Raw genomic sequence first — 144,179 nt, 5'->3', positions numbered from 1 at the left:
GAGTTTTTGTACAATGTTGAAAAGAAGTGTTGAGAGGACATACTTGTCTTATTCAGGAGAATAGTGAGAAACTGAGTTTCTTACCATTAAGTATGACAGTATGATGTTAATTACAGGTTTTTTTGGAGATATTCTTTATCAAGTTGAGGAAGTTTCCCCATTATTCCTTTTTTGATGAGAGCTTTTAATCATGAAAGACTAGTTACTTCTGTCAAATGCTTTTTCTTCATCTATTAACATGATCACGTGATTATGAGAATATTGATATGATGGTTATATTAATTAATCCTCAATACTGAACCAGCTTTGCATATCTGGTTGTGCTGTCTGATACTTTTCATACATTGCTGGATTTGACTTGTTAATATTTTGTTGAGAATTTCACACCTATGTTTATGAAGGATTTGGTTTCATAGAACCATGAAGGTCTATGGTGTTCTTCAGTTTTGATATCAGGGTAACGCTGGCCTCATAAAATGTTAGGATGTACTCCCTCTGCTTCTGTCTTCTGGAAGAGACTGTAGAAAATTGGTACAATTCTTCTTTAAATATTTTGTAGAATTCACCAGTCAAACCATCTGGGTCTGTTTTTTGGTTTTGTTTGCTTGTTTCTTCTGTTTTAGAATTCAATTAGATTTAATTTCTTTACTATATATCAGCCTATTTATATAATCTATTTCTTCTTGTGTGAGTTTTGGCAGATTGTGTCTTTCAAGGAATTGGTTCATTTCATCTAGGTTTTTAAGTCTGTGGACATAGATTCGTTCACAGTATCTCTTTACTTCTTAACATCCAAGGGATCTCTAGTGATGTTCCCTATTTCATTTCTGGTATTAGTAATGTTTATCTTTTTTTTTTCTTAGTCTGGCTAAAGAATTATACAGTTTATCAATCTTTTCAAAGAAACAGCTTTCCTTTCACTGATTTTCTCTACTGATTTCCTGTTTCCAATTTTATTGATTTTCATCTTAACTTTTATTATTTTCTTCTCCTTACTTTGCATTTAATTTGCTTTCTTTTTCTAGTAACCTTAAGTGGAAACCCTAGTTATTGACTTTACAACTTTCTTCTTTTCTAATATATGTATTGAATGCTATAAAATTCCCTCTAATCACTGTTTTCATGGCATTCTACAAATTTTGATATGCTGTGTTCTCTTTTATTTTGTTCAAACCATTATTTAATTTCTCTAGAGAGTTTTTCTTTGACCTATATGCTATTCTGATATGTGTAGCTTTATCTCCAATTATCAGGGGATTTTTCTAGCTAACTTTCTGTTATTTCTAGTTTAATTTCATTGTGGTCTGAAAGCAGACATTGCATTATTCCTATTTTTAAGCTTTGTAAGATATGCCTTATGGCTCAGAATGTAGACTATCTTGGTGAATGCTCCATGAAGTTTGACAGAAAGCATAATTTGCTATTTTTGGATGAAATCATGTATGCTGCTGCTGCTTCTGCTCAGTCGCTTCAGTCGTGTCCCACTCTATGCAACCCCATAGAGGGCAGCCCACCAGGCTCCGCCGTCCCTGGGATTCTCCAGGCAAGAACACTGGAGTGGGTTGCCATTTCCTTCTCTAATGCAGGAAAGTGAAAAGTGAAAGTGAAGTCACTGAGTCGTGTCATGTATAGACGTCCTTTATATCCAGCTGATTGATGGTCCTGTTAAGTTCAACTCAATCCTTACTGATTTTCTGCCTGCTGGATCTACTTCTGATAGAGGCATGCTAATGTTTCTAAATACAATGGTGGATTCATCTATTTTTCTTTGCAGTTCTCACTGTCAGGCACATTCACAGTAAAGTTGTTACTGCTTCTTGGAGTGTGGACCCTTTATCACTATGTAAGGTCCCTCTTTATCCCCAACAAATAACTTGCACTGAAATCTGCTGTCTGAAATTAATATAGTGACTATCGTTTTCTCTTGTTTAATATATTTCTAATGATATACTCTCTCTGTATTCTATCATCTCTGATGGTATACCCCTCTTTATCCCTTTATGGCTAATCTGTCTGTGTCTTTATACATACAATGAGTTTCCTGTACACAACATAAAATTGAATCTTTGTTGTTGATCCATTCTTGCAATCTCTGTCTTCTAATTAGTGTATTTAGGCACTGATGCTTAAAGTGTTTATTGAGGATTAATATCTACCATATTTGTTACTATTTTCTACTTGTTGCCTTTGTTCTTTATCCCCACTTTTGTCTTTTACACTTTTCCTGCCATTTGTAGTTTTAGTTGAGTATCTCATGTAATTCTGTTTCCTTTCTTAGCATATCAACTTTAATTCTTTTTAAATTTGAATTCTTCTTTAATTCAACTTTTTTTCCTACAAGTGTAGAGGTTTCAGTATACATTTATGCATGCTAAATCACTTCAGCCATGTCAAACTCTTTGCGACCCTATGGACTGTAGCCCACTAGGCTCCTCTGTCCCTGGGATTCTCCAGGCAAGAATACTGTAGTCAGTTGCTGTGCCCTCCTTCAAAATCCATTTGAAAGAAAGTGAAAGTGAAAGTCCCTCAGTCCTGTCTGACTCTGTGCAACCCCATGGACTATATAGTCCATGCAGTTCTCCAGGCCAGAATATAGGAGTGAGTAGCCTTTCCTTTCCCCAGGGTATCTTCGCAACCCAGGGATCAAACCCAGGTCTGCCCACATTGGAGGTGGATTCTTCACCAGCTGAGCCATGAGGGAAGCCCAACAATACTGGAGCGGGTATCCTCTCCCTTCTCCAGCAGATCTTCCTGATCCAGGAATTTAACCAGGATCTTCTGCATCGCAGGACCCCTTTCAAATAACACTATACTGCCTCACAGGTAGTGCAATTATTGAAAATTTGCCATATTTTACAGTGCATCTTTCTTTCTTCTTTGTATTTAGAAAAATGTTTAATCTTATCCCTCAAATGATTTAAGATAGCTTATAAGTTTTTAGATAATGCTACAAGGCTTTTCACAGAAACTGCACAAAAATAATACTTATAATGAACTGAATATTTATCATAAGACTTTAAAACATGTGGATCACAGTTCAGTTCAGTCACTCAGTTATGCCCAACTCTTTGCGACCCCATGGACTGCAGCAAGCCAGGCCTCCCTGTCCATCACCAACTCCCAGAGCTTGCTCAAACTCATGTCCATCGAGTCAGTGATGCCATCCAAACATCTCATCCTCTGTCGTCCCCTTCTCCTCTTGCCTTCAATCTCTCTCAGCATTGGGGTCTTTTCTAAAGAGTCAGTTCTTCATATCAGGTGGTCAAATTATCGGAGCTTCAGATTCAGCATCAGTTCTTCCAAATAATATTCAGGACTGATTTCCTTTAGGACGGACTGGTTGGATCTCCTTGCAGTCCAAGGGACTTTCAAGAATCTCTGCAATACCTCAGTTCAAAAGCAACAATTTTTTGGCACTCACCTTTCCTTATGGTTCAATTCTTTCTTTTATTTTAAGAGCTTATGGTCCAACACCAATGCACACTCAAAAGTCGGTCTGTGTGCTCATCTATCATGTAGGTGATTCTCTCATATTGAAACGACAGGTGCTTCACTATGATCATCATCCTTCAGCAAATACTGGGACAGAACCAAGCTTTCTTTGGTGTCTTTCAGTGCTGCATCCCCTCTTCCTCTCTCCTGGTTCCTCACCCTAATCACTCTCCACTGAGGAATCCATACTATAGCTGGACCATTTCTGTGCTCATCAGGTTGTTTTCTGATCCCTGATAAAGTGGCAACTAAAATGTGAAGTATGGTATTGATCAGAAAGAACATGGATTGAGACTAAGGCTGTCACTTACTATTTGCCAAAATAATAAACTACTCTCCAATTTTCACATTTATAAAATGAGGTTGATTTTAGGGCCTCATAAGATTGTTCTAATGACTAAATCTTAAGATCAAGTTAATGTTCATGACTCAGCAGCTCCATGTCTGGATCTCAGTTCCGGCTCAAGCTCATAATTCAGGCTCTCTGAGCATAAATTTATTCTTCAGCAGAATGGAGAGAAAGATACCTTTTTCATGGCAGTTTTGTTAGATAAAATAAGATAGCAATGCAAAATGCCTCACTCATAACTAATCCTGAAAAACCATTAGCTTCTGTCTCCTTTCCCAATAGTTAAAAATTTTCAATAACGTTTTCAATGTTAATGTAGCAAGGCAATTCAATAATTGCCATTTAGAGGAAAATTTCATTGGACCACAACTTCTACACCCAAAGGAATCAGCTGTAATGACAGAATGACAATCAGTGAAGATTGGATTTTGAGGTATGGAACTATGCTCCTATAATTATAGTCTACAAACAGTTATGTCATCATTTCTATAGTGTTGCCCTGCTTTCCATATATTCTCAGGAATCCTAATCCTCTACATTTTGCAATATAAAAATAACTGTAATTCAGTATGTCTAGAAATGGCTGAACAAATGTTCCTCACCCTTACTAGAGCACAAGTATCTCTTTTAAAGAAATCCTAACAATGATGGCCCCTTTATCTCTAACCCAGATTTGGCTATTTGCACCTCATTCTGTGTGGGTGTGCATGCTCCATTGTGTTCCGACTCTCTGCAGCCCATTTACTGTCGCCAGCCAGGATCCTCTGTCCATGGGATTTTCCAGACAAGAATACTGAAGTGGGTTGCCATTTCTTTCTCTAGGGAATCTTCCAGATCTAGGGATCGATCTTGTATCTCTCATGTCTTCTTCATTGGCAGGCAGATTCTTTACCACTGTACCACCTGGAAAGCTCCATCTCAAACTATAGTACTTCCCAAAGGGTATAGTAGTTAGTATTTAATCTGTGTTCTGCATCCACTCAAGGTCTTTGCCAGTCCATCTGTTTATCCTTGTTTCTCTAGCAGTCATCATAGTTTCTAGCAAAAAATACTATATTAACATTTAATGAATAATGATACATCTGATTAGAGGTAAATTTCTGGCTGGGCAAAATGCTTAATTTAATTCTCACAGCAATGATATGAAATGTGATACCATCCTTAATTTACCTATAAGGACACCAAAGTCGGAGGGCTTTGCTTCTTCAAATTCCTATGTCATACCTGGCAGAGGCAGGAATTTAAATCAGATTTGTTTGTCTCTATGATGTGTAAATTGGCTTCCCTGGTGGCTCAGTCAGTAAAGAATCCACCTGCAGTTCAGGACACCTGGGTTCAATCCCTGGGTTGAGAAGATCCCCTGGAGGAGGGCATGACAACCCACTTCAGTATTCTTGCCTGGAGAATCCCCAAGGACAAAGGAGCCTGGTGGGCTACAGTCCATGGGGTTGCAAAGAGTCGGACATGACTGAGTGACTAAGCACAGCATAGCACATGACATGTAAGTAAAGGTTAAACAACCAGTTCTCTGAAGGGAAAAAAAGTGTTGTTAGAAGCATATTCAAGTTTTCATGGTATAAATACTCCCACCATGGTCAATTTTAAGCTACTAAGGTAACATCAGTGGGTTCACAAAATTTAACAATTGACTCCTGTAAGCTGCTACACACTTGATACAGCACATCATTAGTTTCACTGCAAGTTTAGGGTAATTTTCACCTAAGCTAAGGCTGCCAGTGAGGCTTCTAGACCTATCTTGGTGGCTGAGGATCTTACCAATAACTAAAACACAATCACCCCCTGTAACTTTTGGCTGTTGGTGACCGCTATATTCCAGACTACTTTGCAGCTGGTCATATTAGTGACAAACCCCCTCATTAGGGATGTTCTTCCTTCCCCCACAGATCAGCCACCCACTTCTGTTTCAGGCATGAATTAAGAAGAACAGATTTTAAAGTAACAATCCTGAAATATCCCAGTCTTCTGACTTCCCACCTTTAAAAAGAGAGAGAGAGAGAGAGAGAGAAAGCAATACCCTCTTGGGTATTTATCATGGAGGCCTTCTTTGAGCTGTGTAGTTGTTTTGTGATAGGAACGACAGTTGAAAAGTTGTGTTCATTTCCAAATAACAATGTTATTACTGAAGCTGCTTATTGTTCGTGTCTTCAGGCAGTTAAAAATGTTTTAAAAACATCACTGAATCCTGAAAATTGTCTTGGGATTGTCTGGAATGACTTGGAATGCTGGTGGAATCCACACAGGATGATTAGAGGGTAAGCTTTTGGCACTCTTAAAAACTCTCACGTTATTTTCTCCCTTGGGAAACTGCTCAAGAACACGTTGAATTGGGAGTGAAAAGCCTCTAGGTAAATGGAATCATTTCTTTGTGACTTGGGATTTCTCAGAGCCAGAATGCTTTCCAAGCTTCATCCCTGTGACTGAAGAAAATTGCATCAGCTGCTCACAGGATACCAGTTTTCAATATGACATCTATTTAAGCAATGCCCTGGATGGCAGATGTTGGATCTTGGTTACTGGATGTGTGTGTGACTAAGTGCATGGGAACCTGGCTTTGTCTCTCTGGCTTACTAGCAAAAGTTTGAAAAATTATTCGGGAAAAGACAATGTCAGAGCAACATAGATTTTCAGGAAGAAAAATGATGCTATTTATCTGTGCGCCGAAGAATTGATGCTTTTGAACTGTGGTATTGGAGAAGACTCTTGGACAGCAAGGAGATCAAACTAGTCAATCCTGAAGAAAATCAACCCTAAATATTCATTGGAAGGACTGATGTTGAAGCTGAAGCTCCAATACTTTGACCACCTGATGCAAAGAACTGACTTATTGGAAAAGACCCTGATGCTGGGAAAGATTGAAGGCAGGAGGAGAAGGGGACGACAGAGGATGAGATGGTTGGATGGCATCGCTGACTTGATGGTCATGAGTTTGGGCAAGCTCTGGGAGTTGGTGATGGACAAGGAAGCCTGGCGTGCTGCAGTCCATGGGGTTGCAAAGAGTCGGACGTGACTGAGCAACTGATATGATCTGATATGTATATATAAGTTGGGTATTTATGATTCTTTGTGTATATGTGTAAAACTACACATGACTTGGATGAAAGAAGACAGAAAATAGGTGAAATGGAGTCTACAGCTTAAGGCTGAGAGACTTTATCCTTTCCTTGCTATGCTATTAACTAACTCTATATTCTGGAAACATTACTTAGCTTTTCTTATCCTTAATTGTTTCGAGTAGAAACATGGTAGTTTGAAATCTACAGATTCACCAATCTTTTTTTAATTCCTAGATTCCAGATGATAAAATTAAATAATGCTTTTGTCATTATTGTCAAAATTGGATTGAACAAGACATATCTCAAAGGAAACAAATGATATCCAAATCATAGCATTCTTGGGGAAAAAGTTATTAAATTTTAAATAAAACCCCTGTGATTCTTTTTCCTTTGACCAAGACTATATTCACATACATCTGATGAAAATGAAAAAATATGTCAATCATCCAGATGGTTCTAAGTGTTTGATATCTGTCATCATACCAGCCAAACACCTGGATGATTGCATTCATTTTCATTCTTTACCCAGATGTTTTGAAATCATAGAGGTATGACTCAGATAAAAAGTAGATGCTTTTAATCCACAAGGCAGAATAAGGTACAATAAAAGGTAGAAAAGGAAGAAAATGATCCGTTTTTGAGCACCTACTCCTTGTCAGACACATTTCCTCATACATTTAACCATCATAAGAACATCATGAGGCATTATTCCCAACTTACAGGTAAGGAAACTACAACTCAATAATTTAAATTATTTGCCAATGTCACATATCTAAGAAGCAGTAAACCTGGGACCTGAATTTATTATGGAGAGAACTATTTGAAATGAATACAATTAATTTATGACTAATGAAATTAAGAGCTGCGGACAATAGAATTTCTGCATAAACTAAAAAAATGAACATACATGTAGACATAGAGACAGACATAACTAGCTTCTATTGTTCCTTTGAAGGACTTTTTAATCCAAGCCCGTAATAGATGTGTGTAGAAGGAGTAACAAAACCAACCCAGGAGAATTGGTTCAGTGTTGCATAGATCTCCTGGTTGCTCCATGGTTTTTGTTTTTTTTTTTGCTCTGACCAAATGGTAAAGGGCTTCCTCATGGCTCAGATTGTAGAGAATCTGCCTGCAGTGCAGGAAAACCAGGTTCCATCCCTGGGTCTGGAGGATCCCCAGAAGGGAATGGCAACCCACTCTAGTATCCTTGACTGGAGAATACCATGGCAGAGGAGCCTGGATGGCTACAGTCCATGGAGTCACAGGGAATTTGACATGACTGAGTAATACATACACAAATGGTAAAATTGAACACAATTGCCTCATTTTTTCATCTCCCTGAAGTTAGAAAATTTGGATGGCTTTGTAGAAATAATGTAGCTCATTATACAAGTGTATGCAAAACACTATGCAAATATATGTGGTGATTTACTAGGGGAAAGATTCTGAAGATTTGGATTTTATATCTCCTAGTAAATAACCTGGTGGGGCAAACTTCCCTCTGTACACAGTAGAAGCAAGTTGGCCCATCCTAAGATTCTCAACAATGGCTTAATCTTTGGGGAAACAATGAATCAGATTTTTTCCTCTCTCTATGCCAAGGAACATAAATTCTTGAGCCCACGTAGAAAGGAAATCTAATGCAAGTCCTATAAGACTGCTCATCTATAGGATAGAATTGATGATTCACAGCCAACAGCTATGTTCTGATCAGCATGACTGCAAAGAGAAGAGCTGACGGACCTTGCAAAGAATTGTCAAGAAAAAGATACCTCACATTTTCTAAGACAGAGAGTAGAATAATTCTTATAAGGTTACTCTACTTGGCTCTCATATTGAAGAAAAGATAAGTTCTCAGATGTTGAAGATGATTATGCAAATCCATGAAGGCAGATCTGGTCACAAGCTTTCAGTACCCAAGTTGCTGACCTGTAGGTTAGAAAACTGGGAAGAACATTCATTTTCTAAATAAATATAGGGACGAGAATTTACAGGATAAGGAAATGAGGGTGAGGGAGGGCAAATGAGTGTATAAATGTTATTTCCAGAATGTGAGTGAATGGGTTGGAGATAATGCACCCTTTGGAAATACAAAATGTTGGAAGTTTTCAGAGAGGGAAATAAATCATATAAGAATTTGGAGTGCTTTTTATGGGCTGAAATAGAAGGAAATGAAACATCTTCAATAAATTTTGGATAGAAACTTTGTATATCTGTGTTATTTAAATATTAGGAAAAAATGATCAAATCAGCCAAAATTCAGCCAGAGTAATCTCTTTGGAAAACTTAGCACGTACATGTCTCAACTATGTAGGAGACAATGAAAAACTGTGGAAACAAATTGTGTATCTTTATACTCAGATTCTTTCTGACCTAGCAGACACTGGGAATGTTCTATGTTTTAAGTTCAGTACTGCCCTGAACCAATGCAATTCAAATCTGAACACTGCTTTAGTTTTATCTCCCTAATCAGTACAGTCTGAAATTTTTCTTACTGCCCTGATATAATGTCTTAGATGCCTTTCTGGAGTTGTCCTAAGCTAGCAATAAAAATGGCTAAAATGTGCTAAGCTTGTTCCAGTTATTTTTTTTAAATACCATACCTAATCATCTTATTTAAATATCAAACAACCCTCTAAGGTAGATATTAGAACTCTCTAAGATAGGTATTACTATTTATCTCTTTAACAGATGGAGAAGAGAAAGTTCTAAGTGGTGAATTAACTTGTTCTAAGACACTCAGCTAGTAAGCAACAGAGCAGGGAAACAAAAGCTCATGCTAGTTACCATTACACAGGACTGCTCTTCAGTTTCACATGACACCCCAACCCAGTACACTCTCATGTTTTCTTATTTATAAGCACTACTAATTCCTCCAAAGGGCTTAAAACTCAACTTGATCAGGGTCTCCTCCCAGCAATGTCTATACATTTGTCATTTTATTTCCTAAAACTAAAGGAATGACAAAAATCAGCCAAAGCCATGAACCTATCATCTATCTGAACATACTTTTTCTGCTCCAGCTTCAAGAATCATCTCCTGAGATGCAGAGCCAACAAAAACTAGCCCAGAGTTCCCTGTAAGCCTTGGTACTGTGATTTCTACTTTTGTCATCTGACACCAATCCCGACTATATGAGGGTATTTCTTTTTCCTCCTATACACCCTACCATTTCTTGATAATTAATCACCCATTCCCCAGTGAACACAATTTGTGTCCAAGCAGGTCTCAGGCTGAGAACACAAAGTTTCTGATGTGTATAAATCCACTGTTCATAGACCGATAAAATAGCAAAGTTCTGTTTCATTCCTCATATCCATGACAAGATGCACCCGCATCAACTTAAGGAAACACTTAGCCATCAGGGTGGTCTTATTTCTTTCTAGATCAAGAAACTCAAGTCCCAAGTTTCTCTCTCTGTGAAGTTTCCAGGATCGAGAACAAATGATGGGAAGCAAAGGATATTAAATACTTTAAAAGATAGCAGTACAGGTATAAAAACATATCAACCCCTACTTCAAAAATCTAAAGCTGAAAACAGAAAATTCTACTGACATTAATAGATACTGGCTGGCAGAATGGACAAAAAGTTCCTAAGAAAGTTGAATTATAAATACAATTCAAACTACTTTAACCCTTTGATTGTCTGCATACAAGCTATATTTGCTTTCTTGATTATATACCTATAAAATGTTTTTAAAAATCTGTATTAAACAAGAGGATTCATATAGAAAAATTTCATAAATGTACAGCTCAATAGACTTTTTACAAAGTGAACACGCTTGTATGACTAGCATCCAGATCAAAAAAGAGACCATTTGTGCCTCACAGAAGATTCTCATGCCACTTTCCTGGTCCTTACCCACCTGTGTTCTGCCCAAGGGTAACCACTTTCCTGTGATTTCTTACATGGAGATTTTTGTCCGTCTCAGAATTTCACTTGAATAGAACCATGCTATATGTGCTATCTTGTGAGTAGCTTTTTCTCATTCAACGTTAAATTTGAGAGTCATCCATATTGTTATAGATGAATGGACTTTCATTTAGCATTTTCTGAATAATATTCCATATGAATACATCGTGATTTACTTATGTATTCTATTGTAGAGGGACATTTGAATTGATTTTTCATTATTATGAGTGTACTTGATGTCCTGTTAATATACATGTGCTTGTGTGTGTGTGCTCAGTTCGACTCTTTGTGACCCCATGGACTGTAGCCCACCAGGCTCCTCTGTTGATGGGATTTTTCAAGAAAAATACTGGCATGGGTTGCCATTTCCTCCTCCAGGGGATCTTCCTGACCCAGGGATTGCACCCACATCTCCTGTGTCTCCTGCATTGCAGGTGGATTCTTTACCCTCTGAGACATCAGAAAAACACTTTTGATGAAAGCATGATTACATTGTTCTATTTTTCCCAGTAATATATGCTCAGATTAGTAGTTATCAAACTTCTTCTCATTGGTTTTGATTATATATCCAATATAATAAGGTGAATTTATTTTGTATTTTAACTCTGAGCTCCATAGCACTGGCAACCATTTTCAGTTTTTAATATCTGAAATATTTTAAATAAATGTCTTTATTCTTCTGACATATCATCTTAGAACATTAAATATTTTTAAGTTTAGTATAAAACATTGTATTAGGCTGTTTGTCAGAAGCCCTAGGAAGAATGTGGGAAGTATTAAAATTTGTTTTTGTTGCTAAGAGGCCAGAGGGTTTTTTTAAAAACAACTTTTTCCCAATATTCAGTTCTCTGCTTTATCCTTATCATTTCTAACCCATATTCTAGAGCTAACTCAGATTTTTTTCTTTTCAAAGAAAAACAATATAATGCATTACAGTGAGTTTATTTTATATATTATGCCCTCCTGAAAAGAAAAACAAAACAAAACTACTGTACAAGGAGCTCTCCCCAAAATAGTCTTTCACCATTTGTACATGTTTCAGACACTGTGATCTGAATTAAGTCGATATTGTGGTGTCTTCCCAGAAACATCAAATGCATGATATTGGCATGTATGTTGTATTTATAACTGAGCTGAACTAGTCCATTGAGTTTCAGTTTCAAAACAACTCCATCCTTACTTGAGAATTATTTAAACTTTATGATAAGTAATTTTAAATTTTCAGGAGTTTCCATTAATAATTTTAGCTAGGGTTGGGTGGGACCAGTGGTTGAAGAATAACAGAGGAAACAGGCATTCTGACCCGATGTTTTTTTCCCCTTCTAAAGATTGGCTCCTTGCTCTAAACATCAGATGCCTGTCTACTGTATTCCAATTTCATATTTTCATTTGGATGAAACAATTTAACATGGAATTAGAATTTCATTCCTGATAGAGAAGTCTTTCTGTCTTCTTCCATTACTGTCTTCCTGTATATAAGAATAACTGAGTCAAGTTTCTTCCATAGACTCCTATGTTGCTAAAATACATGATGGAAAATAGTTACCAGCTTTTTTTCCCATGAGATAAGAAGCTAAGTTAATAGTATAAAGAAATCAAATTAGCCACTAAGAAGTCTTTAAAAAATTGGTTACCCTGCGATTTATTAGATGATGTTAGATTCAGTTCAGTTCAGTTCAGTCGCTCAGTCCTGTCCGACTCTTTGCGACCACATGAATCGCAGCATGCCAGGCCTCCCTGTACATCACCATCTCCTGGAGTTCACTCAAACTCATGTCCATCGAGTCAGTGATATCATCCAGCCATCTCATCCTCTGTCGCCCCCTTTTCCTCCTGCCCCCAGTCCCTCCCAGCATCAGAGTCTTTTCCAATGAGTCAACTCTTCAGATGAGGTGGCCAAAGTATTGGAGTTTCAGCCCTAGCATCATTCCTTCCAAAGAACATCCAGGGCTGATCTCCTTTAGAATGGTCTGGTTGGATCTCCTTGCAGTCCAAGGGACTCTCAAGAGTCTTCTCCAATACCACGGTTCAAAAGCATCAATTTTCTGGCACTCAGCTTTCTTCACAGTCCAACTCTAGCATCCATACATGACCACTGGAAAAACCATAGCCTTTATCTGGTGGTATAAGGGTATCATCTAGAGGAGGCATTCAACATTTTCTCTCTGATGCCCATAACTTATCAGTCATGTAATTCCCCAGTGAGCCAGTTCCTTGGAATCCTTCTCAATATAGTTTTTCAGGTATCTTCTAAAAATTAGTCAAAGCAGGTACATGGAATAAAAACTTATTGCCATTCTTAATACAGCAACTCTAAACCCAGGTGATGAGTTAGTCCTGGCACTCAACATGACCCAGTGAAGATATAATATGTTTATTTCTAAATTTATATTTTTATATCTACTTGAGAACAGGAAATAATAAAAACTGGGGTAGAGTATGGGGCTATAAGAATCGAACGAGATATGGGGTTGGGGGGAAACCAGGCAGCTGCGGACCTGTTAGTGATCAGAACATGTAAGTAGCCATTGTGTGTTAAAGTGATTATTAGCATCTACATTCTAAGCAGTAGCTGAGTATACTTTGGAATAGCTAAGAATAGATACGTTGGAAATGACCTAAGAAAGCCATAATTTTTAAAAAATGATTTAAACAAGCATCAGATCAGATCAGATCAGATCAGTCTCTCAGTCGTGTCTGATTCTTTTCGACCCCATGAATCGCAGCATGCCAGGCCTCCCTGTCCATCACCAACTCCCAGAGTCCACTCAAACTCACGTCCATCGAGTCAGTGATGCCATCCAGCCATCTCATCCTCTGTCGTCCCTTCTCCTCCTGCCCCCAATCCCTCCCAGCATCAGAGTCTTTTCCAATGAGTCAACTCTTTGCATGACGTGGCCAGAGTACTGGAGTTTTAGCTTTAGCATCATTCCTTCCAAAGAAATCCCAGGGCTGATCTCCTTCAGAATGGACTAGTTGGATCTCCTTGCAGTCCAAGGGACTCTCAAGAGTCTTCTCCAACACCACAGTTCAAAAGCATCAATTCTTTGGTGCTCAGCCTTCTTCACAGTCCAACTCTCACATCCATACATGACCACAGGAAAAACCATAGCCTTGACTAGACGAAACTTTGTTGGCAAAGTAATGTCTCTGCTTTTGAATATGCTATCTAGTTTGGTCAGAACTTTCCTTCCAGGGAGTAAGCGTCTTTTAATTTCATGGCTGCAGTCACCATCTGCAGTGATTTTGGAGCCCAGAAAAATAAAGTCTGACACTGTTTCCACTGTTTCCCCATCTGTTTCCCATGAAGTGATGGGACCGGATGCCATGATCTTAGTCTTATGAATGTTGAGCTTTAAGCCAACTTTTCACTCTCCACTTTCACTTTCATCAAGAGGCTTTTTAGTTCCTCTTCACTTTCTGCCGTAAGGGAGCTATCATCTGCATATCTGAGGTTATTGATATTTCTCCCTGCAATCTTGATTCCAGCTTGTGTTTCTTCCAGTCCAGCATTTCTCATGATGTACTCTGCATATAAGTTAAATAAGCAGGGTGACAATATACAGCCTTGACGTACTCCTTTTCCTATTCGGAACCAGTCTATTGTTCCATGTCCAGTTCTAACTGGTGCTCCCTGACCTGCATACAGATTTCTCAAGAGGCAGATCAGGGGGCTGGTATTCCCATCTCTTTCAGAATTTTCCATAGTTCATTGTGATCCACACAGTCAAAGGCTTTCGCATAGTCAATAAAGCAGAAATAGATGTTTTTCTGGAACTCTCTTGCTTTTTCCATGATCCAGCAGATGTTGGCAATTTGATCTCTGGTTCCTCTGCCTTTTCTAAAGCCAGCTTGAACATCAGGAAGTTCACGGATTGTGTATTGCTGAAGCCTGGCTTGGAGAATTTTGAGCATTACTTTACTAGTGTGTGAGATGAGTGCAATTGTGTGGTAGTTTGAGCATTCTTTGGCATTGCCTTTCTTTGGGATTGGAATGAAAACTGACCTTTTCCAGTCCTGTGGCCACTGCTGAGTTTTCCAAATTTGCTGGCATATTGAGTGCAACACGTTCACAGCATCATCTTTCAGGACCTGGAACAGCTCAACTGGAATTCTATCACCTCCACTAGCTTTGTTTATAGTGATGCTTCCTAAGGCCCACTTGACTTCACATTCCAGGATGTCTGGCTCTAGGTCAGTGATCACACCATCGTGATTATATGGGTCATGAAGATCTTTTTTGTACAGTTCTTCTGTGTATTCTTGCCATCTCTTCTTAATATCTTCTGCTTCTCTTAGGTCCATACCATTTCTGTCCTTTATCGAGCCCATCTTTGCATGAAATGTTCCTTTGGTATCTCCGATTTTCTTGAAGAGATCTCTAGTCTTTCCCATTCTGTTGTTTTCCTCTATTTCTTTGCATTGATCGCTGAGGAAGGCTTTCTTATCTCTTCTTGCTATTCTTTGGAACTCTGCATTCAGATGTTTATATCTTTCCTTTTCTCCTTCGCTTTTTGCTTCTCTTCTTTTCACAGCTATTTGTAAGTCCTCCCCAGACAGCTGTTTTGCTTTTTTTCATTTCATTTCCATGGGGATGGTCTTGATCCCTGTCTCCTGTACAGTGTCCCGAACCTCATTCCATAGTTCATCAGGCACTCTATCTATCAGATCTAGGCCCTTAAATCTATTTCTCACTTCCACTGTATAATCATAAGGAATTTGATTTAGGTCATACCTTAATGGTCTAGTGGTTTTCCCTACTTTCTTCAATTTCAGTCTGAATTTGGCAATAAGGAGTTCATGGTCTGAGCCACAGTCAGCTCCTGGTCTTGTTTTTGCTGACTGTATAGGGCTTCTCCATCTTTGGCTGCAAAGAATATAATCAATCTGATTTTGGTGTTGACCATCTGGTGATGTCCATGTATAGAGTAGCAACAAAATTTAAATGGTTAAATTGATTTAATTGGCTGTACTTAGGGATTTTTTTTCCTGTAGTATCTTTTTCAATCATTATATTTCAAAAATTAAATGAAATATCTGATTAGGTCTAATTTTTAAATTATAAATCATATTTTTAAGAAATAAGATATGAGACCAGTTCAGTGAATTAGGTGACAAAATTCAACATTAGAAATTTTCTAGAAGAATTGTGTTTAAAATCAGCATTCCAAATAACTTATGCATATACTTCATCTCAGAGAGGTAGAACATCACTCTTCCCTCCTTAAGGATAGGCTGGCTGTGTTTAGTTACTACCTTCCAAAGAGAACATTTTAAGGGGTTGGAGATAGGGATGAGTAATTTCACAGTGAGAAAACCTGATGAGCAATACCTTAGTCAGGTGATGAAGGTCAACATCAATAGTGATAAGTCATATTAACAGTATGTATAAAAGTGTTGGACACGACTGAGCACACATACACACACACCACACACCTTTGATATGGGGCTTCCCAGGTGACATTAGTGGTAAAGAACCTGTTGTCAATGCAAAAGGTATAAGATATGCATTGCAACCCACTCCAGTATTCTTGCCTGGAGAATCCCATGGTCAGAGGAGCCAGGTAGGCTACAGTCCATAAGGTGGCAAAGAGTCAGACATGACTGAAACAACTAGCATATATGCACAACACCCTGATATGAGGTGATGAGAACAGCACTACCTCAGTGGTCTTCTCCCAAAACTCATACGATGGAAGGACATTCTACAAAATGTCTGACCAGTATGCCACAGAATTGTCAATTAAAAGTCATCAAAAACAAAGAAAGTCTGAGAAATTATCATAACCAAAAGGAGCCTAAGGTAACATGAGAACTAAATAGGACTTTAGCTAAATACTAAGGAAATGTAGATATCAGTTCAGTTCAGTTCAGTCGCTCAGTCACATCCAACTCTTCGTGACCCCATGAACTGCAGCACGCCAGGCCTCCCAGTCCATCACCAACTTCCAGAATTTACTCAAACTCATGTCCACTGAGTCGGTGATGCCAGCCAACCATCTCATCCTCTGTCGTCCCCTTCTCCTCCCGCCTTCAGTCTTTCCCAGCATCAAAGTCTTTTCAAATGAGGCAGTTCTTTGCATCAGGTGGCCAAAATATTGAAGTTTCAGCTTCAGCATCAGTCCTTCCAATGAATATTCAGAACTGATTTCCTTTAGGATGGACTGGTTGGATCTTCTTGATGCCCAAGGGACTCTCAAGAGTCTCCAACACCACAGCTCAAAAGCATTAATTCTTCGGCACTCAGCTTTCTTCACAGTCCAACTCTCACATCCATACATGACCCCTGGAAAAACCATAGCCTGGACTAGACAGACCTTTGTTGGCATAGTAATGTCTCTGTTTTTTAATATTCTGTCTAATTTGGTCATAACTTTTCTTCCAAGGATCAAGTGTCTTTTAATTTCATGGTTGCAGTCACCATCTGCAGTGATTTTGGAGCCCCCCCAAATTAAATCTGTCACTGTTTGCATTGCTTCCCCATCTATTTGCCATGAAGTGATGGGACCAGATGCCACAATCTTAGTTTTCTGAAAGTTGAGTTTTAAACCAACTTTTTCACTCTCCTCTTTCACTTTCATCAAGAGGCAAAAGCCTTCTTCTTCGCTTTCTGCCATAAGGTTGGTGTCATCTGTATATCTGAGGTTATTATTATTTCTCCCAGCAATCTTGATTCCAGCTAATGCTTCATTCAGCTCAGCATTTCTCATGATGTACTCTGCATATAAGTTAAATAAGCAGGGTGACAATATACAGCCTTGGCGTACTCCTCTTCTGATTTGGAACCAGTCTGTTGTTCCATGTCCAGTTCTAAATGTTGCTTCCTGACCTGCATATGGATTTCTCAGGAGGCAGGTCAGGTGGTCTGGTATTCCCATCTCTTTAAGAATTTTCTGCAATTTGTTGTGATCCACACAGTCAAAGGCTTTGACATAGTCAATAATGCAGATGTAGATGTTTTTCTGGAACTCTCACTTTTTCCATGACCCAGCAGATGTTGGCAGTTTCATCTCTGGTTCCTCTTCCTTTTCTAAATCCAGCTTGAACATCTGAAAGTTCACAGTTCACGTACTGTTGAAGCCTGGCTTGGACAATTTTGAGCATTACTTTACTAGCATGTGAGATGAGAGCAATTGTGCGGTAGTTTGAGCATTCTTTGACATTGCCTTTCTTTGGGATTGAAAGGAAAACTGATATACTGTATGTGAAATGGAGCATTATAACAAGGATGTCACAGCCATCAGAGATTCCGGCCCTTCAGATGTGAATTCCTCAGCCCAGGAAGAAGAATGCCTGCTATCTGGCAGCCATCAACCACTCCCATGTAAGCACTGGCCCCAGATAGCTGAGATTCATATGAAAAGAATGATTTCAGTAAGTCCAGAGTGTTGCATCTTCCTATGCATGGTAAATTGTTAAATTCCTTAACTTGAGATATCTGGTTTTTCATAATTAACAATACTCTTTTGATGTTCAGACTACCTCCCATTAGTTACAAGCCTCCATATAACCTGACTCCTTTCTCTGCCTTCTCAGAACAGTTCTCTGAGAGTCACTTGAGATGTTGTCTCCTGTGCTTCAAGTCATAAAAATTCCTACCAAATAAGACATAAGTCTCAGCTTCTAGGTTGTGACTATTTTTCAAGTCAGCTTGAGGACTTTAGCTAAAAATAATGAATCAGTATTGGTTCACTAACTAAAATGAACCATGGGTGACTAAAAGTCTCTCAGTTGTGTCCAACTCTTTGTTTCCCCATGGACTGTAGCCTTTCGGGCTCCCCTCTCCATGGAATTCTCTAGGCCAGAATACTGGAGTGGATTACCATTTCCTTCTCCAGGGGATCTTCCTTACCCAGGGATCAAACCTAGGTCTCCCATATGACAGGCAGATTCTTTACTGTCTGAGCCACCAGGGATGCCCAAAATGAACCATACCACAGTAAATTGTTAATAATAGGGGAAACTGAGTACAGGGTGTATGGAAACTTCCTGTACTATCTTCACAGTTTTTACATAAACCTAAAGACTATTTTTAAATGTGTTTATTAAAAAAAAAGGGAAAAAAAGGAATTAAGGGTGTCCTCCAGTTTTGGTGATGTACACATGACAACCATATATGGGGATTATGGTATTGGAGGTATGAGTCCCTGGAACAACTTGACCCAGAATCTTTCCTGGAAGTCTTTAAAGTTTAGTTGAGCACCTTCTAAAACTTGCTTAGATCTACTGATGTTTTAAGACAGGTAGATTGGACTTAATAAACTCTGTTTCCCTCTGGCTTCATACTTTTATGATCCTGTAATTTATTTAACAACACTGAATATCATTTGCCCAAGCATAGTTAACACTCTCAGAGGCCTAATTTCTTTCCGACTTAGGTTGAATCCTATGTTTGTATGATAATAATGTGAAAAGCATCAGCACCCATTTAGGTAGACCAAGTACTTTACCTCTTCAAATACAGTAGCTCAGTCAGTAAAGAATTGCCTATGGTGCAAGATACCTGGGTTCCATCCCTAGGTTGGGAAGATCTCCTGGAGAAGGAAATGGCAACCTACTACAGTATTCTTGCCTGGAAAATCTCATGGACAGAAGAGCCTGGTGGGCTACCGTCCATGGGGTTACGAGAGTGGAACATGACTTAATGACTAAACCGAAGTACTTTACCTCTTCCAATAATACAAGGGAGAAAAGCTAGTTTTACATAAATTTCTTTCCAAATAATATAATAACTGCTTCTTAGCATCTAGTTAATTTCCAGGTTCTGGCAAATTAATACTAAGGCTTACACAAAATTCTCCTGACCCCTCTTTAAAATATACAGATATACCAATATGATGGAAGAATCCTACACATGTAATTTTACATACTTCAGCTTGGTAAATATATGAGGACTGGGCTTATCTACATTTCTCTCTAGTGTAACATTCTTTTGTTTAAGTTTCTAAACAAGATTAGAAAAGTTGACAGGAAATCACAGATCTCTTTTGGAGCTATAAATTAAAGAGTAAAACTAGGCTATAAAATACCAAGGCAGGTTTTTCTTTTAAAGTATCTGAGAATTATTCAGATACTTGTTCATTTTGATCTCTACACTTACTTCTCCTTACACTTACTTTCACTAAAAAAAACTGTGTGTGTTTTAAAAACAAAACCATGGTTAGCCTGCATCTTCTATGCTTTATTCTGGCAAAGCCCCCATATTTCTTTAAGGCAAGCTATTCCCAGGGAAGGTCATGTTTCCAACCTTCATTAGAGTGATGAACATGTCTTGAATGCTTAATAAACTTTACATAATAAGATCAGTATCATTTGCCCAAGGGGCAAATAGATGAACCATGTAAGGATTTGGCCAACAGAGGTAGATGGGGAGGGCTCCACGGGTCCCATATTTCTTCCTCTGTTTTCTGTGACCACTGTTAAATTTATTTTCTTAGTGGACTGGCCAATTGTGTTGCAAGGCTGTAAATGAATCCCTTCCTTGCCCTTGAACTTGTTAAGCTCTCCAGCTTCTATGACTTTGTCTGGCAGGCTGCTCCACATCCTAATGACTTTTTGCAAGAAACAGAACCTCCTGGTATGTATGTGCTGCCTTGCCATCTACTATTAGGCAAGCTCACTTCTAAAGTTCAGGACTTGAAGCTTCTCCTGCTATTTCTCTTTTGATCAAGTTTCATCTCTGAATAACTGAAAAAGGAGATGATATGGGGAAGGAAAAGAGGGAAGAAATTGGAAGAGAGAGAAAGAGGAGAAATGCTTTAAAAATGGGCCAGTACCTAATTATAATTCAAGACACCGACAATTTAATAAAAACAACTCCTCCAGAATGCAGCCATAAGGAAAGAGTTTCCACAATCTGTTCATCTGCATAATTAGTGATGGAGGACCTGGGAACAGTTGGAACATTGCTGAGGAAGGCCCAGGTCACATTATTGATAACATAAATAACAAAGATACAGATTTTCCCAAACTACAAACATCAGAATGTAACTAACAACAACCTAATAGGAGCACAGAAAACAAACAGAAAGCAGATAAACTCTGGAGCCGGGCAGGCAGAAGCCTGGAGTCAAGCACACCATTCATCAATCTAAATACCCTCAGGTTTCTTAGAGTCACCCAAAAACAGGAATGTGGGAAACACTCATCTGTGATGCTCTCTGCAAGTATGTGTGACTACAGCTGTGAGGATGCACGTGACACGAGTCAGACGCTCAGTCTTCATGCATTTACACACGGGACCATAATTCATTTAGAATAAATTGCCATGCTAAACTTAGTTATTTAATGGCACAGGGAGACCTGGCAAGCAAGCGCTGGAGACACAGCCTGCGTTTCAGAACCTAGCTGCATTCTATGTAAGGGGCTGACAAGTCTATTTAAAACCTCTAAATTTAAAAAATGAGTTATTTTCTTGTCTGCATTATAAGACTCTGTGCATCCTACTGCCAGTTTGAGAAGGGCCATGAGAACCACAAGCACCCTATCTGTCTTCTTACCCTCTGTATTTCCAGCTCTTTCCAGAAGGCTGAGAAGACAGTACACTGATATTTTTTTTAGAGGCTGCCTAGAGACAAATAAAGCAAAAATAAGGCTGAGTTAAGAATCATTTAGAAATCTACTATCCAAATACTATCACTATTTTGCAGCTCTTGGACCTGAACTTCTATGCAGACAGAGATACAATTTCCAAATATTTTTTTTCAAACCAAAGATTGCTATGTAGAGGTTGTAGATACTAGAGGCTGCAAGATCTATTAGTGGCAGAGAAACCAGTCTAAGGTGTATATACACATCAACCATCAACCCTGGCAATCTGACTCCTTGGTGTCTTCAGACTGTGAGCCATCCTTCGCTGTGTGAACAAAGAACTGTATTCGAGCCCAAATAGTATAGGTGAGAGCAGAAGGGACAAGTAGAGAATGTTCACTGCACATACCTCTGTGTCATGCATGACTGTCCCTGGAGTAAATACGTGAATAGTTTCAACCTTGAACAATAGAAAGGAAAACAGTAATAACCTTCTAAAAGTATATGTGGCTTTGGGCTGTAAGGCTATAAAAACCACACACATACTTGCGGTTTTGAAAAATCCTTCAGACTACAGAGGGGAAAATCCTGTCAGACTGGGTGAAGGAGATAAAAGGCAACCTGTGCTTTCAGTAGCAAATTAACCTGTTCCTGTAGAACTGTAGTAATTGGACACTGGTCATAGACTAGAAGGCCCCTAAAGCTTAAACCTACCATTATTAACAATTGGAAGGAATCAGAGGAATTTGTACTTTAAAAATTAAGTAGCATATCATTAGTACATGAAATACATGGATTTTATTAGTTTATTTGGCAAATATTTACTGGGTTCCTACTGCTGCTGCTGCTACTAAGTCACTTCAGTCGTGTCTGACTCTATGCGACCCCATAGACGACAGCCCACCAGGCTTCCCCGTCCCTGGGATTCTCCAGGCAAGAACACTGGAGTGGGTTGCCATTTCCTTCTCCAGTGCATGAAAGTGAAAAGTGAAAGTGAAGTCGCTCAGTCGTGTCCGACTCTTAGCGACCCCATGGACTGCAGCCTACCAGACTCCTCCGTCCATGGGATTTTCCAGGCAAGAATACTGGAGTGGAGTGCCATTGCTTTCTCCGGGGTTCCTACTATGCCCAATATATTCCTCTCAACACTGAAATGACCAATTAACAAAGTAGACAAAAATTTCCCTGCTCTTATCAAACTAAAATCCCTGTGAGAAAACAGAGAAACTTATCATATCTCCAATGTTATTTCCATGATTTAAAAATTATGCTGTCCCTGGGCAGGTGCATTTAACTGCCAAATGGTTTAGCACATTGGGCAAAAACCATTGAATAAATGCTTGCAGGTGCTGAGAAGTAAAACATAGGAAGCCTCAAAGGAATAGGGAATAAAAAAGCTGAGCCTTTGTATATCCCTAGGCAGTGGGACAAGAGATAAGGTTAGAAGTTGGGCATAGCCACGAATTATATCTGCTATAGAAGAACTTGAATCTAAAGAACTAAGGGCTTGTTTGAATCTAATAGACTACCTTAGAAAACTCTGGAATGTCTCTGTACTGTTTCACTGGGTCATAGAAAGAGCTTAAAGCAGTGGTTCTCAGACTTCTAGATTTCATAGGTAAAACTAAAACTCAACAACAACAAAGAAAGAAAACTGTCATAAGGTTACTATATTTTAATTTCAAATGAGGATATTAAAAGACATTTAAATATTTTTAAAGGAAAAAATAATACCAGAATAAATCCAAGTCACTTCTAAGAAGTACACCTGGTGTTTATACCAATGAACATTGGCTGATGAATCAGGATAGGGTGATGTATGGTATAGTAACAATCTTCCCCCAACTCCCAGTCAGTCTTAGCAGTTTAAGACAACATGCTACATATTTTTCATGCTTAAGCACGAATGGCCATTCCTTAGAGATCAAGAGTGACCAAGAAACCATCACAAATGTGGCTGCTGTTGTGCTAGAGGGAAAAAGAGGGCTCTGGATGTCCCCTGATCAGCCATGAGCACTTCAGAAGTAATACACATCATTTTTCTTACAATTCATTGGCTGAAACTAGTTACATGGCCCTATTCAACCACAAGAGGCCAGGAAGTGTGCATTTACTCTCTGCCAGGTGTGAAGACAATATCTGATGAGCTGCACAGAGCTGACAAGCAATGCTGATGAGAGCCACAGCTCTGTGTGACATTGTTCTCATTTTCACAATTCAGTATGAGCTAGTGAAAACTTGGCCACACTCTTACAGGGATCTAAGTCAGTATTTGAGAACAATCTGTGTGTGTGTGTGTAATAGTTGGAGGAACAGGGAAGAAGGGAGAGGGGCAGAGAAGAGGGGAGGAAAGGAGAAAAATGATGAGCATTTATAGACCAAATACAATCCTCTCTGGAAATTGAGAGCTTTCTTGGGAATGTGTGCAAATTAACCCTGGATGCCCAACAATAAAGAGAGAGTGTGGCCCCTGTGACCAAAGATGAAGAGCCCTGAGAACCCAGACACTAGGAGCAGCAGCGCGCAGGAAGGGCACTGCAGCTCAAAGCCTGTCCCAGTAGCATAGGCTCCTGCTCTTGCACTGAAAGATAATTTGCTTTAGCTGTCAACAACGTCATGCTTTATAACTCATTCTTAATCCACCCCCTCAAGGATGATTATTTCAACATTAACTCTGCAACCCTGAACAGGTCTGAGTCGGCCCAGCAAAACCCAGCCACATCATGTTGACCTAAAGGTTGCATCAGAAATAAAAAGAAGCTTGGTTTCCTGTGCAGTGTGCTCATTCAGTCATGGTTGTTTTGCTCTGTGTGTTTTTTTTTTTTTTTTTTTTATCATTGTTAATAAATATGGCAAGACTAACCCTCCAAATGAAGTTAAATCTCTTTGCTCAGCCATTCTATTGAGCTATGAGGCAGGGAAATCTTAGGCCGTTTTATGGAAATTCTGATTTTCAAAGTAATAAACAAATCTCAAAGGAACCAGAAAGGAACTATTGGACCCATGCCACACACTCTGTGTGGGCTCAAGAAACTGCATTTGATGATGGCAAATTTCCCTTTCAAAAACACCCTCAAACAAAGCCTAAGTTCCAGAAATGTTTTCTGGGCCAGACTTGCAGTAAATTTTCCTTGGAGAGCCTAAAGCAAGATGAAGGACAAATGGAACTCAGAGAAACTTGGTACCCGAATGAGGGAATGAAGGAGTTCAAACAAAGGTGGACTACAACTAGATTTAGGCTCTTTATTTCATAATTTAAATAAACAATAGTCAATTTTGTAAGGGGAAAGGGCCAGTATTTGAATATTGCAAGATATTAACAGAATTTAACTTTTAAAAGTTCTTGATAAAATTGGTCAGAGTGGTATAAAATGAAATGCAAATTCCTCTTATCACCAGGAATCCTTAGTTCTTCAAAAAAGTAAGCACTTTTATGCATTCTTCAGAAAAATTATAACTCCTCTATCAGTGTGTATATCTACGTGGATTTTTCATGTACCCAGATGGGATCTAGTAAACAGTTTTGGGTTTTTTTTTCCATTTAAATTTCTCAGATATTTATCTTAACATCACACAGACACAGCCTGGGTAGATTTTTCTTCCCTGCTGGAACTTAAAAGAAAAAAACAAAACTTAGTCACCTTTCCCTTTGGATTCATTGAGGATTTGCTCATGTGGACACCAAGGATTCATATAATATGTTGTACTGACCAAAAAAAAAAAAAGAAAAATAAATCTCTTGCATTGAAATATTTCAGGATTAAATGTTAGTTGCAAATGAGTGAGGCTATCATCTTCTCCTGAACTAAGGTACCAAAGTACTAAAAAAGTGTTTTTGATCAATAAATTTGCCTTTGCAACTGGCTCAAAGGGCTGTCAGATAACCCAGAACAGATAGAACAGAAATTCCAAAGTGTGTTTGTACTATTGAAAACATCCTTGGATACCCTCCAAAAAATGAAGTGAAAGTTTAGAAATCAGAATGTATCTCTATATCAGGTTATTCTGAACTTTGATCAAAAACAGAAAGAGCAACATGTGGAGAAGAGCATCAATGCACTGGTCCCTTGAGCAGACCCAACAGCTCAGCATGCCAACTACTAGATCAATCCAAGTGCACAGGGACACTGGAGAACATTTAATGCTTTAACTCAAGCTCTTTACAGATCAATGTATTTATCACTGAGGCAGATTATGAGAATGCATACAGCCAGAGAGGAATGAGACTGACTTACAGGAATGATAAACAGCTATTTATTGAGCATCTACTTGTCAGATACTACTCAGCTCCTTACTTTAACTTTCTCATGTAATAAATGTCCCTAGGAAATATACTTCCCCCAAGATAAACAGATAAACAGATTACTACCTAACAGAAAAGAAAAGTCATTCTAAGTCACACAGTCAGTGATGGGTTGGACAGGGCTTCGGATGTATGTCTCTGGTTACAAAGACATTTCCCTTCCCACTGTACAACAAACCCTCTTTGAAAATTATCTGTTCACTAAAATATGTGCCAGGCCCAGATGGTTTTACAGCTGAATTCTATCTAACTTTCAGTGAACAGATAATCCTTATGATATTCAAAAAATTTCTGACCATAACAAAAGATGGAAAGCTTCCCAATTCAATTTACAAAGCTAGCATAACCTTATTTCCCAGACCTGATGAAGACAGAATTAAAAAAAAAAAAAAAAAAACACTTTAAAAAATTTTACTCATGGATATGCATGCAATACAGAAACTAATTTATATACAAAAATCATCAAATTAAATCCAGGTGCACAGGACAAGAATAGCATCCCATGACCAAGGAGAGTATATGGCAGGAATGCAGGGATAGTTCAACATTAGAAAACATGGCAACATAACTCATCAAATTTACATAATAAATGAAAAACAATATAAACACATTAATCTAAGAAATATCTCTAAAATGCCATTTTAAACTTAAAAATAAAAAAATATTAGGTTAAAAAAAGAGAAAATAGCAGAAGTGCAAAGACTTTATTTAACACTGATAGCATACATCATACTAAAAATAATGTATGTGATTTTTTTCAAAATGTATGTAAATCAGTGATCACAATTTAAACAATGCTGTTTAGGGGATTCTAAGATAAAATAATAAAAATAAGTGGTATTAACAAGGCAAAGAAAGAGACAAAGCCATTACATGCATATGTTTTCCTGACTAGTAACTCAAAAGACTGAAAAAAAAGAGAAGCTAATAACATTATAAGACATTTTATAATGTGAATGAATAGAAAAGAAATAAAATGAAGAAACTATTATGTCCCAGGATCCAAAAGTACACCTTATAATAAACTCATTTTCCATCATATTAATACATAAATTGAATGAATTCTAATGAAAATTCATTCATTTAGTTTTCTTAGAACTAAAAAACTTATTTAAAGGTTAATTTGGAATATAGATGTATGATAATTGGCAAGAAATTTATTAAAAATAAGAATAATGAGAGAGAGGGCTTTTTCCTGCCAGACACCCAAACTTTTTAGATATGATTCCAGAGGGAAGGTTTTCTGTCTGTGTTGTTCCCCAGGACCAACACAATGGTGGCCGCATCAAGTATAGTCAGTGATTACTATTTTAATATACAAATGAAGCAAGCTAATGTGATTAAAGAGCTTCCCTGAAAGCTCAGTTGGTAAAGAATCTGCCTGCCATGCAGGAGACCTGGGTTCGATCCCTGGAGAAGGGAAAGGCTACCTTCCCATATTCTGGCCTAGAGAATTCCATGGACTACAGTCCACAGGGTTGCAAAGAGTTGTACACAACTGAGTGAATTTCACTTCACTTTGCTTCAGTGTGATTAAAAAAGCAAGATTCTGGCCCATGCAAAAGCAAATAAATCAGCAATAGGGACGAGAAAATCAACCAGCTGACTTAGAGTCTATTTTATTACACAGCAAAGTGGCTTTTCATTTTGGCAGGGGGAAGCCTCAGTATTTAATCAATGGCTTTAAGAGTTTTGACTCTCCTTCTAGAAGAAATTAAGTTGAATCCCTACATCACCACAAAACAGAAAATAAATGTCCAATAAATTAATGATTTAAAATTTGAATATAAACGTATTAGGCATGCATTACCTACAATGTTACTTAGACATCCCTGACCCTCACCTGCCTGTACCTCCCAGTTCCCAGCTTTCACTGGCCCAGTGAGACTTCCTTGTCCAGATTAAACTTGGCTTCTTTCACCCACTCTTCACCATCCAACACCTGCTCTTTTTTTCTGGTGTTTGTGACTATTGTCCAGATCCCTACTCCGATGGGATGAAATGTTCTTAGAAGGAATTTGCTTTCCAGATGTGTCTTCATGGCCGTATTATTTGTGTCCTAATTTGGTAAGTAGTATTTGACAGAATAATAAATGGGAACAAATTAGTGGGATTGTAATATTAAGGTTCCATTGCATAATTCTGTGTTCTAAAATCATTTGTGCCAGGCAAGTGATTATTAGAGGAGGCAAAAAAAATGAACTTCCCTTATATGAGATATTGCAAAATATGCTGTAAGGTAAACTTAAAGAGAACAGGGAGTTAGTTGATTAATCATGAAAGAGAAAATAGGGATATAATCATCACAATTGTCACCCTGTGCTGAAAACAAAAATCAAATGATCATTGTCAAAAGTCCTCTGTGGTCTTACAGGAATCTTCTAGTAATTTCAGATACAATAACTGAGTCCCATTTCTTCTTCTTAAACTTCTCTGGGGCTAGAAAGTGTGAAACTAAATTAGACTCTGAGAGTCTTTTTTAGTCTCTCAAAAAGGCTGCAATTTTGTTCATTCATTACTTCCTGGAACAAAACTGTGAGAAATACCTTATCCTTAAGACCAAGCAAATATATAACCATTCTGTGCTTCCTCGCTGCACAATAAGATAGTTTACATTTTAAGAACCTCATGTAAACAGAATAAGGAAATTAGATATTAGAGTAACTTAACCAGACTGCACTCACCTTTCTTGAGAGATGACGTAATAAAATAGATGGAATATAGACCTGGATGTCCTACAGTCCTGAGTTCAAATACCTGCCGACTTTTAGGGAAATTCTTTAACTACTGAGAATTTCAGTTTTCTCTTCTCTGAAACAGGCATACTAAATAATCATGTCTCTTATAAGGGAAGTACCTTGGACAAAACTGCTCCTCCCGCTCCCTTCATGTCCCTTCCCAGCAGAAATTTTGAGGGGAGAGAAAGGACATTTTCAAAAATTCCATCTCTAATAGAGAGAAAATGCATATCCAATTTGCTATTAGATAAGGCTCATTCAAAAGAAAGGTCCAAGACATTTTTAAGCACCAGTTTCATCAAAAGACATGTATTCCAACAACAGCATATTGATTTTATTCTACATAGGCTCTCTGCAGATTCAAACATTTGTTTTCATGTGGGACAAGATTTTTGGCATCCATTTAGTAAAATGTTGGGTTCTTAGTTTGCATAACTGTTGCGCCTGTAATGAGCAGACACAAAGCCTTGGCTCATTTTGCTGCCCTCCCCTCCTTTCAGAGCCGCGGCCGATTCTCTCACCCATCTGCAGCCTAGGGGAGGCTGTTCAAGGCCCTACACCAAAGCCTGGAGATGGATGCTGCACACAGCAAAGCAATCCACAGTAAGGCTGTCCTCCATTTTTCAGCATCCTGAGAATTTGTGAGGTCAATGTCATCGTCATGGAACAAGTATTCACCACCTGGGTTACTACAGCTCTTCCCAGATGCCGTCAGTGTAGAAATTCTTGTGAGCCCCATGGACATCACCAGAAGTGGTATTCATGGTGATCACACACCTAGTTTTCTCTCTGAAAACCAGCATGCACTTTGTTTGGTATGAAATAAATTCTTTTTACATGAAACTGGTCATTTAGTGAAAGTCTGGTGTGAGGTGATGTCACTCAGCTTTTTATTAAGCAAAGGGTTAAGTAGTTTTTTCTTTGTTAGTAGTATTAAAAAAAAAGTGGGAAACGCTGTATGTCACAAGCGTTACTACATTTTACAATAATACAATAATACCCAGGGAGTGTAACAACATTCCTAATAACTTAACATTTTCACCTATGTCACCTCGTCAATTCTAATTTATTCTCCCAGTAGCTATGTGTTATTTAGACTTTGTGTTTCAAGAACTACTAGGTGCTAGGGACAGAGGGATAAGATCAAGCTCCTGCCCTCAAGGGGATGAAGGTTCACAGATGAGTACACAGGCCTTTCCAGGACAGTGTGGCAACTCTTAAAATAGCAGTCAGAACAAAGAGCTGAAGTCATACCTAGAAGGGATGCTTAACCCAACTTTGGGAGGGAATGGACCAGTTCTTCCCTATTCAGCCCTCCATAACGAAGTGAATAAAGTCAATTCTTTCTTGAATATGATTTTCAAGATGAAACCAGAAAAGTGAGAGAGAAGCAGCATTTCATATAGAAGGCATATATTTTTTTCAATTCTCAAATATAGAGTGCTCAAGGTCAGTAAGGCCAGATCATAGCTGTTAACGTTTTTGAGTATTGGCTGTGGGCAAGGTATATGACATTAAGCACTGTAGATAGAATATGTTTTTCATTTTTCACAACAGACTTTTGAAGTAAGTTCTATAGCCTCCTATTTACATATGAGGAAATTAAAACTTCAGTTTTGTTACTTGCTTCACCAACATCCCCCAGCCAGAAATAGTGAGGCTGGGAATCAACTCAATCTGTGCTTTGATCTATTAAGTGGGTTTCCGAATATTGCTTCCAAAAAGTCATTTAGTCTGAGTGGGGTTTGTTTTTGGAGACTCTATACTACATCATCTTATTTTATTATTTTTCTTTAATTCTACGTTACCTAATTCCAAAAGAATCAAAGTATCATTTTAAAAGACAAGCTAAGTAACACCACACACACACACACATACATACACACACACACACACACACACATATATATACATACATACACACAGAGTTTGACCAAAAATGAACAATTTTTCACTGTTGCCAAGGACACAGAAGGAACCATCTTGTCATAACCCAAAGTCAGAGGTAGAAAACTGGGCTCTCCAAAGATTATATTCAGGTTTCATTGATTCTCAACTTCCCCCTCCACCCTCACAACAAAGAAAGGGCACGAATGATGTCCTGTTGCCTTAATTCACCAGCAAGAGGCTCCCAGGAGACATGTAGGTTCTCCTGAATGTTGAATGCAGCTGAGATTCTGTGACAGGTACAGACATTCAGGTCCAGAGAGATAAGCGAAAGATAGATGGAAGTGGTTTGACAGGATATCCCACACATGTGTTCACACAATCCTCTCTGCAGCCCTGGTTATTCATTCATGTGATAAAAACACTATCTTTTATAACAAATTTGTATAATCAGCAGCATAAAAAGAATCTGGGCTTTGGAGGGGAGAAACTAAGGATTGAATCTTTGTTCTGTCGCTTACTATATATCTGTGGTAACTTAACACACCTCTCTGAATTTTGTTCCACTTACCTGCAAAGTGGAGCTAAAAGCCTTACCCAGAGGTTCGAAAGGGCATGAGATGAGAGCCTTTGTGTGAGGTGCTGAGTACAATCCTGGCACATAGCATGTACTATATAAGATGAGAGCTGCTATTAATTATGAGGTTTACGATTCTAAATCTTTGGTAAAAAGTAACCATCAAGGCATTTTAAAGCCATACGTTTGTAAAACTAATAATATACCCTCTTGGTAACATCATTGTTTGTATCGGTCCTTTTCAAATGAAAAAAAAATCTATATATTTTTTTAAAATTCTTTGAATTGTCAACTTCCACAACTTATTCACAAAGGGCTCTTGATTCATGGGTGATTTAATACCAAAATCAGACTCATAGAATTTAGGGTTTACTGAGCTAAGGGTACAGAAAAAACGGAAAATGGTTTATGCAACCGAGAAACAGCAACTCTTCATTTGCCTCATTCAGGGGATAAATTGCTCCTTCTCTTCCTCTTCATCCCCCACATCCTAAACAGATTTCCTGAAAGACCTTCTGGTTAAGTTCTCATCCCCTTGGCAAGGCAACTTGTCTGCTGAGCCAGTCAGCTGTCTCATTGAGATTCACTGCCAGGTGGACAGCTTTGATGGCAAGGAGGTGGCGTTCCGCCCAGTTAAGCAGCTTTCAAGCCTCAAGCCATAAAGATGAGCTGCTGGCCCTCCTTCCTCCAGGAGGATGCTGCAGACATATTGCCTGCCCTTGGAAGTATTGCTTTCCTGGGGTGCAAATTATTGAGCTGTGCAGAGCACCTTACTTACTGCTCTCTCCTCAGATTACTTGAAGCACAGACTGTGTCCAGTTTCTTGTGTCAGCTTTTCTTTGCTAAAGGCGCTGTTTGGTTAATTAGCTTGAGTTTGAAGCAAGCAGAATGTTAGAAGGATATATGATTTTCTCAGTGAAAGTTGACTCTTCTATTCACCAGAAATAAAAAATTACTCTGAGTTATAAGAAATGTAGGAAATAAAGACCCCATGCTTCTGAATTAAACTTTCTATGTTCAATTGGTCTTGCCTAAATTTAAGCTAAATACACCAATTACTATTACATCCCTAGTAATGATGCTATGCTTTCTAGCCCATTGTAGAGATGTGAACACTGACAATAAAAGACGATCAATGATTCAAAGAGCAGCACATTTAAAAACTGAAAGAGAAACTTTCAAGTATTTTTCTTATCTTTTATGTAATATATGTCCATTAAAAAATACAGATGGGAGGAAACAAAAATCACTTATTAAACTGTTAAGAGAGAGAATTGCCATTGGAGGAGACTTATTTGGATGACCCATCTACATACAAAAAATGGGCAGTTGGAGATTTTTCCAGGAGGACTGATTTGGGGTCACCATCTCACAGTCCTTCATAAAGAAATCTTGTGAGAAAGGTTTTCAAGGAACCTTCAGGCCTCCCTGTGCTTATGCAAGAGTTTGGTAAATAGAGTATACCAATGTCTGACATCCACCTTGATAATCTAGAAGGCAGAGATGAGTCATCCAGCTGTTTAACTAGTGAAGCAAAAATAAGTATTGCCACGCTGGGGTCAGCTGCATGCCCAGAGTGTGTCAGCTGAAATATGCATGGATATTTAACATGGGACACCCTGGGGATTCAGCCAAACTTGAAACACTTAAAAACCTACCCAAGGGGACAACCTGGGACCCTGATAGAGATCATTTACATGGAAGACCAGGGGAAAAGCCAGGGGTATAGAAAGTGAAGGATAATAGGCTGGATACATCATGGATATACAATCAAATGTGGGCTCTGCAAAGAAACAAATCTTGTAGGTATCCAACAGAGAATGAGCCCCTTCCAGAGATGGTGGGTCTCATCTTTTAAAAGCACTAGCTATGTAAGAAGGTCTCTGTCTTTATTTTTCATCCTCCCTATCTTCTGTACGTTTTTTTCCCCAGCCTTCTCAAGGTGAACAAGATAGAGAAAAGAAGGTGGAAATCAAGAGCAAGGAAAGAGGAAAGAAAGGCTGGACTGACCAATATTGGTTGTAGCCAGCCCGACCAAAGTTGTTCCTAGCTATCTCGCTGAATGAGGATGGAGAATTCCTATGGTTAAGATTGAAGTATTGATTTATATATTAGACAGGATCTTCTTGATTTTTAGTAAATACAGTGTCTTGAAACCCAAAATTACTGTAAGATTTTGCCTGGCTAGTGATCAAAAATGTCATGGCAGTGTCTTCCTTGGTGATCCAGTGGCTAAGACCCCATGCTCCCAATGCAGGGGACCTGGGTTCGATCACTGGTTGAGGAAGTAGATACCACATACCTCATCTAAGTGTTCACATACTGCAACTAAGGCCTGGTGCAGCCAAATAATAAAAATACATAATTTTTTTAAAAAATGTCATGGCAGTCCAGCGGCAGAAAAAGAACTTGAATAAATAGTAAAAGGATATTAAGAGACATAAAAGATAGTATTATGGTCTCTGGCACTAGTCAAATTGGCCTCTGTGGCCCAAAAAGCAGCCATTGATGATACATAAATGAACAGGTGTGGCTCTGCTCCCTTAAAACTTTATTTACAAATATAGGGAGTGGGATAAGTTGGCCAGTGGATTGAAATATGGGAATTCCTATTCTGCATCATTATTTTTAAATGGCTGCATGGAGTTCAGTTCTGCAGTTTCAACCAAATCTCACTTAACCATTCAACTGTTGTTGGACATTTGTTTTTCAATTCTGCTATTAAGGATGGTACTTGGGTGCACACATTCATACACAAAATTTTAGACTCATTTTCATTATTTATAGTTTGTCCCTAAAGTGCAATTCTGTGGTCAGATTTCATTTTAAAGGCATTTCAACAGTACTGCCAGAATGCCCTCAAGGAAAGTTGTACTCGATTTCACACTCACAGGGCAGGGGTGGGGGTCGGGGGCAATGCAAGAGTGGCCATTCCCCCAAAAGGTCAGCAAAAGCATACACATGCAAAATTTAAAAATACAAGAAATGGAAGTAGGGGACATTGTATGCCTAAAGCAGTTTATGAGTTTCAATCTTTGGTCCAGAAGACAGCGAGGTCCACCTCTCTCTACTACATGGTGCTACTTCTAAGAGATGTACTGAGAGAGATTAGTAGTCACCTCTGAATTCTCTGGCTACTGGCTGGCCTCGTATTTTCTTGACTGTGTTTCCAGAGACTGCCATGATTACAAGCAGAGTAAACCAGTGAACCAAACCGAGAGTGGGCACGCACAGTAAATGCTAGCCCTCCTCTCACCTTGTCGCACAGTGTGACCCTGGGCAAGGCCCTCAACCTCAGCTGTGTGACGGCCTCTCTGCATAAAAATGTGACAGCACCCTCCAGGAAGGGAGCTGAGATTAAGTAACTACACTCTTCCCTACAAATACAGGATGCTAGTAAAAAGCATTTGGGGACCCACAGCAGTGAAGGAAGGGTTCAGAGATAGACAGCTACTGCTTTATCTGAAGGCATCAGTACAATGGAATCCACACCATGGAGAAAGTTCACACAGTGCTCAATCTGGCCACGAACGAAGAAAACCTCCTGGCAGTACACCACCAACCTACATCATGGTCCCCTCATTCTGGTCTTTTTAAGGCCCCCGGAAAACACACACTATGAGCATATAAATGAACTGCCACACCTCACCCCCAGAATTACCCAAACCAGCTCCCCTCACTGTGCTTATTGCTTCTTCATTTCTTTGGTTTTCTAGAGGTTCACTCTGGCCCTTCTTGTTCTAATATCACTTCAGCACAGCTTTATGGCTTGACTTCTCTTTCCTAATTTTGATAACCTCAGTTAGGTCCCTCTTCAATGGTCCATTCAACTCCCAGGGCCCTGGATGAGGTCATCTCTTCACATTACCTCCCAACTAAGGTGCCCTGGCAGTGATCTAACAATTACCTCCAAAGATAAAACTACAGCTCAGGGGCTATTGTCTTCAAAACTTTAAAAAAACATTTTCATAATATCTTGAATTAACCAAGGCAAGTTAAGCACACAGTAGCTTAACCACTAATCTACGGCCACCCCACATAATAATTTTGATTTTCTGGGGGATTCTTCCACAGTCACATTTCTAGCTTACATTCTTTCTGGCATGGACTATTTCAATAGCCTTTAATCTAAATTGACTTCATCCAATTCTACATGTTCCAATCACGTATGCTGTTGTTCAATTGTGTCTGACTCTTTGCAACTGCATGGACTGCAGCATGCCAGGCTCCCCTGTCCTTCACTATGTCCCACAGTTTGCTCAGATTCATGCCCATTGAATTGGTGACAGTATCTAACCATCTCATCCTCTGCTGCTTCCTTCTTCTTTTACCTTCAATCTTTCCCAGCATCAGAGTCTTTCCCAATGAGTCAGCTCTTTGCATCAGGTGGTCAAAGTATTGAAGTTTTAGTTTCACAAAGAATCAGACAAAACTGAAGTGACTTAGTTGCTTCATGCATGCATGCAGCTTCAGCATCAGTCCTTCCAATGAGTATTTAGGGTTGATTTCCTTTAGGATTGACTGGACATCAAGGACATCTCCTTGATGTCCAAGAGACTCTTAAGAGTCTTCTCCAGCACCGAAACTCAAAAAACATCAATTCTTTGGTGCTCAGCCTTCTTTATGGTTCAACTCTCCCAACTGCACATGACTGGAAAAACCATAGCTTTGACTACATGGACCTTTGTTGGCAATCATATGTGTGTGTGTGTGTGTGTGTGTATACACACACAAAATTTTTAATTAAAAATAATATAATAATGTATAACATTTACATTATAATATTATTTTAATATAAATATATATTTATATGAATATATATAATTTAAGTTTTTATATATTTATTTTTAATTAAAATTTATATATCATATATATTTATTAAAAATTTAAATTTGACTATTTAAATTATATTATCTTATACCCTTTCTTAAAAATCTTCCAGTGAGTCACTGCAACTATTATTTACAAAAGCAAATTTCATCCCCTGTAATATAATGTTGAAAACCCTCCAAAATACATAGCCCTCAAAATGTGACCCTAACACTTTACAAAGTGTGTACATCTGCTGCTGCTAAGTCTCTTCAGTCGTGTCCGACTCTGTGCGACCCCATAGGCAGCAGAATTCCCCGTCCCTGGGATTCTCCAGGCAAGAACACTGGAGTGGGTTGCCATTTCCTTCTCCAATGCATGAAAGTGAAAAGTGAAAGTGAAGTTGCTCATCCATGTCCGACTCTTAGCAACCCCATGGACTGTAGCCTACCAGGCTCCTCCATCCTGAGATTTTCCAGGCAAGAGTACTGGAGTGGGGTGCCATCGCCTTCTCTTCATCTTCTACAGATGGTCAGTAAGCTAATGAAATGGTTAGCTGGAAAAAGGCTAACAGCAATGTGAATACAGGCTACTGTTCTATCTCTGTCCCTAATACTTCTCTTCATACATTCTAAGTTTCAGCCAAATCAGACCACTCACCCTTTTCTGAAAAGACCTTACCCTCTTGTCTCTGCCCTTCTCACAACCATCTCGAATTCCCTGGTAATGTGATGGAAACAGAAGTCTAGTGCCAGATGCACAGTGAGGCTGAATGATACCAAAACATCGGAGTTTGGAACAGAGAAAGTTTTATTGAGGGCCTTGAAAGGAGGTGGGTGGCTCTGGCCTTAAAAATCCCAAACTCCCAAAAGCTATCAGCAAAGTCCTTTTCTAGGAAAGGTGGTGGAGGAGTGTAGTTAGTTGTTGCAAACTTCTTGGTGTTAGAGCCTTTGTTCTTGAGGTCAGGTTATGGTCAGGTAAACATGCTCCTGTAAATCTCTTTGAAACAAACATTATTCTCTGTTCTGACAAGAAAGGGAAAGGTCCCAAGGCATAGCTTTCACCCTTTGAGTTACAGGTACTGGCTGAAGAGGCAGCTCTCAGCTGGCGGCTCTCTCAGGGCCAAGTCTTCAGACCCTGCCCAGCTGTCATTGCTGAGGGAACCAGGCACCCTGTAACCACCTGGTTCTCAGGCTCCTCAGGCTGCCCAAACAGTGGGGCCAGGTCCCGCAGACAGTGTCCCAGGGAGAAGGCCAGTTCCATTAGGTTGCCAGGGCTGGGGTTGGGTTCACCCAGAATATAGCCCCCAGCCCACCCACTGGGTCAAGGCAGGGTGAGCTGGAGGGCCCAGGGAGAAGGCCAGAATCTGCCTCTTCCCTCACGCTCTCGACCCTTTGACCACCACTCCACTGAGAGTTGGCTGAAATGCCTACTAAGGGTTGCTCACTGACAGTTGTTCATTTAGTGGAGGGGCCACTGCAGCATGGACCTATGGCTGAGCAATACCTCTAACAGTTGGTCACTCGCTGCCAGTTGCTCACTTGGGGAAAGCACCAATCAATGGCTAAGCAGGACTTCTAACCACTTAGCCCTCTGGAGCAGGTGGTCTCATGGTAACACGTGCTTAGAGCTGTGCATTGCCCTGCTCTATTACAGTTGTAGGGAGAATAGTCCTCCTAGTACCCCCGTGATATCCACATCCTAACCCCAGAAACTGTGAATGCATTCTATTCTATGACAAATGGGAATTAAAGCAGCAGATATAATTAAGACTACTAAGCAACTGGCCTTAACATACAGAGATAATGCTAGATTATCCAGGCCAACTTAATGTCATGAGAGGGGTCTTAAGATGTGGAAGAAAGCAGCAAAAGTGGAGGTCAGGGTGATGTGTGATGCCCTGGGGTAAGAACTCTACCCATGATTGTTACGTTGAAGGTGGAGAAAGAGGTCCACAAGTTAAGACAGGAGTGATCTTTAGAAGCTGGAAAGGGCAGGGAAAGGATTTCTCCCCTAGAGACTCTAGAAAAAAAAAAAAAAATGCAACCATGCTGACACCTTGGTTTTAGCCTGCCAGACTCTTGTGGGACTTCTGACATTCAGAAGTGTTAGAAAATATATTTCTGTTGTTTTAGGCTACTAAGCTTGTGGTAACTCATTAAGGCAGCAAGAGAAAACAAATGCAGCCCTCCTTCTAAGTTGCTGGTCATTGAAACACTTTTAAGGAAGGTCAATCCACCCAGATTTGACCCCTCTGTTCTTGGACTCTCCGTGGAGATTATTTATCTCTCTCTCATGGCACATAACATATTTTGCCTTGTAGTCCTTTCCCCTCCCATCTAATCAATCACTTATGCTGTCCATTTTTACTAGACATATTTATGGTACCTGCCTTCCCATTGTCCTTCCATCAAAGCTCTCAGGCTCTGCACCATCTGACTACTTCCCGCCCCCACTCAGCTAGATGTGAGTGAACTGGGGAGGCCAGTAGGCTGGCTGGGGCTGGCCTGTTGTGAAAGGATGACGTGAACTACTTGGTTAGCTCCCCTTTGGAAATGTGACAGCAACTCTTGAAGAGGATCATCAGAGTGGACAGGTCTTATAGAATCGGAGTGGGGACAGTCATTCAAAATAATGAAGCTGACTTAATGAGGGAACTGGCCAGAGAGGAGAGGAGACTAAGGCAGAAATGAAGGGGAGGCAGCAACATAGTGGATGGAGAGAAAGGTGTGTGCATGTGAGTGTGTGGGGTGTGTGTGTAGGGAGAGACAGAGCGAGACACTTCAGCATCCCAGTTTTATGAAAACTAAAGCATTGCTTCCATCTATCAAACATGTAATACAGTCTCTCTTTTCTCAACAGCCCCACGGTTCTCTCCCAACCAAGATAACATAATTCTCTCTTAAGGGCCCAGCATGGCCCTTCCAGCTTCAGCTTTCTCCTTAATCATCTCATGCCTGAGCTTTTTCAACATTCTCTCACTTCATTTTTACAGTCTTCCCCTCTTCCAACTTATAAGCCACAGTCCACACTTTGCACCGATCTCTTTTGCTAATATATGAATCAAAACACGTCACTTCTTGGCCTAAAACATTTCAGTGGCTGCTTACTATCCTCAGATTTAAGTCCTATCTCCTCGGCAGGGCCTAAAGGGGCCTGTTGCCACCTGACCTTGATTTTGTTTCTTTGATCATTTCACTCATCCTTTCCTTCCATTCTCTGAACCCTTCACCCCTCAAAACACACTGCTCTTACAGTCCAGATTTTAGCCAAGAATGCTGTTTGCAATTTGCCTGGAGTGTTTTTAAAACAGATCATATACAGGGTAGAGAAGTTCCCTGTACTATCTGCTCAATTTTTCTGTAAACCTAAAATTTTTCTGAGAAACAAAGCATATTAAATGCATTCAGGAGCCACCAAAGATACTTAGAGTGAATTGGCTGCTTATCTTTTTCACATATAGTGATAAACCACCACTTGGTCCATAACAACCACTCATTACTTCCTCTGGAATACAGAACACTTCCATACTTCCATAGTGGGCTCAGACTGTTATTTCTGGAGAACAATTACATAACCCTCAAGATTTAACTCTTATGTCACTCTCTTTTAAAACCCTCCCCAATTTTCTAGATAGAACAGATTGCTCTTTCCACACTATTCACCTATTTTTTTGACAATCCTCTACCATGACATTTATTACAGAGTGAAATAGTTTTCACCCATGTTAGAATATATATACCCACTTCTTTTCTGTTTGCATTCTCCACTGTCTAAGTTCAATGCCAGATATACTGTGATCTTGCAATCTTCAACAGAGTAATGTAGATTATTGGATAAATGTGTGGTTGAATGATTAAGAGCTAATTCTATTGAGTATTTACTATGTGTTGATTCTTTCCTAAGAGCTATACAGATATTCTCTAGGCCCACACTTACAAGTTGAAACAGGCACTTTTATCTGTCATTTTGCACAAGAGTTAAGTAACTTGCTTGCTACACAGATGATTTCAAATCAGAGCAGCCTGGACCCAACAATCACTACTTTTGCAGCCTTCCATAAACTAAATGAACATCAAAATTTCAAAGTATTTGGTGTGAGGGTATCTTTATTCACTCTGAAGTACTGTGTGTCACCTGTTTTGAATGTCCAATATTCAAAACTGTCACCCATTGTCACACATGTATAAGAGGTTGGTTTCATCAAAGTTTCATCAAATTCATCATCATAAATGGTTTACTACAGTATATGCAGAGCACAGAATGGCTCTGGAAACCAGGCAACTTAAGTTCAAATCCTAGTTCTATTGTTTCCTAACTGTGCAATCTTGAGTGAATCATTCAACCTCTGTCTGCCTCAGTTCCTCTCCTTAAGGCAGGGATATTAATAGCACCTGCTTCTTATGGCATGTTTTTCCCCCCAAATTCACATGTTGGAATCATCATGCCCGATATAATGGTGTTAGGAGGTGAGGTCTTTGGGAAGTGATAAGGTCATGAGAATGGAGCCCTTGAATGGGATTAGTGCCCTTCTGAAAGAGAGAACACAAAGCTCCCTCATTCCTGTACCAAGGACACAGCGAGGAGGTGCTGAGTATGAATCAGGAAGAGGGCCTTCGCCAGAACCTGAGGATGCGGACACTTTTATCATGGACTTCCTAGCCTCTAGAACTGGGAGAAATAAATTTTTGTTGTGGTTTAAATTTATAAGCTGTGGTATTTTGTTATAGCAGCCCCAATGGACTAAGGCACTACTTCATTATTATAAAAATTAAATGTTAAGCGGCCCATGTTAAGCAGCTGGGACAGCGAAAATACTATATAATAGCTATGTGTCTATTTCATGTAACCAAATCTAATTGGAGCAGATTTCAGCCATAACAAGGAAAGACCCAATCATTCAGAGAGAGGTCTTGGAACATTTCCCCTCAAGAGTTCTTTAGGTTATAAAACTTGCATGAATAGCATGTTATATGCGTTACACAACCTCTGATGGTTCTTGACCACTTTTTTTTTTGTGCTTGATTGAAAATTCAAAGCACAAATAATGTGCTTTTCTGATCTACCTACTTCAAATCACCTTTGTGGATGCTGTTTAGTTACAAACTTAAGATTTACTGCATATTCATATGAAGACTGTAGTTTATGGTTCTTTTGCAGTCGGTATTGAAGCCAGCAGGAGACAGGCTCTATCACAAGGGCAGATGTACTCAAGTCCTCTCCAGGAGATAGGCCAGGAAGCTGCCATAGCCATTCTAAAGTGCCACTTGTCAAGAATCACAGCAGAACTTTATCAGAAAAAAAAATTTGTCACCTGAGTTCATGCCAAAGGTGCAGGACCAAGGATTCACCGTGAAAGACTGGGAGATGAAAGGAGGCCCAAGAGACCAGTCAGAAAGCAGAGGACCCTGTTTAAGTGCCAATGAGGATGACTTCAGGCTTCCCTGGTGGCTCAGACAGTAGAGAATCTGCCTGCAATGTGGGAGACCTGGATTCAATCCCTGGTTTGGGAAGATCCCCTGGAGGAGGGCATGGCAACTCACTCCAGTATTCTTGCCTGGAGAATCCCATGGATAGAGGAGCCCGGTGGGCTACAGGCCAATGTGTCACAAGGAGTCAACATGACTGAAGCAACTTAGCATGCATAGATGACCTCATTCAACACAAAACAATGGCAGAAAGTTGCCAGACATCTTAGAAAACTCACAAAATGCTAGGCAAGTCAACGGATATTAACTGAGCACCTACACTGAACCCCCACGCTCCCTTCAAGCCCTGCACCCTAATACTACACTCCACAACCTGCTAATGCAATTGCCACAGCCGGACAGTTTCTATAGGCGTCTTATAGTTAAATTAATGCTTTCGTGCTTTGCTCATGCTGCTGCTTCAGTCAGGAAATTTCTCAGAAGTCCACCCTTTGTTAAGCTGACAAACTTCTTATATGACTCAAGACCTACAGAAAGACACAATTTTCTGAAATCTTCCCACCCTTACTGCCTCTGCATCTTCTATCACACTGCCCAGGGGAAAAACTAATGCTTATACTTAGTGGTTCCTATCTCCGTGACAAATGCTTCAGCATATGTGTTTTCTGTACATATATCTTTCCTACCACAATGGGAAGCATTCTTTGTGTTCATAGAATGTAGTATGGTGTATATTCCTCTGTGTTTAGATAATAGCCACCCAGTATTAACTAAGCATATGTCCTCATTTTTCCTACACTTTGACTAACACGCAATTTTAATAATAAAATAATAATAACAACATTTTAGCTCAATAGCCTTGAATAGATGCATACACAATGGTACTTGTCCAAACTATCTGTTGAAAATATCCAAAATGAGGTTATGTTGAAGGAATTTTCTTCCCCCAATGTTTATTAAGATAGGAAAAACAGTTCTAGTAATAAATGTCTTGGATATGTTTAACCTTCATACTTTTCAGAAAAAGCTGATATGGACAGTTAAAGGCAAATGTGGTTAGCTCTCTCCCCCCCCTCCCAAGATATATACGTAATTTTGGTCCAAATTATTTTTAAATTTTGTTGCTGTTGTTGTTTACATGCTAAGTCATGTCTGACTCTTTGTGACCCCCCATTGACTGTAGCCCACCAGGCTACTCTGTCCATGAATTTCCCAGATAAGAATACAGGAGTGGGTTGCTATTTCCTTCTCCATGGGAACTTATGACCCACGGATTGAACCTGTATCTACTGCACTGCCAGGTGGATTCTTTACCACTGAGCTACCAGGGAAAAAAAAAATCTGAGTGGTAAGTTCCCTAAAAGCAAGGCTATTTATCTACTTTGTTTATTAAGGTATATCAACCTTTGGAGGAAGACATGGCACATTAGAAATATTCAGTAAGTATTTACTGAATAAACATATGAATATGTATGGAATGCACTGGAATTTTAAGCACTTGAGAAGAGGTGACATCACTCTATGTGACAGTCAATGTGAGGGTATCTTGCTATGTCTTAACCTCATTTATTTTCATAACTTCCCTGTGAGGTTGGTATCATTTTCATTATTATTTGACTACAAAGGTTTTGCTCTCTCCACTCCACCAACCATGCCTATTTTGAAGTTTGTATCTATTTTTTTTAAAAAAGGTAAATATAGTAAATATGTTTTTATGGTACCAAGGACAAAGAAGAGCCATGGGTATTTTTCCTCTCTTCAAATCATACAGTTGTTAATGGACACAGGCTACAGACACATGGGTTGGATTCCTGGGTTAGGAAGGTTACCTGGAGGAGGGCATGGCAAGCACGCCAGTATCCTTGCCTGGAGAATCCCATGGACAGAGGAGCCTCAGATCAGATCAGATCAGATCAGTCGCTCAGTCGTGTCCGACTCTTTGTGATCACATGAATCGCAGCACGCCAGGCCTCCCTGTCCATCACCAGCTCCTGGAGTTCACCCAGACTCACGTCCATCGAGTCAGTGATGCCATCCAGTGATCTCATCCTCCGTCATCCCCTTCTTCTCTTGACCCCAATCCCTCCCAGCATCAGAGTCGTTTCCAATGAGTCAACTCTTCACATGAGGTGGCCAAAGTACTGGAGTTTCAGCTTTAGCATCATTCCTTCCAAAGAAATTCCAGGGCTGATCTCCTTCAGAATGGACTGGTTGGATCTCCTTGCAGTCCAAGGGACTCTCAAGAGTCTTCTCCAACACTACAGTTCAAAAGCATCAATTCTCCAGTGCTCAGCTTTCTTCACAGTCCAACTCTCACATCCATACATGACCACTGGAAAAAACATAGCCTTGACTAGACGGACCTTTGTTGGCAAAGTAATGTCTCTGCTTTTTAATATGCTATCTAGGTTGGTCATAACTTTCCTTCCAAGGAGTAAGCGTCTTTTAATTTCATGGCTGCAGTCACCATCTGAAGTCATTTTGGAGCCCCCCAAAAAAGTCTGACACTGTTTCCACTGTTTCCCCTGTTTCCCCATCTATTTCCCATGAAGTGGTGGGACCAGATGCCATGATCTTTGTTTTCTGAATGTTGAGCTTTAAGCCAACTTTTTCACTCTCCACTTTCACTTTCATCACGAGGCTTTTGAGTTCCTCTTCACTTTCTGCCATAAGGGTGGTGTCATCTGCATATCTGAGGTTATTGATATTTCTCCCGGCAATCTGGATTCCAGCTTGTGCTTCTTCCAGTCCAGCGTTTCTCATGATGTACTCTGCATATAAGTTAAACAGGGTGACAATATACAGCCCTGTCATACTCCTTTTCCTATTTGGAACCAGTCTGTTGCCCCATGTCCAGTTCTAACTGTTGCTTCCTGACCTGCATATAGGTTTCTCAAGAGGCAGGTCAGGTGGTCTGGTATTCCCATCTCTTTCAGAATTTTCCACAGGTTATTGTGATCCACACAGTCAAAGGCTTTGGCATAGTCAATAAAGCAGAAATAGATGTTTTTCTGGAACTCTCTTGCTTTTTCCTTGATCCAGCGGATGTTGGCAATTTGATCTCTGGTTCCTCTGCCTTTTCTAAAGCCAGCTTGAACATCAGGAAGTTCATGGTTCACATATTGCTGAAGCCTGGCTTGGAGAATTTTGAGCATTACTTTACTAGTGTGTGAGATGAGTGCGATTGTGTGGCAGTTTGAGCATTCTTTGGCGTTGCCTTTCTTTGGGATTGGAATGAAATCTGACCTTTTCCAGTCCTGTGGCCACTGCTGAGTTTTCCAAATGTGCTGGCATATTGAATGCAGCACTTTCACAGCATCATCTTTCAGGATTTGGAATAGTTCAACTGGAATTCCATCACCTCCACTAGCTTTGTTTGTAGTGATGCTTTCTAAGGCCCGCTTGACTTAGCACTCCAGGATGTCTGGCTCTAGGTTAGTGATCACACCATCATGATTATCTGGGTCATGAAGATCTTTTTTGTACAGTTCTTCTGTGTATTCTTGCCATCTCTTCTTAATATCTTCTGCTTCTGTTAGGTCCATACCATTTCTGTCCTTTATCGAGCTCATCTTTGCATGAAATGTTCCTTTGGTATCTCTGATTTTCTTGAAGAGATCTCTAGTCTTTCCCATTCTATTGTTTTCCTCTATTTCTTTGCATTGATTGCTGAGGAAGGCTTTCTTATCTTTTCTTGCTATTCTTTGGAACTCTGCATTATTCAGATGTTTATATCTTTCCTTTTCTCCTTTGCTTTTTGCTTCTCTTCTTTTCACAGCTATTTGTAAGGCCTCCCCAGACAGCCATTTTGCTTTTTTGCATTTCTTTTCCATGGGGATGGTCTTGATCCCTGTCTCCTGTACAATGTCACGAACCTCATTCCATAGTTCATCAGGCACTCTATCTATCAGATCTAGGCCCTTAAATCTATTTCTCACTTCCACTGTATAATCATAAGGGATTTGATTTAGGTCATACCTGAATGGTCTACTGGTTTTCCCTACTTTCTTCATTTTAAGTCTGAATTTGGCAATAAGGAGTTCATGGTCTGAGCCACAGTCAGCTCCTGGTCTTGTTTTTGCTGACTGTAGAGAGCTTCTCCATCTTTGGCTGCAAAGAATATAATCAATCTGATTTTGGTGTTGACCATCTGGTGATGTCCATGTATAGAGTCTTCTCTTGTGTTGTTGGAAGAGGGTGTTTATTATGACCAGTGCATTTTCTTGGCAAAACTCTATTAGTTTTGCCCTGCTTCATTCCGTATTCCAAGGCCAAATTTGCCTGTTACTCCAGGTGTTTCTTGACTTCCTACTTTTGCATTCCAGTCCCCTATAATGAAAAGGACATCTTTTTTGGGTGTTAGTTCTAAAAGGTCTTGTAGGTCTTCATAGAACCATTCAACTTCAGCTTCTTCAGCGTTACTCATTGAGCCTGGTGGCCTACAATCCATAGAGTCACAAAGAGTTGGACAGAACTGAAGCAACATAGCATGAATGCATGACAGATATGTTCTTTCTAGTCTTGATCTGGTTCCCTCACAAATTGAAAGTAATTATCCCTTGACACCCATAGTTTTTATGTCATGTATTACCTTGTGAACTTAATTTTCATTTATTCTAAATCCCTTTCACTGGAGTCAGTCATCTTTGAAAGAGAATGTCCAGGTTTGTCAAAAACAGTGGTAGTTTTCAGTTTTGTTGTGATGCTGTTGTTATAGGGCTCCCCTTCCCTCAGTCTACAAGGATCTCAATGAGAAGACTTGTGACCAATCTAATAACACAATACTTGGGCCAATGAGCATTGAACCAGTTGTTCTCTTGTAAGTTACTATTTGCAACTGCTATAATAATAAAAACAAAGATGAAGTCTTTCTCAACAATGTTATATAAAGATGTAATCTAGTGGTATAGAAAACAATGTTTAAGTCCAGAGGAAAACTGACACCTAGGTCATTTGATACAAATTTTATCATAATACCCATCTTCCTAATTCCCTTTCCTTATCATCATATTTGGATTGAGTAATTTATCCCAGGTGGAGAATGATCATTTCACGGTCTTTAATGAGCTGAGACCCTGGCCTTAGCTATTTCACATTTTATTCATCCAAATTACAGAAGTATTAAATCTAAAATATTATGTCCTTTTCTTGCCTTATAGTTGGAAATCTGAGATTTTCTAGCTGATAGGCTAAAAAACAGCAGGCGTCTCCAGGAAACTACTTTTACTATTGATGACTATGTGTTTTTTGCTTTTGCCTAGAGAAATCTATGGGTAATAATAATTCTTTGCAGGTTTTACTGACCTTCTACTCTTTGAGTCCACAAATGGGGATCAGTTTGAACTAGACTGTAGAGACTTAGGTTACACACTTGGCTATTTATGCCTCTACATGGCATCTATTACACTGGTATCAAAATTTGACTTCATGTTAGCTACCTCCTGTTGAATCAGATAATTTCTACTGGGATAAACCATGGGTATATTCTGTTTTCACATCTTTTTAATTTGTATCTAAATTACCTAAAGCCATTTTGCATGAATTGAGCATGTAGACAGCCAAGACATGAAAGCAACCTAAATATTCATCAATAGATGAATAATGAAGCTGTAATACATATATACAGTGGGGTATTATTTGGCCATAAAAAAGAATGAACTGATGCCATTTGCAGCATCATGGGGCTTCCCCAGTGGTTCAGCAACAAGAATCTGCCTGCAATGAAGGAGATTCAGGAGATGTGGTTTTGACCCGGGGTTGTGAAGATCCCTTGGAGGAGAGCATGGCAACTCACTCCAGTATTCTTGCCTGGAGAATCCCATGGACAGAGGATCCTGGTGGACCACAGTCCAGAGGATCACAAAGAGTTGGACATGACTGAAACAACGGAGCATGCATGCAATATCACGGATGGACTTAGAGATTATAATACTAAAGTGAAATAAGTTAGACAGAGAAAGACATATATCAAATGGTAACACTTATATGTGAAATCTGAAAAAAAAAAAATGATGCAGGTGAAACTTGTCTACTGAACAGAAACAGATTTATGGACTTAAAGGGCAGGCCTGTGGTTACCAAGTGGGAAAGGTGTGGGGAGGGATGAATTGAGGTTGGGATTGGCATATGCACACTACCATATGTAAACCATATAATCAACAAGGACCTACTGAATATGAATAGCACATGGATCTATACTCAATACTCAGTAATAACCTATATGGTAAAAGAATCTGAAAAAGAATGGATATATAAATATGTATAACTAAATCATATGAATATGTATAACTAAATCACTTTCCTGTATACCTGAAACTAACATGACACTGTGAATCAACTATACTTCAATATAAAATAAAAATTGCAAAAGAATGATATATATATAAATATATGTATATATTCTCATTGTTGCTATATTCTAAAACTGCATAAAACGTCACCCCAAATCTTAGTGACATGAAAAACAACCATTTTAGTAATCAGCTCAGCATATTAGGAACACATGGCTCTGGAGGAATGGTTTGTCTTCTCCACAGCGTCTAAAGGCCTCCAACTGGGGTCAACTCAAACAACTGGGGGCTGACATAACTGGGACTTGAGGATTTACTCCCAAGATGGCTTCTTTACCCTCCTGTCTGGTATATTGATGAGATAAGATTGAGCTTAGCTGGGAATGTAGGTTCCAGTGCCTATCAGTACCTTTTCCATTAAGGTCATTCAAGGAATCCCACCCCCATGCTGCTGCTGCTGCTGCTGCTAAGTCACTTCAGTCGTGTCCGACTCTGTGCAACCCCATGGACTGCAGCCTACCAGGCTCCTCCATCCATGGGATTTTCCAGGCAAGAGTACTGGAGTGGGGTGCCATAGCAGCCCAATATTCCAGCAAATGAGCTGAAAGCTGCAAGCCAGGTGGTCTTTGTATATTATCACCCCAGAAGTTGGCTGGTGTCATCTTTACCGTTCTCTGTGTGTGGAAACATTCATAAGACCACTGGGAAGAAAGATGGAAAAAAATAGAATGTACTTTTCAATGAGAGGAGAATTGAAGGGTTGTTAACCATGTTTAAAACCACCATACTCTTGTATACCCTTGTATCTTTTTCCTTTAACTTTTTATTTTTGTGAACTATTTCTTTTCTGAGAAAGAAATATTACAAATCAACATTTCTTAAAAAAAAAAAAAAAACCAACAAGCTCTTTGGTAGAAATTCTTACATTTAACTATATTGTATCTAATAATTTTATGCAGCATACCACCATATTTCAGAGATATAAGAGTAATTTTTAATTAGAGTCTCCTAATGGCACACACAGGATGAAACTAGACATTATATAGGTGATTTATTGGAACTTTCTTAATGGCCAAGGTGGACATATGGCTATAATTGATTAGACATTTTTCCAGACTGTTTTCATGTACTTACACTTTAACACAGCAGTTAAATAACTAAGGGCTTATAGATTTATTTTAAAATATTTTCATCATAGAGTTACTGGTGCAATACTTAAAAACTGGAAAAATCTAAGGCTACCATGAAAGACTGTTTAAAATTTTTCTGGTGAATCTATTTCATAGAATACTACAAAAAATTGTGTTGTAAAGAGTATTTAGTGATAAAAAGAAAATGTTCATAAATTGCTTGCTAGTGTTTTTTAAAAAGGGAGCTACAAAATAATTCAAATTGTATAAAACCTATGTTCATTGGTCCACATAAAAATAAAATCATACACTCAAAAGACTGACAGAGATGGCATCTTGGTCTAAAGTTTGGTATAATTTTATTTTATTCTTTTTGTTGTGCCTTGTGCATTTGCAAAATTTCCTAAAATGACTATGTATTGATATACCACTTTCTTATTTTTATAAAATGAGTGAGAAATTGTATTACTTTTTAAGACATATTGGAGAAGGAAATGGCAACCCACTCCGGTATTCTTGCCTGGAGAATCCCATGGACAGAGGAGCCTGACAGGACATGGTCTGTAGTGTTGCAGAGAGTTGGACATGACTCAAGCGACTAAGCACAGCACAGCACGTAAGATATATAAATTTTAAAAATAAATCAAATTCATGTATAATCTCTTTACGCTGGATAATCACATTCATTTAAAAATCTTGTTGTTTTGTATTTTGCCTTATTCATTCTTTGTAAAAATGATATATGGTATATAACTATTTTATTATTTGACTTTTTACCTTTACACTGGGAGAAGCTAACCAAATTATCTTTTGACCTTCATGCTTCATTGAATTTCCTTAAATAACCAAAGATCCTTCCTATGAACCCAGAAAAATAAACATATAGCCCCCAAAGTAATTTGTAGCAATGAGACCACAGAAAACAGGTATTAAATTTTTGACTTAAGTCTCAAAAAGCTTCTGTCTAGGATTGTCATTGAAATTTTTAGGAAAATGCTTGCTGAGCTAGTTGTGCTTTTCGCCCTGCTCTCCCAGGATGGATGAAAAAGTGGGTCTGTTGAACCAAGCAGTGTTATAGAGGTGAACAATGAAAAGAAGAAATATAACCCCTCCCTATAACCCACAGAATTAATTCCAGGGGAGACTATTAGAAACCAAAAATTGTCAGGATATCTGGGAATATATAAGATTGGTATCCCAGTTTCCTGATGATTGTTCTGTAAAATGACAAGCATTAAATCTAGATCCTTAATCTACCAGGGGACAGCAGAGATATAGATGACTGCAAAGTGTAAGTCTCTGGACTCTAAATGTGATGGAAATGAGACAAATGTCTTTGCAGCTATCTGGTAGTGGGTAGATGGGACACCAGGAGTCATTGACTGGGAAGGGAACTACAGCTCTGATGAGAAAATGTCACAGTAGAGAGCTTTATTCTTATAGTCCTGTTACTAGAGAGGAACAGAAGATGCCATCATCTTGGCATAACCATACTCAAAAATCATATAGATTTGTGCTTCATCTCACATAATGAAGATGGCCACATACTAGCGAGAGAGCCTAATGCCACCATTATGGCTCCCAAGATGTATCATGAAGCAATAAGGAAACTGGGAAGCCTAAATTGACTAGAGGGAAGGAATGGGCAAACATTCTGAACTGTGTGTACTCTAAATGACTAATTTACCTGTTAGACTGAGGACTGAATTACCCAAGTTAGACTGAGGAACGGGGCTCAAAATGTAAATCAGTTTTCTGAAAAATAAAATTTCATTTTTTGTATGCCTTAATACACAGATTGATATATTCACAACATTTTTATATCCCATTATGAAAACATTTTCATGTGAAAAATTTCATATGTAAGGAGCACTACTTCACTGAGTCTTGCTCTGGTATTATGCTCAGCTTACTGTGTTTTAAAAGGCATTAACACACAATTTGGGGCTTTCTTGGTGGTCAGTTGTAAAGAATCCTCCTGCAATGCAGAAACCACAGGACACATGGGTTCAATCCCTGGGTTGGGAAGATCCCTTGAAGGATGGCATGGAAACCCACACCAGTATTCTTGCCTGGAGAATCCCATGGAAAAAGGAGCCTGGTGGGCTACAGCCCATAGGATCACAAAGAGTCAGACATGACTAAACTGATTAGCAGGCATGCACCCAACATGCCATTTCACTTCAAACCCCAAATATCTGTGCAGATTATAAAATAACAACATATGTGAAGATGAAAACAGAAAACACCTTAAATATACATCATTGTTAATCTCAGAGTAGGGAAGTCCATTCAAAACCACCAGATCTCTATGTTATGAAAGAACAATATCTGACAAAGTAAAATTAGAACATTTTTATATAAAAAACGTACCACCAAAAAAGGACAAAGCCAAACAGGGATCAGGGGAAAACATTTCCAGATTCTACCACAGAAAAAGGGCTACTTTTTAAAATATAAAAACTACTGAAAATAGATAAGGAAAAGGCCAACCCAAAGAAAAAAATCAGAAGGCATAAGAGGATACCTGCAAGCAGTTCTCAAACCATATGAAAAATACACAAACCTATTCCCAATTTTAAAATGCAAATTAAAGCTATAAGAAAATATTTTTCACCTTTTAAATTGCTGAAAATTAAAATGTTTGGTAACATACTATGTTGAGGAAGGTGTGAGGAATCAGGCACTATTATGTGTTGCAGGTGGCAATGTAATTTTGTGCAAACTTTATGGAGAGAATTTGCTGCACTTATCGAACCTTAAAATCCATATGCTTTTGGATAGAGGAGTTATGCTGTACATATATAGAATCTCATGAGTAGTTAGTAATTAAATATACAAAAAATCATTATTGTGGCATTGCTTTTATTAGACAAAGAATGGGAATAGCCTACAGGCTATGTTTTTCTGATCATTTGGTTTGATCATTTATTTTGTTTTCATTTACTACATTTTTATAGCCCACATGAGTGAAATCATATGGTATGTATCTTTCTTCATCTAACATATTTTAACTTAGCTTAATACCCTCAAGATCCATCTATGCTATCACAAATAGCATCTTTTTATGGCTGAGTAGTATTCCTACAATGAAATTATTAAAAAGAATAAGGCAGCTCCATAAAAGCAAATGGGCTTCCCAGGTGGCGTTAGCAGTTAAGAAACTGCCTGCCAATGCAGGAGATGTAAACGACATGGGTTTGATTCCTGGGTTAGGAAGATCCCCTGGAGGGGAGGAAATGGAAACCCTTTCCAGTATACTTCCATGGACAGAGGAGCCTGGCAAGCTATAGTCCATAGGGTTGCAAAGAGTCAGAAATGACTGAAAAGACTTAACATAACATATAAGCAGATATGGAATGATTCCAGACAGATTTAAGTGAAAAAAAAAACAAGATAAAACAGTGTATGTAATGGGTACCCATTGTGTTATATCACCAGAAAATATACACTATATGCCTACATGTGCACAGAATCTCTCTTGAAAGAAATGCAAGAAACTAGTAGTAAGTAGTTGCCGGTGGAGGGTAAGCGAGTGGTTTAGGAATATTGGTGGGAGAGAGACTCCTTCTGGAGTTTACTTTTGAACCTTTCTGAATTTTATACCAAAATCCTGTATCACCTCCTAAAAAATAAAAGAGAGAAGAAAAAGAAAGGAAAGGTAAAATAAATAAAAAGAGGAGAAGGGGAACACAATGTAAATTAAAAAAGACATTTCTTTGCACGGCATACAGAGTGACTGCAGCCATGAAAATTAAAAGATGCTTGCTCCTTGGAAGAAAAGCTATGGCAAATGTATTGCATTTTAAAAAGCAGAGACAGGAAGCTTGGGGCTGATGCACTGGGATTACCCAGAGGGATGGTATGGGGATGGAGGTGGGAGGGGGGTTCAGGATGGGGAACACATGTACACCCGTGGCGGATGCATGTTGATGTATGGCAAAACCAATACAATATTGTAAAGTAAAAAACAATTAATAAATTAATAAATACAAAGCAGAGACATTACTTTGCTGACAAAGGTCTGTACAGTCAAAGCTATGATTTTTCCAGTAGTCATGTATGGATGTGAGATTTGGACCATAAAGAAGGCTGAGCACTGAAGAATTAATGCTTTTGAATTGAGGTGCTGGAGAAGACTCTTGAGAATCTGTTGGATAACATGGAGACCAAACCAGATCAAACCTAAAGGAAATCAGTCCTGAATATTCATTGGTAGGACTGATGCTGAAGCTGAAGCTCCAATACTTTGGCCACCTGATGTGAAGAACTGACTCATTGGAAAAGACCCTTATGCTGGGAGAGATTGAAGGCAGGAGGAGAAAGGGACAACAGAGGACAAGATGATTGGATGGCATCCCAGACTCAATGGACATGAGTTTGAGCAAGCTCCGGGAGACAGTGAAGGACAGGGAAGCCTGGCATGCTGCAGTCCATGGGGTTGCAAAGAGTCAGACACAACTAAGTGACTTAGCAACAACACTATCTTCAACCAGGTGTTTCACTAAGGTTCTCTTTCTTGTGCCCAGAAATATCTTAGCTCTGTCTTCCAAAACTCCAGCCTGCTTTGGTGTTTTTCATTGTTCTGCTTGTTGTGAGTTCAATTATGGCTCCGTCTCCCCTCCACCGAAAAAAAAGTATTTCAGAACATTTATCCTCATTACCTTGGAACAGGGAGTTTACAGAGGTAATCAAGTTAAAATAAAGTCGTGAAGAGAGTCTTAATTGTGTATGATTGTGCCCATATAAAAGGACATAAAAGGAGAACTTTGGATATGGAGATAGAGGGAAGACAATATGAAGAAGCATAGGAAGAAGATGGCAAAGGGAAAAACCAAGGAGAGAGACTTGGAACAGACCCTCCCCTTTGCCTTTTGAAGTCTACCTTGACTAGACTTTTGGCCTTTAGACCCATGAGATGATAAAATTCTGCTGTTCTCTGTGTGCTAAGTTATTTCAGTCGTGTCCAACTCTTTTTGACACTATAGACTGTAGCCCACCAGGCTCCTCTGTCCATGAGATTCTGCAGGCGAGAATACTGGAGGGGGTTGCCATGCCTTCCTCCAGGGGATCTTCCCCACCCAGGGATCGAACCCATCTCTTCTTCATCTCCTGTACTGGCAGCAGGTTCTTTCCCACCAGTGCACTCGGGAAGCCCCTCTGAAGTTCTAGGCCACCCAGTTTATTAGAAACCTTGGGCAACTTACACAGTGCTCTATTCCACTCTCTCTTTCCCCAACTTTCCAGCTCTATTCCTTTCCCAATTCCTTCTTCCAAAAGCAGTAGTTTCATGCCCGTAAGACATAAATCAACTTCGCCTCCCTCTGTTCCATGTAATTCTATAGCTTTTCCTGATCAGCAGAACAGAAGGCCAAGCCTATTAATTTCCCCACAAAACAGAGGATTTTTTCCTCCTAAAAATGTGGTGACAGTGCAGGTGGGCTGAGCATATTCTTTCAATATATTTCTGTCCTTGATACATAATCTAATCATCCTTATAATGAGTGCAGGCTATGTATTTGTATAATATACCATAATTCATTTTATCATTATCTATATTGTAGTTACCTATGTTGTTTCCCACTTTCCAGTACTGGATAAAGTCTTAAAAGTGGAACCTATGAGGCATAGGGCAAGCATGCCTTATGTTCTTTGATGAATATTACCATATAGCCCTATAGAAAACATAACCAACCTTGAATCTGCTTTATTTTGGTAACAAAAAAAAAAAAAAAGTCAATGATACTCTGGTCATACTCTATTGTTTATCGTATTTATCATATAGGACAGGGCTTGGCTAACCCCTTCTGTAAAGAGCCAAACAATATATATTTTAGACTTTGTAGGTCATGCAGACTCTCTTGCAATTCTTCAGAAAGACACCATGCAGGATATATAAATGAGCGGACATGGCTGGGTTCCAATAAAACCTTATTTATAGATACTGAAATCAAATTTCAAATCATCATCACATCTTAAAAAATACTGTTCTTCTTTGTTTTTTTCCTTCAACCATTTGAAAAAAATGTCAAAACCATAGTTTGTGGGCCACATAAAAACTGGCAGCAGGATCAGACCCACAGGCTGTGGTTTTCCAGTTTCTGGTAGAGAGCTTAGTACTAGATTACCCGTTTTGCAGCACATTATAAAATTCTTCGCTGAGGACAAGCTTGTATTTTTCTACTGGTTCCTGTTGGTTTTTTAAGAGTCACATGATATTAGGATGACCTTGGGCACTACTGACTGTCAGGGCAGCCAATGCGTAAATTCATGTTGCTGTGCCTTAATTGCTATCGATATTGATTCAAATCGCTGTTAAGTGTATTGCCTAAAGGATTTAGAGAGTATCTGTTCCTGAATTTTCTCTCAAAGCTGTTCCTAGATTAAGCCAGACCATTAGGGCTGTGTTTGGGACCAATCTGTATTGATTCACCTTGCTGACATTTCGGACACATACTCCACAAACTCCTGACTCCACAGATTTCCTCTAGAAGAGTTACGCTTTTGCAAGATTCCACAAGCCTACACTGAGAGATCAAGAAACTGTCAGTCATCTATCACTGTGTCTTCTTGATGAATCTTGTTGAGGACATTGTCAATTACATCACAATACATTCTTTGTAGGAGGAAGACCCTTATCTCAGTTAAGAAACTTGGTAAGATGACTCATTTTTAGTGTGCTTTTAGTGCTCTCACATTGCCAAGTCTCTTTCTGACTTCCTTACTCTTTATCTCCTCTTTAATTAACTTTGTTCATACATATTTATGATGCTGTATCTTCAGTCAGTTCAGTTCAGTCACTCACTTGTGTCCGACTCTGTGACCCCATGGACTGCAGCAAGCCAGGCTTCCCTGTCCATCACCAACTCCCAGAAATTGCTCAAACTAATATCCATCGAGTCAGTGATGCCATCCAACCATTTCATCCTCTGTCATCCCCTTCTCCTCCTGCCTTCAATCTTTTCCAGCATTAGGGTCTTTTCCAATGTAAGATATGCTGTATCTTACATAACTTTATAAGCTATACCTTCTCTTCCTCCTCTTGTTCATTTTTGAATAGAGACAGTTTACTTTCAAAGAGTTAAAAATGAGGGGGTTGCAGAAAGGGTTGTGCATACTCCAGATTTGATAGGTGGCTGGGGTGAGGAGGGTCTTTAGGCCCCAGGGTAGACTTCTCCTTTCTCCCGTAATTACATTTGAGGCTCTGTTCTCAGTATAGTATTGCAGAGTCATTCAGAAAAAAAAAAAAAAAAACACACATTTATTTTGCCCTTCTTTAGCCTTTCATCTCATGGTTCCACACAGAAACCATGATGCCTTGGAAGCTCAGATGGGCATCCCTTCCTATGGTCTCCGGACCCTCAGCCTGAAGTTCTCTGTGCCTCAAGGTCAGAGCCGGGGAAGCCGGAATCTCTGGGGCTAGCAAGCCTGCCCTGGGGGTTTATCTGCCGGGTTGTCAGAAGTGACAGCAAAGAGCCAGGCTGCTTGATGAATCCAAGGAGCAGAAAAATCTGTCAAAACACGCAGAACGTGCATTGCAGGGATCGTGGAAACATTGCCTATTTGTTTGGAGCGCGTTTAATTATTTTTAAACATATGCAGTCTGTAGTTCAGTGAACATGTCAGGGATAATAGAGGGAGAAAAGCAAATAAGGGGAGAGGCGCTGATCCCGGAGCCGCTTCTCCCCGCAGCTGGTGGATGGCTGGGGAGAAGCAGTTGATTCCCTCCAAAGTGTGGCTCCCTGTCTGTCACCTAATGAAACCCAGTAGGGGGATTAATGTCATTAGCTGGAGGCCAGCATGCTGTGTAGTAAACAGATATACACCCTCGCTCATTTTGGGGGAGCGTTTCCCAGCTCCCGCCCCCAGGCCTGCCAAGGTCACTCCCAGCCTTGATTAGTTAAATAGGAAGAAATTAGGTTGGTTGAGAGAATCTTGTGGTCTGTTTAGTAAGAGCAGCCGCTGGGAATTTGGGCCCCTAACTCTGCTCCTCCCTCCCCTCACTGACCCTAATTGGGGCTTATATTTCTTCTTTGGGGGAAATCTGAGGTAACTAGAGAAGATAAAAGCCCTACGAGTAAATGCTTTACAGAAGAAAAGAATTTTATTGTATTTTGATAACCAAATTGACTAAGGAGTGTGGAAAACATGGGGATTGTTTTTTGGGTATCATGACCATCTCTTTTCTTTCTAGAACCAGAAGTTCTTTCCATGTATTAGGGCACAAAAACCTGAGGCCCGAGAAATGCATGTGTTCACTTTTCCCTAACCCACAGGAATGTGCATGGCAAGCAACCACAAATGAATCCAACTTAGGTATTTTGTATTCTTAGAAAACACAGAGATCTTGACTTTAAGGAAACAATGGAAAATATTGGGAGATGGGGGAAAGACCAGAACAATGTCAGGAGGAAGAATAAAAAAAATCAGAAAACTGGAAGGAACTTTTGACCAAACTGTTACTTTCTGAGCATGACTATGACCAAGATTCAGACACAAACAGACACCATCAACTAAACCCAACACTATCCAGATACAATGAGGAGAATCTGGGAAGGAGGAGAAACAAAACAAAGAACAACCAAGGAAAAGAGGAATGTTCAGGGAAATACAGCAAGGAAAATTTAGATTTCAGTTAGTATTGCTCAAATACTGAAGATAAATATCCATGTTTCCTGGTAAGAATTTACCTTAATTCTTTTCTTATCAGAGCAGAATATTCAATGCCATAGCCTTGAGCTGTGCTCTAATGATGGTGGGCAATATTTTGTAGCAATTGACTATACAATCAAAGAAACAATGCAAATGAAGAATAAAGAAAGGACAAGGAACTCAGGCTCATTTGTACTTGATACATCACAAACTCAATTCTGGACACCGCTTTCACATAACCACTACTTCCAGTGGGTCACTGGACATCACATTTTTTTGTAGGACAGCATTGCAGAGTTCATTTTCTCTCCTAATGGCAGGTCAACAAGGGAGAAAAAAAGCAGTCGATACATGTACACACACATATGTGTACACATGTATACACACACTGGAAAGAAACAAGGTCAAATTTAGCTTCACATTTTTAGGATTAATGTAAGTCTCCAGGCCTAGTGATCGTCCAGGGAAGAACGGAGTCCAAGAACCAGTGTTCAGACTGTTACTCTCTAGGTCGATGCAGGGCCTCAGACCCCTCTCCTAAGCCCTGTCACACAAATACTTGAGAATAAGTCAATTGTGGTGTCTCTGGGTGCTCTAGGGAGCCAGACACCTGAGAACCATCCTCCATATCCTGCGGTGTGCCCAGTGTCCCAAGGTGTGTGATGACCCCAGCCCAAAGAGACGACTGTCCTGGCCAACCAGCTGCTTCCTGATCCTCCCTGTACCCCTCACCAGCCCACACTTGAATCTGTTGCACTCATAGAAAGGATCCCCATTGTCCTTGATGGGCAGATTTGGGCCCAGGGTCCAACCTAGCAGTTTGCATAAATGATAAAGCCTTCCAGCTGCAGAATGCTAGGGCTCTATTTTTATCTGTGGTGTCTGGTGACTACATAAACTCTAAGAACAAAGCCAGAGTGATTTATATGCGTCATTAGAAATTTAAGATTTTTTAAGTGTTTCGTAAACATGTACAGTATGGGACATATTAGATATACCATTTGGATAACAGAAAACACTCATAACAGCCCTGCCTAGTCACAAATTTGATCCAGAGCACAGTTGGAGGTACTTTCCTTTCCCCTTCAGAGAACAACTCAGGGTCCCATGACCTCCCTTGACCTGGTGTTACAGCACCTTCAATATGAGGAAACAGGAGAGTAGTGATCTGTGCGGTCCTGGCTGCATTTCAGAGTAGGAATGGGATCCTGGATTTTTTCTTAGACTTTTAAATTTTAATGTGTCTCAGAGTCACCTGGGAAACTTGTTTTTAAAAAGTACTGCTTAGATTTTACCTCCAGAGATTCTAATTATGCAAGTCTGTGGGTTGATGCCTAAGAATGTGCATTTTGAGAAGTATTCCCCACTCCCACCAACACCCCTCCCCAATGATTATACAATAAAGAAACACTGATTAGATCTTATAATGCTGGTAACTCTCTAAAGACTATTGCATTTGGGGGAGCAGTTTATTAGGAAGGTGTGAACCGCTGCACTTAGCACGGACCAGAGGCCAAGCCCCCTACGGCATTACTTTGGGAAAACTATTCTTTTCTCAATGATATTGTTTAGTATACATTGCAGATGGATTATTTACTCTGTCCTCCCTGGAAGTCCTTCTAGAACTGGAAGCGAGTGACTGCTAGATATCACAGAAACTTGGGAGTTACTCCATTTCAGTCTCCCTATTAGGGACCCAGGACCAGGGCAAAATGTGTGGGGCTCAGGGAGCCTGATGGGCTGCCATCTATGGGGTTGCAGAGTCAGACACGATTGAAGCGACTCAGCAGCAGCAGCAGCAGCAGCAGCATGTGACCATATGCATGTCATTATCCTGATGCATACAACTTGTAGCCATGGGTCTTGAGCAAGAAAGGCCATCTTTCTTCTGGAAAACAACTTAGAGGGAGGTGCTTCATAACAACATAAAACGTACAAGAAGGCTATGCATACACACACATAACGTGGGAGTTATACTATTTGGCACATAATTGTTTGGATCCACCCCAAAGGCCAATCACAGTGGAAAAAAATCTTGCCATTTCAAGGACTGCATAAGGTGGCAGAATCTATCCTGACACGTCAGCTTCACTTTCTCTGCCCAGCTGGCCAATTGTTCCAATCCAGTAAATCACAGATTCGGCAAACACACTTAGGGAAAAGGGGCAGATGAGTAACCCCAAGCTGTGCTGATAAGGCGACCAGGACTAAGTCTTTGAATGTGTGCACAATGGAACAAACACCTTTTATCCCTCCAACCCACCAGGCAAGCCACACCAGGAAAATCATTTTCCAATTAGTCAGCAGGTTTCAGCGTCATTACCTTTGAGATCAGATTTGCTACCATTCAAAAAGGCATCAGAGACAGTGGAGGAAAAGTTAAGCATCATTTCTGGCATCTGAGGTCTGGGAGGAGGTGCAATTAGATTAGCTGCAGGAAAATGGGAGGGTTTACATTACCAGAGGGGCTCTACCTGGCTCCAGGCTTCACAGTGAACAACGCTTTCACCATATGGCATTACAATGGATTAGTGATCAAGTACGATTAATCCTAATAGATCGTCTTTTCAACCTCAGTGGCTTGTTAGGTGAGAAAAAAATTGTCTGTCCCCAAAGTGTCAGGTGAAACTCTCATTTGAGGTAAGACTACCATGTGGAGATGGGTCTCCATCTGGTGGCTTCCTTTTGTGAAACTCCACCAGAAGGTGTTTTAATGAGGCTTTTATAGCAGGCACCACCTGCCACTAATCTTCCCCTCTAAAAAGGTGTAATTGAGGGTTGGTTTTACAGTATGGCTCATATCCTAACCTTGGGAATTCATCAGGAAATGCAAATCTGGGTGGGATGGTGTGTAATCATGAAATGCCATTTTGGCTTTTGGTTGAGACTGAAGTGGTTATAGAAATTTGTGGTTGGCTAATTACAACCAGCTATATAGTAGCTTCCCCTTTCAGTTAGATTAATACGTGTGTCATCTCAGAATTAAATAACCAAGTTGATGGTGACCATATGTCTTCATTCAATTCTTTGCACATGTAAAGAGTTGCAAGGCTGCTAGTGGTTCACACAATTTAAAGGTTTCATTTACACGATTAAGGTTTAACTGGTTCAGATGTACTGCACATCCGTTCTCTTGGTAGATGTTTCAGTTCCAAGCTGCATTTATTTCAATAAGACATGAAAAAATTACAAAATCACCAAGACATTTTCTATCTCGAGGACTCTGGGAATAGTGTTATTTTTCCTTTCTCCCCTAATTTAAGACACCAATTTTGTCACACTGTTATCCTGGCAGACTGATTATTGACTACACTGATATTCCTACCTAGGATTTCATTTGAAATAAAAGATGCTGAAGAAGGTGGAATATAATAGAATAACTTTGACTTTTTAAAAACTCAACAACCATGAACTGAATCCTTGTTGTATACCAGGTAATGTTGCTACATTAGGAAATAACAACAACAACAGGAATAGCAACATTATACAGATGCTGCCTTCCAATGGTGAAAGATCATTTTGCTTTTCAGTCCTTTTCTATTTAGAATATTTCTGAAAGTCCTTTCCCTTTGCTAGAGTCATCTAAGAATATTATGTTGAGAAATATTTTAACTCCATATAAATCAACCAACAAAATAGTATAATATTAAATACTTAAATTCCAATATTTGAGGTATATTTATAGTCTATTTTAAAAGTCAAAGAAATGCATACCCCTTAGTTATTTGCCTTTCAATCACTAGTTTAGTTAAAATATAACAAGAAAGGTAAGTGACCCCAATATGCCATAATCCCAAAGTGGTTTCGTTTTGAATTTGGAATGGCACATGTAAATATGAAACAGGATTTAAAAGCAGGAGTCATCAACAGGAGCCCCAGAAATTGAATCTGATTAGTAGCTTTATATTTGAGGTTTTATTGTTGCTGTTGTCTTTTTCGTTTGTTTGTCTGCCCAGGTTTTTGGTTTTTCATACCTATTCTAATCCATGTGGGCATGACATGCTCTCTTCTGATTACCAAAGGCCCCATGACAGCTTATGCTCACACCCAACTGCCCTGAAAACACTCAAGCCCAGTTCCAAAATAATGAGGCTGACTTTCACACGAGTTTGTGACTACTGGTCCCATTACTTTAGAATCAGTCCTTGAATGTATCAATGAGGGAGAAGGTAGACACACACCCAAGTGGCAAGATCTCTGGACCCGAATCCGCCCCTTGGTAGAGCTAAATATTTTACAATCATGTTGCTGCCACATCCCCAATGTCCTTGGTGCACAACCAAGAATCAGAAACTCAAGTAGCAGGACAGGTGAGAAGAAAAAGAGAAGAAACCATTGTATCTCCTCTTTCTCACTTAGGAAAAAAAATTTATGACCAGGGTTTAAAAACCTATAACTTCAATTTTCATGATACTTTTCTCCAGGAAATTCAACTGTCATGGACATGAACCATTAGAACTAATCCTGCCAGAGGAGAAAAATTACATGAATTTTGTTCTTTCATTCAAGGTTAGGAGAATAAGGTCAATTATCTTTTCCTTCAGCTTGAGACAAATTAAAGGAATTGGTTCATCCTTTCTCTACAGTAATCCATCACTGTAGGTTCAATGTAAGAAAATAATAGTTGGCTAAAGGCTACACAGCAGGGTGACACAGGCTATGACTCCTGTTCCAGGTTATGTCTGTGCGTTACATTAAAATGGACCCAACTTCTCCCTGCCTCAGCTTCTGCACCTTTTTTTTTTTTTTTTCCCATTCCAATAAACCCACAATCAGGTCTAGCCCAGCAGCTGATCAGGAAGCAAGAAAATGTTGTCTTCAGTATTTTCTCCCTCAGCACTGCCTTTAAGTTTCCTTTATTGCCTCCTGTCCTCACTGTGTGACATTCAGGTCAAGTCTGCCTTCTTCAATCAATCGCTCACACCTCACACCTCTCCATCCCTCTCTCTCTAATCAAAAGTCTCCTGGCCATCACATTTTAGGGTTGAAAGTTACCTACTTTCACTAAGTAGCTTGTTGTGCAATGGTTCTTCAGCCTCAGTGATGTAGGACTTCTAAGTATAATGTCTAATCCAAAGGACTAGATCTTCTGATAGAATTAACAGAAGCACTGGAGGCTGGAAGGTGAAAAAGAGAGTACAGGGAAGAGGTCTCAGGGTGCCCCCTAATCATATCATGTTTTGTCACTACTTAATGCAAAGTGTTGGGCTTCCCTGGTGGTTCAGACGGTAAAATCCACTTTATCTGTCAGTGGACATCTAGGTTGCTTCCTTGTTCTAGCTATTGTAAATAGTGCTGCAGTGAACATTGGGGTACATGTGTCTTTTTCAATTTTGGTTTCCTCGGGGCATAAGCCTAATAGTTGGATTGCTGGGTCATATGGTGGTTTTATTCCCAGTTTTTTAAGGAATCTCCATACTGTGTTACATGGTGACTGTATCAATGTGCATTCCCACCAACAGTGCAAGAGGGTTCTTTTCTCTACACTCTCTCCAGCATTTATTGCTTGTAGATTGGATAAAGAAGCTGCTGTACATACATACAATGGAATAACATTCAGCCATAAGAAGGAACATATTTGAGTCAGTTCTAATGAGGTGGATGAACCTAGAGCCTATTATACAGACTAAAGTAAGTCAGAAAGAGAAAAACAAATATCATATATTAATACATATATATGGAATCTAGAAAGAAAGTACTGTTGAACCTATTTGCAGGGCAGCAACCAACACAATATTGTAGAGTAATTATCCTTTAATTAAAAATAAGTAAACTTAATTATTAAGAAAAATAATCCACTTTAGAGTGCTTCCCAATCATATGATGTTTTGTCACTACTTAAGGCAAGTTCAGAGTAAAATATTTGATTCCTTGTAGTTACACATACTCACATTTACCTGAATCACAAAAATGGAACCTAATTTTGACACGTGCTCTGTTAAAGATGTTTGTGAGAATGAGACAGTTACCCAGGTACATTTCCCTGTTACTTTTTAAGATTTTATCTTTAGGATTTGGAAGTGATCAGAATGAAAGTGCATTGGCTAAAACTTCATGTGATACCATGTTTCTGGACATAAGCAAGTGAATAATCATCTCTTTGGCTCAATCAGAAGTTAAAGCACTTCTCTGAACACTTGTCTTCCTCATACATCATACGACCGCCTCCCACACAGTCCCACTAGGTTGTATTTTGTGCAGAATTGCATACTTGGACATCTTCCATTCGCAACCATTTTATCCTCCCTCGCAGATTACATCTTTGCTTCCTTCTTCAACATTCAGCCTTCCTTCTCTCCTGTGCTCTCCCCAAGAGCCTTGCTATGTGCCATGCTCCCCCTGGAGAACCCACCTGCAAATAACTTCTCCCTCTCACACTTTGACATGAACACCCAAAACGAGGTTGGCTCACCTTGACATTTCATTGTGGTCTGGCATATTTTCCTCCATCTTCCTTAGGATGTCACATATGTTTGTAACTGAGGCCAGGAAAGTTTTCAGAGAAGAAAGGAGAGAAGGAAGGATGGGGAAGAGGAAGAGAGGGTCGGGAAAGAGATCAAAATCTTTGTTTCCGATCTAGATAAATCATTTAGACAACTATGTACCTCCCATGATTCACACAAAACATGGGCAGCCAAAAATTAGGTGAATTTTGATGTAAGCGTGGCAAATATTCACCCAAGACTCTACAATACATGCAGCATGTGTCCATGATAAAAATCTGGTGGCACCAGGCAGAGGTCTACAAAAATGCTTATCAAACTTGTGTGTATGTAACAAGTGGTGCTGGGAAATCTGGTCAACCACTTGTAAAAGAATGAAACTGGACCACTTTCTAACACCATACACAAAAATAAACTCAAAATGGATTAAAGATCTAAACGTAAGACCAGAAACTATAAAACTCCTAGAGGAGAACATAGGCAAAACACTCTCCGACATACATCACAGCAGGATCCTCTATGACCCACCTCCCAGAATATTGGAAATAAAAGCAAAAATAAACAAATGGGACCTAATTAACCTTAAAAGCTTCTGCACATCAAAGGAAACTATTAGCAAGGTGAAAAGACAGCCTTCAGAATGGGAGAAAATAATAGCAAATGAAGCAACCGACAAACAACTAATCTCAAAAATATACAAGCAACTCCTACAGCTCAACTCCAGAAAAATAAACGACCCAATCAAAAAATGGGCCAAAGAACTAAATAGACATTTCTCCAAAAAAGACATACAGATGGCTAACAAACACATGAAAAGATGCTCAACATCACTCATTATCAGAGAAATGCAAATCAAAACCACTATGAGGTACCATTTCACACCAGTCAGAATGGCTGCGATCCAAAAGTCTACAAGCAATAAATGCTGGAGAGGGTGTGGAGAAAAGGGAACCCTCTTACACTGTTGGTGGGAATGCAAACTAGTACAGCCACTATGGAGAACAGTGTGGAGATTCCTTAAAAAACTGGAAATAGAACTGCCTTATGATCCAGCAACCCCACTGCTGGGCATACACACTGAGGAAACCAGAAGGGAAAGAGACACGTGTACCCCAATGTTCATCGCAGCACTGTTTATAATAGCCAAGACATGGAAGCAACCTAGATGTCCATCAGCAGATGAATGGATAAGAAAGCTGTGGTACATATACACAATGGAGTATTACTCAGCCATTAAAAAGAATACATTTGAATCAGTTCTAATGAGGTGGATGAAACTGGAGCCTATTATACAGAGTGAAGTAAGCCAGAAGGAAAAACATAAATACAGTATACTAACGCATATATATGGAATTTAGAAAGATGGTAACAATAACCCGGTGTACGAGACAGCAAAAGAGACACTGATGTATAGAACAGTCTTATGGACTCTGTGGGAGAGGGAGAGGGTGGGAAGATTTGGGAGAATGGCAATGAAACATGTAAAATATCATGTAGGAAACGAGTTGCCAGTCCAGGTTCGATGCACGATGCTGGATGCTTGGGGCTGGTGCACTGGGACGGCCCAGAGGGATGGTATGGGGAGGGAGGAGGGAGGAGGGTTCGGGATGGGGAACACATGTATACCTGTGGTGGATTCATTTTGATATTTGGCAAAACTAATACAATTATGTAAAGTTTAAAAATAAAATAAAATTGGAAGAATAAAAAAAAAAAAATAATAATAATAATAAAAAAAAAAAAAAAACAAACTTGTGTGTATGAGAATATTCCTGAGCCAGCATTATAGATTTTGATTCAGGGACCTGCACTGAATTTCAAGAATCTTGATTTTGAACAACCACCCACCGTGATTCTGACACTATTCTAGAGAAGGAATAGTTCAAAGCTGTGGCCTATTTCATCAAAATCTCCATGACTCTCCTCGGCCCTTTGAGAATCCAGAGTGAGTAGTTTCAGAGATAAATATGTCCTCAGCAAGCCAGAGCTGCATAGAGAAACAGTAAATTTTAATTTAAAGAAGGTTTTTTTAATTTAAAGAAGAGCTATCTTGGACCCATTTTGCTCCATAAAGCACCCTTCAACAACTCAAAAAGGAAAGGTTCCAACCTTTGCAACAGTTACTGTCCACTCACCAAAGGAACTAAAATAATTATAGACAGCCTGGGCCAGATATGTAATGTGTGTATTAAGATTCTGCTTACAAAACCACTGTGGGAAGGCATGGAATTTCTAGGCTAAGCCGTTTGTGTGCACAGTTCCTCAGGATGCATTCTAGACAAACCCAAAGTTTGTTGGCTGCAGGTGCAAGTCTCACATTGCCACAAAACTTGCACACTCCATGGTCAGTGACACTCAGGCTATGAGGTTTCCCTGAACTTCCCACTTTTTCCAGTCTGGCCACTTCTTTAAACAGCATCTGATTCAGACTAACTGTCATTCATGGAAAGCATTATTACATCAGATTTCTAGGCTACCTGGCAACATTGCAAAATCTGAAACTATCAGTCAGGAGTTAATTATCCCTAAATATTCATGGCATAAGAAACTTGTGGCAAAAACCAGTTTTTGTTTCTAGAATAGCCTCTTTGTGTTCTTTTAGGATGGTAGTGATGTTTATGGTCAATGGAGGGTCTCATACACAAAGAAATTCAAACTTGCTGAAGAGCAAGCATCTAAACATGAAGGGCAATGATGCAACTCAAACTTTGGCCTATGGAATTACCTGATTCAGTCACTTGGGGCTGGCCAACCAACACATGAAATTTGAGGTTTTCACTCATGCATTTCAATCATATGAGGAAAGGTTGCAGACAGACATGAACTACTAGGATATAATATAAACTACTCTTCTTTTTGATCTTTGAATCTATATCTGCATTCATTCCAGAGCTTATCTTTTATTCCTGGTAAACTTGATGCAATATTAACTGTCAGCCACCCAGCCTGGTGCTTACTTAGCAGAAAGAAATTTTTCTCCTTGACTTTCATCCACAGGACTTTCTATGCTGACGGTGTTTGACTTCATCCCTCATTGATCTTGAACTGGCTCGAATTAAAAGGCTCTCCCAAAATGAGAAGTACCATGGAAATAGGCACCTTTCATCTTCAGAGGCGAAGGAGCCCTGTGCCACATGGTGGGGTAGCAGGTCCTTTGATCAGAATTTCTTTGTTTGAGCCCAGGAATTGAGTCAGCCTACCAGACATAGCAATACAATAGGGCAGCCAGTATCCCAATGGAACTAGTGCTCAGCAATGACTGGGAATTTCCATCAGAGCATCGTAATCCACTGGCATGAGTTGTCACCACGGGCTGGACTAGGCCCATTAAAATGACTTCAGGTCACCTCCACTGAGCTGGCCCATTCACTCCAAAACAATTATCCTAATCCCCTTAGCCGAACCAATCCCTTAACAGTTATGAAGTGCCCTCCTATGCAGGGTGCTGACATTTTCCAACAACACCAGCCTCTTTGAAATGCCAATCAAAAGTCCCTCTTGTTAAAATATGTGACTCTCTCTGCAAGTATAAACAGACCTTCATACATCATCAGCACCACCATCATTAAAAAGCACTTACAGAACACCCACCTTTGTGGGATGCTGTGCTGCTGGGCCCAGAACACACAAATGCCTGAAGTGCTGACCTCAGGAAGAAGTGGTTACAGAACTGCCACTTCAAGGTTCTCCTGCTGCTTATTTAGCACAGACTGTGCCTAGAGGCAGGGGCCCGCAGCAGATCTTTTCTGGTGGCCGGGTAATTGCCCCAAGAGAATTAATTAACTGCTCCACAGAACAGATCTTAGAACAGTAGTGTGGAAGTGACAAAGCTTACCATTAAAATTTGACCAAAATACTATTTTCCAAACTTTAGTTACTGCTGCCTAGTACACCACAACTTGGTTCAGCAGGGGCCGATTCAGAAGGAACTTTTTATAATCTTTGTCATTTAACTTGATGTCACCCTTTCACTATTCACCACTAAGGAAAGAAGGATGAATGGAGTCTATGATGAGCCAACATCAGGCTGCTGGCTAGCAAAGGAGGCAGTTTTATCCATCATGTACAACTTCCCAGCAGGGTACTCTTGGAGAAGTCATTGGATGCTCTGGCCTTCTATTGCCTCCAGTGTAAAATGAAAACCATCCCATGCATTGCAGGGTGGTTTTGGAAGGTGAAATGAAACAATATATGGAGGAAACACAATGTGTGGGACTTGGTGGTATCAGGCTAACTTGGTTTAACCAAAACTGTTTACTAAGACTGGGAAGTCTTCTGAGAGGTAGGGCTTTGGGAAGGGCTTCACAGAAACGAACAATCATAGCACCAGGGGAGTGAGTGTGGAGTTCCAACTAGAGAAAATAACACAAGAAAAGAGCAGATATTTAAAATTAGGAAGAATAATGAAGAGGAGGAAAAAGAACAAAAGTCCCTGGAACAGAGGCATTTCACTGGAAAATATTCTATGAGAAGGTGAAAGCATGAGAGAGAAAGAGGGAGTCCATGTTGGAAGGGATCTGTTCCATTATCCTTTTTTTCATTAGTTTTCTTGTCCATGCATTGTGGCTAAGCCTGTGCCTAACACTGCTTGGCTAATTGACATGATTTTTACTGCAACAAGCAGGGTGGTCAACTTGAAAGAACTGCTATGCTGCGTGAACAAGAACCCTGACTCTCACCTAGGTTTTTAGGTTTGTCTCTAACACTATTCTAATCCATCTTTAGCTGTGTCCTTCCAGAGGGCCCAAGAGAAACATATATTTCACACAATTTTAAATCTGGGCATTATGTAGGAAGACATCAAGCTGGATCCTCCCTGGTGGTCCAGTGGTTAAGAGTCCACTTTCCAAAGTAGGGGAGGTGGGTTCGATCCCTGGTTGGTGAACTAAGGTCCTGCATGGTGCAGAGCAGCTAAACCTATGCACTCTGGAGCCCACACACTGCAATTGGAGAGTCTGTGTGCCACAGTGAAATATATCACATGATATCACCTGAGGCAGCCAAGTAAATAAATATTAAAAAAGAAAGAAGACATCAAGCTGCTGCTCCAAACCTTGCTCTAAACAAGTAGGTTTTCACAGAGATTTCTAGAACTTAATTTCTTTCTTCTCAATGCAGTACTTTCCCCACAATACAAGTTTAATTTCTACCTTTATTTAAACCATGTACATTAAGACAAGTAACTAAAGGCATTAACAAGAAACTTGAGAATAAATCTGAATGTGCCATCTTCTCTTCCAAATCCAAGGTGTTCCTCTGAAATAGTTCCGTTCAACACTATTAACTTTATATATAAGTCTTGGTTTCTTATGGAATAAACATCCATTGCAATGGTAAAGAATCTGCCTGCCAATGCAGGAGATACAAGAGACATGGGTTCAATCCCTAAGTCAGGAAGTTCCTTTGGAGGAGAAAATGGCAACACACTCCAGTATTCTCGCCTGGAAAATTCCATGGACAGAGGAGCCTGGCAGGCTACACTCCATGGGGTCGCAAAGAGTTGCACATGACTAAGCAACTAAGCACAACACAACAACAACAGACATCACACCTAAGATCCTAGGAATGTCTACAACTGAGCTTCAGGCAGGTGTCTGTAGCATAGCACTCTGATTCTCTGTGTATTCTCCAGCTCTCATCAATGGCAGATAGCATAAATGCCAAAGATATAAGCTAGTGTCATTTATTATTGCATGACTGAATTTACAAGTGAAGAGGAACTCAAATGCCTCTTGATGAAAGTGAAAGTGGAGAGTGAAAAAGTTGGCTTAAAGCTCAACATTCAGAAAACGAAGATCATGGCATCTGGTCCCATCACTTCATGGGAAATAGATGGGGAAACAGTGGAAACAATGTAAGACTTTATTTTTGGGGGCTCCAAAATCACTGCAGATGGTGACTGCAGCCATGTAATTAAGATGCTTACTCCTTGGAAGGAAAGTTATGACCAACCTAGATAGCATATTCAAAAGCAGAGCCATTACTTTGCCAACAAAGGTCCGTCTAGTCAAGGCTATGGTTTTCCCTGTGGTCATGTATGGATGTGAGAGTTGGACTGTGAAGAAGGCTGAGTGCCGAAGAATTGATGCTTTTAAACTGTGGTATTGGAGAAGACTCTTGAGAGTCCCTTGGACTGCAAGGAGATCCAACCAGTCCATTCTGAAGGAGATCAGCCCTGGGATTTCTTTGGAAGGAATGATGCTAAAGCTGAAACTCCAGTACTTTGGCCACCTCACGCGAAGAGTTGACTCATTGGAAAAGACTCTGATGCTGGGAGGGATTGGGGGCAGGAGGAGAAGGGGACGACAGAGGATGAGATGGCTGGATGGCATCACTGACTCGATGGACGTGAGTCTGAGTGAACTCCGGGTGTTGGTGATGGACAGGGAGGCCTGGCGTGCTGTGATTCATGGGGTCGCAAAGAGTCAGACACGACTGAGCGACTGAACTGATACACATGGGCTCTAGCAAACAATATTCAACTAAAGAAGTAAAGTGGAGGAAACATACATGAAGATGGGCTGGAGACAGCCACTGATCTCAGACATTCTCTGACCACAGAAGATGAGTGTTCAGTGTAGCTCACCAATTCTGCTTGAAGACCCACTTTTGGAAGCCTGGCCCATCAGAGCTAACCTACAGGATTTCAGATTCTCTGTTGGTAAGTGGGGACAGTGATGCTGAAGCTCCAATACTTTGGCCACTTGATGGGAAGAACCGATTCTTTGGAAAAGATACCAATGATAAAAAGGTTGAAGGCAAAAGGAGAAGGGGGTGGCAGAGGATGAGATGGTTAGATAGCATCACGGACACAATGGTCATGAATCTGAGCAAACTCCAGGAGATAGTGGAGGACAGAGGAGCCTAGCATGCTTTAGTCCATGTAGTTGCAAAGAGTCGGACATGACTTAGTGCCTAAAAAACAAGTGGGGACCATAGTGCCTACCACAGAAGGAGTGCCTGGAAAAACGGAATGATAAACAGTATGCAAATATCCGGGAACTATTCTACATGAATCAGCCTTTTTAGTTCACTGCTATACCACCCTTTAAAATTGTTATCATAGGCCTCTTCACAATTTGAAAATGTCTTATTCATTTACATGTTTCATCCTCAGTTGCTTTCCTTCACTCACTTCAATATAAGCTCCAAGAGAACAGATTACTTGGCACACCTATTTAATACCATAGCTAAAAGATAATCAATAACTGTTTGTTGATTGCTTAGTAGTTGACCAATAAATGACAAATATACAGATGAATGAGCTTCCCTGGTGGCTCATTGATAAAGAGCTTGCCTGCCAATGCTGCCTACCAATGCAGAAGATGTGGGTTCAATCCCTGGGTTGGGAAGATCCTCTATAGGAGCAAATAGCAACCCACTCCAGGATTCTTGCCTGGAAATACCATGGACAGAGGAGCCTGGCGGGTTACAGTTCATAGGGTCACAAAAGTGTCTGACATGACTTAGTGACTAAACAACAACAGCAGCATACAGATGAAGGCATATACATATATATTAATGTATTCATAGCTTATCTATGTAATAATACATGCCCAGGTGGCGCTAGTGGTAAAGATTCTGCCTGCCAGTGCAGGAAACATGGGTTCATCCCTGAGTTTGGAAGATTCCCTGGAGTAGAAAATGGCAACCCACTCCAGCATTCTTGCTTGGAGAATCCCATGGACAGAAGAGCCTGGCAGGCTATAGTCCACGGGGTCGCAGAGTCAGATGTGACTGAGCAACTGAGCACACACACACACATATATTCATAATAAGGACATTTCATATGAGATATCATAATCCTCATTCTATAGAAAGAAATGAGTTTAGAAAAGTTAAGTGATGTGCCCAGTGGCTGCAGTGCTATAGAGAGGGGCAGTCTTGTGAACTGAATGCATCAATTCCACGCTCAGTCTGTTTCCTCTATGACAGCACAGTGACCTACCCACGAATTTTCTCTTCTCGAGAGACAGCAGCCATTCTTCCTGACCTCATCCTGTTTTACAGCCCTTTGTAATTCCAACTGTCCTGTCCAATGCTTTCATAGCCCCCTTTCCAGCTCCCAGTAGCCAATTCCATGTGCCCAGGTGACCATGCCTGGGTTCATAGCTCTCATCTTATTATTAGATGCTATGATTTCTAAGAACTGGCTACTTAGCATTCTTAGAGTACCTTATTTGATGATTTTTTTTTAATCAGGGGCTCTTAGCCCTAACCAGCAGAGGGTTAAAGCTTCCCCCACCACGAAACCCCCAGGTTTGTTTACAGCTCATGACAAAGAGTCTGAGGCCGCACGTGTGCCAGCCTCCGAAGGACTCCACACCACAGCTGTGCCGCTGAAGGGTGAGTGTACGCGGGCAGACGTTTCCAAATCGAGCTGCTGAAATGGGGCCTCACAGGTCTTTGACAGTGTTAATTACCAAATCCTCCTGGCCTGCCAGCCAGGCTTCTTCACGGAAGGCCTTGCCATGTGGAACTTGCTCCCGGTGGCACTCCCTCTGAGCCCTCATTTGGCAGCAAGCAGGCGACATTTTAAAAGAGGTTTTTGTTTGCTCTAGTGTTTGGTTCCCTTCCCACCCCCACCACGCTGACACTCTGGGGCTGAAATATGTATTTTCCAGTGGTGGCCAAGTTCCACCAGGTTCACAAATACTCCCTTTAATGAGACGGCTGTCTGAGGGGAGCCCACTACTGGAAACGTTGACCTAGGCTTATAGGCAGGGTCCTGAGTACAAGGACCTAACACACAGGATGATACAGGTAAGGGTATGGGACAGTGCCTTTCCCGCCAAAGTCTGACTCACTCACTTCTAGAGTCAGAGACATGGTGAATGTTCCACATTCACGTGCAACATTTACCATCCGTTTAAGAGCTCATACAAAAGCGAGCATTGGTTGGGCCAAGAGTCCTTTGGTGAAAGGTTTCCGAGAGAAAAGATTCCACATCACTTTTCTGCCTGATTTAACTTGATCCTTCAGGAACAGGAATTTAGCCAGCCATGCTACGAAACAATGCAAATCACAAAGTCTATAATATGCCATTCATTAAGATGAGTCTCTTGGCTTCCACTGTGGGTGTCCTCTTGCTCCACCAGAAGACCTCAGGGAATAAAAAAGAGCCAAGCCACTAAAATAGCTGCAATAGAAAGCTCTGTGGTCAGAGGGCCAATGCCAACACCAAAGGCATGTACCAACCAAAATGCAGATGTGCAATTTGGCAGTGGGACATGGCACGCGGGCCTTTCAGAGTCAGTGAACCAAACAGGGTGATGAGTATTTTCATCTTCCAGAACTTGTGCTCATAATTCTAATTGCTAGATTAGATTCTCTTTCTCCAGGAGATTAGCTGTAACCAGTTACCATGGACTCATGCAGATAGGACACCTTATTCTTTTTCCTCCTTTTGACGCCATGAAGTTTTCAGATGGATCAAAGGGACAAGTACATGTCAGGGCACAAATGGAGTTGTGTTTTCTGCCACTTCCTCTAATGCAACCACTGGGGAAATGCCCTAATCAGCAAGTGGAAAGAAAGTCACTGTTCTTAAACACAGTAATTTAAGTTTCCCATTAAAAAGAAAAAAAAAAATCCCAGCAAGCCTACTGCCTTTAAACTTTATATTGTCTTCCACTTAATTTTCCAGAGAAATATCAAGTTCAGCTAAAATTTGAATTACATCCACCTCAAACTTGTATATTGATGTCCTAAACTCCACCACCTCAGAACATGACGTTATTAGGAAGCAGGCCTGTTGCAGCTGTCATTAGTTAAGATGAGGTTACACTGGAATAGAATGGGGAGCCTAAACCAATAAGATGGGCGTCCTTATAAAAAGTGGCAATTTGGAAGTAGGGACACTCACCCAGGGAGAATCCCGTGCAAAGATGAAGACAAGAGATTGCAGTGATGCCCCAGAAGCCAAGAGATGCCAGAGCTGGCCAACAAATCGCTGGAAGCTAGGATATAGGTGGGGAAGAGATTCTGTCTCTCAGCCCTCAGCAGGAACCAGTCTTGCCAATACCATGATCTCAGACCGCTAGCCTCCAGAAGGTGAGACAAAGTTTTCTGTTGTTTAACCCATTAGTCTGTGGTGCTGGCAGCCAAAGGAAAGTAACAAACTCAGCAATTGCTTTTTTTCTTTTTTTCTTTTTGCACGTGTTTTCTCTTCAATATTAAAATTTATAGGCAGAATTCTCTTTAACAGTTTACCAAGGAAGTTTAGACAAAGAAATCTAGCATAAAAGTTGAAAGTAAATGGCAGAAATGAGGAAATCATAGTACATTTATTCAGGTCAGTATACTTTAAATTTCTTATTTATTTGCCACATAGCTTGTGGAATATTAGTTGACCAGGGATTGAACTCAGGTCTTCAGGCAGTGAGAGCATGGAGTCCTAACCACTGCACCACCAGGGGATTCCCTCAACATACTTTTGTAAAGTGAAAGTGAAAGTTGCTCTGCTGCTGCTGCTAAGTCGCTTCAGTCGTGTACAACTCTGTGTGACCCCATAGACGGCAGCCCACCAGGCTCCACCGTCCCTGGGAGTCTCCAGGCAAGAACACTGGAGTGGGTTGCCATTTCCTTCTCCAATGCATGAAAGTGAAAAGTAAAAGTGAAGTTGTGCAATCATGTCCAACTCTTTGCGACCCCATGGACTGCAGCCTACCAGCCTCCTCCGTCCATGGGATTTTCCAGGCCAGAGTACTGGAGTGGGTTGCCATTGTTGCTCAGTCCTGTCCAACTCTTTGTGACCCCATGGACTAATGGACTATACATACCATGGAATTCTCCAGCCAGAATACAGGAGTGGGTAGCCTTTCCTTTCTCCAGGGGATCTTCCCAACCCCGGGATCGAACCCAGGTCTCCCGCATTGTGGGTGGATTCTTTACCAGCAAGGGAAGCCCAAGAATACTAGAGTGGGTAGCCTGTCCCTTCTCCAGCGGGTCTTCTGGACCCAGGAATCGAACCGGCGTCTCTTGCATTGCAGGCGGATTCTTACCAACTGAGCTATCAAGGAAGTTTGATACTATCCTAAGTAGAAGCCTAATACTTTTGTAAGCTTTTCTCTAAGCTCTCTAAGCATTGTGTTTATCACAGGGTCTTCAGTGTCCTTCTGAGGCAAAGGGGAATGGAGGTGTTGACGCTCAGGCTCCTGGGAAGTCACACTCACTGGATGAGATGCACACGCATACTGGAGCTTGCTCTCGGAACAGACACCCGGAAGGAGGTAAAGGAGCAGGACCCTTCAGAGAATTTGGTGAACTGTAGTGTGTTTGTAACAAAGAATGAGATGATGAGTAACGGTCATAGCTTAGGACCAGCTGCAATATGAGAAGTGTAATTTGCTCACTAATTGCCTGTAATTTTTCTCAAGAAAAGAAACCAACCAGAATTCTGAGGGAGTCATTTCCAGTTGGGATAAAATTTTCACACAAGAAATATGTATCCAAGCCATGCAAGGAACAGACTGCTGTGATGGCGGTGGTTGACACCCCAGCCCATCTTCAGGATGGAGTCACTCACTGCCTCAGATGCCAAGACCAGCTTGGCTGCTGATGTCCCAGAACTGTCTCTCCCTTAGCAGTGCCCTCAACGTCACCTCAGGACACACTTCACCTAGGAGAAAGCCCACATCTAAGGAGCACAAAGGAACCAGGTGGCACTCATAACTCAAAGTTTAATATTACCCTTTCTGTGTCCTCTGATGGAAATAGTCCCTCTCTAGGGTCCAGGACTTCTAAACCCACAATGCTCAGAGCTGTAAAGATAGAAAGCATAAATTCTCCGAATGGATCAACGGAAATAATCAGGGTCAATTCTAATATCATTTTTGTGTCTTGGGCCTGGGTATTTCATGTACTGGGGACATAACACCCTAGAATGGTCATTGATTTACACTGTATATCGTATCTTGGAGGATAGAGTGCCCCGTTTGCGGTGTCTTCTCCAAGCTGGTAGCTCCGAAGCTATTGGAACGTGCTATTCCTCTGGTCCATCTGGGAAGAAGCTACAGTACAGTGAAGTGTTAGGATTAGCAGACCCTTGGTCACAATGGTCCCTCCCTCCTTTGCTGTAAAGTAAGTCCCTTGGACTAATGTGATATCATGCATTATCCTGGTGGGTTCCTAGGTTCTAATGCCCTGGGAACAGAAAAACCATATCCATGCTCACAGTGTGCTGATTCTAGTCAAGGTATACAGCTGTTCCTTTTTAGGTAGAAACAATCCTATGGAATCAACTCACCATGAAGTGGCTGGTTGATCTTCTAAGAGTGTTGCCGACTGGTTTCTGGCACCAGTAGGTTGGATATTCAGCATCAACTTTGGTGAGAAGAAGCTCCCCTGTAGTTCTGAGTTCACATATAGCTTCCAGCCCCTCCACCATAGTTACTGTATTCATGAGTCAACCTGACCCATATCCAATCCCAACCTTACAAGAGAGTGTTGTTGTGTTTGTCTCACCTTATGACTTAGTGCATCAGATAGAATGCAAACAATGATGGGAAATTCTAATCTCAAAGTCACTTCACATCCTATTATCTTATTACCAGAGCAGGGGCATGCCAAGACCTATCTTTTGAATGGTTTATACTTTTATGGTACAGATAGTGCATCTTTGCTCCAGAGGCATATGGGTCTGCACTGTGGTTCTCCTATTGTGGCTTTCCATGAACTTCATAAAACATCTCTTTCACCATGATATCTCTAGTATCACACTATCTACCCTACATAGTACCACAGCATCTGCCAGATCTTATGGCTCAAGCAAGAGAGTCATCTGTATCACAACCTAGACCTGCCACAGAGCTTTCCAGCTAGGTCCCTTCAAACCTGGGGCCTCCTTCCATGTGATTTATTAAATGGGTTGGAGAAGTTTTCCCAAAGTGGAACACAATGCTTCCTGAATGCAAAAGTTCTACCAAGCATTATGTTTTCTTTTTAGTTAGTGGTCAGAGGTGCAAAAAGCAGTAATTCCTCTTTTACTTTCAGGGGGATATTCCTGCACGCCGCACTGCTATCTAAAATTTTATTGTTATGGCTCACCCCTTTATAAAGTCTGTCTCTCTTCCCCTGGAATCAAAGCATCTAACATACTTGCTTTTTGTTCCTCTGGTTCAATTAATATCATGCCTTTGATATCCTGAGCCAGTGCAATGCCTTGCAGAATGTCCAGATAGTCCTTGTCCCTTTGGACTAATTATGAGAGAAGATGAGGGATTCAAACAGCTCTGGGCAAGAGAGCATATGCATACTTTTGTCTGCTCCATGTAAAGGCAAACTGCTTCCCATCCTCTTTCCTGATAGGGTTGAAAATGAATGCATTCATCAGCTCAGCAGCTGCAGACCACATCCTAAGGCTGAGCTATTCTGTGCTTGCAAAGACACCACATCTGACAAAGGCATGAAAAATGGGGCTACCAATGTCCTCCTCCTGAATACATTTTTCAGTGACAAGACTCATGAATTGGGGATATACCAGGGACACCAGTTTTGCAATCTTTTGGTCCTTATCTAAAGCACTAATTTCTACAGTTTCACCAAGATGAAATATTTTTTACTTCCTTCATAAGCTGGAATGGAATGGAACTTTCACATTAGACCTTGTGTCCACAGTACTTGAAAGGACCTGAGTTTCCATTTTTCCTAATGTATGGTTACCCAAGCATACAGCTTCAACACTTTCTGGTGGAGGGAACTGAGGAATCTTAATTTCCCCAGCCAAGATTCCACCTGTTGTGGAGAAGTAGCATCTTTCTTTCTGGGAACCTGGCCTTTTTTTTCAATATGTGGGTTCTGAGTTTGAAAACCAATATAATTTAGGAAACAGGGCAACAGGGATCACAACTATTGGGGTGGTTGCCCACCATTTTCAGATTTTTTTTTTTGCACAGACTTATTAATACCCTTGGCAACTGCCCACATATCTTGTCCCTGGATTCTAATATCTCCATAGTTTTATGCAACCCAGGTACCCTAGACTGCCACATTGACCATGTTGTCATTATGTGCTGTGCTGTGCTTAGTTGTTCAGGCATGTCCGACTCTTTGCAATTCCATGGACTGTAGCCCACCAGGCTCGTCTCTCCATGGGGATTCTCCAGGCAAGAATACTGGAGTGGGTTGCCATGCTCTTCTCCAGGGAATCTTCCCAACCCAGGGATCGAACCCAGGTCTCCTGCACTGAAGACGGATTCTTTACTGACTGAGCCACCAGGGAAGCCCAAGCATACTGGTGTGGGTAGCCTATCCCCCCTGCAGGGGATCTTCCTGACCCAGAAATTGAACTGGGGTCTCCTGAATTGCAGGCAGTCTTTACCAGCTGAGCTACCAGGGAAGCCTCTGTGTTGTCATTATATCCACATCTATTCTGGAAAGCCACCTGGCCATCTATCATTTGGGAATTCTATCATCTGCATTGCCATCAGAAGTCCAATTCTGGAGCAGCATCTTTGATGATCATTTATTTTCTTCAAAGTTTCAGATGATGTGAGTGCCTCCCTAACAATGCATTCCTCATCCTCTGTTAAGTGGTGTATACCCTGGGTTTCCCCATGGAACAGAGTCAGATGGACGATTTGCTGGTCTTTTGAAGTATTAGCATGTCCCCTTCTGTCAGCCTCTTGATGCCACCATCCGCTGCTCGCCATGGGAGTTCTGGTATCCCCACTCCATTTAGGGTGAATCTTCCTTTCTTTAAGTTGACAGTAGGGTCATTAGCAGGATATTGAAGATTGTGACCTTGAAAATTGCTCTCATGTTGGCAAACTCTCCATTAGTCAACTTTATAACCCCGATTCTTGATCCCATGACACTGAGGATCCAATTACTGTCTCAGCTACTTGATCTGCCACTTATTTGTGGTCTAGTCTGTGTCCTCTATCAGATTCAGCCCTTTTGTGCTTCTGTTAGGTTGTGGCATATAAGTACTTTTTGTTTTGTGGCTACTGGAAAAGGGAGGCTAGATTCTGAGAGGAGTTTATATGGTCTTATGAGATGGAGATGCCTGCATCATTTTCAGACAAAAGGAGAAAGATAGCCATTGCAGGAAGCAAGGACCATTCTTACAGAGGGGGACAGGGAAATCTAGGATTTCATGATTTTTAAATTCACTGGTACAGATTCCCCTCTCAAATCTCAGGATCCCATTCTGCTAATCAGAGACCTGACTTTGGAATAACAGACTTGCTGGAGTTGAGAATTCAACCACCTCTGGTCCTCTTATATCCTTTTAGTAAATATCCATTGTTGATTCTCACCTTTTTCTGCTTCTAGAATAAGCAAAGTATCTCTTCATATGCTGTCAGTGATGCCTCTAAGTTTTATATCTTACCATAAGGTGATGAAAATTTACCCTTAAATTTTATGTTTTCTCCAATGTACTAATGGCTCCTGGAAAACAGAAACCATCTGATTTCATACTCTTTATGACTACTATATCACCCAAACTATTCAAATACTTGAAACATTAAACTGACCCATGCATTTCCTTTTACCAGTATCAATCTGAATCCACCCTGTATAAGTTTTAACAACTGCTCAGCTATTGCTTACCAGGGTTATCAATAAGACCCTGTCTTACTCTGCTCAGGCTGCCATAGCAAAACACCATTGACTAAGTGGCTGAACTAATAAAGAAATTTATTTTTTTTTTACAGTTTTGGAGGCTTGAAGTTTGAGGTGAGAGAGCTGACGTGGTTAAGGTCTTCTAATAGTTTTGTTTCTAGCTTGCAGATGACTGCTTTCTTGTGTTCTCACATGGTAAAGAGAGAGAGATGTCTATCCCTTTCTTTTCTTACAGAGCCATCAATCCCATTGGATTAGAATCCAGTTCTTTTGACTGTAACTTTAATTATCTCCCATAAGCCGTATCTCCAATACAGTCACATTAGAGTTATGGATCCAAAACATCAATTTGGCAGGGGACAGGGGTATAATTCAGTCCATAGCATCTACCTACCACCAGTGATGAAATCCTGTTCCAACATCCCATTTTAGGACCAGCTTCCTCAGACTATTACTAACACTAATTGTTGTTTTCCCCAGGAGACAGTGAGATACTGAGATTTTCATCTAGGTGATTTACAGGGGAATATTCCAGGGAGGAATACTTTCAGGATGGTAATGAAAACAGGACTGAAACCATGACGCTGCTACAATAGAGTTATCAGTGGATCCCATGGAGCGCTTGGGACCTGCAGTGGTCATTCAGAGAAGTCCTAGATTTACCCAAAGGAAGTAATCCTTTGTACTTCTCTGTGAACAGTCTTTGGAACATCTGTAAAAGCCTGGCCTGCTGCAGTCCACGAGGTCACAAAGAATCAGACATGACTTATTGACTAAACAACAACAACAAGAAAAGCAGTATAATCTTGACAGAGTTTTTCCAGCCAAAGGCAATTACCATAGAGAAATCTAGTTACTAGCCTCAGAAGCTATCACTCCCAGAAAACAATGAGTATGTTAACTCTGGGGGAGATCTGGGAGACACACTCTAGTAATCCTCACCACCCCAGACAAAGAAAAGCAATTGGTCAAAGATTATATAATATAGTAAGATTTAATTAATTATGGATAAGAGTTGGGCTTAGCTGTTAAAGAATGGTGACTCAGGTGTTAAAGAATCTGCCTGCAATGTGGGAGACCTGGGTTCAATTCCTGGTTGGGAAGATTCCCCTGGAGAAGAGCATGGCAACTGACTCCAGTATTCTCACCTGGAGAATCCAGGACTGTGTAATCCATGGGGTTGCAAAGAGTCAGACGCAACTGAGTGACTTTCACTTTCAAGAGTAGGAAAGAGGAAGGTGATTTTACTTAATTAAACTACTAAATTTTAAAATGCTTTTTGAAAACATTTTTGCTTGCTGTATTTATATTACACTAAGATATAAATGGATATCACCTAATAAATATAAAACACTTACAAAATATTGGGTTAGCCAAAAAGTTTGTTCCAGTGTTTTCATGAGATGTAATAGAAAAATCTGAATGAACTCCTTAGCCAACCCAATATTATAAGCCACACTGATTTTAGATAACATAATATATGAAAAATAGAGCTGTTCTGAAAATTATTTTCTGAGAACAGAAGCTGAAAGCATTTGGAACATTTTAGTATTACTTCATCCTTTGATTTTCTTTTTTAAAAAAGTAACTATTAATTCAACTGCTTTTAAACCAGTTCTCCTTGGTGAATACAACTTTCATAATTAAAAAGTAAATCAATTGTTTTTCAGCTTCATTATGTATCAGTTTATTAATAAGTATTATCTGAATCAGCACACATTTCTAATTTGTTTAGTCCAAGATAGTGAAACTAAGGTGTGCATTATTGATATGGTGTGCTGCAGTCCATGGGGTCACAAAGAATCGGACACGACTGAGCAACTGAACTGAACTTTAGAAAGTTTCACCTTGATAATTTAAAAAGTCTTTAATCTTCAAATAGTCCTTCAAAACTTATCTTCAGATACTACAAAATATTTCTATTTGAATGTGACAACTTGAAAATACAGTAATTAATTAGAACATATTTAGAAAACCTCAACCTTAGTATGACTTTATATTTGGGAGGAAATATTTATGTACTATAATTCAAATACTTTCATTCCCTAAATGTATGCATTTAAAATTTACTTACATATCAGTGCAAGAGATAGAAAAATTGTATAAATATAATACACAGAATGAATATAAGCAATAATAAATATTAATCGTTTCCTTTTTTTTGAACATTTTAAGTCTTACTTAAAAATGGGCCAAATTTAGAAGCATAACTCTAAAAGATTCATGTAAATTTTTGGAAGATTTAAGACTTTATTCTAGAGGTCTATCTTTGTTAGTAGAAAGAAGCACTTCAACTTTTCTTTTACTTGCTTGTGACCACTTTAAGATGCTCTTCCAGTAGGGCATTTTACTTCTGCCCAAATACAAGGTGTTGGATGGGGGGATGGTTATACACGCTACAATAAATATGGCTTAATGTTGATTTATGTACTATGACTGGGACCTTTACCAATACATTTAATTATACATATTAATCATTGAAAAATGGATCTTTGAAGGGAGAATACTTTTATTCTGTCTGAAGAAATCCTTATTACAGAATTTCCATGATAACACATTCAAAAAAACATGATAGTCAATAAATAACAAAAATTACGCTGGTGATTCAAGTTATGGTGCCAACATTCATCACTATTATTTAACTAAAATTAATTTGTCATAGGAGTGTCTTGAAACTTTTTTCACCAAAGCTGTTTCCATTTTGTTATCCCACATTCTCACATTGTCCTAATAAAGTTAGAAGAGGTTCCAGCTTTGGACTCTTTCTCTTTGTGTTTAAGACCTTCCTATTTTTACTCACTTGGAGCCCATACTACTTTTCTGCGCTCCTGATCTATATGTCCAACCACCCACTGAGTATGATCTAGAATTTTCTTTTTCTCCTATCCTCCAAATCAGATAAGCCTTTAACATCTATCAACTCCTTTAGGAGTAGCCTTAAAATCTTTTCTCTATCCTCACTGCTTCTACTTGAACTTAGGCCCTCAGTACCTCTTGTGTGGATTATTACAATAGTTTCCTAATTATTCTGTCTGCCTAAAATTTTATTTACTACTCATCCATTCTGCATATTATTTCTATATGTTACTAAAATGCAAATTAACCAGATCAATCTTATGGTTAAACACTTTAATGTGACTCTGTAAGAAAAAGTTTAAATGCCTTGGCATTGCAGAGAAGACTCCCACTGCCAGCCTCTGGTGCTTCTCCAATCCTTAGCATCCCGGCCCTCCCCCATGCAGCACAGTCATGTGACTTCATGGCATTCTCCAGGTCCACACATTGCTCAGGTTACTAGGCCTCTTTTCTCTGCTGGTAATTTCCATCTCTGCCTCATCAAATTGGCAAAGTCCTTGCCATAATTTTGATCTCATTTCTTCCATCTTCTTATAAAGTGTGTTTGGATAATCCACTCTAAGTAGGGTCACCATATAATTTTTTTTTGTCTAAATTGGGACACACTGAAGAATGAAACAAGGAGAGAATAATCCTAAGTCTAATGGATGTCGAGACAGAAGTCATAAACCAGGACTTTCCTAAGCAAACTGAAAAGGATGATCTCTTATCTAGAAGTAGAGTTGACTTGTTCCCTTTTCTTTGTGCTTCTTCTTACCTTTTTGTGGTCAATTGCTACCCCTGTACTTATTAAACTGTATTGAAATTATTTCTTTCTATGTCTCTCTTTCCTACAATGTCCTTGGTGATTAAATACTGCACTTTGCTCATCTTTTTATACATGACAACACAGCAGATCTGATCAGATTATTGATATATGGTATGTGACAAAAGCTCTATAACTGGATTATACAAATAAAGCAGCCAAGTTTACTAAATTTCTTCTGGGGAAGTCAGACATCTGAATAAATTTTAGATCCCTGTTCAACCAGTCTGGAGGTAAGAAGTTCCATGTGCTCACTTCAGGATAATTCTCGGAACCAAATTTTGGAGACATTGTGAGCAGCTGGGATCAGGAAGGTGTAGACATGTTTGACAAACAATATAAAGGGCTAGGTAGTACCCACAAACCACAGATCAAATGGAAGCCAGATGTAGGTGGATTCAGGGTCGAGGACTTCCCAGTATAAAAACAAGGTTAAGGTAAAAGAGAGGGCCAAAATCAGGAGGAGTCAAAACAGCCCAACATGTGGCACTAATGACAAAGAATCCCGAGGGGTGTGTGTGTGTGTGTGTGTGTGTAAATCACAGGTGTATACTTTAATGAGGTCCATACACATAAATGCAAATGTGTGCAATTTTAGTATATACATCCAGTCCTATGTGTTTATCAAGTTATATGCTATACATGAGCAACAAATAATTTTTCACTTCATCCATTTATTTCATTTCTACACATTTTGGTTTTCTTAAATAGGCCACTTAAAAATTAGATTATTTCTAGAAATTAGTTAAGCCAAAGATATTGCACATTCTTCCTTGTGAAATAATGATTCCTTCATAAGGGTCAGAATATTATTTTGATTACTCAAAGGGCTATTGCTCAACTTCTATATTCCCTCCTCACAGAGCTCATCTTAAACCTTCACTTCAGTTATCCCAGATGAGCACAAAAGTTTCCCAACATAAAACGCATTCTAGCCTGTAACACTTTTTGTTTTGAATTAGATATATGTTAGCTCTATTCCCTCATCAATCAGCAGGGAGGCAGAAAGTTTGAAAAGAGCTAGGGAGGCACATGATGCACTTGATAAAACTATCTCTCAGGAAATTATTTCCATTTTATCATTTCCATTAAGTTTTTTTGTTTTAATTCTTAGTGGTTCATTCTTCAAGAAATGTTAATAACTTGTCCCTTGGTGTTTTGCCTCTTTGAAGCTTGTTCTGATCATCTTTTCTCCACCAGTGTTGTTTCTTTTGTTATCACTGAAGCCACATCTGCTTGAAAAGAAGTGTCCTTTGATGGGACTTGAAATGCTCACAGTGTTGCCTGAGGCAAAAGTCTCAAGTTAGAATTTGGCGCCCAACCATCTTTGCTTTCAGCACCACCGACGCAGCAGCCACCTCCCGTGGGCACCCAGCACTCCCCTCATCTCTGTTTATGGACCTCCCTGGTAGCACTGCCTTTCCAAGACTGCGTTTTTCCTGTCAAAGTCTTTCCCTTGTCCCATTCCATCTGAAGCAACTGTCTTCCAGAAATCAACATGACGGACAAATTCATGCTAAGTATTGCTAACTTATTCCTTAAATCGAACAAACTTTTTTCCAAGGGAAAAGGATAAATCTCCATGGTGTAATTTCTGGCCAGAAAAAAAAATACAGTTGATAATTCAACAATTCTGTTGCTCACTCTCCCCTCCTTCCCCCAAAAATGTATGACACTGGTGACTGTTAATTCTCCTGGTGATGACTTGGTGTGACATCACCATTTAGTTTTAATTTTTGTGAATTGTTGCTTTGTGAAACTATTCTAGGAAAAAAAGTCTTGCCAGCTCTTTGTTAAGAAAACATAAATAGACATGAGATGGCTAAGAATCTAACTTCCGAGAGGTTGGCAATTTGGGAAGATGAGATGGTTGAAAATTCGTAACCACCACAAAGAAAAGCCTTTAGAGCTTTCTCTGCCTAGAAGATATATTGCCATCACCCTAATCCAGGTTGGTCTATAAAAGCTCTTCCCTGGCAGCTGCAGCAGGCATTTTGTAAATGACATTATATAGGAGGCATTCTGTAGAGGACATTCTGCAGTGCACATTAGCAAAATGTATTTCCGTACATCCGTGATTTTGTGAATTAGCAGATTGCACTAATGACAGCCATGGCAATAGAACTACAGTTAATGAGAAATTCTAAATGAGGGGGAAGAGGCTCTGTACTTTAAGAAACTACAGCCACAAATACTGAGAACTTTCTTAAGTACAAGGAAATAATCAAAACAACATGGATGAACACAAGAGCAAAGTGGAAAATGAATCGGATCCACAAACATTGCTAGACCAGCTGGTCAAAGCAAAAGTAGTATTATGATAGGTTACAGTGTCCTAGAGGAGCGCGGGTGGTGGTTGCAAGCCAACTCACACTCTATATTTCTACTTATATTTGACGTACAAGTGGATGTATGCTTGTGCTAACTCACAGTACAGGTTATAAAATTTAATCCCATGTATTTATTCCCATCATCCTTTTTTTTGTTGTTGTTCTTTTATTATTAGAGTTACAAGTAAAATGTTCTGTTCAGATACGTTAAGGAGAATCCTGAATTAGAATCAAGATTCTTTTGCATTCTACCATAGCATCTCTGCTGAAAACATTTTCGTGTTTTCAGTGGCACTTGGGTTAAAATCCAACCTGATTCAACAGCTGATAAAGTCCCCAGCATCTAGCTCCTGCATTCTCCCTAGCCTCAAGTCAGTCACTTTTCACCTCGATCATGATGCTCCAACCATACTTCTTTTTTTGTCTATTCATAGCTGCTTTGTTCATAATAAAAAAATCTGGAAATATCTCTGGTGCCAAGCCATAACATCCCTATCTTTTTTGAAGGTCCCTAACACTCAAAGCCTGTTCTTGCTTTAGGGCCCTGCCATGTGTTATCTCCTCTGGTGGCTGAGAATTCTCTTCTGTCTGCTCCTATCAGTTGGAACAACTGATTGGTTCAAGATCCAAGATCGAGAAAGGAGTATAACAGGGCTGTCTGCTGTCACCCTGTTTGTTTAACTTATATGCTGAGTGCATCATGAGAAATGCCAGGCTGGATGAGTTACAAGCTGGAATCAAGAGAGGTGGGAGAAACATCAACAACCTCATATTTGCAGATGATACCTAATGGCAGAAAATGAAGAGGAACTAACAGCCTCTTGATGAGGGTGAAGAAAGAGAGTGAAAAAGCCGACTTAAGACAAAATATTAAAAAAAAAAAAGATCATGGCATCTGGTCCCATTCAGTTCAGTTCAGTTCAGTCGCTCAGTCATGTCCGACTCTTTGCAACCCCCTGAATTGCAGCACGCCAGGCCTCCCTGTCCATCACCAACTTCCGGAGTTCACACAGACTCACATCCATCGAGTCAGTGATGCCATCCAGCCATCTCATCCTCTGTCGTCCCCTTTTCCTCTGGCCCCCAATCCCTCCCAGCATCAGAGTCTTTCCCAATGAGTCAACTCTTCGCATGAGGTGGCCAAAGTACTGGAGTTTCAGCTTTAGCATCATTCCTTCCAAAGAAATCCCAGGGCCGATCTCCTTCAGAATGGACTGGTTGGATCTCCTTGCAGTCCAAGGGACTCTCAAGAGTCTTCTCCAACACCACAGAAGGGGAAAATAGTAGTAACTGATTTCCTCTTCTTGGGCTCCAAAATCACTGCATACAGTGACTGCAGCCATGAAATCAGAAGACAATTGCTTCTTGGCAGGAAAGTGATGACAAACATGGACAATATATTGAAAAGCAGAGACATTATTCTGCCAACAAAGGTCATGTAGTCAAGACTATGGTCTTCCCAGTTGTCACGTACTGTTGTGAGAGCTGGACCATAAAGAAGGCAATGTCGAAGAACTGATGCCTTCGAACTGTGCTGCTGGAGGAGATTCCTGAAAGTCTTTGGACAGCAAGGAGATCAAACCAGTCAATCTTAAGGGAGGTCAACCCTGAATATTCACTGGAAGGACTGATGCTAAAGCTGAAGCTCCAATATTTTGGTCATCTGATGAGAACAGACAGTTCATTGGAAAAGTCCCTGATGCTGGGAAAGATTGAGGGTGAAGGAGAAGAGGGCATCAGAGGATGCCCTGAAGGCTGAATGGCACCACCAATGCAATGAACACAAACTTGGGCAAACTCTGGGAGACATTGAGGGACAGGGAGGCCTGGTGTGCTACAGTCTATGGGGTCGCAAAGAGTCGGATATGACTGGGCAACTGAACAACAACAACTTCTCCTGTCATGCCTGGCTCCTTCTAAGGCTCCATGTCTCAATTTAAACATAACCTCCTTGGAGAGATCTTCTGAAAATTCCATCTTTCATTTCATTTCATCACCTCCCCCTCCCCACATCACTACCATTACCTACTAGGAGTCAATTTCTTTCCTTTATAACACTGATTACAAATTGTACTTTTTTGTCTTTATTTTAGTTTGGTAGTATCTCCCCTGCCTATTCCACTCTACCAAAAACTGTCTGCCTTGTTTACCACTTTATGTATCATACCTAGCACTGGGTTCTCTTTGCTGGCTTATCTTGGCTGGGATGGGTTCCATAGAGAAATGCTCAAGGCAGCCCTCATGTGCCAATCCTCTACTGGGAGAACCCATCCCAGGACAGCAAGACTGAGAGAAAAAGAAGTGAAATAAAGATGAAGGAGAAATGAATGTAAGATCACTGTCTGGTCTCTCCATTACCAAATCATCTGCAGCTTCACCACACAGCCAGTTGCTCAGCCATCAGAGGTGTTTCCAGATGAGCTAAACACAATCATCATGCCTAGGAATCATGGAATAGAAGGGGGAAAGGAAAGGATCTCTTTTCTCTCATTGATCAAAGTTCTCCAACAGGGAGTTCACTACTCAAGCTCTTATACCACCACCCTGCATGTCTAGGCAGCTGCTGGGGAAGCCAGATTCCTTCCGTGCCCTGTGTTGTGGGGCTTCATTTGAGTTCTGGAGTACTAGGAGAAAGAAGAAGCTCATTGGGTCTGGTCAGGTCGAGCCTGGGCTCCAGATTGATGTGGTTTCCATCACAAGTGACATCACAGCAATAGTGCCAGAGCTCAGCACCACTGGGAGAGACTGAGAAAGTGTGTGTTTCCCACAGACGAGTAACTGAAGCTGCAGCTACAGCAGTACTGCTAGCAGAAAGAGCTCTCTATGACCAAGTGGTCAAGGGCCTGGGAGATGAGTGAGGCCAAGGAAATTGGAGGAGGTGCATAAATTGAACCTTATTTCGTGCTCAATCTGTTTGTTGAATGCATAATGAAAAAGTGGATAAATTTAATGCTGGTAGAAGGCCATCTTAAGAAGTAGATCCACTTACAGCCTAAATAAATTGAGCAATCCATTTTTAGAAAGAAACTACACCTGCATACTACCTTTTAAAATATACTATAATACTTATCACCTCCAGACTGTCCATAGAACAGAATCTATTCAATATATCCCAGTTCAGTACTTTGTTTCCTTCTCAATATGCCAACACCCTCAACATCTTCTCAATACATTTATAGTCCTTCACCCACTCACCATCAGTCACAGGTTTATCTGTTTTGGTCTGGTCCATCTCTCTATATCTCAACAGATCTTTAAGCATCTATTTAAGAGGTATAGAGTGTGGACAGGCAGCATATAAGGAGCAGTTGACAAGTTTTAGGGGAGCTGGAGTCTAATCTTATCTCAGCTCTAATCATACAAGGAAGTCTCAGGGTAGGCATAGGCATTGGGCATCCCAGCACTGGATCAGTGGGAAAGGGAAGAAATGTAGGAATGTGTGTTTTTGAGGATGGAGTATGAATCTGGCTGACTGTCAAAAAGGATAGGCACCAGTTCAAATTATAAAGTCCTGATGACATGAAAATTTGGGGCTCAGATTGAATTACCACTGATATCTAAATGGAGTTGATAAAGCAGGTGAAGAACTAAAGAACTGAAGTTCAGGAGAAAAGAGAACAATTTGCAGGTGGCATGTTTTATAATTTGGTTTAGTTTATAAAATATTTAAGTCCTGAAGCTTGAAATATATGAAGCTGATAACAGCTGCCAAATAGTAAGGCCTGGTAGAGAGAAGAAGAGAACCAGTGTTTACTGAGCATCTGCTGTTACTCAGCCGCATACATAAAACTACTCCAATCAGACAATCATCACCAAACTTTATCTGGTAGTTTTATCATTTCAGTTTTAGAGATGAGTATATTGAGGCATGATAAGGTCAGTCAGCTTCCCTAATTGAAGGCATTCAGATTTGTCTGCCTTCAAAGTTTCTGGTCTCCCATGATATCAAGCTAACTTATACAGAGGCAAGTCCTGAGAAGGGAGACTTTCAGACTCCTAACCTAGCATTCTTGAGACCAGGGCAGAGCTCCAGTCCCAACAGGACTCAGGGGCTGAACTCACTCCAGTACCCTTGCTCCACATCCCCCAGGTAAAGCATCCCACCCACAATGCCTCCACCTCCTCTCTATAAAGAAGGTACAGTCTTTCCAGGCATACCTAGACTTTTCCTTTTTGTCTGGTTTACTGGTACTGCGATGTGATTTAAAACAAAACAAAACAAAATGAAAACATCATGAGGTCTCTGCTCTCAAGGAAGCTACAATCTTCTTAAATAAGGAAGAAGATCCATGAAATTGTTATTAGGAAAACCATATAGGATGCAATGACTCTCAGTAAGTGTGTATGGGTGTATGAAGTAGATAAGATGGAAGACGTTTCCAGGAAGGGTCATCATTTTAGAGGTGGAATGGGAAAGTCAGAATGAGATTCTGGTGTCAAGAAAGTGTGCACAAGTGAAGGGCAGGGGGGGATCTGAAGCACTTGCTGTCTTTGCCCAAGACCACTGGACTAGCTGACAGCCCTTCTAGCAAAGACCAAACGTTTGGTTATAAGAGCTGCCACCTGCCAAGAAAAATACACACACCCACACATGCGGAAATAAACTATAACTTTTCCCCCAAACTCTGTAATCCCTTTCCATTTGGTTTCCTGTCCTATGTGTTAGAATAAAAGGAAAGCTTCCTACTCTTTCTCATCTCAGGATTGTGTGGCCCGTGCCTTAACAAAATGTAGCTGATCTACTTGATTTGCAACCCCCTAAAATGGTCAACAGGAAGGGAGGGGAGAAGAATACTAGGATACTGAAAATACAAAATCCAAGCCTTTGGATTTTCTTCAAAGTTAAGGACTCACTTAATTAGGATTTTATTTTCTGTCCTATTTATTTGAAATAAAAGCAACAGAAATAAAAAACCTGTGTCAAAAATGTGACATGCATATGTAGAGAAAAATAGCTTAGTCTGAAGTGGAGTAATAGATAATAGCATTGCTGGTTGAGTAGCCAGTACTTTAAATTACAATCAGACTTCTCACACAAGATAGTTCCGCTTTCAATCAGAACTTTCCTATACATTATTATTTTTGGAGTCTGAACACTTTCACACTTTACCTTATCCTAAAGGTAAACTTTTCAGAAGTTGAACATCATGATCTTAGTTGCTGTTGAGCTATGCATGAATAATGAAAAAAAAAATCGCGTTCCAACTTTCCCAGCAATTAAAGATAACTTTTTGTGTATGGATAACTCACATGCAGCATGCAGCCAAATTATAAAACTGAAACTTTTCATATGTCTAATCCTCAAGGAAAGTAGATCCTTGGGAAAATTTAACACCTTTCATTAATAACAAAGTTATAAGTGTAGCCTAAAGGCCCCAGACCTCATCAGTCTGTGTATACAAATATTTTAAAGCAACAACTAAGCCTGATTTTTTTTTTCTATTTGAAAAATATTTAACTACAAAACTTTTCAAATATGTTAGAAATAAGAGGGAAATAGAACCCATTGCTTAAATGTAACAAATTAGAATTGTGCCAGATTTGCTTCAGAATGTTTCAGGGGGAAAATGTAATGAATAAAGTTGAAGCATAGAACACCCTCAGTCAGGTTCAGATTATCTCAGAAATAATCTTCTCAGAGGTAACTAGCATCCTACATCCTGAAGCAATCTGTAATCTTCTTCATCCCTGCTTTGAAAATGTTTACCCTGAATATATGTATATGCATGCATAAAAAATATATTCTAGTGTGTCATGCATTCTAAACATATATGAAAATGGTGGCATATTGTACTTACCCTTTTGCAATCTGCTTTTTTCACTCAACATTTTGTTTTTGAGAATTACCCATGTTGATGCAGATAGAAAGTTAAACATTTTTTCAGACAGTGAAAACATCCCAGCTCACTGAAGAAATCTTGCAAAGTTCACAGGGTTTTGTGGACATCCCCAGAAGCCTCTTCACCCTTGGGTGCCTCAGCCACCCTTCCTTTGGTTGCTGACTCCAGATTCTTCCCAGGTCACGGCTGGTCAAGCGGGACTTGTGGGTCCAGCTCTCCTCATTGCTGCCACTCACAGGCTAAGCAACCATTCTGCCCTTACCCTCTGTTCTGGGACACAGACCTCATCCATATCTTCAGACATCAGTGTTGCTAAGACTTACTCCCCAGCCCCCAACCCAAAACCAATAGTCTGCTCTAGTAAAGTAAAGCTCAAAATTCTCCAAGCCAGGCTTCAGCAATACATGAACCGTGAACTTCCAGATGTTCAAGCTGGTTTTGGAAAAGGCAGAGGAACCAGAGATCAAATTGCCAACATCTGCTGGATGATTAAAAAAGCAAGACAGTTCCCAAAAAACATCTATTTCTGCTTTATTGACTATGCCAAAGCCTTTGACTGTGTGGATCACAATAAATAGTGGAAAATTCTTAAAGAGATGGGAATACCAGACCACCTGATCTGCCTCTTGAGAAACCTATATGCAGGTCAGGAAGCAACAGTTAGAACTGGACATGGAACAACAGACTGGTTCCAAATAGGAAAAGGAATACGTCAAGGCTGATTATTATCACCCTACTTATTTAACTTATATGCAGAGTACATCATGAGAAACGCTGGGCTGGATGAAGCACAAGCTGGAATCAAGATTGCCAGAAGAAATATCAATAACCTCAGATATGCAGATGACACCACCCTTATGGCAGAAAGTGAAGAGGAATAAAAAGCCTCTTGATGAAAGTGAAAGTGGAGAGTGAAAAAGTTGGCTTAAAGCTCAACATTCAGAACACTAAGATCATGGCATCTGGTCCCATCTCTTCATGGCAAATAGATGGGGAAACAGTGGAAACAGTATCAGACTTTATTTTTCTGGGCTCCAAAATCACTTCAGATGGTGACTGCAGCCATGAAATTAAAAGACGCTTACTCTTTGGAAGGAAAGTTGGTCATAAGATAGCATATTGAAAAGCAGAGACATTACTTTGCCAACAAAGGTCTGTCTAGTCAAGGCTACGGTTTTTCCAGTGGTCATGTATGGATGGGAGAGTTGGACTGTGAAGAAGGCTGAGCACTGAAGAATTGATGCTTTTAAACTGTGGTGTTGGAGAAGACTCTTGAGAGTCCCTTGGACTGCCAGGAGATCCAACCAGTCCATTCTGAAGGAGATCAGCCCTGGGATTTCTTTGGAAAGAATGATGCTGAAGCTGAAACTCCAGTACTTTGGCCACCTCACGCAAAGAGTTGACTCATTGGAAAAGACTCTGATGCTGGGAGGGATTGGGGGCAGAAGGAGAAGGGAACGACAGAGGATGAGATGGCTGGATGGCATCACTGACTCAATGGACATGAGTCTGAGTGAACCCCGGGAGTTGGTGATGGACAGGGAAGCCTGGCGTGCTGCGATTCATGGGGTCGCAAAGAGTCAGACAAGACCCAGCAACTGAACTGAACTGAAATGAAATTGATAAAAGGCTTCCATACTTCCACTTGACTATTAAGAGACCATTTTTGGAGTGTTTCTTTGGGTATTTTACAGCTTGAGTGCACTCCTTTAAAGCACAACATCCAAAACCACCTCAGCAGGAACATCACCTTGGGATGAGTCCAGCTGGGTTGCATGCTCGAGTTCCAGTGCTCAAGATGGCCCCTCATTCTCCTCCAGCCCCTGGCTGGGTTTCTGAGTGAACTGTTTTCTTTCAAGCATCTTCTGCTGCTGCTTAAAATAAATGCTTTCAGTTTTCCACTGTTATCGTTGCTGAAGATGTTTCAAATATTTCCTTTGGATTCTCATCTTTGACACTAGTGTGAATGTGTGGATGCAGTAGATTATTGGGCAGGGTATTTGAGGGGGGAAGACTGCCACTCAATTCCATTCATCAGAAACAAAACTGAACCTCAGCTCCTCTGGCTCAGCTTAGGACTCCAAGTATCTCAGAATATACTGGATATGAGAGGTCGATTATGTCTGGGGTAGGTAAGCCAGGGAAGGCATTACAAATGTGTTAATAATGATCTGATCTTTTATAGCTCAATTTCCCTTCATGGAAGAGCTACATAAGATCTGGGGGTAAGTGGAAACACTGAGAGATTCTCTCTCTAAACTGTTACTGAAGAAGTTCCTCTGAAGATAGCTGATTAAATTTGCTCAAGTTCCTGGATACAGTCTAAATGTCTCTCAACAGATGAATGGATAAAGAAGACGTGCCTTCTTCTTTAACGTCCAGCCAGTGGCCTGAGCCCAGCCCTGCTTCCTGCCCCAGCCCGACTGACCCAGCCCTGAGAGCCAATCCTTATCCTGAAATCCCTTACCTACTTTGTTCCAACATGTCAGACACTGTACGCCTTGGAGACATGCTGAGGATATGGGTACAGTGCAGCAGGAGATTTACAACCTCTCCCCAGGGAACAACAATGTTTTCTAAGGCACAGGCCCCTCTCTTCAGGCAAACCCATTCCAGGGTGCCCTGCCCTTGGCAAAGAAAAGAGAACTAAGAGAACTCCCCCGCACCCCACTGCCTCCCATCAGCCTCTCGGGGATTGGTTGCATTATTAAACTGGACACCTCCTGGAGCCCATCTCCGCCACTCTGGATTGGGGATCTGAACCCAACTGACTCCCTTTTAATTGGCTGAGGGCAATTGCCTATCCCTTCTGAACAACGCTTGCCGATCTCTCAGGACTAACCCATGTTCAACTGCTGTTCACATGGAACCCTTCAGCACTTCAGCCTTTAAAGTTCTCATCTGAATATTTGCTACTCCCACCAAGATCTGCACCTGTGGTGGTTCCACCCAGGCCCACACCACACCCTAGGCTTCAAGGCTCACTGCAGTGGTCCTCCTACGTTTTGCTGTATAGCATCCTCAGGGCTTGGTGGGGGGATGTGTGTGTGTGGGGGGGGCAGTTCTGGCTCCCATTCCTCTTGCTCCTGTGTATGCATATATATATATATATATGTATACACACACACACACACATACATACACGCACAATGGAATATAAGTTCAGCCATCAAAAAGAATGAAATAATGCCATTCTCAGTAACATGGATGGACCTAGATATTATCATACAAAGCGAAGTCAGAAACAAATACCATATGATATCACTTATATGTGGAATCTAAAATATGATACAGATCAATACATTTATGGGGAAAAAAAAGAAGACTCACAGAAAACAGACTTGTGGTTGTCAAGAGGGAAGATGGGTGGGGGAAGGGAGGATTGGGAGTTTAGGATTAGCAGACACAAACTACTATACATAGGATGGGTGAACAACAAGGTCTTACTGTATAGCTCTGGGAACTATATTCATTATTCTGTGACAAACCACAGTGGAAAAGCATATGCAAAAGTATATATATATATATATATGTATATATATATATATAAATATAAATATAAATATATATATATATAACTGAATCACTGCTGTCCAGAGTAAATCAACTATACTTCAAAATATTTTTAAAAATTAACCAAAAACAACTCAAAAAATGAATATATAAATTTACTCAAGCCCCATACCATTGCTTTTACAAACTGTCTTGTTCCTTGGGTGAATATCTGTTTGCTGACAGAGGAGCACTATCCCAGAGTTCATGTTCAAGGGTGTTTTTATATTCATTAGCCAATTTTTCACATATATTCTCTATTCACTAATACAATATCCATTTATAAAATGCTGACTACATGCAAAGCTCTAAGATATATACTCATTATGATTAATCTTGATCTATCTTAAATTTCAATCATCTGTTGATATATCACTCTCTTAGGTGTGTGGGGTTTCTGAAGGCATCTTTATATGACTCTCTGATTCAAATTACAGTTCTTTCATTCACTGTGCTAGCTTTGGTGAGCTATGTAACACCTTAGAAACCCTGGCTATGTGAAATTAATATAGGGGTATTACTGTAGAAACACAGAGTGAGGATTTTATGTATGAAGAAAAACAAAGCTAATACTTAATGAATATGAGTGTCTTTAGATCCAGAGCACATTCATTAAAACTTTGAAGAAGAGGAAAAGGATAATAAATATTATTTGAATTAAAGTATACAATAAAATGCAAGGAAACTGATAATAACCACATGATATATATATAAAGCTTAGAAAATGCTTTTAAAGCTTCACATCAGCTCCCAGTATATTTCCTCACTATTGTAACTTGCTTCTAAAAGAAAAAGGATGCACTGAGACCCTCAACCTTTGTGTCTGCTAATCTGTACATTGTAACTACTTAGTACAGAACTGACTCAGTGTCTGCAAGGGTCAGCACAAGCCAGCGTGGGGCTGTGGCTGCATTTAATTTGGAATCCTGAGCGAGCCCCTCAGCGGGACACCTGAGCCCGCATCACCTGCCCTTGTCAATCATTTTGCCTTTCTCTCCAATTCGATTTCAGATGAGACCCCCAAGGAACAATGGAAAATCATGCCATCCTCGGAGGCTGAGAAAGTTCAGCCTAATCTGAAACCCAAATTGGCCTAAAGTGTCTTGTTTCAAAAATAATTTTTAGGGCTTTGATAGTGGGTCTCTCAGGATGGATTTTACCATGGGATGGCTGTGTATGCACAATTAGCTGACTGTAGAAGGGCCTTATTTTTAACAGAGTAGATTCAATTTATCCTGCAACCAGGAATGCCCAGAAAAGGAAAAGGCCGAAAGCAACAGAAACAACAGAGCACTGACAATGTGCGGCGTCAGCTTTTCTCAGGTTGGGTTCAGGCTGTGACAATCTTCCGCGCAGCCCTTTTGTTCATGACCTTTCAAGACTTTTCCAAGTGTCATGATTTTTCACAACACACACGTCAGTAACTATGAAAGTCATGAACCAATAAGGGAACATGGCCAGGGAGGCAAGTGATATTGGGTGCAAAACAGCCCACGTTGCTCAATGACTCCTTTCCAAGTATCCCTAAAGGCGGTACTTCTTGCTTTTTCTCCATTTTTTCTATACCTCATGTCTTTTCTTCTTTTACTGTTCATTTTTTCCAACACATCACCTATTTATTGAACACTCCCAATTTTCCCAGCACTTTGAATATGGCTCAGTGGTAAAGAATCTGCCTGTCAATACAGGAGATGTAGGTTAGATCCCTAGGTCAGGTGAAGCCCCTGGAGAAGGAAATGGCAGTCCTCTCCAGAATTCTTGCCTGGAAAATCCCATAGACAGAGGAGCCTGTTGGGCTACAGTCCATGGGGTTGCAAAAAAAGGGTTAGACATGACTTAGTGACGGAACAAACAGCTTGTATGTGCTTTAGGTGGATCTTCATATTCTCCTCACATATCAGCCCTCTGAGTTAGTCATCATTATTCACAATTTTCATATGTGATGACTGAGACTGAGAGGTAAATGATTTGGCCAATTATTCAGCAAGGTAGTGGCATAAAGATTGTACACCCTTATCTGACTCTAGCAGCTATATATGTATTTTCCTAATCAGTACTTTCTCTGTGGCTCCCACTCCTGAGCTTTTATCCTTGAACTTTCAGAAACTAAAAATGGCACTATCAAATGTCCATATCAGGATATATGACTGCTTACATTTTAAATTTTCTTAGGAATTTTGTAACATGAGATGAACAGAGGAAAGTGTCAAACTCAAGTTTCCTGAAAATATATTATCTTATTTTTTATAAAAGAATTTTATTTGGGCATTGAAATCAGAGTCTATAGAATATTAAGTCTTTAGGTCTTCAACATGCAAGGGATTACTCTGTAAGCCTGGCTGACACTGCGCTGCTTGGTGAAACAGAAATCTTCCTACCCTCCAACATGTACCAAAAGTTCTATCTTGAGAAATAATATTCAGAAAGAATCTCTTGACAGATGCATGATTCCTTATTTTATCTTTGGATGAGTCCATGGCAGAGGAGAGCAGAATAATGTTAAGCTCCTCTCATTTTTTTAATTTAAAAAAAATAAAAATTATTCATTTTTTTAGATTTTGACTATGTGGATCACAATAAATTGTGTAAAATTCTGAAAGAGATGGGAATACCAAACCACCTGATCTGCCTCTTGAGAAACCTATATGCAGGTCAGGAAGCAACAGTTAGAACTGGACATGGAACAACAGACTGGTTCCAAATAGGAAAAGGAGTACGTCAAGGCTGATTATTATCACCCTACTTATTTAACTTATATGCAGAGTACATCATGAGAAACGCTGGGCTGGATGAAGCACAAGCTGGAATCAAGATTGCCAGGAGAAATATCAATAACCTCAGATATGCAGATGACACCACCCTTATGGCAGAAAGTGAAGAGGAACTCAAAAGCCTCTTGATGAAAGTGAAAGTGGACAACATTCAGAAAATGAAGATCATGGCATCTGGTCCCATCACTTTATGGGAAATAGATGGGGAAACAGTGGAAACAGTGTCAGACTTTATTTTTCTGGGCTCCAAAATCACTACAGATGGTGACTGCGGCCATGAAATTAAAAGACGCTTACTCCTTGGAAGGAAAGTTATGACCAACCTAGATAGCATATTCAAAAGCAGAAACATTACTTTGCCAACAAAGGTCCATCTAGTTGAGGCTATGGTTTTTCCAGTGGTCACATATGGATGTGAGAGTTGGACTGTGAAGAAGGCTGAGTGCCGAAGAATTGACGCTTTTGAACTGTGGTGTTGGAGAAGACTCTTGAGAGTCCCTTGGACTGCAAGGAGATCCAACCAGTCCATTCTGAAGGAGATCAACCCTGGGATTTCTTTGAAAGGAATGATGCTGAAGCTGAAACTCCAGTACTTTGGCCACCTCATGAGAAGAGTTGACTCATTGGAAAAGACTCTGATGCTGGGAGGGATTGGGGGCAGGAGGAGAAGGGGACGACAGAGGATGAGATGGCTGGATGGCATCACTGACTCGATGGACGTGAGTCTGGGTGAACTCCGGGAGTTGGTGATGGACAGGGAGGCCTGGCGTGCTGCAATTCGTGGGGTCGCAAAGAGTTGGACAAGACTGAGCAACTGAACTGAACTGAACTGAATTTAAAAATTATTTATAATTTTTCCTTACTTTTATGACCTGAGCTTGATTAGCAAACTATCTACAGGGCCACCAAGTATGACACAGGTACAGTTACAGGAGGCATCTTCCATAGACAGTGACAATGACATGAGCAGTGTCTTCTGGAACTGTTCAACAGATGGCCCTTTCTATGGAACACATCTACAAATATCACCAACAATTTACTAGAAAGATGTTATAAGCCTGCTGCTGACTCCTTCAACTCTGTACCTACGGTTCATGAATTTTTAAAAAATAAAAACCACTGAGGCTTCAATGCCTAGAGCAATGAGCTCTTGCTGATTAATTGGTATACTTCCAAATCACAATGAAACATTTCTATGATATTTTTGTGTAGTTCTCCAGAAGTTTGGAATAAGATGTAAGCCAACCTTTAATAATTTCAGGACTTTATGGCATACATTTATATTATTATAATTCCCTTTCATTATTTTTATCCTAATAACTTTATCTTCATCTTTTAAAAAGTTACAGGATTTCACAGTTTTACCCTGCTTAAATCCTTAAGGAATAAGACAAAAATAAAATTATTGATAAATATATACATATACAGATATATATGATGTTCAATTTTTTTTAACTTTAAAGCAGTATATGCTACAAGAGGGTTTGCCTTCTGACTCAGCTGGGAAAGAATCCACCTGCAATGCAGGAGACCTGGGTTGGTAAGATCCCCTGGAAAAGGGAAAGGTTACCCACTCCAGTGTTCTGGCCTGGAGAATTCCATGAACTGTATAGTCTATAGGGTCGCAAAGAGTCGGACACGACTGAGTGACTTTCACTTTCCCTTACATGTGCCATAAGAACAGATTCAAAAATTCTCATCTCAAGAAAAAAAATTTGTAACTACGTGTGTGGTCAAGGATGTTAACTAGACTTATTGCCATGATCATTTCACGATAGCTACATGTATCAAACCTTTATGTTGTATATCTGAAACTAATATTTTATATATCAATTGTATCTCAATAAAAAGAGTTTAAAAAATAGAAGCAGAATATATTGTTTTTATCATATCACAGAAGCAATATATGACTATTATGGGGGTATTAGATAATGTGGATTATCTAAAGAACATCAGGAGAAAACAGAGGATCAAAGATTATAAAAAAGAAAGTATATATACCAATAGCCTCAAACTCAGATATATACTATAGCCTATTTTTTCAAGGTATCAATGTATGGAGTACATTTCCATGATCTTTGGATGTCTATGTAGTACATCTGTTGATTATTTCTGATGTGTCTACTGTATTCGATAGCATGTATACACTGAAATGTAATTAACAGTCTACTAATTTGGGGCCTTTAAAATGTTGTACAACTCTCACTGTTAACAAAGTGTTATATGAAGATCCCTGTAGACCAGTCTTTAAAAATTGTATCGTAACAACTAAAGTTGTCTTTAAAGTATTTATTTCTAAAGTGTTAAGAGTTCTGATGTAAGTAAGACCAACTCAACCAATGTAGCATTTATCTCTCCTACATCCTCAATCTCTAGTTGTATTTGATTAGATTCCCAGAGTTCCATATAACTGAAGATAAAAAATATTGGCAATCTCAATGGTTCTTAGTTAGGTTTTTAATCACAGAGTTTCTTACAAAAAACTCTAAAGTCAGGAAAGTTTCCACATGCCATAGCTAACAATAAGTTATATCCATCATCTATGCAACATGGTGGCTCTTCAGTTTCCAGAGTAAACAAATGCTTTGTTGATTTTGGTGAGACATAAAAGGTAGAAGCCTCTCCAGGACTGTGATGAGTTCTCCTACAGAGTTCACTAGTCCTTATAACCTTTTTTTTTTTTTTTTAAGAAAATTTATCATTAATAAAACACTTTTAACTGACTGCTTCCTAGCTTTGCTTCTGTTGAGATTACCTGGGACTTGGAGCCCCCAGATAACTCCTGTGAACTAAACTTCAGTCTTCTAAAATGCCCACCCAAAATACTACCCACTTCTCAATACAAGAACTAAAATCAATGTCAAAAGTTCAAAACAAATGTCTGATTTTAAAGAGGCTTTTTTGTACTGTTAAATTCCCCCCTCCCCAAAAAAGGAGTTTGGTGCTCATCTGTGTACCAGTTAAGTAAGCCTTTGGGGGAATGTTCCAAGAATGACTGCTGTCATGGTGAGTAATGGTTTTGTTGGTGCTGGTTTGTGGGGTTGTTACTTGGATTTAATCTCTTTTTCATGGCTAAGGGTGACAACTCAAGTTTACATCTGTTGTACTGTAGTTCAGGCAGAAACCAAGCAAGGTTTTCTACCAGGAAAAAAAATATTGGCTTGGCCTCTCTTTTGCCTCTTCTTTCACCTACCCCGATGGAAGCCTGGCTAGTGGGGAGCACTCTCCCCACCATGAAAGGGGAGCTTCCTCAGTGGGGTCTGTCTTATATATTGTCTCCATCTGCTGCTGAGAAACCTCTTCTTGAAGTCAAGTAATAAAGTCGCACTTCTGTTTCCAATGGCACCCGTCCAGCTGGGAGGGAGACTGGCAGCTTTGTGAGCGCACTTGCTTCTCCACTGGGTCGCCAAGTACAGTTGGGCAGCTGGAAAGCGTTTTCTCACTGCAGTGCCCCCACACTGTGGTTAGGCTTGAATTCCTGTGAATGTGACTAAAAAATGTTTGCGTTTTAGCCACAATCATGAACAAATTATGCTCAGCTCTTCAACACACAGACCAAGAGAGAGCTTGACCCCATTATCAAAACTCCAACCCAGATGGCAAGGAGTCCCTGCCTAATGAGGGCCTCTCAGTCATTTCAAACAAATTTCTTGTCAATCATGCCACATGGCAGACGGGGGCTCCTTTCAAAGGCATCAGAGTTGGAGGATTCAGGGGTCTTCAAGAGCCAACAACGCCTTCCTCCTAAAATTACGTATTTTTCAAGAGTCTAGAGAACACTTCTCCTTTTCTCCTCTTCTTTGTCCCTTCCCCCCTCAAAAAAAAAGATTCTCATCTGTCTAGGCAAAATGACTATCAGACTTAGAACTCAAAATGGAACAGCCAAAAAGTCTGAACTATGTTCCTGGCTCACTCCTTGGGGTGGGGAGCTGGGAGTTGGGGAATAAACTCAGAGAAGGGGATTATGAAAAAGCTTTACCAAAACACCCAGTGCTTTGGAGTATCAAACAAAATTACCAGAAACTGTAATTCCAAGGATCCTCTTCTCGCTTTGGTTATAAAGATTCAGAAGGAGACATTGTCTGGAAGTTGAAAAAGGTACAGAGATCGTCCCTTGTAGGATCACCTTTCTGGAAGAGATGCAGAACTCTGCTCTTGGCCCCAAAGTTCCTGGCCACATTGACCAGTCTGGACTCTGCCTTTGCTCCTCCCAGACTTGGTTACTTCTTTCCTCTCTGTGAGTTGAACTTTGCCCCCCTCCTTCTTGGCTTTGTCCCCCCACACACACACCAAGCACACTTCTCTGGCTATGAGGGGTCGCCCTGCTCTTCCTATGGCCTCTCTTGCAGGCCAGGCGGCCATGCTCGGTGGTGGATCCCCTCCCTGAGAGAGGAAGCCACAGCTGTGTGTCCTGTCAAAGGCCCCGGCTGCTCGCTGTGCACGAAGCAGAAGAAAACCAGTTAACTGTCCATCCATCCTCACTGCCTATGTGGGAGATGTGCAAAGAGGGGAGTGAGGAACATGGAGAGCAGGGCAGGTCCTGAGCAGAAGCCCAAGAACACAAGGCTGAGGGACGAGGTGGAGTCTGATCGGCAAGCTCTAGAAATGGTTGTTCCTCTTACTGCTGCTGAGGATTCAAAGAGGCTTTAGAGTCAGACAAAAAGTCCGATGGTGGGAGCACTGAACTCCATTTTCTGTGTGAGTCTGAGGGAAAAAAAAAAAGATAAACAGAACCTTTCACCGACAGGCATATTTCAGAGTTCAAGTGTGACATGACGGGTCCAAAATAGATTCCACATGATTGGAGTGGATCCAGGATCCCAGTCCCTGAATAGCAATCAGTGTTGGAAGCTAAGAGCCGGCCCCCACTATCATCACATAAAATATGGGAGAAACGGCAAATCCTACACAGCTGTTAGTGAATAAGGACAATCCACACGAGGAGTTTTATGCTATAGGCACATTTTCTTAAATTACTCAGCTTAGTTGAAATTGAGGGTCTCTTTGACTTTCTACATCTTTAATGAACACCCAGAACCTTACAACAGCTTTCTTTTCATGAATTTTCCTTTTAAAGAAGGAGTGTTACGGTCTTTGCAATACTCAATCCGGGCAGAACTAACCACCTGAGGGCTTCATGCTGGTTTATTTTTATGGAAAGTGTCTCATAATTTGAAAGCACTTAGGGTCACAAGCAACTCAGAGAATACAGCCAAAAAGTCCCAGAGCCGACAACTTCATCATCAAGGATGTTGATAGATGGGGGAGTGGGGTGGGGCTTCTCTTTCACGGCCAGGGTCGGCTACTCTACCTTGGTATAAGTGACCCTGTCAGACAATCAGCAGGAAGACAGCAGGAGAGAAGAGAAATTGAAGATGGGAGAGAGGCATGGAGGGAGGAAAAGAAATGGGGGCTCCAGGAAAAAGAATAAGGGACTTTCAGTGAGATGGAATCCAGGTCACCCATACATTTCCTCTTCCATTAACAGAATATTCTCCTTTAAAGCAATCATCAGAAGGCCTTCTTGATCAGGTCTTCCACATTTGGCTCATGCTTCACACATTTAAGAAAGCTTTCAAATGATCATCATTTGAGAGGGTGGGCTATAGGTCACTCTCCAGCCCAAAATGTACTCTAAGGAGTTCTGTTCTAGATATGCATTTGTGAGAGACCATCGAGCCAGGGGTGTTCTCCTCTGCCATTTTGGGGGAGCCATACTACTGTGAAAGGAAGCAAAATGTGATCACATGGAGAACAGAACACAGAGAGGAACAGCTGGGGCAGCCTGTGTTACAGCTCCACGCAAACTGGCCAGGGAGTCCGAGTCCTGCCTCAGACCAAAATGGCAATGAGACAAGTGGGTTTTTCCCCTTTGATAGTTTCTTCATTATTTAGGCATCCCCATATGCATTTGAAATTCTTTGGCACACCATGGACTGTTTGTCTTTCCAGATATTCCTCTTTGGTTATATGAACAGGAATTGTTTTTCAGTAACTAAGGAATAGATCAAACCACAGATCAGTAGTACAGAATTCCTATGGGTTATCAGTCCAAAAGGGTGGAAAATACATGGGAAAAAGTGACACACTTCTTTCTCTCCGCCTATTATAGTATGACTAATGGAAATCTTCACAACCCACAGAAATGGTACTTTCAAAAAAATCTCTGGTCACTTCGGAGCTTTGCTTTTATTTCTCTGTATTTTGCCGTGTATACAGGCACTATGGTGTATTTATTTAAAGGTAGGCCTGTGATGGCCTGCTGGAGTTTAATTACCAAGGTTACAAACAAATAAAGCTTTAGTGTATTATAAAGTGTTAATACATGGTTTTCACAAAGAGCATAACGTTACCTAATCAAAAAGCTTAGAGCTTCAAGTGACCTTTAAAGATATGCCTTCATAGAAATAGGTATTACTATTTATAGTTGATACAGCACACAAACTTCAGAAAGGGAAACAGCCATACTCAATTTCACCAGCTAGTTAAAAGTATTCTAGGGATTAGAACTCTTTTGCTTCTAATATAATTGTTAGTGTAGAATGGCAATCCAACCAGCCTTAAATCTGTACAGAATAGACTAGTGGTTTCCAGGGACCAGGGGAAGGTGAATGGATGTACATGGTTTCCTTTTGTGGTGATATTCTGGAATGAGGCAGTGGTTATAGTTGTATAATTTCATAAAGGTACTAAATGGCACTGAATTGCTCACTTTAAAATAGTTAAAATGGTGAATTTTATGTTGTATGAATTTTATCCCCCTACCCAATACATCCGCAAAAAATCAGTCAGTCATAACATGCTGCTTTTGACGAAAAGAAATCAAGAGTAAGATTTTGCTAGTAACTGTTCACCTTTCCATCTCCTCTACATCCTATAAAGTTCTTTCAGCTAAGGGGATGTTCCTTATGACTGTATATTCCTCTAGTACCCAGCATAAGGGGCTTGCCTGGTGGCACAGTGGTAAACAACCTACCTGTCAATGCAGGAGATGTGGGTTCAATTTCTGGGCCAGGAAGATCTCCTGGAGAAGGAAAATGGCAACCCACTCCAGTATTCTTGCTTGGGAAATCCCATGGTCAGAGGAGCCTGGCAGGCTACAGTCCATAGGGTCGCAAAGAGTTGGACATGACTTATAGGCTGAGCATGCACCCAGCAGGTGCCCAATAATTATATTGAAATCTCCTTCCCTTCAAATAATTCCAACCAGCCTTTGAATCATCTCAAAGTAACACAAGCTTTTTTATCCATCTAGTGTATAACATCACCTCAATTTTTTATCAAACATGCCTTACTCCACTATTAAGTAAGATGAGATTATTTGAGTCCTGAAGGAGCCAGTCAGCCTCCTAGAGGTTAATGATGTACCCTGGTGGTTCCTAGAACAGGGCTGTGCCCAGAGGAGACCTTCATTTAGTTTATGTCGATGGGATGAGGAGTGAATCTCTGGAAATTCCCAATAACTAAGAAGGGATATTCTGGTACAGTAACAGAAATTTCAACCTATCCATACTGCTAGCAAAACATTGTTTTTGCTACTATTTGAAGACACTACAACTTTAAATTTATTAAGACCAGATTCAAGGGCAACCCCCAGATTAATACACACCAACCCAAGAAGCTCAACACTTACTCCTCAACCAGAGAAATGGGATGGCCAAAGCTCTACCCTTTATAGTGATACTTTCTCAGACAGAAGGACAAGAAGCAAATCTATTGTTTTCAATACACAACTATCTATTGCCCTTGACTTTAGTTTTCTCCTGAAAACTCTATCTGTAAATGGAAAACTATCAATTGAAAACATCTACTAATTTCAGTGGAAAAGATAATAAATTTCATTCTAATTTCTCAGAAGAATATATTCTTGAAGAATGAGAGCAAGTTTATGTAAGAAGTAAAAACGCAGAAATTGTATATAAAATATAATAAAGTACATCATACTAATTTTTCTTTCTCCCACTTTTTTTCAATTTTTCAAAACTTTAGGGGATTATAATTATGTTTAACTCAACTGCTTAAAAATAAAAGAAATGTAGCAAAAATATTTTTAGGGCAAAGTGAAACCTAAATGTAAGGGTGTCAAAACACATAGAAATAATGCTCCCACATAATCTTAGAAGATATTATTTCTCCATCCCTTCCACTTGACCTGTATATATATATATATACACAGTGGTGTACTGATAAATGTTTAATAATTGGCTCTACAGAAGAACAATACACATAAATACTTTACTACAAATTTCACCGATATAAAGACTATGTAGAACATAACTAACACATAAAATGTATATACCACTCTTTCTTGTGCTGTAATATCCACAAAGCTAATTGATTCTGAAAGAACGGTTTCATTGTATTTTGCCTAACTCCTGAATCTATAGCTAACCAATTGACAAACAAGTTCAGAATCTACAAAACGAAAGTTGGTTGACATTTCTCTTATGTTTATATTAATTAGTAAGACAAAAATGAAACAGTGAAGACACATGTGAAAACTTTCATTGACTGTCGATGACAAACTCCCTTGCTAAACTGAACAATAGATTTTCAATACTAGAGGAAGACTGCCTCAATTCTGTGCTTTCTAATTGTAATAGTAATTATGTATAGTATAAAGTTTCACTTTATTGATATAATAAGTATAAGTAAACTTAAGAGCATAGGTAATTTTAAAATGTAACAAAATAGTTAGTGATAACTTTTGGTATGTATTACCTTGTTTATGGTATGATTTGTTAAATTACAAGTCAATATGATTTGGTTTTTAATGATGAATATATTTAAATAGTTCCTTGGACTGCAAGGAGATCCAACCAGTCCATTCTAAAGAAGATCAGTCCTGGGTGTTCATTGGAAGGACTGATGCTAAAGCTGAAACTCCAATACTTTGGCCACCTCATGTAAAGAGTTGACTCATTGGAAAAGACTCTGATGCTGGGAGGGATTGGGGGCAGGAGGAGAAGGGGACGACAGAGGATGAGATGGCTGGACGGCATCACCGACTCAATGGACGTTGAGTTTGGGTGAACTTCAGGAGTTGGTGATGGACAGGGAGGCCTGACATGCTGCAATTCATGGGGTCACAAAGAGTCAGACACGACTGAGCGACTGAACTACTGAACTATATTTAAAACTAGATAGTGAAACTCCCGATAATTAAAGTCAGTGCTTAAGAGCTGCTCTGAGCTGACTTGTACATCATTGTATGTATGGAAAGCAAATGTTCTCCATTCATCTGAGCATGGCACACAATTTAAATTTTCCTTAGGGTAGTCTCTAACTAAAAACTGTCAGGATCTAATCATTGTTTTCTCTTTCCCTATAAGCATGATGTTATCCCAACCTTATAGCACATTATTATGACTTTTGGTTGGGGGGAAAGCCATTAAAGCAACAACACGAGTTGTTCACAAAACAGTATAACTTTTCAAAAGCCAATATGGCAAACAGTCATTCATAGTCACTTTTTGAGATAACTCAGCATGATGAATTAGGAACAATTAAGCACATGTTGATATCAGATGATACCATAAAATTAAAGAGGAGTTTTCATCTTTTTAATTCATTTTCTTACTTGTTCTTGGGCTGTCTCTGCCTCTTAGGAACCAATCCTGAATGGGTTGGTCATATCATTTGAGAGATGGTTATATCATTTGAGACTGCTTATACAATGCAGTCTCAAATGTCCACCGAAATCCTGAGAGGATTACTACTCTGTTTTCATGGTCTACCTAACCAAACTATTGCAATTCAAGCTTTCAGGCTCTTAATTTATTCTCATTGCTCTGAATGTATATCTTCTATCTTCATGTCTGAGGCCAGAATAAAGAAGCTATGTGAACAAGGCACTGGAAATTATGGCCATCAAACCAAGAGTGAGGACAAGTCCTTTAACAGAAGGATGGGAACCATGTTCAAATGCATGATCTTACTTTTTTCAAGAATGATAGTGTGGGAACTGCCCTGGTGGTCCAGTGGTTAACACTTTGCCTTTCAATGCAGAGGGTGCAGGTTTAATCCATGGTCAGAGAGCTAAGATCCCACATGCCTCGTGGCCAAAAAAATTGTCTAAAGGAGCAATATTTAAAAATAAAAATAAATGAAAAGGAACAAATTCATAAGGATTAAAAAAAGAATGACAGTATGATTAAAGTCAAAGGAAAATAAGATAGTAAGACTCTTTTAGGGAATTCCATTTTTTATCTCAGTGTTGCATCTGAGTTTCTTTGTAGTTGGAAGAGACCCATGAAAAAGAAAAACAAGCATCTTCCTTCTCAATGCATATTTCAGTTCTGTATTCTGGTAGAGGAGGGTGGCCAGGGGCAAAGAGATAGTTTTGCATCTCATCTTGGTTTGCTCAAAAGCCAAAACTGAGAAAAAGACTCTGATGCAGGTAATTTATGAGTGGTACTCCCAGGAATTGGGGGTTAGGGTGTGGGAAAGTTTAGAAGGGGAGAGGGAAAGGCCCAGTAAAGCATGTGTTATGACCTGGTTACCCACAAAGACAATGTGACTGAATCCCACTGGTGATCTCTTGAGGAACACCCTGCAGATTTATCCTCCAAAGGCAATTAGACTGAGGACGTATCCTCTGCCTCTGTTCCCCACTGGCTGAAGGAACGTTAACTTAACCGTACTTCCAGGCTGTGCCACTCTTGGGCTGAGTGAACTCTAGCAATTGAGAAGTTTCGCTCCCAGCCCATCACCAAGATCACTCCTCCCAGGGCAGCTACAGGCATGGCACTAGCTCTAAAGCAGCCCACCACTACCACATAAAGTGCTTGGCAGAAAGCCTGCGGAGGAGAAACCGAGGTGGGACATTGTTGGTGCGCATAGACAATTCGACCACAGCTACACCTGAGAGCGGAGTTGGGCTGAGGTAATTTAGCACAGGTCATAAAATGATCTGCTAGGATGCCCAAGATTTTTCCCATTCATTTAACATTTACTGAACAGAGCTACATATAAAGAACGTACTGTACCAATTACCATTGGGTTATATACTCATTGGAAAAGACCCTGATTCTGGGAAAGTTTGAAGGCCAACGGAGAAGAGGGTGGCAGAGGCTAAGATAGTTAGAGAGTATCACTGACTCAATGGACATGCATTTGAGCAAACTCCAGGAGATAGTGAAGACAGGGAAGCCTGGCATGCTACAGTCCAGGGGGTCACAAAGAGTCAGTCACGACTTAGCAACTGAAAAACAACATGTGTACAAGCACTACCCACCACCCACTCTCTGCTTTCTGGCACTCATGTTATAGCCATACCTGGCCTTTGAGCTGGCACATGAAACATCAGAGTAGTCACAGAAGCCTATGTCCTCGCCTTTACCCAACCTCTGTTGCCCAGAAAGGGCCTCCATCACTGGCCAGTAAGTGTCTTTCTTTCCTTGTTAGGGAGTCAAAGTCTCTGTGACCAGCAGTTTCTTCACTTTGGTATTTATTCAATAAACAATTATTGAGATTCTTCTTTAGGCTAGGTACAACATTAAGAATGTGAATTACAGAAATGAATGAGTAACATCCTGCCCTAGGAAAAACGGGGACAGTTAACAGGTGTTGAATGGCTACTAAATACAGCCTACTGTTCTCAGAGCTCTGTACTTTAACTGATAAACATTCTCCTACAACAGGACTGCAAAATAGATGAGCTGACCCCCACTTCATAGATGAAAAAATTGAGAACAAAATAATGTTCACAGAGCCTTGAAATTAGCAAATAGTAAAGATGCTACTCTCTGGTTGGTTGGCTCAAAACACTGTACATTGTATAAAATGCTATTCTATTTTATGGACAGCATAATATTTTGATTAAAATTTAATTGGGGATAAACCAACAATTTTTGAGTTTTCTTAACCCTTTAGAAAATTAATAAAATAAATTATATAAATTCCAAAAAAAAGGCAAATACTTAATATATGCTATTTTAAATCCAATGATAAAAGTAGGACAAGTCAAATTAACAGAAAAGGTTAAGAATGTAGCTTATACAAATACTGTTCAACAGAAAACATTAAGGGAGACAGAAAGTGATACATCTATTAAAGTTATAGATCTTAATTATTGTATATCCACCACAAATGAACTTAAAAGATCAGAGAAAACCGATAAGTTATATTACAAAAATCTATTGTAAATATAAGAAGAAATTGACAATAATTAAAATAAAAACAAAAATAAACAATGGGACCTAATTAAACTTAAAAGCTTTTGCACAGCAAAGGAAATCATAAACAAGATGAAAAGACAACCCTCAAAATGGGAGAAAATATTTTCAAATTATGCCACCTACAAGGGATTAATCTCCAAAATATACAAATAGGTCATGCAGCTCAATAACAAAAGAACAAAAACCCAGTCCAAAAATGGGTGGCAGATCTAAACAGACATTCTACAAAGACATACAGATGGCCAAAAACCACATGAAACTATGCTCAACAATACTAATTATTAGAGAAAGGCAAATCAAAACTACAATGAGGTATCACCTTACACTGGTCAGAATGACCATCATCAAAATATCTACAAGCAATAAATCTGGAGAGATTGTGGAGAAAAGGGAACCCTCCTCCACTGTTGGTGGGACTGCATTAATAAACTGGTACAGCCATTATGGAGAACAGTATGGAGGCTCCTTATAAAACTTACAGAACTACCTACTCTATGATCCAGCAATACCCAGAGAAAACCATAATTCAAAAAGATTCATGCACCCCAATGTTCACTGCAGCGATATTTACAATAGCCATGAAAGCAATCTAAATGTCCATAGGCAGAGGAGTGAATAAAGAAGTGGTACATATACACAATGGAATATTACTCAACCATAAAAAAATGAAACAATGCCATTTGCTACAACATGGATGGGCCTGAGATTGTCATACTAAGTGAAATAAATCAGATGGAGAAAGAAAAATATCATATGATATGGCTTATATGTGGAATCTAAAAAAACATGGTACAAAATGGAAACAGAATCAAAGATGTAGAAAACAAACTTCTGGTTACCAAGGGGAAAGGGAGGGTGGGATAAATCAGGAAATGGGGATTGACAAATACATATTACTAAATATAAAATAGATAACAAATAAGGACCTATTATATAGCAAAGGGAATTCTACCCAATACTCTGTAATAACTTTATGTGGGAAAAGAATCTTAAAAAGAGAGGATATAGGTATATGTATAAGTGATTCACTTTGCTATACATCTCAAACTAATACAACGTTGAAAATCAACTATAATACAATAAATTTTTTTAGAAATGAATACATTGACAGAATAAATTGCGGTAAAGCATTTTATGGCAATTAAAATTTTTTTTGATTGATCAATTAAATGCAAAAATGTAGCTGGAGAGAATTTGGAAAATATAATGAGCAAGATTTAAATATATTAAATATTTCATACTACAAACTTAAACCATATATTTTCCAAGTGTTCAGTTTCGATGCTTAAAGTTATTAGGTCGGTCATAAAGAAAGCATCAACAAATATCAACAGCAATACATTTTACAACATCTTCTAAACCTGACAAATCTAGGCAATGAACACCAAGATGGTCAGTTCAGTTCAGTCACTCAGTCATGTCCCACTCTTTGCAACCCCATACACTGCAGTACTCTAGGCCTCCCTGTCCGTCACCAACTCTTGGAGCTTATCAAACTCATGTCCATTAAGTAGGTGATGCCATCCAACCATCTCATCCTCTGTCGTCCCCTTCTCTCCATCCTTCAATCTTTCCCAGCATCAGGGTCTTTTCCAGTGAATCAGTTCTTTGCATCAGGTGGCCAAAGGATTGGAGTTTCAACTTCAACATCAGTCCTTACAATGAATTTTCAAGACTGATTCATTTAGGATTGACTGGTTGGATCTCCTTGCAGTCCAAGGGACTCTCAAGAGTCTTATCCAACACCACAGTTCAAACCCATCAAGTCTTCAGTGCTCAGCTTTCTTTATAATCAAACTCTCACATCCATATATGACTACTAGAAAAACCATAGTTCTGACTAGATGGACCTTTGCTGGCAAAGGTCTGTCTCTGCTGTTTAATATGCTGTCTAGGTTGGTCATCAGAGAAGGCAATGGCACCCCACTCCAGAACTTTTGCCTAGAAAATCCCATGGACGGAGGAGCCTGGTAAGCTGCAGTTCATGGGGTCACTAGAGTCAGACACGACTGAGTGACTTCACTTTCACTTTTCACTTTCATGCATTGGAGAAGGAAATGGCAACCCACTCCAGTGTTCTTCCCTGGAGAATCCCAGGGAGGGGAAGCCTGGTTGGCTGCCGTGTATGGGGTCGCACAGAGTTGGACACGACTGAAGCGACGCAGCAGCAGCAGCAGCTAGGTTGGTCATAGCTTTTCTTCCAAGAAGCAAGCATCTTTTAATTTTATGGCTTCAATGATTTTGGAGCCCAAGAAAATAAAGTCTCCCATTGTTTCCCTATCTATTTGCACTGAAGTGACAGGACTGGATGCCATGATCTTAGTTTTCTGCATGTTGAGTTTTAAGCCAGCTTTTTCAGTCTCCTCTTTCACTTTCATCAAAATGCTCTTTAGTTCTTCTTCACTTTCTGCCATATGGGTGGTGTCATCTGCATATCTGAGATTATGGATCTTTCTCCCAGCATTCTTGATTCCAGCTTGGGCTGAATCCAACCCAACATTTCGCATGATGTACTCTGCATATAAGTTAAATAAGCAGGGTGACAATATACACCCTTGACAGACTACTTTCCCAATTTGGAACCAGTCTGTTGTTCCATGTCTGGTACTATTGCTTCTCAACCTGCATACAGATTTCTTAGGAGGCAGGTAAGGTGGTCTGGTATACCCATCTCTTGAAGAAGTTTCCACAGTTTGTTGTGATCCACACAGTCAAAGGCTTTGGCGTAGTCAATAAAGCATAGGTTGATGTTTTTCTGTGACTGCGTTTTTCCAATGATCCAAATGATGTGGGCAATTTGATCTTTGGTTCCTCGGCCCTATCTAAATCAAGCTTGAACATCTGGAAGTTCTCAGTTCATGTACTACTGAAGCCTGGCTTGGAGAATTTTGAGCATTACTTTGCTAGTGTGTGAGATGAGTGCAATTGTGCAGTAGTCTGAACATTGTTTGGTATTGCCTTTCTTTGGGATTGGAATGAAAACTGACCTTTTCCAGTCCTGAGGCCACTGCTGAGTGTTCCACATTTGCTGGTAAATTGAGTGCAGCACTTTCACAGCATCATCTTCTAGGATTTGAAATAGCTCAACTGAAATTCAATCACCTCCACTAGCTTTGCTCTTAGTGATGCTTCCTAAGGCCACTTGACTTCACATTCCAGGATGTCTGGCTCTAGGTCAGTGATCACACCATCGTGATTATCAGGGTTGTGAAGATCTTCTTGGTATAGTTCTTCTGTATATTCTGTTCTATTCACCTCTTCTTAATATCTTCTGCTTATGTTAGGTCCATAGAATTTCTGTTCTTTATTGTGCCCATCTTTGCGTGAAATGTACTCTAGGTATCTCTAATTTTCTTGAAGAGATCTCTAGTCTTTCCCATTCTATTGTTTTCCTCTATTTCTTTGCATTGATCACTGAGGAAGGCTTTCTTATCTCTCCTTGCTATTCTTTGGAACTCTGCTTTCAAATGGGTATATCTTTCCTTTTCTCCTTTGCCTTTTGCTTCTCTTTTTTTCCTCAGCTATTTGTAAGACCTCCTCAGACAAGCATTTTGCCTTTTTGAATTTCTTTTTCTTGAGGCTGGTCTTGATTACTACCTCCTGTACAATGTCTTGAACCTCTGTATATAGTTCTTCAGGCATTCTGCCTGTCAGATCTAATTCCTTGAATCTATTTGTCACTTCCACTGTATAATCATAAGGGATTTGATTTAGGCCATATCTGAAAGACCAACTGGCTTTCCCTACTGTCCTTAATTTAAGTCTGAATTTGACAATAAGGAGTTCATGGTATGAGCACAGTCCATGCCTGGTCTTGTTTTTTGCTGACTGTATAGAGCTTCTTTATCTTTGGCTGCAAAGAATATAATCAATCTGATTTCAGTTTTGACCATCTGGTGAGGTGTATGTGTAGAGTAATCTCGTGTGTTGTTGGAAGAGGGTGTTTGCTATGACCAGTGCATTCTCTTGACAGAACTCTATTAGCCTTTGTCCTGCTTCATTCTGTACTCCAAGGCCAAATCTGCCTGTTATCCAGATATTTCTTGACTTCCTACTTTTGCATTCTAGTCCCCTATGATGAAAAGGACATCTTTTTTTGGTGTTAGTTTTAGGTCTGCATAGAACCATTTAACTTCAGCTTCTTCAGCATTACTGGTTGGGGTATAGACTTGATTTACTGTGATCTTGAATGGTTTGCCTTGGAAATGAACAGAGATTATTCTGTCGTTTTTGAGATTGCATCCAAGTACTGCATTTCAGACTCTTTTACTGACTATGAGGGCTACTCTATTTCTTCTAAGGGAATCCTTGCCCACAGTAGTAGATATAATGGTCATCTGAGTTAAATCCACCCATTCCAGTCCATTTTAGTTCACTTATTCATAAAATGTTGTTCACTCTTGCCATCTCCTGTTTGACCGCTTCCAATTTACCTTGATCCATGGACCTAACATTCCAAGTTCCTATGCATTATTGTTCTTTACAGCATCGGACTTTACTTCCATCATCAGTCACCTTCACAACTGGGTATTGTTTTTGCTTTGGCTCCATCCCTTCATTCTTTCTGAAGTTATTTCTCCACTGATCTCTAGTAGCATTTTGGGCACCTACTGACCTGAGAAGTTCATCTTTCAGCATCCTATCTTTTTGTCTTTTCATACAGTTCATGGGTTTCTCAAAGCAAGAACACTGAAGTGGTTTGCCATTCCCTTCTCCAGTGGACCTTGTTTTGTCAGAACTCTCCACCATAACCTACCCATCTTGGGAGGCCCTACATGGCATGGCTCATAGTTTCATTGAGTTAGACAAAGCTGTGGTCCATGTGATCAGTTTGGTTAGTTTTCTGTGATGATGGTTTTCATTCTGTCTGCTTCTGATGATAAGGATAAGAGACTTAAGGAAGCTTCTTGATGGGAGAGACAGGCTGAGGGAGAAACTGGGTCTTATTCTGATGGGCAGGTCCATGCTCAGTAAATCTTTAATCCAATTTTCTGTTGATGGGAGGGACTGTGTTCCCTCCCTGTTGTTTGACCTGAGGCCAAACTACAGTGGACATAATGAAGATGATGGTGACCTCCTTCAAAAGGTCCCATGCAGGCAGTGCTGCAGGCCACCACAGATCCACTGGAGACTCCTGGACACTCACGGGCACGTCTGAGTCAATCTCTTGTGGGGTCACTATTCCTTTCTCCTGTGTCTCGTACACACAGGGTTTTGTTTGTTCCCTCCAAGAGTCTGTTTCCCCAGTCCTGTGTAAGTTCTGACAGCTCCAAGGTGGGGTTAATGGTGACCTCCTTCAAGTGGGCTTAAGCCATACCTAAGTCTGCTGCACCCAGAGCCCTTGTCCCTGAGGCAGGCCACTGCTGACCCATACCACCACAGGAGACAAACACAGTTCTGGCTCAGTCTCTGTGGGGTTTCTGGGTGCTGGTGCACACAAGGATTTTTGAGCCATCTGAGTGTCTCTGGGGGCTAGGGGTTTGATTCTAAGCATGGTTTTCCTCTCCTACCATCTTGCTGGGGCTTCTCCTTTGCCCTTGGACATGGGGTATCTATTTTTTGGTGGGATCCAACAATCTCCTGTAGATGATTGTTCAGCAATAAGTTGTGGACCAAGATGTTACCCAACCCCAAAATGTCATCCTCTCCTCCTCTGCCCTTCTCCCACTCCCCCACCTCTTTCCATGCACAATTCCAACAACGGGGACATTATAAAACATTTTAAACACTATTAGAGGAAAGAAAAATTAAAATTTCAGTAATAAAAAGGAACAAAATTGAAAATATTATTTATCAAAACAAATAAAATAGCCAAACCATGTTCAAACTCAGAGCTATGTTTTTCAGATTTTAAAGAACAAAATAACCAAGTTAAATTAAGACATTGATCTAAGATGTTAAAAAATACCCAATAAAATTAAGAAAAGGAAATGTAGAAGTAGAAACAAAGCAAAAATAGAAAAGGAGAATAGGTAGATAGGATTTTTTTCAAGTAACAAAATACAAAGTCCACTAAGCAGCAAATATAATCAAGGAAAAAGGAGAAAGATAAATTTACAAAAGGAGAAGGAAGAAAAGAAAACAAGTGCAGACTTGGAGTTTAAAAATAATGAAAATCAAGTGAATTTACTCAAACTAAGTCCAAATAAATATAGTGTGACAAAACAAGTGCATGGAAGAAAATGAAAATATTATGAAGAATTACCTCTAAAATGTTTCCAAACCAGATGTGTCTTCCAATAAGACTAATTACATTTTCCAGAAAGAGGTAATTTCCATACTGAGCAGACTTTACCTCAGCTCATAGAAACAGATCAGAAGTTTTAAAATTAATTTTGAAAAGCTAGTACTATCTTGAAAATATCATCTTATGCGAAATAACAAATATATAGCAAGAGCAATTCCATTATGATTGCAGAGGGAAATCTTAAATCAATAAGATAAGTACACTGCAATAATAAAGCAAAAGAATAACTACTGTAATTACAGACAATACCAGCAATGAAGGGACAGTTCCTTAATAAGAAGCATATTAATAGAAATATCAAATAGATAGGAGGGAAAATGATCTCAAAAGATAAACTATAGACAATTGATAAAACTCAACATCGATTTTGGTTTAACAACAGTAATAATCATAAAAAAGTTACCAGTAAATTAAAAATACCAAAGCTATCTAACATGGTTTGGATCATCAATCTCAGCAAAGGGTTCCTGCTACTGCTTAAGCTAATAATACTGTGAGTCTCAAAGTTTAGTTCTCAGACCACTAGCATCAGCAACACCTGGGAATTTGTCTGAAATTCCATTTCTCAGATTCCATGCCAGTCCTACTGAATCAGAAACTCTGAGGGGGTGTAGCTTTTTGACCTGTGTTTTATTTTTAATTGGAGGATAATTGCTTTACAATACTTTATTGGTTTCTGCCATATATTAACATGAATCAGTCATAGGTAGACATATGTGCCTTCCTGTTTTGAAAAGTTTTTGAGACAGTCATGTGTTTTAACTGGTACATATTGATTCCTGAGAGAAATCAATTGTTAACATTTAAGGAATTTTGTGTGCCAGCTATTACATATAGACAATATTAAAAATTAAATATGCAAACTTACAATTAAAGTATATTAAAAATCAGAGATAAAAATATTTGAACTGTATTACTTCCTAAATATTCTGCTGCATGTTAATATTATCTGTGTTTCCAAGACTTTTGCAGCTACTGTATTCTACAGCATATCTATTCCCAACTGCACTTTGATACTGAATAACTTAAAGTTGGTCATGGTAAGAGTATTTCCAGAATTAACCCCTGAGATTGGTAAAAGCAAAAATTCTCGATTTGATTTATTTTGATGATTGTCTAGATCAGAGGTTAGCAAATGTCTTCTGAAAAGAACCAAAGAGTAACTACTTTAGGCTCTGTGGGCCATACAGTCACTATTGTACCTGACAGGGTAATGTGAAAACCACCACAGACAGTAGTAAACACGTTTGGTGTACATGGGTGTGACTGCGTTCCAATAAAATTTTATTTTTTTAAAGCACTGGGTCAGATTTTTGACTATTTGCCATAGTTTGCAGACTCCTGACTTGTATTTTAAAAGAAAGATAATGAAGAGGAAAAAGATGGAGAAAATAAAAATTCAAATTAAATTTAAAGATTTGTTGTGAAAGCAGTTATTACATTCTATTCTGAAAAACACAAAAACTTGAGGGATATTCTTCTAGAATTAGGAGACAAATGATTCAGCAAGTAAGCCCCTCATACTGTTGACAACCAAGTGAATATTCAACATATCTATACTGTTTCTTTTCTTTTTTTTACTTTTTAAACTTTACATAATTGTATTAGTTTTGCCAAATGTACTGTTTCATCTTTCATATTAATCTGTGTAAACTAATATTCAAACAAGAATTTCCATTCATCACTAATTGCAACCATAGGTTAGCTAAGGATACAAAAATCTTCTCAAAGCCAACAGAAGCATTCTGTAAAAATTAATTGTTTAATGGAAATTGCAAGGAAGGTTTTTGAGAATCACAGTTTTAGACAATATACCAAGATAAAAGGGAAATGAGAGATAAAAAAATCATTATTTGTAGATGCCTTTATTGTGCACATAGAAAACTCAAGAGAGTCAACTGAAAATTACAAAAACCATAAACAAAGCTCAACAAACATGTCAGATTCAAAATAAATAAGGACAAAAAAATAAAACCTTCTCTATCATGAAAAGTCAACCAGAAAAATATGATAGAAAAAGATAATATTTACAAATCCTAAAACCATATAAAATACTTACATGTAAGTTTCAAGAAATGTGTAAGATAAAAAGTTCACCAACGGTCTTGAAAGAAGATTTACATAGAGAAGAAATTAATATTTTAAAGAGAACTCCTTCCAAAGTTTGTTGTTTTATGAATTAATATATTAACAGAATTTGGGGGCCATTTGACCCAGTGATTTTTTCAAAGTTCCCTGAAAAGAATACATGAGCCATATTTTAAGATATTAATGAAAATGGGGGAAGGTCTAAAAATTATACTAACATGTTTTTAAAATACTGAAAATGAGTTTAAATAGCATGAGTGAAAGTGAAAGTCACTCAGCCTTATCTGACTCTCTGCCACCCCATGACCTGTAGCCCACCAGGCTCCTATGTCCACAGAGTTCTCCAGGCAAGAATATCGGAGTGGGTAGCCATTCCTTCTCCAGGGGAACTTCTGGACCCAGGGACTGAACCTGCTGCTGCTGCTGCTAAGTCGCTTCAGTCGTGTCCGACTCTGTGCAACCCCAGACACGGCAGCCCACCAGGCTCCCCTGTCCCCAGGACCCTCCAGGCAAGAACACTGGAGTGGGTTGCCATTTTCTTCTCCAATGCATGAAAGTGAAAAGTGAAAGTGAAGTCGCTCAGTCGTGTCCGACTCCTAGCGACCCCATGGACTGCAGCCTACCAGGCTCCTCTGTCCATGGGATTTTCCAGGCAAGAGTACTGGAGTGGGGTGCCATTGCCCTCTCCGAGGGACTGAACCTAGCTCTCCTGTATTACAGGCAGACTCTTTTCTGTCTGAGCCACCAGAGAAGTCCCTAAATAGCATAGAAATTTGTAAAAATGAGCTGAATGTGACATCCAATGTGAACTATAACAGCAAGCTGCCACTCTCTGCTTATTAGCAGAGAATGTCTTTAAGTTTTTATAGTGAGAATAATATCCATTTGAAGGAAAAGTAAACTATGCTGAATTCTATAAACTTAAAGAGAAGCACTTCACTTATCTTCCTATCCTAACCTGCCTGCCATTGATACACACTCCCACTCCCTAGAGGTAGTCACTGGCAAATGTTGACAATCAGATATCCTTCATAGCTTATACACAGATATAATATTTGAATATCTGTATATAAAAACTCTTTATGTAAATAGAGTCATAGCATATACGTTATTCTGCCCTCACTCTTTAAAATCACTGGTAAATAGTGGACGTTTCCCCATACTGATACAAAGACTTATTTGATCCCTTTTATTGGTAACACATTTCTGAGCTACACATTTATATCACAATTCATCTATTTAATCCCCTTTAGATGAGTACTGAGGAAGTTTCCACAGCATCACTACTGCAATCTATTCACATATCACACATACATACACACATATACATAACATACACACATAAAATATATGTATTTATGGACAGTTCTGTAACATATTTTGAGTGAATCCTTCGAAGTGAAATTATTCTGTCAAATGATGTACACATTTAAAATCTCCATAGATATTGTCTAATAGCATCACAGAAGATGTATGCCAATTTCTACCACCAGTATATAAAAATCCTGGATAAACAAGATCCTACTGCATAGCATAGGGAACTATGTCCAATCTCCTAAGATAAACCAAGATAAAAAATAGGACTGCAGCCATGAAATTAAAAGATGCTTGCTCCTTGGAAGAAAAGCTATGACCAACCTAGTTAGCATATTAAAAAGCAGAGACAGACCTTTGCCGACAAAGGTCCGTCTAGTCAAAGCTATGGTATTTCCAGTAGTCATATATGGATGTGAGAGTTGGACTATAAACAAAGTTGACCACTGAAGTATTGATACTTTTGAATTGCTGTGGTGTTGGAGAAGACTCTTGAGAGTCCCTTGGACTGCGAGGAGATCCAACCAGTCCATCCTAATGGAAATCAGTCCTGAATATTCATTGGAAGGACCGATGCTGAAGTTGAAATTCCAAACCTTTGGCCACCTGATGTGAAGAACTGACTCACTGGAAAAGACCCTGATGCTGGGAGGGATTGGGGGCAGGAGGAGAAGGGGATGACAGAGAATGAGATGGTTGGATGGCATCACCGACACGATGGACATGAGTTTGAGTAAGCTCCAGGAATTGGTGATGGATAGGGAAGCCTGGTGTACTGCAGTCCATGGGGTCGCAAAGAGTCCGACACGACTGAGAGACTTAACTGAAGATAAACCATGATGGAAAAGAATACGTAAAAAAGAATATATATGTATGTGTATAAGACAATCACTTCACTATACAGCAGCAATTGACACAACATTGTAAATCGACTATACTTCAATTCTTAAAAAAAGAAAAAAAAATCTTTTTTGTCTATGAAATCATCAATATAATTTGTTACTGTTAATCTGATCAGTGGTAATTGATCTCTCAGTTGTTTTTTCAATTCTTTAAAGTTACATTGAATATATTACATTTATTAAATTTTTTCTATGAATGGTTTATTCATGTTACTAATTTTCTCTTGGATTGCTTTTATTGATTTTTTTTTTTCTGTATTGAGGAAATTAGTATCGTATATAATGCATATTGTAAAATGTTTCTTTTTTCCTGTATTATTGTAGATGTTTTTGTCATATTAGAAATCTTGGTTTTAGATAGCAAAATGTAATTACTTGGAGGGAACTCCCAATCAAAGATTGTTTTACAAATTATCCATGATTTCTCTTGTTATTTTTTAATTAATTTTGAATTTATTTTTATAAAGTGTTAAGTAGAGTTTCAGACTCCAGTACTTTTTCAAGATGCTGGGAGCTGTTAAAAGATTTAATGATGGCCAAAAATATACAGATGCCCATTTTAAGGTATTTATAGTCTATTTGGGTAAGACTTCCAATAATCATATATTCCCACGAAATTTGTGATCCGTGCTAAAAATGAAAGGTATATAGTGCTAAACGAAATGTTTTAACTTAGAGTCAAGAAAGGCTTCATGAGGTGAAGACATTTGAGCAAAAAGGACAAAGAAAGGGCTATAACTAGGTCTGTACCTTTTAACCACCTTCACCACGTTCTCCCACCCCCTACTCCTTGCCTCTCAACTACATACCTTAGCTTTATTTCTATGAATTTGGCTTTATAGATTTCACATTTAAGTGAGATAATATATCACTTGTATTTCTCTCTGACTTATTTCACTTAGCACAATGCCCTCAAGATCCATCTGTGGTGTTGCAAATGGCAATATTTTCTTCTTTTTGTGGCTGATTAGTATCAATCATATATTTATACTGCATCTGCTTTATCTGTTCATCCATCAGTGGACACAGGTCATTTCCAAGCCTTGGCTATTGTAAATAATGTTTAAGGGAGCAAGGAGGTATCTGTACAAGGAGGTATGGATACCTCTAAGATAGTGATCTCATTCCCTTCAGTTATACACCCAGAAGCAAAATTGCTGGATCATATAATATTTCTATATTTTAATTTTTGAAGAAATTTCATACTGTTTTACATCGTGAAAGTGAAAGTCGCTCAGTCGTGTCCAACTCTTTGCGACCCCATGTACTATACAGTCCGTGGAATTCTCCAGGCCAGAATACCAGAGTGGGTAGCCTTTCCATTCTCCAGGGGATCTTCCCAACCCAGGGATCGAATCCAGGTCTCCTGCATTGCAGGTAGATTCTTTACCAGTTGAGCCACAAGGGAAACCCAAGAATACTGGAGTGGATAGCCTATTCCTTCTCAAGTGGATCTTCCTGACCCAAGGGGTCTCCTGCATTGCAGGCGGATTGTTTTACATTGTAGCTATACCAATTTGCATTCCGATCAACACTGCATAAGCATTCCCTTTTCTCTACAGCCTTACCAACATGCTTTACCAGCTCTGAGGCAATGTCTCATTCCGATTCTGATGTGCATTTTCGTAATGATTAATGATATTGAACACTTTTTCAGATACCTGTTGGCTGTTTGAGTATCTTCTTTGTAAGAAAGTCTATTCAAATCATCTACCCATTTTTTCAATTGGATTTGGGGGGATTTTTGCTACTTAGTTGCATAGTTTCTGATATTTTGGATACTGACCACTTACCAGATTTGTAATTTGTAAATATTTTCTCCCATTCCATAGGCTGACTTCTTATTTTGTCAATTATTTCTTTTACTGTGCAGAAGTTTTTTTAGTTTGATGTAGTCCCACGTTTTAAAAATTCTGTTGCTTAGTCTTTAGGTCTTATAACAAACAAACAAACAAAAAAAAATCATTGCCAGTATCCAGTCAAGCGTCTTCCCTGTGTATTCTTCTAGAGATTTTGCTTTCACATCTTACATTCAACTTTTAATCTACTTCAAATTAATGTTTTGAGAGACATAATTGATATATCTCATTCTTTTGCGTGTGAATATCCAATTTTCCCAGCATTATTAAAAAGAATATCTCTTTCCCCTTGAGTATTCTTGGCTCCCTTGTCAAATACAAGTTAATCATGTACACATGGGTTTCCTTCTGGGTTCTTGATTATCTTCCATTAATCCATCAGTCTTTTAAGGCAGTACTGTATTGTTTTATAAAATAAATTCTAGGGAGGTAATGTATAACATAAAGACTATAGCAAACAACAACTTGATGACATCTTAGGAATCAGTGAAATAAAATGGATGAGAATGGTTAAGATTTAATTCAGTTGACCATTATATCTACTACAGCGGGCAAGAATCCCTTAGAAAAAATGAAGTAGCCCTCATACTCAACAAGATTCCAAAATACAGCACTCAGGTGCAACCTCAAAACTGACAGAACTCTTTCCTTCTACTAACCTTGCGGTTCTTCATTTCTTCCTTTTCTAGTTGCTTTAGGTGTAGAGTTAGGTTATTTATTTGACTTTTTTCTTGTTTCTTGAGGTATGCCTGTATTGCTATGAACTTTCCCCTTAGGACTGCTTTTATAGTGTCCCACAGGTTTGGGGTTGTTGTGTTTTCATTTTCATTCATTTCTATGCAAATTTTGATTTCTTTTTTGATTTCTTCTGTGATTTGTTGGTTATTCAGCAGCGTGTTGTTCAGCCCTCCATATGTTGGAATTTTTAATAGTTTTTCTCCTGTAATTGAGATCTAATCTTACTGCATTGTGGTCAGAAAAGATGCTTGGAATGATTTCAATTCTTTTGAATTTACCAAGGCTAGCTTTATGGCCCAGGATGTGATCTATCCTGGAGAAGGTTCCATATACGCTTGAGAAAAAGGTGAAGTTCATTGTTTTGGGGTGAAATGTCCTATAGATATCAATTAGGTCTAATTGGTCTATTGTATCATTTAAAGTTTGTGTTTCCTTGTTAATTTTCTGTTTAGTTGATCTATCCATAGGTGTGAGTGGGGTATTAAAGTCTCCCACTATTATTGTGTTATTGTTCATTTCTCCTTTCATACTTGTTAGCATTTGTGTTACATATTGTGGTGCTCCTATGTTGGGTGCACATATATTTATAATTGTTATATCTTCTTCTTGGATTGATCCTTTGATCATTATGTAGTGACCTTCTTTGTCTCTTTTCACAGCCTTTGTTTTAAAGTCTATTTTATCTGATATGAGTAAAAATTAGGGCAGAAATAAATGCAAAAGAAACAAAAGAGACCATAGCAAAAATCAACAAAGCCAAAAGCTGGTTCTTTGAAAGGATAAATAAAATTGACAAACCATTAGCCAGACTCATCAAGAAACAAAGGGAGAAAAATCAAATCAATAAAATTAGAAATGAAAATGGAGAGATCACAACAGACAACACAGAAATACAAAGGATCATAAGAGACTACTATCAGCAATTATATGCCAATAAAATGGACAATGTGGAAGAAATGGACAAATTTTTAGAAAAGTACAACTTTCCAAAACTCGACCAGGAAGAAATAGAAAATCCTAACAGACCCATCACAAGCACGGAAATTGAAACTGTAATCAGAAATCTTCTAGCAAACAAAAGCCCAGGTCCAGACGGCTTCACAGCTGAATTCTACCAAAAATTTAGAGAAGAGCTAACACCTATCCTGCTCAAACTCTTCCAGAAAATTGCAGAGGAAGGTAAACTTCCAAACTCATTCTATGAGGCCACCATCACCCTAATACCAAAACCTGACAAAGATGCCACAAAAAAAGGAAACTACAGGCCAATATCACTGATGAACATAGATGCAAAAATCCTTAACAAAATTCTAGCAATCAGAATCCAACAACACATTAAAAAGATCATACACCATGACCAAGTGGGCTTTATCCCAGGGATGCAAGGATTCTTCAATATCCACAAATCAATCAATGTAATACACCACATTAACAAATTGAAAAATAAAAACCATATGATTATCTCAATAGATGCAGAGAAAGCCTTTGACAAAATTCAACATCCATTTATGATTTAAAAAAAAAAAAACTTTCCAGAAAGCAGGAATAGAAGGAACATACCTCAACATAATAAAAGCTATATATGACAAACCCACAGCAAACATTATCCTCAATGGTGAAAAATTGAAAGCATTTCCTCTAAAGTCAGGAACAAGACAAGGGTGCCCACTTTCACCATTACTATTCAACATAGTTTTGGAAGTTTTGGCCACAGCAATCAGAGCAGAAGAAGAAATAAAAGGAATCCAAATTGGAAAAGAAGTAGTAAAACTCTCACTATTTGCAGATGACATGATCCTCTACATAGAAAACCCTAAAGACTCCACCAGAAAATTACTAGAACTAATCAATGATTATAGTAAAGTTGCAGGATACAAAATCAACAAACAGAAATCCCTTGCATTCCTATACACTAATAATGAGAAAACAGAAAGAGAAATTAAGGAAACAATTCCATTCACCATTGCAATGGAAAGAATAAAATACTTAGGAATATATCTACCTAAAGAAACTAAAGGCCTATACCTAGAAAACTATAAAACACTGGTGAAAGAAATCAAAGAGGACACTAATAGATGGAGAAATATACCATGTTCATGGATTGGAAGAATCAATATAGTGAAAATGAGTATACTACCCAAAGCAATTTATAGATTCAATGCAATCCCTATCAAGCTACCAACGGTATTCTTCACAGAGCTAGAACAAATAATTTCACAATTTGTATGGAAATACAAAAAACCTCGAATAGCCAAAGCTATCTTGAGAAAGAAGAATGGAACTGGAGGAATCAACCTACCTGACTTCAGGCTCTATTACAAAGCCACAGTCATCAAGACAGTATGGTACTGGCACAAAGACAGAAATATAGATCAATGGAACAAAATAGAAAGCCCAGAGATAAATCCATGCATATATGGACACCTTATCTTTGACAAAGGAGGCAAGAATATACAATGGATTAAAGACAATCTCTTTAACAAGTGGTGCTGGGAAAACTGGTCAACCACTTGTAAAAGAATGAAACTAGAACACTTTCTAACACCATACACAAAAATAAACTCAAAATGGATTAAAGATCTCAACATAAGACCAGAAACTACAAAACTTCTAGAGGAGAACATAGGCAAAACACTCTCCGACATACATCACAGCAGGATCCTCTATGACCCACCTCCCAGAATATTGGAAATAAAAGCAAAAATAAACAAATGGGACTTAATTAAAATTAAAAGCTTATGCACAACAAAGGAAATTATAAGCAAAGTGAAAAGACAGCCTTCAGAATGGGAGAAAATAATAGCAAATGAAGCAATGGACAAACAACTAATCTCAAAAATATACAAGCAACTCCTACAGCTCAACTCCAGAAAAATAAATGACCCAATCAAAAAATGGGCCAAAGAACTAAATAGACATTTCTCCAAAGAAGACATACAGATGGCTAACAAACACATGAAAAGATGCTCAACATCACTCATTATCAGAGAAATGCAAATCAAAACCACTATGAGGTACCATTTCACACCAGTCAGAATGGCTGTGATCCAAAAGTCTACAAGCAATAAATGCTGGAGAGGGTGTGGAGAAAAGGGAACCCTCTTACACTGTTGGTGGGAATGTAAACTAGTACAGCCACTATGGAGAACAGTGTGGAGATTCCTTAAAAAACTGGAACTAGAACTGCCTTATGATCCAGCAATCCCACTGCTGGGCATACACACTGAGGAAACCAGAAGGGAAAGAGACATGTGTACCCCAATGTTCATCGCAGCACTGTTTATAATAGCCAGGACATGGAAGCAACCTAGATGTCCATCAGCAGATGAATGGATAAGAAAGCCATGGTACATATACACAATGGAGTATTACTCAGCCATTAAAAAGAATACATTTGAATCAGTTCTAATGAGGTGGATGAAACTGGAGTCTATTACACAGAGTGAAGTAAGCCAGAAAGAAAAACACCAATACAGTATACTAACACATATATATGGAATTTAGAAAGATGGTAACAATAACCCTGTATACGAGATAGCAAAAGAGACACTGATGTATAGAACAGTCTTATGGACTCTGTGGGAGAGGAGAGGGTGGGATGATTTGGGAGAATGGCACTAAAACATGTATAATATCATATATGAAACAGGTCGCCAGTCCAGGTTCGATGCACGATACTGGATGCTTGGGGCTGGTGCACTGGGACAACCCAGAGGGATGGTATGGGGAGGGAGGAGGGAGGAGGGTTCAGGATGGGGAACACATGTATACCTGTGGTGGATTCATTTTGATATATGGCGAAACCAAAACAATATTGTAAAGTTAAAAAAAAAAAAAAAAAAAAGCTGACAGAACGATCTCAGTTCATTTCCAAGACAAACCATTCAACATCACAGTAATCCAAGCCTGTGCCCCAACCACTGAATCTGAAGAAGCTAAATTTACTGGTTCTATGGGCTTTCTTGGTAGCTCAGCTGGTAAAGGATATGCTTGCAATGCAGGAGACCCCAGTTTGATTCCTGGGATGGGAAGATCCCCTGGAGAAGGGATAGTTTACCCACTCTAGTATTCTTAGTTTTCCCCCAAAATAAAGCCAACTCTCTTCTGATTTGGGGGCTTCCCAGGTGGAACCAGTAATAAAATACCCACCTGCCAGTGTAGGAGACATAAGAGATATGGGTTTGATCCCTGGGTCGATAAAATCCCCTGGAGGAGCACATGGCAAGCAACATCAGTATTCTCATCTAGAGAATCCCATGGACGGAGGAGTCTGGTGGGCTACAGTACATGGGGTCTCAAAAAGTAGAACATGACGAAAGCAACTCAGCATGAAGACCTACAACATTTTCTAGAACTAACACCAAAAAAATAGATGTTCTTTTCATCGTAGAGGATTAGAATGCAAAAGTAGTAAGTCAAGAGATTCTTGAATAACAGGCAAGTTTGGCCTTGGAGGACAAAATGAAACAGGGCAAAGGCAACAGAGTTTTGTCAAGAGAACATACTGGTCACATCAAACACTCTTTCTCAACAACATAAGAGACAATGCTACACATCAGGTCAGTTCAGTCTCTCAGTCATGTCTGATGCTTTGCGACCCCACGGACTGCAGCTCACCAGGCTTCCCTGTCCATCACCAACTCCCAGCATATGCTCAAACTCATGTCCATTGTGATGGTGATGCCATCCAACCATCTCACCCTCTGTCATCCCCTTCTCCTCCTGCCTTCGATCTTGCCCAGCATCAGGGTCTTTTCAAATGAGTCAGTTCTTTGCATTAGGTGGCCAAAGTATTGGAGTTTCAACTTCAGCATCAGTGCTTCCAATGAATATTTAGGACTGATTTCCATTAGGATGGACTGGTTGGATCTCCTTGTAGTCCAAGGGACTCTCAAGAGTCTTCTCCAACACCACAGTTCAAAAGCATCAACATTTCAGTGCTCAGCTTTGTTTATAATCCAATTCTCACATCCATACATTACTACTGGAAAAACCATAGCTTTGACTAGACAGACATTTGTCAGCAAAGTAATATCTCTACTTTTTAATATGCTGTCTAAGTTGGTCATAGCTTTTCTCCCAAGGAGCAAGTGTCTTTTAATTACACGGCTGCATTCAAAATCTGCAGTGATTTTGGAGCCCTCAAAAATAACGTCTCTCACTATTCCCATTATTTCCTCACCTATTTGCCATGAAGTGATGGGACCGGATGTCATGATCTCAGTTTTTTGAATGTTGAGTTTTAAGCCAGCTTTTTCACTCTCATGTTTCACTTTCATTAAGAGGTTCTTCAGTTCTTCACTTTCTGCTATAAGGGTGGTGTCATCTGCATATCTGAGGTTATTGGTATTTCTCCTGGCAATCTTGATTCCAGCTTGTGCTTCATCCAGCCTGGCATTTTGCATGATGTACTCTGCATATAAGTTAAGTAAGCAGGGTGACAATATACAGCCTTGATGTACTCCTTTCCCAATTTGGAGCCAGTCTGTTGTTCCATGTCCAGTTCTAATTGTTGCTTCTTGACCTGCATACAGATTTCTCAGGAGGCAGGTAAGGTGGTCTGGTATACCCATCTCTTGAAGAAGTTTCCACAGTTTGTTGTGATCCACACAAAGGCTTTGGTGTAGTCAATAAAGCATAGGTTGATGTTTTTCTGGAACTCTCCTGCTTTTTCAATGATCCAACAGACATGGGCAATTTGATCTCTGGTTCCTCTGCCCTTTCTAAATCAAGCTTGAACATTTGGAATTTCTTGGTTCACATACTGTCGAAGCCTGGCTTGGAGAATTTTGAGCATTACTTTGCTAGTGTGTGAGATGAGTGCAATTGTGCAGTAGTCTTAACATTGTTTGGCATTGCCTTTCTTTGGGATTAGAATGAAAACTGACCTTTTCCAGTCCTAAGGCCACTGCTGAGTGTTCCAAATTTGCTGGCAAATTGAGTGCAGCACTTTCACAGCATTAACTTTTAGGATTTGAAATAGCTCAACTGGAATTCCATCACCTCCTCTAGCTTTGTTCTTAGTGATGCTTCCTAAGGTCCACTTGACTTCTCATTCCAGAATATCTTGCTCTAGGTGAGTGATCACAGCATTGTGCTTATTTGGGTCATGAAGACCTTTTTTGTATAGTTCTTCTGTGTATTCTTGCCATCTCTTTTTAATATCTTCTGCTTCTGTTAGGTCTATAGAATTTCTGTCCTTTATTGTGCCCATCTTTGCATGAAACAGTCCCTTGGTATCTCTAATTTTCTTGAAGAGATCTCTAGTCTTTCCCATTTTATTGTTTTCCTCTATTTCTTTACACTGATCACTGAGGAAGGTTTTCTTATCTCTCCTTGCTCTTCTTTGGAACTCTGCATTCAGATGGGTATATCTTTCTTTTTGTCCTTTGCCTTTTGCTTCTCTCTCTCTCTCTCTTTTTTTTTTTCTCAGCTGTTTGCAAGGCCTTCTCAGACAAGCATTTTGCTTTCTGCATTTCTTTTTCTTGGGGATGGTCTTGATCACTGCCTCCTGTACAATGTCACAAATCTCTGTCCATAGTTTTTCAGGCATTCTGTCAGATATAATCCCTTGAATCTATCTGTCACTTCTACTGTATAACCTTAAGGGATCTGATTTTGGTTACACATACCCAATGCTACACATGGACATCGCTATATGGTCAATACCAAAATCAAATTGATTATGTTCTTTGTAGCCAAAATGGAGAAGTTCTATATCATCAGCAAAAATGAGACCAGGAGCTAAGTGTGGCTCAGATCATGAGCTCCTGATTGCAAAATTCAGGCTTAAAGTGAAGAAAGAAGGAAAAACATTAGGATATTCAGTTATGAGCTAAATAAAATTCCTTATGATTGTACAGTGGAGGTGACAAGTAGATTTAAGGGATTAGATTTGGTAGGCAGAGTGCCTGAAGAACTACTGACAGAGGTTTGTACATTGTATAGGAGGCAGTGACCAAAACCATCCCAAATGAAAAAAAAAAAAAAAAAGCAAGAATGCAAAGTGATTGAGGAGGCTTTACAAATAGCCAAGTAAAGAAGAGAAGTGAAAGGCATGAGAGGAAAGGAAGGATATATCCAACTGAATGCAGATTTCCACAGAACAGCAAAGAGATATAGAAAGGCTTTATTAAATTAACAGTGTAATGAAATAAAGGAAAGCAATAGAATAGGAAAGACTAGAGGTTTCTTCAAGAAAATTGGAGATATCAAGGGAACACTTCATGCAACACTGGGCATGATAAATGACAGAAATGTTAAGGATCTAACAAGCAGATGAGATTAAAAAGAGTTAGCTTGCATACAGTAGTAACTATAAAAAAATGACCACAATGGTGTGGTCATTCACCTAGAGCCAAACATACTAGAATGTAAAGTCAAGTGGGCCTTAGGAAGCATAACTATGAACAAAGTGATGGGAGGTGACAGAATTCCAGCTGAATTGTTTAAATTCTTAAAAAATGATGTCACTAAAGTGCTACATTCAATATGTCAACAAATTTGGAGTACTCAGCAGTAGCCACAACACTGTGAAAGGTCAGGTTTCATTTCAATCCCACAGAAGGGCAATAACAAAGAGTGTTCAAACTATCATACAATTTCATTTCACATGCTAACAAGACAATGCTCAAGATTCTTCAAGCTAGTCTTCAGCAGTATTCAGATGTTGTGAACTGAGATGTACAAACTGGGTTTAGAGAAGGCAGAACAACCAGAGATCAAATCGCCAACATTTGTTGGATCATGGAGACAGCAACAGAACTGCAGAAAAATCATCTACTTCTGCTTCATTGACTATGCTAAAACCTTTGACTGTGTGGATCACAGCAAACTGAAAAATTCTTACAGAGATGGGAGTACGATATTACCTAACTCCTAGGCAATCTGTATGCAGATTAAGAAGCAACAGTTAGAACTGGACGTGGAAGAACTGATTGGTTCAAAATTGGGCAAGGAGTATGTCAAGGCTGTATATTGTTAACCTGCTTATTTAACTGCTAAGCAGAGTATGTCATGTGAAATGCAAGCTAGATGAATCACAAACCAGAATTAAGACTGCCAAGAGAAATATCAGCATCCTCAGATAATGCGGATGATACCAATCTCATGGCAGAAAGTGAAGGGAAACGAAAGAGTTTCTTGATGAGGGTGAAAGAGGAGAGTGAAAAATCTGGTTTGAAAATCAACATTCAAAAACCTAAGTTCATAGCATCCAGTCCCATCACTTCATGGCAAATAGGAGGGGAAAAATTGGAAGCAGTGACATATTTTATTTTCTTGGGCTCCAAAATAACTGTGGATGGTGACTGCAGCCATGAAATTAAAAAACACTTGCTCTTTGGAAGGAATGGGCTTCCCTTGTGGCTCAATTGGTAAACAATATGCCTGCAGTGCAGGAGACCTGGGTTTGATCCCTGGGTTGAGAAGATCCCCTGGAGAAGGGAAAGGCTACTCTAGTAATCTAGCCTGGAGAATTCCATGGACTGTATAGTCCATGGGATCACAAAGATTTGGACATGACTGAGTAACTTTCACTCACTCACTTGGAAAAAAAGCTATGAAAAATCTAGACAATAGTTTAAAAAGTAGAGATATCACTTTACCAACAATGTTTCATATAGTCAAAGCTATGGTTTTACCAGTAGTCATGTACAGAAGTGAGAGCTGGACCATAAAGGAGGCAGAGCACCTAAGATTTGATGCTTTCTAATTGTGGTGCTGGAGAAGACTCTTGAGAGTCCCCTGACAGCTGCTGCTAAGTCACCTCAGTCATGTCAGACTCTGTGTGACCCCACAGACGTCAGCCCACGAGGCTTCCCCGTCCCTGGGATTCTCCAGGCAAGAACACTGGAGTGGGTTGCCATTTCCTTCTCCAATGCAGGAAAGTGAAAAGTAAGAGTGAAGTCGCTCAGTCCTGTCCAACTCTTAGAGACCCCATGGACTGCGGCCCACCAGGCTCCTCCATCCATGGGATTCTCCAGGCAAGAGTACTGGAGTGGGTTGCCATTGCCTTCTCCATCCTTGACAGCAAAGAGATAAAACCAGTCAATCCTAAAGGAAAGCAACCCTGGATATTCATTGGAAGGACTGATGCTAAAATTGAAGTTCCAATATTTTGGCCACCTAATGCGAAGAGCGGAATTGGAAAGACCCTAATGCTGGAAAAGATTGAAGGTAAGAGGAGAAAGGGTTAGCAGAGAATGAGATGTTTCATTAGATAGCATCACTGCCTCGATGGACATGAATTTGAGCAACCCCGGGGAGATCGGTCCTGGGTGTTCATTGAAAGGACTGATGCTGAAGCTGAATCTCCAATACTTTGGCCACCTCATGTGAAGAGTTGACTCACTGGAAAAGACCCTGATGCTGGGAGGGATTGGGAGCAAGAGGAGAAGGGCATGACAGAGGATGAGATGGCTGGATGGCATCACCAATTCGATGGACATGAGTTTGAGTGAACTCTGGGAGTTGGTGATGGACAGGGAGGCCTGGCATGCTGCAATTCATGGGGTCACAAAGAGTTGGACATGACTGAGCAACTGAACTAAACTGGGGAGATAGTGTAGGACAGAGAAGCCTGACATGCTACAGTCCATGGGGTCGCAAAGATTTGGACACTATAGATCTGATAGATAGAGTGCCTGATGAATTATGGAATGAGGTTTGTGACATTGTACAGGAGACAGGGATCAAGACTATCCCCATGGAAAAGAAATGCCAAAAAGCAAAATGGCTGTCTGGGGAGGCCTTACAAATAGCTGTGAAAAGAAGAGAAGCAAAAAGAAAAGGAGAAAAGGAAAGATATAAGCATCTGAATGCAGAGTTCCCAAGAATAGCAAGAAGAGATAAGAAAGCCTTCCTCAGCAATCAATGCAAAGAAATAGAGGAAAACAACAGAATGGCAAAGACTAGAGATCTCCTCAGGAAAATTAGAGATACCAAGGGGACATTTCAAGCAAAGATTGGCTCAACAAAGGACAGAAATGGTATGGACCTAACAGAAGCAGAAGATATTAAGAAGAGGTGGCAAGAATACACCGAAGAACTGTACAAAAAAGATCTTCATGACCCAGATAATCACGATGGTGTGATCACTCATCTAGAGCCAGACATTCTGGAATGTGAAGTCAAGTGGGCCTTAGAAAGCATCACTACGAACAAAGCTAGTGGAGGTGATGGAATTCCAGTTGAGCTATTCCAAATCCTGAAAGATGACGCTGTGAAAGTGTTGCACTCAATATGCCAGCAAATTTGGAAAACTCAGCAGTGGCCACACGACTGGAAAAGGTCAGTTTTCATTCCAATCTAAAAGAAAGGCAGTGCCAAAGAATGCTCAAACTACCGCACAATTGCACTCATCTCACATGCTAGTAAAATGCTCAAAATTCTCCAGGCCAGGCTTCAGCAATACATGAACCGTGAACTTCCTGATGTTCAAGCTGGTTTTAGAAAAGGCAGAGGAACCAGAGATCAAATTGCCAACATCTGCTGGATCATGGAAAAAGCAAGAGAGTTCCAGAAAAACATCAACCTATGCTTTATTGACTATGCCAAAGTCTTTGACTATGTGGATCACAATAAACTGTAGAAAATTCTGAAATAGATGAGAATACCAGACCACCTGATCTGCCTCTTGAGAAATCTGTATGCAGGTCAGGAAGCAACAGTTACTACTGGACATGGAACAACAGACTGGTTCCAAATAGGAAAAGAGGTACATCAAGGCTGTATATTGTCACCCTGCTTATTTAACTTCTATGCAGAGTACATCATGAGAAATGCTGGACTGGAAGAAGCACAAGCTGGAATCAAGATTGCCGGGAGAAATATCAATAACCTCAGATATGCAGATAACACCACCCTTATGGCAGACAATGAAGAGGAACTAAAAAGCCTCTTGATGAAGGTGAAAGAGGAGACTGAAAAATTTGGCTTAAAGCTCAACACTCAGAAAACGAAGATCACGGCATCTGGTCCCATCACTTCATGGGAAATAGATGGGGAAACAGTGGAAACAGTGTCAGACTTTATTTTGGGGGGCTCCAAAATCACTGCAGATGGTTACTGCAGCCATGAAATTAAAAGACACTTACTCTTTGGAAGGAAAGTTATGACCAACCCAGATAGCATATTCAAAAGCAGAGACATTACTTTGCCAACAAAGGTCTGTCTAGTCAAGGCTATGGTTTTTCCTGTGGTCATGTATGGATGTGAGAGTTGGACCGTGAAGAAGGCTGAGCACCGAAGAATTGATGCTTTTGAACTGTGGTGTTGGAGAAGACTCTTGAGAGTCCCTTGGACTGCAAGGAGATCCAACCAGTCCATTCTGAAGGAGATCAGCCCTGGGATTTCTTTGGAAGGGATGATGCTAAAGCTGAAACTCCAGTACTTTGGCCACCTCATGCGAAGAGTTGACTCATTGGAAAAGACTCTGATGCTGGGAGGGATTGGGGGCAGCAGGATAAGGGGATGACAGAGGATGAGATGGCTGGCTGGCATCACTGACTCAATGGACATGAGTCTGAGTGAACTCTGGAAGTTGATGATGGATAGGAAGGCCTGGCGTACTGTGATTCATGGGGTAGCAAAGTGTCGGACACAACTGAGCGACTGAACTGAACTGAACTGAACTAGTGACTGAATACCAACAGTTAACAATACTGTATTATATATTTGAGAGGCTGATAGTAAAATATCTTAAAAGTTAACACTGCTGCTGCTAAGTTGCTTCAGTTGTGTCCAACTCTGTTCGACCCCAGAGACAGCAGCCCACCAGGCTCCCCTGTCCTTGGGATTCTCCAGGCAAGAACACTGGAGTGGGTTGCCATTTCCTTCTCCAGTGCATGAAAGTGAAAAGTGAAAGTGAAGTCGCTTAGTCGTGTCTGACTCCTAGCGACCCCCTGGACTGCAGCCTACCAGGCTCCTCCATCCATGGGATTTTCCCGGCAAGAGTACTGGAGTGGGGTGCCATTGCCTTCTCCAAAAGTCAACACAAGTAAAGAAAAATTCTTATGTATATAAGATAATGAATTTTAATCTCACTTCATTGATCTCTTTACAATACATATATCAAATCATTTTGTTATACACCCTGACCTTATACAATGTTATATGACTATTTTTTTTAAACATACAACAGTCTTTACTTTTAAATGATTATCAGTACAGTATCAGTACACAAGTAGTTAACATGTAACAAGTTAGTGAATTCTACCACCTAGTAAGTGTGTTTTTTTTTTTTTTTATCTCAATCATATTGAAGGAAAATAAGTTAATAGGTAGTTTAAAACAAGAGAAAAGAATGAGCTATATTTAAAGATATATGGTTGGATGGAATAGGAAGTCTTTCAGACAGAAAACTTAAATGAGGCTTTATGGGGAGATTATAGCATATTTTGATCGTTGAAATCAGAGTAAATGATTTAGGTGAAGGGTCCAGGGAAACAATGGAGGGGGCTGAAAAGGTCAGCAAGAATCTGACTGGGAAGAGTCTTGGTGGTATGCCAATGATGCCAAATTTTTTCACAAGAATAAGAAGTGGCCTTTAAAGGGTTTTAAGCTGGAAAGTGACATAATCAGAATATTTTGTATTCTGAAAATATTATTCTTATGATAAAAAGAATGAATACAAGATGGCTAGCTATTAGGTTATATTATTTGTATAATATACATTTATTTATAATAATCTATTTAGAGAAAAATTAGAAAATTTCTGAAGGATGTTTCCATAAATTATATTCTTCATATAATCACAGAGAAAATGTCTTAGAAGACAATGTAATGACTGGGAAATGCTTACATTTAAGACAGGAAACAAAATTATATACATACATATGTATGTGCATGTATATATAATATATACATAAAGTGGTCATGTGTCTGTATAATTATATATGTATAATTATACACACACACACACTATGACCATTTTACACATATGACTAGAGTAATATACAGCAACATGTTACTCTAGGTTTACTTTGGATAGTACATTTATAGTCTCATTTCTATTTTTTAATTTTATAAATCTAATTTCAATGTATTATCTATGTAGGTACAACCTTTCATAAAGAGTTTTATATTCCATAACACAATTTCATCCTCAAATACTTCTCAAAGAAAATCTTTGCTGAAATATTTTCAGAAGTAAAAATTGAAGAGGTATAAAAAATATTTTCCAAAAAAACCCCAAGAGCTCATCTCTCCATTCTGAACACTCACACACAAAAAACAAGGCCATAGTCCTATTCCAACATGTGTGTGCACATGTACACACACACACGCACACACCTGTACACATGTCTATGCAGTAACCTCAGTGCAAACCTCCTCTAGTTCTCTTTCCCTGCCCTCCTAGGTAATGGCTGGTATTCTAACCCAATTTTGCCCACCTTGCACATTCCCATGCGTCCCCAAACATGCTCAAATTAATGTAGAGTAGATTGAATTCCAGGCTGGAGGACAGGAGACCTCCTGCAAAATAATCAGATCAGTTCAGTTCAGTTGCTCAGTCGTGTCCGACTCTTGGTGACCCCATGAATAGCAGCACACCCGGCCTCCTGTCTATCACCAACTCCCAGAGTTTACCCAAATTCAAGTCCATTGAGTCAGTGATACCATCCAACCATCTCATCCTCTGTCGTCCCCTTCTCCTCCCACCCTCAATCTTTCCCAGCATCAGGGTCTTTTCAAATGAGTCAGCTCTTCGCATCAGGTGGCCAAAGTATTGGAGTTTCAGCTTCAACATCAGTCCTTCCAATGAACACCCAGGACTGATCTCCTTTAGGATGGGCTGGTTGGATCTCTTTGCAGTCCAAGGGACTCTCAAGAGTCTTCTCCAACAACACAGTTCAAAAGCATCAATTCTTCAGCACTCGGCTTTTTTCTCACAGAAGAAAGTCCAACTCTCACATCCATACATGACCACTGGAAAAACCATAGCCTTGACTAGATGGATTTGTTGACAAAGTAATATCTCTGCTTTCTAATATGCTGGTCAGAACTGTGGTCATAACTTTCCTTCCAAGGACCATGTCTTTTTATTCCATGGCTGTAATCACCATCTCCAGTGATTTTGGAGCCTAAAAAACTAAAGTCTGACATTGTTTCCACTGTTTCCCCATCTATTTCCCATGAAGTGATGGGACCAGATGCCATGATCTTAGTTTTCTGAATGTTGAGCTTTAAGCCAACTTTTTCACTCTCTACTTTCACTTTTATCAAGAGGCTTTTTAGTTCCTCTTCACTTTCTGCCATAAGGGTGGTGTCATTTGCATATCTGAGGTTATTGATATTTCTCCCGGCAAACTTGATTCCAGCTTGTCCTTCTTCCAGCACAGCGTTTCTCATGATGTACTCTGCATATAAGTTCAATAAGCAGGGTGACAATATACAGCCTTGACGTACTCCTTTTCCTATTTGGAACCAGTCTGTTGTTCCATGTCCAGTTCTAACTGTTGCTTCCTGACCTGCATATAGGTTTCTCAAGAGGCAGGCCAGATTGTCTGGTATTCCCATGTCTTTCAGAAGTGATCCACACAGTCAAAAGCTTTGGTATAGTCAATAAAGCAGAAGTAGATGTTTTTCTGGAACTCTCTTGCATTTTTGATGATCCAGCGGATGTTGGCAATTTGATCTCTGGTTCCTCTGCCTTTTCTAAAACCAGCTTGAACATCTGGAAGTTCACGGTTCATGTATTGCTGGAGCCTGGCTTGGAGAATTTTGAGCATTTCTTTACTAGCGTGTGAGATCACCTCCTGCCAAACACTGAACCTACCACCTAACTAACTTTTCCACTGCCCACTGGAGTAACAAAACAGACAAACATTATCCTTTCCCAAATACCAATTAAATGCCAAGCACATTATATGAATTATCTTATATCTTTATAACAATCATGCCAATTAGATGTTGTATTTTTACTTTTTGGCTTGTGAAGTGAGAGAACACTAAAATGAACACATTCCAGATCAATGTTTATTTTTCACTCACAAAAAGCATTTCATTCAGCTCATTAGGCAGCACTGGAAATAGCCCTTCAGGGACCAGGTTCCTTCCCTCTTGCTTCCCCATATCCTGCACCTGATTTGTTCTTATATACATAGTGAAAGGTACACTCTGCACGTCCAGGCTGTAAGCCAGCAGAATGCAGAGTGTGGATGCAGCTGGACTAAACTAGAGCAAGCACACCATCTCTGTGCATTCTATTGGTGAGAACTTAGTCACAAGAAAGTTCCTGCTGATAAGAGAGGCTGGTGATGTGGTCTAGCTGCGAGCCCAGGAAGAAGGGGAGGACAATGCTATATGCAAAGCTAATAACTTTGCCCTAGATATTATGACTGCTCTTTTAAGGAAGAGGAAAGTACAGCTCAGAGAAGTTTGGTGACTTTCCCAAAGTCATACAGGAGAAAGTAGCTGGACCAAAATGCACTCACTCATCTATCTGACTCCAGATTCTTTACCTTTTCAATATGCCATGGTACTAATGTGCTAACATTCCAGCCTTCATAATCCCCTCTCATCTCCTGAGAAACTGTTATCCAAAGTGAGGGAAGAGAGTAAGTCCTCTTGGCCTCTCTAAACCATGGGTTGGCAAACATGGGCTGCTAGTCTGGCTGAGCCTACTACCAATTTTTGTAAGTAAGTTTTTATTGGCACACTCTTATATGGATTGTCTATGGCTAGTTTTACACCATGATGGGAGAGCTGAGGACCTATAAAAGGATTGTTCTTGTTGTTCAGTTGCCAAGTCATCTCCCACTCTTTGCAACCCCATGGACTATAGCATGCCAGGCTCCTCTGTACTTCACTATCTCCCTGAGTTTGCTCAGATTCATGCCTATTGAGTCCCTAACACAATCTAATCATTTTATCCTTTGCCACCCCCTTCACCTTTTGCCTTCATTCTTTCCCAGCATCAGAGTCTTTTCCAATGAGTCAGCTCTTTGCATCAGTTGGTCAAGGTATTGGAGATTCAGCTTCAGCATCAGTCATTCCATGAGTATTCAGGGTTGATTGCCTTTAGGATGGACTGAATGGATCTCCTTGCAGTCCAAGGGACTCTCAAGAGTCTTCTCCAACACCAAAATTCAAAAATATCGATTCTTCAGTGTTTAGTCTTCTTTATGGTCCAACTCTCACATACATACATGACCACTGGGAAAATCATATCTTGAACTATTCACACCTTTGTCAGCAGACTGATGTCTCTGCTTTTTAATACACTGTCTAGATTTGTCATAGCTTTCCTTCCAAGGAGCAAGCGTCTTTTACTTTCATTGCTGCAGTCGCTGTCTGTGGGGATTTTGACCCCCAGGAAAATAAAATCTGTCACTGCTTCTACATTTGTCCCTCTATTTGCCATGAAGTGATGGGACCAGATGTCATGAGTTTAATTTTTTGAATGTTAAGTTTCAAGCCAGCTTTGTCACTCTCCTCTTTCACCTTCAGCAAGAAACTCTTTAGTTTCTCTTCACTTTCTGCCATGAGAGTGGTATCAACTGCGTATCTGAAGTTGTTGATATTTCTCCTGGCAATCTTGATTCCAGCTTGTGATTCATCCAGCCGGGCATTTCACATGATGTACTCTGCATAGAATTAAATAAGCAGGGTGACAATACATAGCCTTATCGTACTCCTTTCCCAACTTTGAACCAGTCAGGTGTTTCACGTCCAGTTGTGTTATTTGTTGTCCTGCATACAGGTTTTGCAAGAGACAAATAAGATGGTCTGGTACTCCCATCTTTTTAAGAATTTTCCACAGTTTGTTGTGGTCCACACAGTTAAAAACTTTATATCTTCAATGAAGCAGTAGATGTTTTTCTGGAACTTCCTTGCTTTCTCTATGATTCAGTGGATGTTGATAATTTGATCTCCGGTTCCTCTGCCTTTCCTAAACTCAGCTTGTATGTCTGTAAGTTCCCAGTTCACCTATTGTTGAAGCCTAACTTTAAGGATTTTGAACATTATCTTGTTAGCATGTGAAATGAGAGCAATTGTTAGGTAGTTTGAACATTCTTAATTCTGGTTCTGATTTCTGGTAGGGCTGAGTTCCAGTCCTCCCTTCTCTGGAGGCCCCGGGAAAAGTCCCATAATGCCTGGGTATCTGTAGGTGGCAGGAGATGTCTGTAAGACCACCCCTTTCGCCCCCCTCTCCCGCCTCCTCCCCTTTTTTCTTTCAACCTGACTTCCTTTCCTCCCTTTGAAATCTTTGATGTTAGTACTTGGATCTGAAGTTCTGTGTCTCTATAGGAGGTTTTCTGAGAGACTGTATTCTTGTATTTAAGGGCTTCCCTGGTGGTGCAGAGGTTAAAGTGTCTGCCTGCAATGTGGGAGACCTGGGTTTGATCCCTGGGTCGGGAAGATCCCCTGGAGAAGGAAATGGCAACCCACTCCAGTATTCTTGCCTGGAGAATCCCATGGACGGAGGAGCTTGGTGGGCTACAGCCCACGGGTCACAAAGAGTCGGACATGACTGAGTGACTTCACTTTCACTTTCACTTTGAACATTCTTTGGCATTGCTCTTCTTTGGGTTTGAAATTAAAACTGACGTTTTCCAGTCCTATGACTGCTGCTGAGTTTTTCCAATATGCTGGCATATTAAATACAGCATTCTAACAGCATCATCTTTTAAGATTTTAAATAGCTCAGCTGGAATTCCATCACCTACTTTGTTCATAGTAATGCTTCCTAAGGCCTTCTTGACTTCACACTCTAGGATGTCTGGTTCTAGGTAACTGACCACACCATTATTGTTATTCTGTTTATTAAGACAGTCTTCGTATGGTTCTTCTGTGTTTTCTTGCCACCTCTTCTTAATCTCTTCTGCTTCTGTTAAGTCCTTTCTGTTTCTATCCTTTATTGTGCCCATTCTTGTGTGAAATGTCACTTTGATATCTCCAATTTTCTTGAACAGATCTCTAGTCTTTCCTATTCTATTGTTTTCCTTTATTTCTTCACATTGTTCATTTAAGAAGGCCTTATCTCTCCTTGCTCTTCTTTGAAACTCTTCATTTAGTTGGGTATATCCTTCCTTTTCTCTTCTCTTCTCTCCTTGGCTATTTGTAAAGCCTCCTTGGACAATTACTTTGCCTTCTTGCATTTCTTTTTCTTTGGGATGGTTTTGTCCATTGCCTCCTGTACAATGTTATGAACCTCCACCCAAAGTTCTTCAGGCACTCTGTCTACCAGATCTAATTCCTTGAATCTATTCTTCGCCTCCAATGTATAATCATAAGGGATTTGATTTAGGTCATACCTGAATGGCTTAATGGTTTTCCCTACTTTCTTCATTTTAAGCCTGAATTTTGCAATCAGGAGCTTATGATCTGAGCCACAGTCAAGAAGCTCTACAAAGCCCCAAATCCTTGCTATTTGGCTCCTTACAGACAAAGCTTGTGACCCCTAATCTAGATGATCTTTGTTCATCAAAATCAATCTTGCCGCCATGGAGTTTGTTAACCAAATACATTATAAATCTTTATCAGATAAATAGGAAAGTATAAGGCTGCTACTTGCTCAACAAAGAGACCAAATTTCAACTCAGCAAACAAAGTAAGAATTTCACAATGAAGCCTTTTAAGAGAAGAAATTAATGTTAAAATCAGCCTTTCAAACAGGACCAAAGAGAGGCAATATCAGTGCCATGCTGAAAGGCAACAGAGTAACTGTAAGAATAACAGAAACACATTCCGAAGCTGTTCCCTTTATACAGTGTTGATAAAATTTGTTAATACCATATGTTAGTCGTATGGAGGGAGGCATGGTCTGACTATGAATTTTGGAATTTTACCAGCAAACTTGTAAGATCTGAAGTCGCAGATTTGCTGAACTGCTCATCTCTGTGCAGGCTGTGGCTGGAGGTTGAAGGAGGTGAACAAGAGGGAAGCAGGAAAGCTGTTCTATGTGCAGCTTGAGTGGAGTGGGGCTGGACAGGACACCTTCTTGTCAATCTCCATCAGCTCTACATGTCGACACTCAAAGGGAGGAAAATGCTGCTCCTTCCTTTCTAGGTGTTTTCTGATAAAAATGGATTTTTAACTGAACAATCTGATTGGTTCTCAAGTTATCCAGCTGTGGGATTAACAAGAACACATTGGGACTTGTTAGGTACACCATCATTCATTAATTGATATACCCATGAAAGGGGAAAAAAAAGGTTAGGAGAATCTCTCTGGGGACCTAATTTTGTGCCTTTTTTTTCATATGTGCTATTGAATGCACTCATTCTATGTGAATCTTTATCTTGTGATTTTTGCACTGTTTCTCTTTATTTCTTTAGATCAAACTGAAGCTGTGGAATATCAAGCCTGCTTCAGCACCTTATTTCTGAACCAGAAGCCAACCTCAGTTTGATATGGTACCAGTCAATCCTAAAAGAGATCAACTCTGAATATTCACTGGAAGGACTGATGCTGAGGCCCCAATACTTTGGCCACTTGATGCGAAGAGCTGACTCATTGGAAAAGACCCTAATGTGGGAAAGACTGAGGACAAGAGGAGAAGGGGGCAACAGAGGATGAGATGTTTGGATGGCATCACTGACTCAATGGACATAAGTCTGAGCAAACTCCAGGAGATAGTGAAGGACAGGGAAGCCTAGCATGCTGCAGTTCAAGGAATCGCAGAATCAGACACGACTTAACTACTAAACAACAACACTAGAGAAGCAAGTGGTGTTTTTCTGATGCAGGAGACTCAGGTAACTGGACCCATGTTTCTCATGACCCATGAGGGCTGATTCTTAGGACAGTTTTTTCCCCAAAATCAGACAGCAGAATATAAAATTTCAGAAGTTGTAAAGAGATAACTTATTTTCCCCCTTGTGTCAGAAAGACTCCATCCCACTTGAGGAATGTCCAAGTGCCTGTATTTTTCCCAGTATGGTGTACCCAGCCCTAAGTTAAAAGTTTATGGTGTCTTCTCAAAGCTTTGAGAAAGGACTGAAAGAATCCCAGTGAACTTCACCCCCAAATTATTGTCACTAATGTCTTTAATGGCCGCATATGTAATTTTTAAAAAATGACCCTGTGTTATCCTCTCTTGCTTGTTAGAGATCAATTTTTGTCCTTGGTTTTCTCCCCCTACTCCCACAGACCCACAACCCCACTTCAATGGAAACCTCAAAGCTTGAGTTATTATAGCATAATTCATGCCTAGATGCTGAAGGGGTCGTTAGCCTTCTGGTTTACACCTAGCCACACCAAAGGTATGAGTTATTACACAATAATTCATGTCACATAATTTCTTATTGCTTAATTAACTTTTCTATCAGATGAAAGCATTTTTGCATCAGCAAATGTGGTGCCCTCATATGACTTAAAAGCCTTTCTTTATTTTATACCAGTGGGTCAAAATTTATTAAAGGTAAGTTGAATCTCAGGGCTAGAATAAAACCTATCATCTTTTATGTAAATAAAGTGTCAAAATTGCTCTCTGGATTAGGGAAACAGAAAAAGACAGGACTGCTGGTCTTTCATATCACAACAACAAGAGAACTTACTTTCTGGCATTTGAATATATAAAGGAATAGTGGAATATTTTTGTTTTTGTTTTGTTTTTTCCCCCTATCCAATGATGTAATTTCCAATTTCAAAACATCTGCTCTCCTGTTGTTTTTTGTTTTTTTTCTTTAAAAAAAAAAAAAAGAACTGGTTTTAGGTCTGCAGGTGTGACTACAAGGGATAAAACATCTGTGGTTTGCCTTAGAAAATGAAGAGGAATATATGCAAAGCTGGCAGATGATATCAGCTGCCACTAAGTCACAACCGTCACAGTACTCATTATTGAGCCTCCCAAATTCACAGATCGGGAATCTGTAGTTCAGGGACAAGCACATTTTCCCAGCTGCACATCCCAAGCTTATGTTCCATCCATGGGCCAGGAGCAAACTCTACGTTTACTTTCAAGTTTTCTTAAGCTTGACTCTTATCAGCTAAAATATTAGTCCCTTGAAACAAAAAAGAAGCGCAAGTGACATCTTCAATTTGTGGAAAATATAGGCATAGTAATGATTGTGGCAGATAAGACGCATTTGTCTGACGTAGAGGTGACCAGCAGGAAAAAGCTGAGGGCTGAGGTGAGCCAGCTGGTCGGTCATAATGAGGTCACGCCAGTCTCAAGGGTCCTTACTTTACAATCCATGAGGAATGTTGTGAATAAGGAACAAAGTCCCCATTAGTCACTGAGATAGCTTTCAAATTTGAGGGGAGAAAAACATCAAGATTTATTCATCACAGCATGTCATTCTTGGCCAGATTGGTTGAGTGGAAGGAACACAAAATTTAGAATTAGACAGACTTTGATCAGAACCCTGAGACAGCTATGTGCTGACTACATTACTTCAGGTGAATTATTTAACGTATCTAAACTGCAGGGTCTTCAACCACAAAAGAGGGCAAGTAATCGTCATCTTATGGGGTCAAGGTGACAGTTAAACGTTATTAGGCCTCCCTGGTCGTGCAGCGGTAAAGAGTCCTCCTGCCAAGCAGGAGACTTGGATTTGATCTCCAGG

Source organism: Bos indicus x Bos taurus, chromosome 8, assembly GCF_003369695.1.
Source record: "Bos indicus x Bos taurus breed Angus x Brahman F1 hybrid chromosome 8, Bos_hybrid_MaternalHap_v2.0, whole genome shotgun sequence".
NCBI classification, from domain to species: Eukaryota; Metazoa; Chordata; class Mammalia; order Artiodactyla; family Bovidae; genus Bos; species Bos indicus x Bos taurus.
This window is presented reverse-complemented; position numbering follows the sequence as displayed.